Source organism: Solanum lycopersicum, chromosome 4, assembly GCF_036512215.1.
Source record: "Solanum lycopersicum chromosome 4, SLM_r2.1".
Classification (NCBI taxonomy): Eukaryota; Viridiplantae; Streptophyta; class Magnoliopsida; order Solanales; family Solanaceae; genus Solanum; species Solanum lycopersicum.
In genome coordinates this window covers 36,132,711-36,276,889 of record NC_090803.1, presented here as the reverse complement: position 1 = coordinate 36,276,889, position 144,179 = coordinate 36,132,711, and the positions used below count along the sequence as shown (strand labels likewise).

Below are 144,179 nucleotides of genomic sequence, written 5' to 3'. Positions count from 1 at the left end.
AATTCCCTAGTTGGAAGGTAGGTTCACAATGACTCTCATGAGATAAAGGCTTCCATGTAATGTGGAACTATGAGTCTCTAATATATCTCCTAGTTCTTTAACTATGTTTCCACCATAGGATACTAGGTAGTGGATCCACCTGGAAAGCTATGTCATGTTTGGTTTTACTTTGTCCAGTAGACCACCTTCTTTTGATATGGGGTTTCATGACACAAGATTCCATGTTTAGCTCACATGATCTAATGTCAGTTATGTTGATTATTCCCTCAAGTAAAATGAAAGATAAGAAAATGGACATTCACTAGAGTGACTTGAGGAGTCTACTTAGTATAGGTAAGGGTATGGGACTCTACCTAGACATTGCACAAGTTGACTCTAAGGGAAGTCCTAGAAGATTTTTTTTATGTGATATGACAACATGGAAGGTATAACGCTTATGATACATGACGTTACTCTTATATGATATTGGTTATGTCGATAAACATGTTATTGGTCTATATTGCTATATGAGGTGATGACAATTTATTTTACAAGTCGTATGAAGCAAAGCTTTACTTATGGTCCCCTATATTGTTTACTCGGTTATGCGGGGTTATGGAGCTTCACATGATCATTGCACTTGTAGGCTTGGGGTGAGATCATTGGTAAGTGTTTTGCATGTTAAGTTGATATACAATATTGAACATTAAATGTTAATATGACTATGATATTATGTCTTTCATTATGACCATGCTTTATGTTTATTGTGATCCTTATCTTGTATATGCACTATTGTATGTGCACTAAAGTTTTTCGAATGATTTAGCATGTTTTCTAAGAAATGATCCTTTTTCATGCATGTCCTTAAATTTTTATGTGCATATACCCATACTTAGTAATGTCGTGTAATAGCCCTTTACTTTATATTATTACAAATGTAGGGTCAGGCCATTGAAGATTAAGAAGGTCGATTGAAGAAGCTTGGAAATCTTTCTCCAAGTGTTGGTAGGTCCTCATGTTCGGGGGCTATCTTTTAGTTATTCTAACCTTGAAGACTTCAGTATTTTTTAAGAATATGCTTGATTTTGTTTTATGTTCTTTGGATCTTTTTGTATTAAGGCCTATATGGCATATTGACTTTTTATTGGCTATGTCTAGATTCGTACTCTTTAGATGGTTCTTATGGGAGACAGCTTTTAGACTAATGCTATGTATGTTTTCATAATTGTTGAGTATGAAGTCTAAGTAAATTTAACATAGTATGCAAAAGTTTTCAATTTTTCCACAATTTTAACTAATGACATGTTATGATAAATGCTAAGTGCTTGTCAGAGTCCTCTGAGGGGATGACGATGTCGGCCGCATCTTGGTTGTTACTCTCTGGATATGACAAACTTGATACTCAGAGCATGGGTTAAATATATTTAGGATCAATTTCTCACAAAACCACATTACGTAGTGTCTTGTTCATGATTATGAAGCACGCCACAATTGTGGATGAGAGGCTATGTGATGATTAGGAAAATTTTGTTTCTTGGTAATCCTATATCGTGCCTCTAGAATTTTGACACTATGTGTGTTTTAGTATATAATCCTTTTCTTGTGGTTATAGGCGATGAACAGAAGAAAGAAATCCCCGAGAAGAGTAGGAGATGAGGTTGTGAATGCGGGAGCAACTCCCCAAGGCAATCAAGTTCCTCCTCAAGTACAAGCTGATGTGAATGATCAAGTTCCGATACATTCTCCGGCCATGACGGATGGTGAGGTGAGGGAATCCCTGTTCCAAATGGCCCATGCTATCACCACTCAAGCTCAAGCCATTAGGTACAAGCTAAAAGAGAGGTTGTTCCTCGACAGAAGCAACATGCTAGTACTATGGCTAGCCATATGTGAGATTTCACGAGGATGAATCCTCCTATATTCCTTGGATCAAAAGTTGATGAAGACCCCTAAGATTTCCATGAAGAGGTCTATAATTTCTATAGGGGGTGAGTACTACTGAAAAGGTTGAGCTTTTTGCCTGTCAACTCAAGGATGTGGCTTATACATGGTACAATCTGTGGAAGGATAGTAGGGCTTTAGGAGGTGGTCGCGTGACTTAGGAGATATTGAAAAAAACCATTCTTGACAGATTCTTCTGAAGGGATCAAAGGGAATCTAAGGTAGAGGAGTTTGTCAACCTTCGTCAAGGAGGTATGAGTGTTAAGGGATATTCCTTAAAGTTCATTAAGTTGTCCAAATATGTTTCTTCTTTGGTTTCTAATGCTAGGGATGAAATGAGCCATTTTGTAACGGGTACGTTTGAAGAGCTTGAAGAAGAATGTCATGCAGCCAGGTTTCATGACAATATGCATCTTTCCAGGTTGATGGTTCATCACAATTAGAGGATAGTCGTCTAAGGAAGAGGAACAGAGAAGCTAAGAAGGCCAGGTACTTTGAAAGTAGTTCTTCTAAGAGTAGGATTGATGTTCAAGACAAGACTAAGTTCAATAAGAGGTTTTCAAACCAAGTCCCTTCAAATTTCACCAAGAATCACAATGATAGAGGTTCTATCCTAAATCACAAAAAGGGAGAAATGTTGATCCACCAAGAAAAATGCCAACTTGTGGTAAGTGTGGTAAGAAACATGTGAGTTAATGCCTTGTTGGGACTAATAGTTGTTATGGTTGTGGAAAAGGTGGACATATGGTCAAAGATTGTCCTAATATGAGGAGTCAAGTAAAGGGTAATAGTCAAGCTCAATCAAGTGGTCCTAACTCCGAAGTTCCTAAAAGGAACCGTTTCTATGCACTCGAGGCTAGGGGTGAACAAAAGATCTCTCTTAATGTTGTGACTGGTATGTTACAAGTATTTTTTATTAATGTTTATGCTTTGCTTGATCCCAGTGCTACCCTTTCTTTTGTTACACCTTTGGTAGCTAGGATGTTTGATGTACTTCTTGATGTTTTGATTGAACCCTTTTCGGTTTGTACCCCAATGGATGACTCTGTGGTTGCAAAAAAGTATACAGGAAATGTCCTGTAATGCTTCCCAATAAAGTCACTCTTGTTGATTTGGTAGAACTTGACATGTTTGACTTTGATATCATCTTGGGTATAGATTAGATTCATTCATGTTTTGATTCCATAGATTGTAGAACAAGGGTAGTGAAGTTCCAATTTCCAAATGAACCCATTCTTGAGTGGAAGGGGGGAAATTCTATGCCAAGGGGTCCATTTCTTGCTTGAAGTCTTGTAGGATGATAGCCAAGGGTTGTTTATAACCTGTTGTGAGGGTTAAGGACCTAGAATGTGAATCTTCTTATATTGAGTCAATCCCAGCAAATAAGGGAATATCTGGAGGTTTTTCTTAATGACCTTCCAGGAATTCCTCCCGAATGGGAAATTGACTTTGGCATTGATTTGTTACCGAATATGAACCCCATCTCAATTCCTCCTAGTAGAATGGATCTGGCTGAATTGAAAGAGTTGAAGCCCCAACTCAAAGATTTACTAGACAATGGTTTTATACAGCCTAGTATTTCTCCATGGAGTTCTCCGGTCTTGTTTAATAAGATGAAGGATGGGTCCCTTAGAATGTGCATTTATTATTGCCAACTCAATAACGTCACCACAAAGAAAAAGTACCCTCTCCCTCATATTGATTATCTATTTGATCAACTCCAAGGTGCTTGTTACTTTTTCAAGATTGACTTAAGGTCGGGATACCACCAACATAGGGTGAGAGGTGTAGATGTTCTCAAAATAGCTTTTCGAACTAGATATGGTCACTATGAATTTCTAGTTATATCATTTGGGTTAACAAATACCCTGTGGCCTTTATGAACCTAATGAATAGATTTTTTCAAGATTACCTCAACTCCTTTGTGATTGTGTACATTGATGATATTTTGAAATATTCTAAGAATGAAAATAAGCATAAAAGTCACTTGAGGTTAGTCTTTCAAGTCCTCAAGGAAAACAAGCTTCATGCCAAATTTAGTGAGTGTGAATTTCTGTTGAGGTTGGTTGTTTTTCTTAGCCATGTTATCTCTTGTGAGGGTATAGAGGTCGATCCGAAAAAGAGGTATTTAGTCAGAAATTAGACTAGACCTTTGAAACCAACAGACATAAGAAGTTTCTTGGGTCTAGACGGGTATTATAGAAGGTTTGGTGATGGATTTTCGTCCATTTCTTCTCCTTTGATAGCCTTGAGCAAAAAAAACGGTGAAGTTTGAGTGGTCGGAAGCTTCTGAAAGAGGTTTTAAAGAGTTGAAAGATAAGCTTACCTCCGCCCTGGTGTTGAATTTACCATATGGTAATGAAGACTTTGTAGTGTATTCTGACGCTTCCCGAGTGGGCTTGGGATGTGTTCTCATGCAACAAGGCAGGGTGATAGCTTACGCTTCTAAGCAACTCAAAGTTCATGAGACGAATTATCCAAATCATGACCTTGATTTAGCTGTTGTTGTTTTTGCCTTAAAATATGGAGACATTAGTTGTATGGTGTGCATGTTGATGTGTTTACTGACCATAAAAGTCTTCAATATGTGTTTACACAAAAGGAGTTGAATTTCCGATAGAGAAGATGGTTAAAACTTTTGAAGGATTACCACATGAGTGTCCTTTACCACCCTGGCAAGGCCCACGTGGTTGCTGATGCTTTGAGTCGTATGACTATGGGTATTGTGTCTCATGTTGAATAATAGAAGAAAAAACTTATGAAAAATGTTCACACATTGGCTCGCTTATTTGTGCGGTTAGAAGATTCTCCAAATGGTGGTTTCATGGTCCATCATAACTATGACTCATCATTAGTGGTGGAGGTGAAATCTAAGCAGCATCGTGATCCACTATTGATGGACTTTCTTGTTGGGTTGCCTCGAACCTGGAGGCAAAATAATTCCATATGGGTTATTGTGGATAGGTTGACCAAATCTGCCCACTTTATTCCTATAAAATATACTTTTACTGCCAAAGATTATGCAAGAATTTAAATTAATGAGACTCTAAGTCTTCCTAGGAATCCTTTGCCCATTATTTTAGATAGAGGTTCCTAATTCACTTCTCAATTTTCGAAAACTTTTCAAAAGGGTTTAGGTACTCAAGTGAAACATAGCACTGCTTTTCATCCTCTGGGGATGTCCAAGCAGAACGTACCATTCATACCCTTGAGGATATGTTAAGAGCATGTGTTATTAATTTCAAAGGAAGTTGGGATGATCATCTACCTTTGATTGAGTTCTCCTACAACAATAGTTACCATTCGAGCATCTCCATGACACCTTTTGAAGCTCTTTATGGTAGTATCCTTTTGGATGGGTTTGAGGTTGGTGAGTCCTCACTCCTTGGTCCCGAGATTATCTATGAGGCTATAGAGAAAGTTTGAATCATAAGAGATAGATTGAAGACAACCTATAGTCGGCAGAAGTCTTATGCCGACAATAGGAGAAGAGAACTTGAATTTGAAATAGGTGATCATGTATATTTGAAGATTTCATCTATGCAAGGGGTGATGACTGTAGTGGCTGAGCCAGAAATTTCTTAAAGGGTGTCCAAAAATAGCAACTTGTTATGTTAAGGGTGTCCAAAATAGTTTATTTAATCATTCGTATATAATTTTACTTGTATATATGCTATTTTTTTCAATGAAGGGTGCACAATTTGACACCCTTGACATTATGTGGCTACGCCACTTGTGATGAGGTTTGGTAAGAAGGGGAAGTTGAGTCCCCGGTATGTTGGTCCTTATGAAGTTTTATAACAAACTTGGAAGGTTGCCTATGATTTGAAACTACTTAGTGAACTAGCTTAAGTTCATCCATAGTTTCATGTTTCTATGCTCAAGAAATGTATAGGAGACCTGGTATCCATTCTGCGTATTGAAGGTTTAGGGGTGGATGAGAATCTCTCCTATGAAGAGGTTCCGGTTGTGATCCTAGATCGCCAAGTCAAGAAGTTGAGGAACAAAGAGGTTTCCTCCATAAAAGTTCTATGGAGGAACCATCTTGTTGTGAGTGCAACATGGGAGGCTCAAGCCGACATGAAGTCCCGTTACCCTCATCTTTTTACTCTTTGAGGTTAGTGTCACGACCCGAAAGCACCCCCTAGAAGATAGGGAGGACCTTTGGGTCATGAGCGGGCGTACTTGACCATTTGGGGTCTTGTACAAGCCCTTTAACTATTGTTCATTACATAAGACATTAGTAGTAGTGCTGAATAAAAACTTTTCATGATAATCAATATAAAAAGGAATTCTTTTCTAAATACTTAAAAAAATGTCATTGTCACAAGCCAAACATAAAGACACGACATAAATAACTTAGGGACCGACCTTTCACATTTGAAAGAAATACATAAGAACTTGTACAAAACTAAAAGAATTAAGAACTATGCCCTCGGATATATGAGGACATACTTTGTCTTGAGTAAATCAAATCCCAAGTTTGCCTTCTAAACTTCAACCTTGCTTCCAAAACCTATACTTCTAGAGTACTGAAAAGGTATGGTGTTAGTAAAAAAACAATGTACTAAGTGTGGCATATGCAAAAACATGCAAAAAGGGATATTTTAGTAAAAACACATTTTCATGCCAATTAAGTAAAACATTCATGAATATATAAGTAAAAAAACATAATAATCAACAATTAACACTTAGAAAAGAATTTCCATAATTTTAACAAATGAACCAACTTACAGTAAACTACCCAACATTTACAGTGAACTCTTATGACATTACAGTGAACTATCTTGTTCAAAAGTAATGAACTTCCAAGGCCAAGCAAAGAGGAAGTGAACTCATTTATGTAAGAGTTTTCCTAACTAAGGTTATCCTAAGACTTACCAAGGTAAGACATGGAGGAAGTACACATATTCCTCCTTCAATACACACCAAGGTGATCCTCAAGACTACCCATTTTCGGCTTACTCAGCTCGGGAGAACAAGACACCACTCAATAACAAGACATTAGAAGAACACTCAAGCAACACACAAAGACTTCCCTTTCGGAATGCCTACTTAGTGCAATGAGTAGATAGGTCTCATACCACCACCTACCCTAAGTAATACACTCTTTTAGAAGGCTTGGCACAAAGACTCCCCTTTCGGAAGGTCTATTTAGTACAATGGATAGATAGCGTCCCATTGCATTACCTACCCTAAGTAGTACGTTCTTTTAGAGATTTAGTTCATTCAGTTCATATAAAGTTCACCAAGACTTCCCTTTTGGAATTCCTACCTAGTGCAATGGATAAATAATGTCCCATTACACTACCTACCCTAAGTAGTACACTCTTTTAGAAGACTTGGCACTTTCATTACTTCAATGGGAGTTAGATTAACCGACATAGACCATGAGAGGTAAACATGGAATCCCGATACTTTCCTTGTCGGCGAAAGGTCCCCTCACTTGCCTATGTGAGGTCTTACTTTTATTTTTAGCTTTTACATAGCTTGCCCAAGAGCTACACCAATGCAGGCGCATAGTTAAGGGATAAAGAGATTGCTACTAAGTAACTCATTTTCTACTAACGATGAGTACTCATCTCAAGAGATACATTGGAATACAACATCTCAACTCACAAAGTGTAACCACCTGTTCTTCATATCCTCTCGATGCTAGGCATAACTCCCCAAGGATTCTCAACATTATAAACTATAGGTTAAGGATAACTAGTGAACATCATATCTCAACTCACGAAGGGGATTCATCAACCAATCTATATTAGAAATCCCATAGGATGTACTGAGGTTGCTACTAAAAACTTCATTTCAACTCACGAATATTGTTCATCCCAAAACTCCCCTTTTTTACTTAACTTAGCTTCATTCATTCATTCAAGTGTGAGTCTGTGTGAACATGTGAGCACACCTTGCACATAAGCATCATTTCATTTATATTTTTCTATACATGCTTAGACCATCATTCATCACCTCACACACTTTGCATGCTTTACATAATCATATAAGTCATTTAGACATAATCCTTAGCATACTTTTCAGAACAAGCTTCATAAAACAAATTAACAAGAATAACTTCATTTCCATCTTTGTTCACATAATATGCATTCATGGCCGTATTCACAATACACAAGTAACTACACATTCATACAATTCAATTAAACACTGCCACCAAAAAGGTGGACCATACCGTTCAAGAGTATTTCATAATCAAAACTAAACCACATAAACAAATTACCCTTTAATCCAATCTTCCATAACCTATAACATTCCACTCAACAATTCATCATAATATAGCCCTTATGGCAGTAACTAAACATCAATAACAACACAAGTAAAACAAAGCTCAAACACTACAAAACAAAGCTCATTTAACCCGTTTCTTAAGGCAAAATATGATAAAAACCTTTATTATGATTTCATTTATGTTTTGGAATTAAAATCACCAACTAATATCATATTTGAATCATTCAAAATGTTTTCATGTAAGACCCATATTTAGAGTTGAAGATAGTAGAAACTAGGGTTGAAAAACTCTTTTTGAAATCTATTAGAAAGGGATGCCTGAGTGGAAGAGAGTTCAAGGATTACTACCATACCTTAGATAGGAGAAACCCCACTTATTTTTGGTGAATAAATCTACCACCAACAACCCAACAGCCCTCCTAGCTCTTCTTGACTTCTAGTTTCCATGGAGACTTGAGCGAGAGTCTTCTAAGGGGGGGGGGGGTTGGGTTTTAGGAAATGGAGTCTAAAATTAGGTCTTAGGGTTTAAAACACTTTAATATACCTAAAAGACTCTAAAAATATCACACTAAGTTCATAAAAGACTTGGTCTGAATTTACCAAACACCCTAAGCCAAAACAGAAAATGATAGTTTTTGGACAGCCTTCAAACGACGGATTGCAATAAACGGACCGTTTGTCCATCAACGGTCCGTTGGTGGGGTTTCGTGGGTGGACACATAGATACAATTAAGGACTGTATAATCTACCTTTAAGGTCCAATCAACGGTTCAAGTTAACGAGTTGTTGGTTTGACCACTGCCCGTCGTTTGCCCTCATTGGTGGACACTACCAAGGCAGTTTTGGGTCCTTCTCTTGGTCCCTTATATAGGGCCCCTTGTGGGTCCTATATGGGGTCGTACCCAGATGTTAAACCCCTAAACATAGTTTTATAGGTCTTAGGAGCAACTCACATAAATTTCTTTTAAAACGAACATGTAAAACTCACTCAAACACATCAAGAACACAAGTATATTCTAAGGCACAGTTTGCAAACGTCGTGGACATTCTTGGACGTTTGACCTCTAAACTTTACACACTGCCCAAGAACATCATTGTAACAAATTTTATTTCAAAATTAACTCACAAAACAATCACAAAGCTCTAGTTCACCTTAGTTCATTTTAGGGTGTTACAGTTAGACATGCCTCTTAATAAAGAAATTAATTAATAATCAAGAAATTGACTTTCTTTCTGAATGGGTGCATGTTTTGGTAAAAGTTGTACCAAACTAGAATTTTAAGAAAATGTCTTTATACTATATTCTTGAACTTATATGACATATGTAGGCATGTGTTTTCTTAAGATTTTGTTGTTTTGTATCTTTGATGCATTTTATACTCATGATAATGTTGAGAAGGAAATTCCTCACTATGTGGTATGGAATGTTGAGCTCTTATATGTTTGTGCATCATGAATTGAATGTTATGTGTAATATTGTGATATGTGTTAAAAGGAGTTATGAAGTACTTCTATGAGTTGTAACACATTATGATTTTATTTTGTTGTTTGTTGGGCTGCTATTGTTGAGTCTATGCTTACCCTCCAAAAGATTTTGGTGTCATTCGGGGACGAATGTTCCTAAGGGGAGATAATGTAACACTTTATAAGTTCCATGACTTTGACTAGAGCTTAGCCTATTGAATAATAGTTAAAATGAGGTTTCCTGACCTATATTAATATAATAAACTCATTTAGAAAATATTAGATTCAAAACGACAAAGAAATACCTTGACGTACGGAAACTAGCAAATTAGAACTAGTTGGCGTCCCTATGTTTGGTGAAGGTTTTCAAGTGTCAAATGGATTCCAAAGCTTGTAAAAATACTTTAAACAAGTGATATGTAGTACAAAGGATCCAAACGTCTGGTAACGACATCCCAAGGACCAAACGAAGGATCCTTGGGGAGGACCCAAACATCGGCAAGCAGACTGCCAATGCAGCTTGCGAGAATCAAGAATTAAAGGGCTGTTGCGCAACGCGCAGCCCACACGAGGTTCACTGCCTCAAGAATTGGGAGGAAGCCTCTTGATGTTGAGCGGTCACAAGGCTCACTTCCTCGACACAAATATTCAGAAAAAGAATGGGAATTGGCTTCACGACGCGCAGCCACTTCCCAGATTCGTTAAAGTCATATTTTTTGTAATTTCACTTCACAATGAATATCATTTAAATAAAGGTCTTTTGGGTATTTTATGGGAAGACTACATTGATGTTAGGTCAGTTGTAGACCACTTTTACACCTTCCAATTAGAACAAACGAATTTCTCCCATCTCTCTCAAGAACGCTATCTTTTTCAAACTCCATTGAAGAACAAGAAAAGCTTTAGGAAGAAGACAAAGACTTCAAGATTTCCATATAATTTTCGTGGAATATTTGTCAATAAGGTATGGGTTTTTCACTTTTGAGATTCCTTTTCCCGAGAGGTCATTTCAAAGATGATTTTCAAGAATTCAACTCCTAGGGTTTTTACTTTACAAAACGGGTTTTCTTCATAACTCAAGATTTATGACTATTGATGAAAAACAACGATTTTCTATGGTTAATTAAGTACGTATTGTTTGGTATTTTACTTGTAATGTTTGAATTTCGTGTGTAGCATGTTCCCTCTCTAAATGGTGCTTTTATTGCGTTATATTTGCTACTTGATTTTGGGATTGGAACTATGGTTTAAATGAACTCTTTATTGACCATCTCCCTTATCCTTCAATACAAATTGGTGTTGGCTATGACTTGAAGATTCGATATTGATTATGTTATTGAGTATTTCATTATGTTGTTGGATGATTGTTGTATATTTAACATAAGTTCTTGATAAAAGTTCTTGGAAGCAAAAGGTAAGTCTTCTAAAGTCGTGATTACTCTATGATTCATATGTTAGCCTATAAATTATGTTACAATGCTATTGAAGTATGTATGATGTTGCTATGTATATATGTTGGTCTATGAATATGTTAAATATGAGATCATGGTAAGGATATGATAATGAAAGTTTATGATGTTCTCTTGTATGCCTTACACAAGATGATTATGATATATGACTATCACAAATGAAGGGTTGTGATGAAAGGAAATTCTCATCTAAACCTAAAGATCTTATGATCATGTTTTATACAAGAAGTTAATCTGCTATGACTTATGATAAGAATTATGAATAAATGATTATTTAAAGGTTATTCAAAAATGGACTATATCTTAGCACCGAGTGAACTAGATATGAGAAGTATCCTTCCCTAGTTGGAAGATAGGTTCACAATGACTCTCATGAGATAAAGGTTACCATGTAATGTGGAACTATGGGTCTCTAATGTATCTCTTAGTTCTTGAACTATGTTTCTACCATAGAATACTATCTAGTGGATCCACCGAGAGAGCTATGTCATGTTTGGTACTACATTGGCCGGTACACTACCTTCTTTCGGTGTGGGGTTTCATGACACCGGATTCCATGTTTTAGCTCACATGTTCTAATGTCGGTTAAGTCGATTGTTCCCTCAAGTAAAATGAAAGAAAATAAAATGGAAATTTACTAGAATGACTTGAGGAGTCTACTTAGTACTGGTAGGGGCATGGGACTCTACCTAGACATTGCACAAGTTGACTCTAAGGGAAGTATTACGAGATTGTATTTATGTGATATGATAACGTGGAAGGTATTTATGCTTATTATACATGATATTACTCTTTTATGACGTTGTTTATGTTGATAAACATGTTATTGGTCTATATTGATATATGAGGTAATGAGTATTTATGTTACCAGTCGTATAAAACAAAGTTTTACTTATGGTAGCCAATCTTATTTACTTCGTTATGTGGGGTTATGGGGCTTCACATGATCATTGCACTTGTAGGCTTGGGATGAGATCGTTGATAAGTGTTTTACATATTAAAATGATATGCACTATTGAACATGAAATGTTAATATGACTTTATAATATTACGTTTTTTATTATAACCATGTTTTATGTTTATTGTGATCCTTATCTTGTATATGCTCTATTATATGTGCACTAAAGGTTTTCAAATGACTTAGCATGTTTTCTAAGAAATTATCCTTTTTCATGCATGTCCTTAAATGTTTATGTGCATATACCCATACTTAGTAGATGTGGCGTACTAACCCCTTACTTTATATTGCTACAAATGTAGGGTCGAGCCATTGAAGATTAAAAAGGTCGATTGATGAAGCTTGGAACTCTTTATCCAAGTGTTGGTAGGTCCTCATATTCAGGGATGCTATCTTTTCATTATTCTAGACTATGAAGACTTTAGTAGTTTTTAAGAATACGCTTGATTTTATTTTATTTTGCTTGGATTCTTTTGTATTAAGGCCTATATGGCGTATTGACTTTTTATTAGCTAACTCCAGATTTGTACTCTTTAGATGTTTCTTATGTGAGACCGGTTTTAGACTATCGCTATGTATGTTTTCATGATTGTTAAATATGAAGTCTAAGTAAACTTCACATAGTATGCAAAAGTTTAAACTTTTTCCGCAATTTTAACTTATGACATGTTATGATGAATTTTAAGGGCTTGTTTGAGTCCTCTTAGAGGATGACAACGTCGGTTGGATATGGGGTGTACTGTCCTGATGTGACACTCTACTTGAAGTATGAGAATAGATTAGAAAGAAGCCTTTTGATATCCCTTAAATCATGTGACTACATGGGATGTGTCTTACTTCTACCTTTGGCAAGTAGAACGCATTCCATAGCGTGGGTCTTATGACACCACATTCCATACCTATATAGTGTGGTTTATGTCGGTTAATGTTTATTCTCATCATGTGGGATGTGTACTTTAGCTATTGGAGAGATTCTAGAACGTCTAGGTAGTAGAATGGCAGATTTAATCTATAAATGGCACGAGTAAGTTTGAAGGTACAAGAGTGGATACCCTAGGTCTTGTCTCAGTCAACAACTACAGACAAGAAGGACACTCTGTAATCCCACTTACAATCCTTAGGTAGGGGGTCTCGTAAGTCACCCCTACAATCTGTCAAGTTTCAGCCACATGATGGGTGAGTTGATAAATTTACCCCATGTTTCCTATTAATACATGGATGGTTGTTTTATATATGTTTAGGTATTTTAAGACTATTAAAACATTTAAACTCTTATTTAGAATAAAACTCTCAAATCAAAATCCTTCTCTCCTAAAAAGATATCTCTAGAACGACATTGAAGGTCAAGTTCAAGCTAGGGTTGTGTACTTCAAGTGATTTCTTCTTCAATTTTCGTATGAATTCATATAATAAGGTATAGTAGTTCTTTATCTAGGGAAATATATAACCTTAAAATACAATTTCAAAATAGATTTCAAGTTTAAAAAGTTTGTGAAAAAGTCCAATTCTTACTCAAACTCATGGGTTCTTGCATCAAACGTTTTCAATTGATAAACTATGATTAGATTGATGGTTAACTGTTGACTTTAAGGTGAAAAATCTATGAACCTATAATTTCATTAATCTCCTAAGTTTGGTTTATGATTTCTATTGTTATCTATACCTATTTATGATGAATTGTTGGAGACTTGAGTCATGTTGATCATGGCTTGGGTGAAGGGTAAGTCGCCCTAATTCTCTTAGTATATTGGAATTGTTCGTGTATGGTTTGATCCACCTATGGTGGAGGTGTTAACTTATTGTGTGTGTGTGTGTGTGTGTTTGTGTGTGTGTATATATATATCTGTGTGTGTGTTTGTGTGTGTGTGTATGGTGGTCATGGCCTTGAAGATCTTATATGGTGAATTAAAGTATTGTCTTAAAGTATATATTAATGTTCGATATAACGGCTATGTATGTGGTGTTCAAAGACAGCATGATGATCTTGCATATGATGTGAATGTTTTGTGATGGAAAGTATATCTTCTCCTAATTTTTGTGAATGATCTCTATAATGTGATGTTGTATCTTTATTAGGTAGACTTAGTTGTCTCTTCTTGATACATGAAAACATCTGGAATATGATCTCTTGGAATTGATAGATTTAAATGCCACTCCTTGATCTATGAAAGTTGTAGAATGTTGTCTCTCTACATGATAGGCTTAGGTATCATTTTCTTGAGTAATAAATGAATGAACGTCTTATATAAATGACTAATGAGGAATTCTAGGCCATGACTAGAATCGGTTAGACCTAAATATGGTGCCCTTTCCTGATGAGTGTAGACCCCTAATTGGATGTAAAATCTTGAAGAGATAGACCTAAGGGTAAAGACCTCATTCCTATGTGAAAAGATAGACTTAGAGATTATGGGATAAAACGGTAGAAAACCTTCATTAAGAAATTCAATGAGTTATTCCTAATGAACCTTGATCGGCTAAATTGAAGCATGGTGCCCTTCATGATAAAAGTGCTATAGGTCAAGTAGACCTAAGGATGGTGCCCTCTCTAGTACATATATTTGACTGAACTACTCTGTAGGAACTAAGGCTAGCACTGAGTGGATATGATTAAGATGGTTCCTTTTCAAAAAGAAAAGGAAAGAGTCCAATGAACATCTTTGGATATCCCCTAAACCATATGCCTACATGGGATTTGTTTAGTTCTACCATTGGCAAGTAAAACATCTTGCACGGTGTGCGCTTTTGCGACAATCAATTCCAAGTCTAGCTTTCATGGTCTATGTCAGTTAATTCCTATTCCCATCTATGGGATGTGCACTCTAGTTACTTAATAGGTTCAACAATGTGTAGGTAGTAGTATGGGACGCAATCTACACATGTAACGAGTAGGCTATGAAGGTGCTAAAGTGAGTTTTCTAAGTCTTAATGACTACTATGTGAAAGTCCACTTAATTTATGAATGAGTCTTTAATTCCTTTAATGAAGTATATTGTCTCCTGAATGTTTAAAGTGTGAATATGTATGCTATATTTGACTTATTAATATTATGTTGACATAGAAAAGTCTTTATCTATGAGAGATCAAGAAACACTTAGGTGTGTATGAAGATGTTGTATGGGCGACCACTTCATATATTACTTAAGTGTGTCTTAGGGTAAGTCTAGATAGAGGTACTAAGATCATATAATGACCCACTTGACGAATATGTTTATTCGTTGTATATTAGTAGCAGTTGCGCATGATGACTTATGATATGAAAGATGATATGTGTTAAGTTCACTTTTTGTGACCTTAGTATGATTCTTTAGTGTTGATATTGGTATGGGACGTTATCCATACATTGCACCAAGTGTTGTCTAAGGGTTACTTGAGGTGGATGGTTTAAGGTAAAGTAATGGTTGTTATGTGGAGTATGTGCTAAGATGATTAATGACTTATATGTTGGTTAAGGTCGAGTATTGTGACTCTTATACTTGTATTTTCATGAAGTTTTACTAAGTGGCATAAAAGCATGTTTCTCCAATAAATGTCTCTTTTTGCATGGCTTCCATACTTAGTGCTTAATTGTGCTAACCCCATTTCTTTCCCTTTTGACTTAAGTATAGGGATTGGAGATTTGGTGTTCCATGGTTGATGGATAAGTTTCTAAGGTTCATGGAGATGAACACTTGGTGAGTCCTAATATATTAGAGGACAAAACCCAATATGTTCCATTTATGTCTTTTGAGTCTTTGTTTAAGTTTTGTATGGGCTTAGTCCCAGTATTGTACTCTAATGGTATCAGATAGTTTTGAGACATAATATATACAGTCTAGAAGTCTTCCGCTGGCTTTTTAATGAATGTATCTTCATATGTGAAGAGAGTTTTAATTCTTCTCATTTTTTAAGTATCGTATTCAAGGAATTATCCATGAGGCTTGTACAACACCCCTTCCGGATAAATTACATCATTTTGCGACTTCGAGGGTCCTCTAACTTCGTGACAACCATTCTTGCCTTTCTTTAGTTGTTTTTTTCATTTTTTTCTGTTAGCGTCCTTACTTTATTCCTTAATCCATATACCTGATATGAATTTATAGTACAAATTAAGAATTTGAGGAAACTAAATCTATATAAATAAATCCCCAAATGAGTCCAAACTCTCAGACTCATAAAGTATTTGGGATCTTGTAAAGCCTCAAGTTAGTTTATCAAAGCAAGGACATTAAACACAACCTTTCACACCTCAAGATCAAATTCTCGTGTGATAAATTTTTCCATCATTTAGCCTCTGCAGTGAAACGCCCTCAAAATAAACTAGGATAAATTAGAGCTTCACGTGGGTTTTATGAGTTAATAACTTGTTAAAATAATGAAATTCATCCTTTGAAGTAAGTTATAAAGAGTTTGGAAGTCAAACATCAAAAGACGACCAAGAAGTCTGGAAACTAGTCTTTGATGTGTTGAGGTGTTATTGTATGTTGTATGTGGTTTTATGTGTTATTTAGATTCAAAAATCATTGGAGGTAACCCTAGTGTCTTAATAATGAGTTTAGGGTAAAAACGTCCAGGTACGACTCCCCAAGGACCAATCTACGGGTCCTTGAGGAGGACTCAAGCTTTAGCCAAAAATCTTCCAAGGTAGCATGCAGGTAGGCTATTTTTGAAGGCCAAGCCGCATCGCGTGCCCAAAAAAAAAAGGCCAAAAGTTCCCCCTGCGTTGCTGGTCTGTCACGAACCTTTCTACCTCAAATTTATTTTCGGAAACAGATTTGGAAAGTGCCTACGCAATGCGCAGCCATGTTCCAGATTTGACTACGTCAATAAAAGTCAAGTTGGACTTAATTAAAAAGGTTCAACTAATTTAGGGGTGTTTTGGGTATTTTAGTAGGTGTATTATATATTGAATTTAAGTCATTTTACACCCATTCCGCACCAAAAAAATCCCCAAATCAAAAACCCAATTGCTCTCACTACTTTCTAAAATTCTCTTTTCATTCAAATTCTCCATTAAAGAACTTTCAAGGTCCAAGTAAGAAGGTCAATTCTCCAAGTTTTCAATCCAAATTTCGTGGGCTTCCTAGTATTAAGGTATGGTGATCGTTCATTCTTGAGTAACCTCTCATTCAAAGAGTCCAATTCAAAGGTTTTCAAATGTGAATCAATAATCAATGTTCCCGGTTTCTCTTCTATGTATGTACTCATTGTTAAAATGTTTTCTAAGTCATGATATTTATGTATTTATGTTGATATAAGGTTTTTAAGATGATTTTAATGGAATTTCTTGAACAACCCATGTTTTGTCCAAATCTCCTTAATTGGCTTGCAAAGGGGATTGATGAATGTGATTGGATATTGTTAGAATTTTGTTTATATTGTGTTGAATCATTAATCTATATCTATATATGCCTAATTATGATGAACTGTTGGAGAATTTAGAAAGGGTTATCATGGATTGGATGAAGGGTAAGTTGACCTAAGTTGTTCTACTTCCTATTGAATTACTATTATGTGGTATGGTCTACTTATGGTGGCGGAGTTTTAGCTAATGTTTATGAAGATGCATGTGTATTGTGATTATGTCCTTTAAGGATATGTATGTTAAGTATAGTGATGTCATTATGCTTATGTATAGAGATGTATTATGAAGTTATGCATATAATTCTTGAAGATAGTATGCTAATTGAAGTATAATGTGAATGTGAAGTATGTTGTGTGTGGATTCCGATGAACATAGTATGAACATGTTTAGAAGATAATGTGATAAATGGAGGTAGTTATGTTAAATTCAATCTGACATATAAACACACATGAATTAATTAATTAAGGAAGCTAAGGAAAGTGTATTGAACGTGGGTCTATTGAAAGGTTTTCTCAATAGAACTCTAATGAATGAATGGGGGAATTTTAGGTGGGCGCTCTCCGTGAGTAAAGGTGTAGTGTCTAGTAGTAACCTTAATATTACTATGAGCTTTCCGATGAATGAATGATTGGTTGGGATAAGTATTCTTTTCGTGAGTAGAGGTATAATACTTAGTAGAAATCCCTTAACATATATCTAATAAATGTAATGAAATTCTTAAACTCCGTGGGGATCAATGCTTAGCACCGAGAGGATATGATAGAGGTGAGTACTCTCCCGTGAGTTGAGGTCGAGTACTTAGAATCAATCTCTTGAGATGAGTACTCATTGTTTGTAGAGGTGTAGTATCTAGAAGCAATCTATTTATCCCTTACTATGCGCCCGCATAGGACTAGCCAGTGGTTTTCCACTTAAAGGCTAAAAGAATGACCCTACCTAGTTGGGGTCCCTCATCTGGTAGGGGATATGTAACAACCCTCAAAATGATATAGGATAATCAATAGTCTCATATGTGCTTTAAGAGTTAATAACTTGTTTATAATATGTGACACAACTTTTATTGGTTTGTTTGAAGAGCTTTGAGGTCAAACATCAAGGGACGACCAAGACGTCCGGAACCTAGTCATTTGTGTGCTAGTGTGCCTTTGTATGTTTGCCTTGTGTTGAAGTGTTTTTTGTTATTTAAAATGATAGGAAGGGATCCTAGTCTTTAGATGTTCATGTTTAGGGTTAGAACTTCCATGCATGACTTCCCAAGGACAACCCTAAGGTTCCTTGAGAAGGACCCAACGTTTGGCAAGAGGCTGCCAAAATAGTGTCATTTGACGATTGTGGTTGACGCCCCTCAGACCAAACGACGCCTCGTCAAAAGAGGGTGTGTCCCTACACTTATTCGTGGGATTTTATCCCCCAAATGAGGAGCCTCAGTCACAAACAACAGCCAGCAGCACAACTCGGTCAACCCATCCACGTTACGTGGATGGGGGTTGTCGTTTGCACCTGTAGTTGACTTTTAAGACACGGACAGCCAAGGGGTGAAGTGGGTAATTTACCCCGAGTTGCAATTAAAGATTGGAAGGTTATTTTACCTATTTTGTGGTATTTTAAGTTAGTTAAAACAATGAAACCCCAAACTAGAATTCATTCTTCAAATTAAACCTTTCCCTCTCAAATAAGACTCTCTCTAAAACTCCATTGGAGATCAAGCTATGGGATGTATTACAAGTGATTTCTTCTCCAAATTTCGTGGTTTTTTCTTGTATTAAGGTATGAAAATTTTGATCCTTGGATAACCTTTCATCTAAGGAGTTCTATCAAAGATTTTCCAATGTGATTCTATTATCAAAATTCCCAATTTTCAATCTAACCATGGGTTCATTGTCAAAATGTTTCCAAAGAAATTCTAATGATGAATTGATGTTTAAAAATGTTTTAAGGCGATTTTCAATGCAATTCCTTACAGAACCCATGATCTCCCTAATCTCTTAATTTAGCATATAAAGTGGGTTTTGTGATCTTAATTAGATGGTAATTGAATTACGTTTAGATTGTTATGTATTGTTAAATGTTATTTCTATCTATATAACTTGATTATGAACTGTTGAGAATTGATCTATCATGATCATGGCTTGGAAATCGGTAAGTTGACCTAAATTCTAGTATTTAGTATTAGAATTAATGTTGTATTGTTTGATTCACTATGGTGGCGATGTTTACTTCTTGTCTATCTCTACATGTTTTGATCATTTCTTTGAGGTCAATAGATGTAAATTTATTTGATATCATGATGATCATGAGTATGAAGGTTATTAGTGTCATGATTAAGGTGTACTAATAATGTAAAGTGCAATGTGAATGATGATTTTAGGGTTAGGTGTGATCTACATGGTTGATCATGATAAATTCTATTGTAGAATGACCACTACCTACATAACCCTATATGAATGTGTGATCTTATGCATGTTAGGAGTTTTCTATTCACATGTTGAGTTTGCTCTTGTCTCCTATGATGAAATGTGGGTGCGTGGTTTATATTCCCTAAATGCTCAATATGTGAGTGGTTCATGACTTAAGCGACATTGTAAATGTGTTGTGATACCTTGAAGGGAGGTTTCCTCAATAACAAAGATGTTGATAGTATGTGATCATGAGGACCAATATCCGCGCACACACACTCCATGCATAACTATGAGTATGATATGTTTATGGTGTTAATTGAAAGGATGATTCTCACATGCACCTTCATATCTTATTATAGATAAAAAGTATATGATTAATGAAATATGAACATGTGTTGTCTAAAAGTGTTTATGTGAAAGACTTTCTCACATATGTATACACACACATGAATGTAAAAATGAATAAGGTTATGATAATCTAGTGAAAGTGAGACTTTTGAAAGGTTTCCTCAATTGTACTCTAAGCTATACTATGTTATGAATATGATATGATTATGAGAAAGGACATCCTCACATAATGTAGATTTTATGATGAAAGGACATTCTCATCTTAGAAACCTTTGACATATATGATATATGAGGGAGTAAGTCCCTAAATCCTACTTTATGAACTAATGATAAGTAAAGTCTTAAAAGATATTAAAGAGGGAGTTCAAGCTTAGTACCTAGTGGATATGTACAATGAGGAAAAGAGCCCTCGCTAATTCCATAGGTTGGGTCATCTAAATAATACTCATGAGATCGAGCCTCTCTGCTAATGCAATAAGTTGGGTTTCTAGAAGCAATCTCACTATCCCTTAATTGTGTGCCCCGTAGGTTCTAGCTAGTGGATCCACCTAGATATCTATTATGTAGGTTCTACCTTGGCAAGTAGAAAACCCTTTTTTGGTGTGGGGCTTAATGACACAGGATTTCATGTAGCTCACATGGTCTATATCGATTATGGCTAAGCCTTAAATTTAAGAAATGAACTAAGTTAAGAATATGAATATAAGTCATGATTCCTCGATGAGTCACTTACTGTAGATAGGACTATGGATCCTACTAATGCATTGCACAAGTCTTTTATAAATAAGGATGATGGTTCATACATGTTAATATGTATGCATGCTAAGATTGACTCTACTTATGTCAAGATATGAATAAGGATTATGCATATGAATTACACTTATGGATTCTTAATGGGTTTGCTTAGTATATGTGGAGGTATGGGACTTCATGTGTACATTGCACTAGTAAGCTTGTGAGGAGTTGTGAGGGTGGTTTACCTATGATATGGACTAAATGGGTTATGACTAACATGTTATAAATGAAAGAGTCCTTATGTGACCATGAAAGAAGTATGTTGGTCTTATGTCAATGTTAAATGTTGGTATTGTATCGTATTGAATATGATGAGCCTAAGTCTAGGGTTACTTCCTAGGATCACTTGGTGTGAGTAGTATTATGGAATGCTACTTGCACATTGCACTAGAGTGACTTGAGGGTTGTCTTAGGTGATGGTTCTTATGTGTAGATTATGCCCTATGATGTGCTTATGACATTGTGAATATATGTCATTGTATTGATGAAGCGTATATATGAAAGATCATCTTGCATATGCCTTAACGTGATACATTGTACTAAGTATTACTTAAGGGTGGCTTAAGGAAAGAAGGTAAGATTTAAAAAGGAGGTAATTTATTGGATCTATTAGATGTGTATAAAATGTGATAAAATGGTTTCAAGTGTTGTTATTAGTGATATCCATATCTATATGATGTATGTGAGCTGCATTGTGCTTATTGTATTAAATGCTTATGAAATCTCTCTAAAAAGACATAATGCGTGGTTTCTAAATAAATGTCCTTTTTTAAAGCATGTTTTTGCATGGTTATAATACTTAGTGCATTCTTGTACTAATGTCATTCTGCTTTATCTTTTTACACAAAGTGTATGTGGTGATAGCTAGAGATGTTTTCTAGAATGAGGAGCTTGGATTACTATTCCCAACTTCAAGTGTGACATTACGGTTTCAAGGACATTCATGTAAAGAGCTTAAATTAAGTTTATGTAATAGTATAGAATATTCTTTTGTATTGTTAAGGGTCGTGTCCCTATTCTATTGGAGTCGTATCTAAGATGGAAAGACGAGATTTAGTATCTTAACCATGTACATTAGGCTTTTAAATGGAACAGATTTTCATTCTTGTTGTTTTATGTTATGAAAAAGTTTTAAATTTTTCGCTATTTTTATGTCTATGCGATGAGACATGTCTAAGGGCTTGTATAAGACCTCTCAAGTATGTCGTGTTACATCTAGGGGGTACTCCTAATAGTTACAGGTTAATACATGGATTCCATGTTAAGCTCTCATGGTGTATGTAGGTTAAAGATTGACACCACAAAAGGATGTAATGAACTAGGTCTTCCTAAGGGTGTACGACTTAGGGTAGGTGGTCGAATGGGACGCCATTTATGCATTGCACAAGTAGGCATTTGAAGGGAGTCTTGGTGTGTCCTTATAATGTCAATGAATGAATGGGTTTTCAATATGATGTTAATGAAGTAAATTGAATTCATATATAATGTTAATCAAGCATGCTGGTATTACTTATAATGTTAATGAAGGTGAAATGACTTGTTAAATGTGATGTGCCTAGTCTTGGGGGGATCCAAAGGAGCACTAAATGGGAGTAGTAGAATGGGATGCTACTTTCACATTGCACTAGTGTGACTTAGAGTTATCCTAGGTGATGGTCCTTATGTGATCAATATGATTAGGATAAATTAAAGCTTCATGTGTGATTTATGAGTTAATAACTTGTTAAAATAATGAATAATAGCCTTTAAAGTCAACTTTAAAAAGTTTCCAAGTCAAACGTCAAAGGATGACCTAGACGCCCGGAAACTAGCCTTGTGTGCGGGCTAGTGTTTCCTTGTATAATATGTGTTTGTATGTGTTTTTTAGGGTCTAAAATCAGTGAGGGTGACCTTAGTATCTTAAGAAATGCTTTTATGGTCAAAACATCTGGGCACGACTCATAAAGGACCAGCCAAAGGGTCCTTGAGAAGGACCCAAGGTTTAAAACGAAGGCCGCCAAGGCAGTGTGCAGACAACCGATTTTTTAGGCCCATGGTGCGTCGCGCCTCCAGCACTTAAATGGCAAAAAGTTTTCCTTGCGACAAGGGTTTTTCATGAACCATTCTTTCTCAAATTAAATTCTAAAATCAAGATTTGGAGGTGTCCCTGCGACGCACAGCCATATCCCAGATTTGGTCATGTTGTTTTAAAGTCAAATTAGACTAGGTTAAAATGTCCAAATTGTGTAGGGGTATTTTGTGTACTTTGTAGATTTATTATAAATGCTCATTGAGTCACTTTTAACCGCAATTCACCAATCAAAAAAAAACCCTTAAGTTGTAAATCAAAAGCTCTCCATTCTCTATTCTCCAAAATCCTCCATTGATGAAGCTTTGAAACTCCAAGGAAGAAGGTCAAATTCTACAAGGTTTCAATCCAAGTTTCGTGGATAGAACTCCAATAAGGTATGATGATTTCATCCTTGATTCCTCTATCATTCAAGGAGTCAATCCAAAGTCTTTCCAAAAGATCTCAATAATCATAGAAGTCTTATTTCAAATTCTAAGCATCGATTCTTGCATAAAAAGATTTAAATTGATGATTTATGAAGTATTCAATGTTAATTGATGGTTTTATGATTAAAAATTCCATGAACCCATGTTTTCCTTGAATTCCTAATTTCGGTTCTAAAGTGGGTGCATTGATTATAGTTTATTTATGTTGAATTAATGTTTAGATTGTTATGGTCTATTGAATTATATGTTGATCATTGTTGGAATTGTTCATAGTTTGTCTTATATTATTGATATCTATACTAGTCTTTGTTGAATCATTGTTGGATGAATTGTTGGTAAAATTTTATGGATTGTTGGAGATGTTGAGGGGTGGTGATTGTGGCTATTGTAAGGTGGTAAGTTGACCCCCATTCCCTTATTTAATGTAGAATTGATATTGAATTTCTATTGATTGGTATGGTCCACTTATGGTGGTGGTGCTTAATTGTTATAGTAGTTATGAACATGACCTTGTCAACATTATTATGTGGATTGTAGTATGATCATGTTATGGCTTATATGGGTGTACGATGTGAAGGATAATATTGTATATGTGAATGTTTTTTGAAGGTGTTCATTTGATCTTGAGGAATCTTATATATCGCAATGCGATATTGTTAAAGAAAGTATGTTTCTTCTAAATGATGGTATGTGATGATGATAGACTATAAAGATTCTCTATTTGTTGATTAGGTGTCTTGTTTAGGTAGAACTAGTTGTCCCTACTTGATACATGAAGGTTATGTGAATTTGACCTCTTGACTTGGTAGGCTTAGTCACCCTTGTCATGAAAGTATGAACGAACGAAAGTCTAGGATCGGTAGACCTAAAGTAGGTGCCCTCCTATGAAAGACTTATATGGAACCTTGAATAAGAGAATAAGGTTTATAATGAAATGAATCTAATAGTCCTAGCATGGTACCTGTTTCATAAATGAGCTATCCTAATGAACCTTGATCGGCATCCCTTGAAACCCCTTCTTGGTAGTGGTATTATAAGTTGGTAGGACTTAGAAATGCTAACTTATTAAATAATATTATGTGGGTGAACTTAATCTATTAGAAAAAGGCAAAGCACCGAGCGGATATGCTTACGGTAGTAGCTCTACTTTAGTATGAGACTAGAGTACAAAGAAGCCCTTGATATCCCTTAAACCATGTGCCTACATGGGATGTGTCCTTAGTTCTACCTTTGGCAAGTAGAATACCTTCCACGATGTGAGATTTCATGACACCGAATTCTATAGCTAGCTAATTTTGTCTATTTAGGTTAATGCCTATTCTCGTCATGTGGGATGTGCACTCTGGTTATTTGGTAGGTTCTACAATGTGTGGGTAGTGGAAAGGGATGCTATCTACACATGATATGAGTAGGTTTTGAAGATGCTAAAGTGAGTTCCCTGGGTCTTCCAAGACCATTATGTGAAGTCCCCTAATTGTATGATTGACTTTTAACTGACTTATGTAATGCATGTCCTTCTAAAGATGGTATATTGAATAGAAAGGTTCTTATCTAGGGTAGCTTTGAGGAACACTTAGGTGCAATTGAAGAGGGTGTATGGGAGGTCGCTTCATGTCTCACTTAGATGGGTCTTAGAGTAACCTTAGGTAGAGAGTCTAAATAATTAAAAGGTTTACTTGTTGAATATGGAATTAAGTCTTAAATTGTGATGTTAGTTTAATATGTCTTATATGTGATTGTTGACTTGTATCGTGTCTCTTTAACTCTTATGATAAAGGTTTTAATCAAAATAGCATGAAAAGCATAGCTTAAAGTATCCCTTTTTGCGTATTTTCTTGCATGTTCACCATACTTAATGCATTAGTTGTTTTAATTTTATATGTTTATCTATGTTACAAGTGTAGGTGGTTACAAGTGAGGACTTCTAGAAGTTGCAGTTTGGGAAGTAGATTCCTCTCGAAATTAGTATGTCCTCATATGTTCAAGGACATGGACTATGTTTCTAGATTTCTCTAATACCTTGAAAATGGCTTAGGTGAAGCTAGAACCTAACATGGTTTTCATAAGGTCCAAATTTCCTAAAGTGTTTTATAATGTGGTACTGAGGCAGTGTATAAAGTATTAGATGAATTGGAAATTAAACGTCAAGGAACGACTAAGACGTCCGACGACTAGTCACCTATGAGCCTCATGTGTGGTTACGTGCCTATATATGTGTTTATGAGGTCCTTATATGAGTTATTATAGTGTTTATAGGCAGTGTGTCAAGTTTAATGAGGTTTGGAGGTAAAAAGTTCAAGAACGTCCAAGACGTTTGAAAGTTTTGCCTTGAAACGACCTTGTGTGTCTTGGCATGTTTCGTCGAGTTTTATGTGTTCCTTTTGGATGAAATTGATAAAGGAGGTCCTAAAATCGTATACAAACATATTCAGATTGTAAACATCCGGGAAAACATCCCCAAGGACCATCCAAGGGTCCTTGAGGAAGGACCTATGTTGGTGGCCAAAATTGCACAAGGTAGTCCCACCTGCGGATGGCAAACGACGGCCAGTTGCCTAGTTGACGCCCCATAGGTGGTAGGGCTCTATGGGTACTTATTATAAAGATCTAAGCTCCCATTTTCCAGGATTTGATCCAATCGACGGAGGACAGGACAACCGGTCAAGGGACAGACGCCCCGTCAATGGCCAGTCGTCGATCGTGACTGCATTATGTGCAGTTCACTGTTAAGTTGAAGGGTGAATTGGTAAATTCACCCAACTTCCAAATAGGAGTTTGGGAAGTTACATAAGGGTAATTTAGGTAATTTGAGTGGGTTTATAAGTCCTAAATACCTAGATGAATTCATTCTTCAAAATCAAAACCCAAAATATTTTAATTCTCTAGAACTCAATTGAAGCCAAAACTCAAGGAAGAGCTTGGATTGGAGATTTGAGTGGTGATTTTTCATCAAATTGGTGGATTAACATCATTTATGTATGGTTTTTGGTCCTTGAAACTTTATTCATCAAGGAGCCAAAAACTCAAAGAGATTTCTAAAGTTTTCAAAGATGAACTTGTCAAATTTTATGATCTATCCATGGGTTCTGGCATTAAAGGTTTTAAATAATTGTATATTGATTGAATTGTTGTTAATTGGATCATTTTAAATCAATTAACCTATGAACCCATGTAATTGATGAACCCTAGTTTTTACTACTTTATGATTGACTTGATATTGTCTTAATGCTTATGAACTCTAGTGTAGTTTTCTATGGTCTATAATAGTTGTATTTAATTGATGTATATGTTTTCTTAGATTGATAAATCTATATTGAATTTAATTATATTCATTGAGTATTATATTTTCTGTATTGAATTGATGTTCATGGCCTAGGGTAAGGGCCTTATGGTATTGAATTGAATGATTTAGCTTTGGATTGAAGTGGTGAGAATGGATTGGTGGTAAGATGCCCTAGTTATCTTTATTTTATGTAATTTATCTCTTGTATTATGTTGTGATCGGTATGGTACATTTATGGTGACGGTGCTATGTAAATGATGTGTCCTTGTCGGTGTTACTTTATGTATTATGATGATCATGGCCTTGTCGGCACTATTTGAAGTATTATGATGATTTGTGCAGTGATTTATGTGAGGTATGATCATATTCACCTCCTTATGATTAATGTGAAAGTATGTGTTTGTTCTATTGATATTAGGTGATCATGTTAGACTAGACTATGTCATTCTGCGTGTTGTCTTAGAGTTGATGCATGATTATCCCTACTTGACTATATGAGTCTATAATGGTTATATTGATGATGTACTTCTAAAAAGATATGCAATATGTGCTAAAGTGAAGTATGTTGTGTCTTGTTTTGGTAGACTTGTGTCCCTTACTTGATACATGTATGAATGTGAATATGAGATGTCTTAACTTAGGATGCTAAAGCCTCTTAGTCTTGTATGTATGAATGACATGAGACCTTGAATGATTTTAAGAAGGTCCTTTATGTGAAACCTTGAACCTAGTGGTAAGGTTATGAAAATTGAAGTCGAAAGCCATAATGGTGAATGATGGACTTAGGGTTGGTTGGATGGAACGACATCATATCATCCTTAGGAACTTGATATGGAACTCCTTCATATGAATCCTTTAATATCAATTACTCTATGAGAACAAAGGCTAGCACTGAGTAAGTATTATTTGGGAAGTAGCTCTAGTAAAGAAAGAGACTAGAGTACAAATAAAACCCTTCATATTCCTTAACCATGTGCATACATGGGATGTGCCCAAGTTCTACCATTGGGAAGTCGAACACTATCACATCCTGAAACCACACCCTAGAACATATGGTATTCTCAGAATGCAACCGACGTACTTAGGATAGCTTTTAGAGAGGGGATTGCATGCGAGAACAAGTCTAAAATTGTTAATTAGGTATTTAAATAGTATACTTATTTTAATAACATGTTTTTAGATGTTATATTACTTTAAAATAATTAAAAATATTAAAGAGTTAATTAATAGACTTATATAATATAAATTAGGTAAATTATCCGCGCTTCGCATATGATTTAACTATTTTATTAAACTTACATATGATCATTCAGTAATATTCGTATTTTTGATACATACATGACATTGTCAAGAAAAATTTATCGTAAGGCAAAACGTTCCTCCAAAATCTTAAAGTGCTATATTTTTGTTAATTTTCATTTTTGTCATACAAAAATTATGACTCATAGATAGATTTTAAGTATAAAAAAGAAGTCTAAGAAAATCTCCCCGGAAATAGTTGGTAAGATATAATGAAATTATATTAATTCCAAGAAGTTATAAAGAACAACATCAACCATTAGAAAAGAGATCAAAAACATCAAACAACACTCCCAAGTAAAGTAGAACATCAGTCCATACAAGATCATAATAAATTAAATTCAAATAGACGACCTTGGACTCCTTTCTAATGAATCTCCATCAATCTCTTTGTTATTATTGTATGTCATATCAAGTATATGCTAAAAATGGCCATAAAATTGTTATTATCATAGATTTTTTTTTGTCATTGTCTCAAATAGTTATTACTATATTGAAGGTTTCATATTACCGGCCCCAACCTTTTGGTTTAAACCATAGTTATTGCTATGGTTATAGTATGAAGTTACAAAAAATTAATGCAATTATCAACCAAGAAGTAGATGGCATATAAATGTTCAAAACGAGATATACTAAACAAATTTTTCAACATATAACATATTAAAATCTCACGACATAATTTTTTGAGCTCTGGAACTCACAAATATCCAAAAATAAAAATAAATACAACCTTACTTTACAAACAATCAAGAAGAAAATGGCATGTTGTTTGATATATTTTTCAAAAAGACAACCTTTTGGGTTGTTTCAGAGTTTACAGTTCACAAATTTAATTGAAAGAATCCAAAAGAAAGAATTATTACTTCTTTATCAAAAAAATTAAAAACTTTATCAAAAGAATGAGTTATCAATACAGAAAAATTATCTTTAACGATAATTAATAGGTTAATTATCGCTATATATGTATTTTCATAGGCAACTGGTACTCTGTATAAATGTCCCTAAAGTTTATAACAACATTGAATCCAATGCAAATTAATTCATGTCGGTAAAGGTTGTAGCACTCTTCATTAACATGCATATTTATTGATGATATGAAATATTTTTATCATAGTGTATTTTGGTCATTTGTTGTTCTCACAAAAACTTGATCTCTTATATGTCCAATGTAAGGACCCCAAAATGAATCAGGTCCAAATAGAGCCTCATGTGTTTCATGATCTTAGAATGTCTTAAAATGACTAATTTAGTGTTTATAGGCAGCATGTGAAGTTTGGATGAGTTTGGAGGTCAAACGTCCAAGACGTTCGAAAGTTAGCCTTGAGAACGTGCTTGCATACCTTAGTATATTACATGAGGTTTTATGTAGTGTTTGGGGCTCAAATTGATACTGAAGGTTCCTAACATCTAGATGGACGTATTTGGGGTGGAAACTTCCAGGAACAAACTCCTCAAGGACCACTGTAAGGGTCCTTGAGAAGGACCCAACTTGTCGGTCAAAATTGCCCAAGGCAGTGTCAACCAATGAGTGCCAAATACGACGGAGGTTAGCAGCATAGACGCCCCGTCGATTGGGGGCGTAGGCCCATACTTAGAATGGGAGATAAAGGCCCCCATTTTTAGGGTCTCTGTCACAAACAACGTACATGCAGGACAGAGTTGTCGTTCCATCGATGGTCCGTCGACTACAGGCGTCAATGGGAGCCTGTAATTCTCTCTAACTCACTAACAATTAAAGGGGTGAACGGGAAATTCACCCCATGTCTAAATAAATGCATGGGCAGTTAAATTAGGTGGTCTTAAGTATTTTATGAGTACTTTAAAAAATAAGAGGCCCATTTAGACATTAGACTCAAATATCAAAACCTCTCCCTCTCCAAAAACACTCTCAAAAACACCATCGAAGAAGAAGAAAAATTGGAGGCTACTCATAGGATGATATTCACCAAGGATTAAGGCTCTAATATAAGTTATGTGAAGCTTATTCAACTATGGATTCTTCCATTCATGGAGTCCCCAAGTTATTCCTCAATTGTGACCTCAATTGTGAATCCGAAGAATCCCAATCTAGAAAGGATTGTGATCACATTGTGAGTAAGGCTTAATTGTGATATCAATCTAGTAGGTAACATTCAATTATGTTCATATGATTATATGTGATGTTTTCATAGTGAATCGTAGTAATTAATGTTTAAGGTGATCATGGTGCTTTTAGTCCATAAGAGGCAAGATGAAGGTTCTAAGTTGACCTTCTTCATTGAATTGTATTACATGCTATTTGATCATGATTGAATCACCTAGATATGAATTGAACTAGGCTTAATTGATAAAGGATGGTCTTGACTTGTAAAGTTGAAATTAAACCTATGTGATCATCTATGCCTAGACTTACCTTCTAATGATCTGATTGAATGAAGTAACTTGTAATTGAACATGGATCATGATAGATTGAAGTTGATAATCAACTATAGGGCTGGTATGTCATTAATGTTAGGGCTTTGGGGGTGAAGTCTTTATTAAGGGATTGTGATGATGTTTTTTTTCTCTTTTACACTTAGACATGAACATGATAGGAGAAGCAAGTTCTCTTACATAGATGGATGTTAGGTTGACCTAATAACCTAAAATGAATCAAGACATAATGATTTTGAATATCTTGAAGTTGTATGGAATAAGTCTCTTCTTGTTTGGTTGATTTGGTAAGATAAGACCAAGGTATGTTAGCTTGATATGCTAGGTCTCATGATAGCTTGAGGTGATGAATCTCACAACAGATTGGGATGGAGGAAGTAAGCTCTATCATGTTTAGCTTGGTCATGTGTTGCTAGAATTTTTGATCAAGATAGCTTGGGAATGGTGGTTCTCATGATAGCTTGTGATTGAGTAGTGAAGTCCCCTAAGAATAGCTTGAAGTAGCATGAATAGAGTGCCTTCATAATAGCTTGACTTGGTTAGGCCTAAACCATTTCATGATAGCTTTAGGGGAAAGGCCTATACTCTCCTAATGTTAGCTTGACTTGCATGCAAGGTGCATTTCATGATAGCCTATCTTGCGTGAAAGCTGCATTATATGAATTGGCTTGGGATTAGTTTCTCATGATAGCTTAGGGTTGAGGATGCATGCTCCCGTATGATTAGCTTGCATCTACATGATTGGTTGCATGATGGTTAGGATGGGTGTTTCCTTCCTTAGTTAGCTTGGATTAGGTTTTCTAGAGAAGTACTTAGTGTGGATAGTAGTATGAGATGCTATCCATACATGGCACAAGTATGACTTGAAGGTACCTATGACATGACCCCTACATGATGTATGCTTAGCTTGGATAGTGACTATAGTTGCATTATATACATGATTGACTTAAAATGATAGTTCCTTGTCAATATGAAGTAGGTCTACTAGAGACTTCTAAACTAAAATGAAAGGTATTAGGGTGACTTCCAGACATGCTTAGTATGTGAGGTAGAATGGGATGCTTCACATGCATTGAACAAATGTGCTTTGAGGTGGCCTAGGGGCATAGTGCTCATATGTTATGATGAATCTAGGTATTAATAATAAAAGTGGATTATGATAAAAAAAAATGACCAAAGAGAGGTACTTAGCTTTGTAGTAGTATGTGATGCTACCTTAGCCTTGCACAAGTATACTTGGAGGTAGCTTGTGAAGTAGTTCATTTGAGTAAGAAGGACAATGAGTTAAGTATGAACTCTATATGCTTTATCATGATTTATTTTTCTTATGATATTCATGTAATCCTTATGCCTTTATCTCCTATGCTTATTTCTATTGTTGAATAACCCTTTGAGATATCTTATGTTTTGGTATGATAGTTTCCATACTTGGTACATTTCGTACTAACGCATGTGTTGCCTCCATTCTAATCCAGTGTAGGGTCTTGAGAAGATTGAATTGCTTTCAAGGGTAGAGTTTCCAAGGCTTATCAAGAAGTGAAGAATTGAGTCCTCATAGCATCCGAGGACATCACTTCTATGTTGTCTTTTATTCTTTTCTATTTCAGACTTTTATGGGTTGTGACCCAAGACTATTGTACTCATGATGTCATAGATGGTTTTTAAGACATATGTTGGAAGTCTTATGAAATGATTCCACATTATGTTTTGAAAGAAAAGTTTTAATTCCGCACTACTTTTCGTATATATGCAATGAATGATGTCTAAGGGCTTGTACAAGACCTCCGAGAGGTCAAGTAAGCCGTGTGGCGACTCAAGAGTCCTCTAACTTCTAGGGTATACTTGCTGGTCATGACATCCAAAAAGAAGAGAAGAAAGAGATATGCCAAATTAGTTTACTTGCGATAAAAGATGTGAACTAATTGTCTCAATACAAATATTCTAGGAATAGTGCAATGACATACAAAATATTTGTACTCAAGAAAAAACAATCAAAATAATATACTAACTGCGGCAAGCAAGAAAACAATCATTTTGGTTCTTTAAACAAACTTTATTATTGGTTCTGTATTAGTTATCAAATATTTGTTGTTGAATAGCACAACCCACAAGAAATTTTTCCAAAAAGTATATGAAGAAAACCTATAGAAAAGGACAAAAGAGAAAATAATTTTTCAATCATCCTCAATGGAATGTTGAACATAATTCAAAAAAATCACCAAAGTTGCAACAATAAGTTGAAATAGATACATGAATCACTATCATTTATAGTAAAATATTAAGTTTCATAAAACAGGAGGAAGAAAACTTTGAGAAATGAAACACATTTTATAAGAAACATAATTAATGTATATATTTAAATAAGGACAAAAACATACGAATAATAATGGTAGAAATAAAAGATGTGTTTACTAAAGAACCAAATGTAATGAATTCAACCATCAACCATTTCAGCAGCGTATCACATTGCAATTGCAATCACTTTTCTTTGTTTATATGAAAAAACTTGTAGAAAGGGATAAAAGAAAAGATCAATTTTCAATCATCCTTGCCGAAACTTTAACAGAGTTAAGAAAAGATCACCAAAATAGGAAAAAGAAATTGACATAGTTACATAAATCACTATGACTTATATTAAATATTAAGCTCCATGAAAACTTTTAAGAATGAAACAAACTTCATAAAAACTTAATTAATTTTTCATACAAGTCATTACTCTTAGAAAAGTCCCAATTTTTCATAAAAGTCACAACTTTTCGTAAAAGTCACAACTTTTCATGAAAAGGAAAAACTAGTTTTGAAAATGAATAAACTTAAAAGGAAATGCTGGTTTATGGTGGCACCACGTTAACGGGCTTAGAGTATACTTTTATATAAATATATGATAAGATATTATTAAAACAATTTTGAAAATAAAATAGAAAAATTATTAATTGAGGTGAGAGTAATAACCTGTCACTAATATATTTTTAGATGTACATTTTACATTGAAATAATTACGAATATATAATATAATAAAATAATAAAAAATGAAATGGTAAATGTTTTGTTATTGTAGCAAATTTCCCCCCAAATATATGCCCCTGCGCCAAAGCAGAGCAGTGTGAGCATGGAAAATGAAGAGAGTATTATTGAAGTGGAAATGGAAGACGAAGCCATTCCAGTGCCGATTCCGAAGGAGCCACCGAAGATTCAGCGGCTGGAAGAATGTGTGGTGAACAGAATAGCGGCTGGCGAAGTCATCCAAAGGCCAGTCTCTGCCGTGAAAGAGCTCATTGAGAACAGCCTGGATGCTGATTCCACCTCTATTTCCGTTGTTGTTAAGGATGGCGGTCTTAAACTTATCCAAGTTTCCGACGATGGCCATGGAATCCGTGTACGCTTTAATTTTAGATATTCCTACACAAATATTTCGGTACTACACCGTTCCGTTATATTTATTTTGATTTATTTTTTATGTTTTTATTTGTTTATAGTATGAAGATTTGCCAATTTTATGCGAGAGGTATACTACGTCCAAGCTGAGTAAATTTGAAGATTTGCAGTCCATTAGGTCGATGGGATTTAGAGGAGAAGCCTTGGCTAGCATGACATATGTGGGTCACGTCACTGTCACCACCATTACTATGGGCCAGTTGCATGGATACAGGTGATATAATGTGTACAACACTAGTTCTTTTTCCATCCTACAAAATGAAATAGCTCACAGGAATATATGTTGTATTCTGTTGGGGAGTTACATCATGCATGATAAGCATTTTTATTTCATATGGTATGCTTTCGCTTTGGTTGTATGTAGGTTGTGCTTTTAGTAATTACATCTTTCTTTCTCAAAGTGATGTGTTTACGCAGCAACTTAGTTTGCCTCGGAGTTTGAGTGTTATTCCCTAGCAGGCTTTTGTTGTTTTTTTTGGTTTCTTCACGTCAGTGGCAAATTTAGCTTGTTAGGTACAGGTTACCAAGTCCACTACTGTCAACATTGAAAGTGGATATATATGTGACAAGTCACTAAATTATAAATTCTGGAACCATAAAATCATAAGTACAATAAGTTCAGTGCTAAAAAGTTTAAAGATCGAAAAGAACAAGCTTAAATTCTGCATCTGGCTATGCTTCATGTTCATTTTTATAGAAATAGTCATATTATGATCTAGAGAAAAAGTAAATTGGTCATTTAAAATTTGGATATAATAATTTTTTTCTCTCTCTTGGGATCTTCTAGGGCAACATATAGAGATGGTTTGATGGTGGATGAGCCAAAGGCTTGTGCTGCTGTCAAGGGTACCCAGATAATGGTATGATTGCAACGACTTGTTATTTATGATCGTGTTTTACCCTTCATCTTTAAGTCCTCATATATAATTTGATGGACAGTGGGATGTGGGGACACTGTAGGCAACAGAGCTTTTTTTTTTTTTTTTAAAATGGTATATAAGATGTAGCTCAGAAGCATTCTGGCTTCAAGTTTGATAGTTCTTATTTTCTGTGGAAACGCTTAGTTTCAGTAATTGAATTGTCCTTAATTCGGAAGTTCACCACTATTTTCTCTGTTTATGTGTGAAGCTATAATAATTGCTACAAGAACTTTTGCTTGTTTGATCTCTTCCTCCCAGATTGAAAATTTATTTTATAACATGGCTGCACGAAGGAAAACCCTTCAAAATTCTGCCGATGACTATCCAAAAATTGTTGACATTATTAGTAGGTTTGGAATTCATCACACACATGTGAGCTTCTCTTGTAGAAAGGTTAGTTGTTTGACAATATTATGTTCCTTTATTACTTTTCGTACTTACTCTCTCGTGTTCAAGCATATGTTTAGAAATACATCACTTTAGAGTTTCTTTGCACGCAGCATGGAGCTGGTAGAGCAGATGTTCACACTATTGCTACTTCTTCAAGGCTCGATGCAATTAGATCCGTTTATGGAGCTTCAGTTGCTCGAGATCTGATGAATATCGAAGTTTCTGATACTGGTCCATTAATTTCAGTTTTTAAGATGGATGGTTTCATCTCCAACTCTAATTATATTGCGAAGAAGACAACAATGGTGCTTTTTATAAATGGTATGTAGTAGTATTGGTTTAAGAATATAACATGTGGTCAAGCTGAGACCAAAGGGCTGTTGATGCTATGTGTGTTGCAGCCTTAATAAACGCAGCATTATTAGTTACTTGAATCTGGGTCAACTATGGGTAAACTATCCCTACAGATACATAACTTTCATATGTCGGCCCATTAAATTTGCATGTATTCTTCGTCCAATCTCAAATCTCGAGTTATTGTGATACTAGACTTGCGCATTGCCTCCTGTGCTTCCTTTAACATCTTTTCAACTTTATGATCTGATGACAACTGCTGCGCTCAACCACCAAACAACATTGATCTTTTATGTGTGTGTTAATTTTCAGTAGACATTTAGAGCTTCTAAGAAAATGAAGTTTAGAACTATTGTTCTCCTTGGTCAATCCCGTATTTATAAACAATATTAGATGTTCTGGTGCTTTCAACTAGTTTCCTTAATGTAAAACTTCATTACCATCAATTAGTTTACTGTCTTGATTTGGCAATTGTTCTGTTTCTTTCTTTCCAGATAGACTCATTGATTGTGGTGCTTTGAAGAGGGCAATTGAAATAGTCTATACTGCAACATTGCCTAAAGCATCAAAACCTTTCATATACATGTCAATCATTTTGCCGCCCGAGCATGTTGATGTGAATATACACCCAACAAAGAGAGAGGTATTGATGTTCTGTACTTACAACTTTCATGAATCTCTATCGTAGCAGGTGGGATTGTTTGCAGAATTAAAACTATTGTAGGAAGGTGAATTGAATATTGTTACTTGAGGGGATCTTCGAAACTTAGCCTCCACTTAAAAACCTTCGTTGTATGGAAGCACCTTTAATCACTTTATTAGATACTTGTTGAACACTTAATGCTTCATATAGGCCTTCTTGTTCATAGTGGTTGACCTAGTTGAGGAGCTTTCTGTTGACCACTAGGTCAAGGATTCAAGGCTGGTAAACAAAAGAAAATGCTGCATATGAAAAACATTTCTGCATAGAGCTTGGAAAACTACAATGGTTTGACCATGACATTGCTGCTCTGTATTTATGGAAACAATACCAAAAGTTCGACTTGTATTGGACAAGAACTTGATGAGTCTGTTTGTGCTAATACTTCATAGGTTATCTGTCCGCATTCTTTTCAAGAAACTCTCGTGTTGTGGAACCTATAAATTAGCCCTGCCTTCTTGCTAACATAAAGATTTCAATGTACATTAGCTTATTCATATTTTTTATAAAACTTGTTTTTGATCACGTGCCTTTCACGTATACCCCCTTTCAATTAGTACAAAAAAATTTCAATTACAAAAATATTATTAAAAACATGTGTAAAGTATAAATCAAAATTCAAAGGAGGAGATGAAGCATATTCTTAAATATTTGGTTTAGTAAAATAATAAAAATAAGTATAATAAGGTAAGTTCCATGATGTCTAATGAATATGCCAAAAATGGTTATTCTTGCCCTACTACGAGCCTGTTTGGCTCAGCTTCAAAGCTGGTCAAACTGACTTAAAAGCTGATTTTTGACTTATTTAACTGTTTGGCAATACTCAAAATAGCTTATTTTAAGTTAAAAAAAACTTATTTTAAGCCAAAAGTTAAAAGCTGAGGTAGGGGTGCTTTTTTTTTTTTAGCTTATAAGCTGTTTTAAGTTGACCACATTTTTATGTTTTTTCCCTTAATTTTTATACAATCTCTAAATAACCCATATAACCCTAACATCTCTTTCTTCTATTTTTCCCTTTTCACGTTTGGCATAACAACTTCAGCACTTTTATCCAAACGCATAACTGCTTATTTTAAAAATAAGTTTCAGCACTTTCAAAAGTACTTTTTTAAAGCTACTTTTATTAAGCCCATCCAAACGGGCCCTACATCTCTTTAATATTCTCTCGTGACACTATATATCTCTAATTCTCTATAATTTTAAATATCCCTTCTGAAACATTATTCTTTCAAGCCCTCAAGGCCTAGCTCGAGTGGCAAAAGGTGGTGGATTTGTAGCTTAGGTCACAGGTTCAAGCCCCACACCATGCAAAGTGAAGCCTGGTATTTAAGTGGAGAAGGGGTAGGGGTGGGCCCATTATCCACCGAGTTTAGAAGGTGTGATTGATCTAAAGGGCGGGTCACAAATGGATTTCTCGATTATCAGAAAAAAAACATCATTTCGTTCGATAAATATCCAAGTCTCCTTGTTTTTATCTTTATTCACATGTCGGCCACAAATTAATTCAATAATCTTTATAGCAGTATTGTGGACCTGTCTCTTGTTTTAATGATTGTAATTTGAAGCAGTAATAACCTACATTAACCTTTATGTTCATGATGTGCATGTATAAGTGAAATTTGGTATGTTCTTGTGGTTATTCCAAGAGAAAAGACACAAAGTAATACCTTAAGTTGTCCTGAATTTTCAAAAAAACGTCTTAACTATGCGGGCGTCCTATTATCCCCTAAACAATCTTGAACTTATTACATCATACTTGTTTACCTGTCATAGAGAGTGCGTGCACTCTGTTACGGAGAGTGAGCAACCTAAAATAATGAATATAATATTTTACAAGTATTTTATTATAAAATATATTTTCTTGTTTTCTTATTATTTTAACTTTTTTTCCTTATTATTTTTCTCTTTCTTCTTTCTTCTTCAAAAATTCATTGTGAACTCCATTGAAGGTTCTCACTTTCAATGTAACCATTTTATGAAAGGTTTTGTGACCTTTTTAAAGGGTTGTAACTTTTTCAAAGAGTTGTGACATTTTTCGATAAGGCACAGTAAGAATTGTTCACACTACCTCTTTGTCTATAAATAGAGGAATTTCCTCTAATTTTAGAACAATGAAAATTCTAAACTTCTTTTTGCACAATTAAATATTCGGTGTACTTTCAATACACCTGTGAATACATCGTTCCATCATCAGAGGATCTATTTTTTTAAACCTCGGATACTAGAGGGGAATAATTTCCTTAGGAGGACATTGTGTATTCAGTGTGCTCAATTTTTTCCTTTCTGTTTCATTCTATTGTTATAGATCCTGGTATATTTTCTACAGTCATTAATTCATGCTTATGATATTAATTGTTGTTTTCAAGTACATTTTTTAAACTTTGATGTTTATGTTTTTGTAAAGTTATTGTTATAACAATTTGTTTGTACAACTAAAATTATTTATTTATTAGAAAATTTAATATCTCATATTGATGTTCATCTAATTTCCCAATTAACATCAAATAGTAACACTTCTTTGAGGCAAAAGGATAACTTATAAAATCAAATTAAAGATGATTTATTGAAGGATAAATGATAAGATGTTATAATTATCATTTTCTTTTAAATTATTAACTAGGTAAATTACCCGTGTTTTGCATGACATTGACCTCTTTTATTAAGCCTAGATATGATTATTCAATAATATCCATATTTTGGATACATACTCTACAAAGTCAATAACATTTTACATCACGCCAAAGTATTCTTTCTAAATCTTGAAGTGCTATATTAATAACGTATGCCTAAAGTAATGACTGTAAAAAAACATAACAGGATCTGTAACAATAAAATGAAATACAAAGGAAAAAATTGAGCCCACTTAATGCGCAGTTGTGTCCCCTTAAGGAAATTATTCTCCTCTAGTATCAGAGGATCAAAGGAATCGATCCTCTCAGGAAAGAACGATTAATGATTCTATTCACCAGTGTATTGATACAAATAAAATGGTATAGTAAGTCACTCAACAGGAGCAAAACATACAAATACTTATTTGTGCAGAAGAAGTTCATTATTTGTTTTAAAATGAGAGGAAATCGTTCTATTTGTAGACAACAAAGGCTAGTGTCAACAAACTTTATTTCGCTTTATCAGAAAGGTCACAACTCTTTGGAAAAGTTACAACCCTTCGGAAATGTAACAACCTTTTCATAAAAGTCACAACTTTTCATAAAATTCGCAACTCTTCATAAAAGTCACAACTTTTCATTAAAGTCGAAACCATTCATAAAAGTCCAACATTTCATGAAAGGGGAAGACTAGTTTTAAAAAATAATTAAATTTAAAAAGGAATCCTGATTTGTGGTGGCGCCACGTAGGTGTACCTTAGGTTCTCTTTATATATATATATATATCCATATCTATCTATCTATCTATCTATCTATATATATATATATATATATATATATATATATATATACACACTACGTAATCTAGTATGTAAGATAACATAGTGTTTATGTTTTAATGACGGATAAGTTTTAAGTATTATTTTATAAATTTTGTGATATTAAGTTTCTGCCGAGAGCGCGGGTAACTTTACTAGTTTAAGGAATAAAATTATAATAAGTCAAAAAGTATGAGAGAGAGGGAGAAAGAGGGAGAGAGAAAGAGACACTTAAAATGAAAAAAAATATATTTTAAATTAAACTAACGCATGTCATTAAAATCTGAGAATGGTTAAAAAATGATGTAATAATATCAATTCTAAATTGGGAAGTATGTAATAGGACTCTCGTATGTTTCTATTTTTATTTTCTATTCTTAAATAGTCTACATATGAAATCCAAATCCAATGCATCCACAAAGTGTTAAAAATGATTGGATATTTACCAACATAATCTTCCAAAAGTGAAACTATGTACTACAACAAAAGTATTACCTTGAATCGGAGATTCAACAAATACATTTTTTGCTTGTCTTTTCCCCTTTTAAGTGAATGGTACTCGTGCTGCAAAAGGAAGAATGAATTGCTTTCGCATTAGGCCTTTTCGTTAGGGCCATTATCCTCATCCTGCCTCTTTTTTCTATTGCACTTAGTTTAGATCTTTAGTTGTTCCTTAATGTTTTCATGACTAAAATTGGTAACTTGATGGGAGAACTCTCATATTACAAGTAATCTCTACTTGGTTTATCTATATTCACAAAGCAAACTCCTTCTGGAAAGTTGTAACCTCCATTTTTAGGCCCAAGGAATTGGTAATATCTATGGGGGTTGACATAACTTTTTATGTGTCTTTTCATTCTTTTTAATTCCGACTACTCTCTACTTGGTTTCATGTTGTTTCTATTCAAAGTAAAAAGCGCCAAAAAAAGACTTAAGTCTGTTGGGGCTTCAAGTGCAAACAAAGCTGGAGCTTCATCAAAGAGGCATAAAGGGAGGAAAGATACAAATATATATGCTTAGTCCAAAATTAATACTTATAAGCATGAATGACAAATATATAAATCAATAAATTGAAAAAAAAAATGATAAAGTAAATTATCAATTGTTTAGTATCGCCTCTACTCATTGGTAGGGAAAAGTATGTCTTAGAACCTTGATGGCAGTGAACGCACATTAAGCGAGGTGAAGCGCTAAACATGTTTTTAGCTCCGTTTCAGGGCTTAAGCACGCCTTTGAAAACTTTGGTTTGATGCAGTAAATGCAAAATCATGACAGAGTGGGCATCTTTCAGAATTAGAAAGGTTAAAATGGTCAAGCTAATTTTGTATAATATTGGCTTTTTGAGATGAATTTAAATGAATTAACATGGTCAATAAGGATTCATATAGACGACTCCAACTTGTTCAAGATTGAGGCATACTTGTTGTAGAAGGACTAAAAAATAGAAACACCTAATGGTCCAGCCAACATGGAAATCACATAGACGGTCCAAGAAATGAGAATAAACCTCAAATGAGAAGATATGATCATTAGGAAACAACATTGATTTCGTCAGCAAGTTTATATTGTAAACTAAAATAGAGAAACACACTATAAGGGCCCATTTTTTAAAATAAAAATAAAAGAAGAGAAAAACAGAACCTATGATAAACTAAAACACATCGAAAGTTGCCTGACAAAGAATGATAATATCAGATAGGGAATTGAGAAAACAGAACCTATGAAAAACTAAAACACATCAAAAGTTGCATGATTTAGAATGATAATATCAAATAGGGTTTGAATTCAAGTCTGTCCAGGTGGAGACAGACTCAAATTTTTGGTTCCTTCCTGAGAACTTTCTTGTCTCAATTTCTTTCTTTGACAAAATCAACTTTTGTATGGGTTCTTAAAAAATGCTGCCTTGTATATTTTTGTTGTGAGTTGAAATCATCATCAATGCCTTGTGGTTCCTCATTCAATTTTAATTATTCTTAGTGTAACCCAAACTTCATGGTATAATGGTGTCCCAGAATCTATTGCATTGGGTTGTTATAAAATGGTACAGCTATTAAGCATAACTTTTCGTATTTCATTTGCAATATGGAAAAGATAAATATCCATGAATTTACTTTATGCAAAGAACACCACAGTTACCTTAAGAATACCAAATATGTTGAAATATGATATTTGATATAACTAAGAGACATTGTGGTTAATTCATTGTACAATATCAAATCTGATATTATCTTTACATTTTGTGAAATATTATTCTATTAGTGTTTGATTTAAGGGTACAAAAGTTGTTTGCCTTTTGATAGACTTTGGACTTGGGGTTTTCCCACTTTTATATTTAATAAGAGTAACAGATAGATAGATAATAGTAAGGCTAGTATTTGTATTTTTTGAAAGGCAAGAAAATAGAATCAGCTTTGTAAGAAAAAGAATTGGATGATTTTTGATGGTTCAATTCTTGAAAAGTTACAAGTGGTTCATATAAAATCATTTAATGATATGCAGGTAAGCTTTTTGAATCAAGAGTTCGTCATTGAGAAGATCCAGTCTGTAGTAGGGTCAAAATTGAGAAGCTCCAATGAGTCGAGGACATTCCAGGAACAGGTAAGGCACCTACCTAACAGTTGCTTATAGATGTGTAAACATGTCATACTTATATACATAAAAAGCAGCAGTTCTCAACAATTTGGCTCCATATTCTTTTTTGTTTTTGATTAGTCAATTTGACTTATATTTATTAAAGGGAAAAGGGCCAAAGTACCCTTGAACTATTCACAATGGACCAATTTTACCCTCCGTTATGTTTTTGGCTCAAAGTGCCCCCCAACTAACAAAATAGCTCAAACATATCTTGATGTGATTGTTACTGAATATGGATTTCTCAATCCTTGGATTACTAAACAACCTCTTCCTCCTCACACATGGTCTGGATACACATGAGTGCCCATTGAATTTCTTTTCAACGGAAGACCTCAATAGTAATTGGAGATGGAAGGGAAGTAGATTCTGGCTTGAGACTTGACCTGGAAAGTCAACACTAATGGATTTGTACCCAAACTGATTCAATTTGTCACAAAATTCTGATGCGATCAGATTATAAGACTAATCAAGGTTGGAATATCATATTCTGGTGCAACATCAATGACCTGGGAAATGGACAGGTTATGTTCACTACTAATTCTCCTTCACCCCCTCCTCATCTTTCCGGAATGATTCTCGTTGGTTAAGGTTCGACACTAAAGGAAGGTTTACTGTCAGATCATGCTACGCGGCAGAGGGTCAATGCTGCTGAATAGTTTCCCTGGAAATGCATCTGGAGAAACATAGCACCACTTAAAGTTGACTATTTTATTTGTGGCAAAAGTCTGTATTACACATGAGAACCTTCAAAAGAAGGAACTAGTATGTGGAGTAGATGGTGCATCTGCCTAAAGCAAATCGAAGAAGTCAATAGCCTATTATTTCATTGCTCTTTCACCTCAAAAATGTGGAGTTTCATTCCTACCATAGTGGGAGTTATTGGATTGTTGAAAACTGATTAATATAATGCTGACACTTAAAAAGGTTTAGGAAAGACATAGAGGAAGACCTCCCTCTATATTGATGAATTACATTTACCAATCAAAAAAAGAAGAGGATGATGATTGGAGATATACTTTGTCAAAACATCAATGTAACAATTAAGAAATTGTTGAACTTGTTGTTTTCATTTTGCTTCCCTAATGTTGTCGTATCCAAATCTGAATGTGCATTCTCTCAGACCTTTAGGTGCTTTTCTAAATAAACTCCTTCTTTCTGCTGTCTTTAATGCAGATCCATAAGATTAGGATATGAAAATCCCATTGTATTGGTGAAATCTGAATTGTAGCCAAAATGAAGTTGTATGTTTGTCGGTGGAGACAAGTAGGCCCCAGGGGGTTCATCCGAACTCCTTTGACGGAAAACTAAATTATTCATACATGGTTAAAAATATCTTCTTTTTTTAAGACAAGGGAAAACCCGCTCCTATGCTATAGCTTGCAAACCACACAAGAGGCTCGGTGCGACGAGCTCGACCCAGAAGGCAAACTGGTTAAAAATATCTTTTATGTATGTTAAAAAATGACAAAAGTTCCACATCGGTGGTTAATGAGATGTGTGGACTCCTTATAAGGCTTGGGCAATCATACTCCCTTTGAGCTAGCTTTTGGGGTGTGATTTAGGTTTAAGACCAAATTTCAACATGTTATCAGAGCAGGGCCCGTCTCACCCGATGTTGGGGCCCCCAAAATCGAAATTGCCCACATACCAGATGCTAAGCACTGGGCGTGAGGTGGGGTGTTAAAGAATGACAAAAGTCCCACATAGTTGGTTAATGAGATGGGTGGACTCCTCATAAGGCTTGGGCAATCCTACACCTTTGAGCTAGCTTTTGGGCTGTGAGTTAGGCCTAAGACCTAATTTCAACAATGTATATGTGGTAGATTTAGCTTCTTTGTTTGTTTACTTTTCATATTTTTGAACCGTAGTGAAAATCCCGACTCCTCCATTGAAGTTTGACCTGAACTTTTGTCCTGGACTGTTCACTAGAGTTATCATGTTTCCTCTCCAGCCTACTAATATACCATCTAGCTTGTTCACTGTTCTTAATTATCCACCATATTTCATGTGAGACAGACTATGGATTTATCTTCATCTGGTCCAATGGCCACAAGTAAAGATTCCACTAAAGAATCGTCTCCTTCTGGTATGTTTCTTACCTTTTCTGACAATCTCTTCCTTGAAATAAGATGCGACTTATCTAGTTCTTTTAGAATATAATAATTTGCAGATTCTGCCTCCTTAATATCCATTACGTTTCTTATTTATCAAGGGATAAAGTCACAAAAAGTGCCACATAAAATGGTACGAACAGATACTTTGGACCCTTCTGGAAGGCTGCACGCTTACATGCAAATGAAGCCTCCTGGTAATTCAGAAAGAGGTCCTTGCTTTAGCTCTGTGAGGTGGGTCTTATCTTTCCTTGCACATGATTTCCAGTTGTTGAACGATTTTAGATCTCTGTAATATGACAGGTTGCTCGCTTGTCCTTCAATTTCTGTTAGAATATTGGTATGTAAATGTTATGTCATCATGCATTTGCACCAAGGGCATATTTAGAAGCTCAAAATTGGACTTGAGTCTATCATTATTATTTTTTTCTATTAGTGCTCAGTCAGGGGTGGGATATGTTGTCCAAATCCTATTCCCTTAGCCAATTATATTTGCTATTTTTATATATGTTTAAATTTAAATATTATATAAATGACACATACATATAAGGGCCACATATATATAAGGGCCAGCTCCTTTGACACAACAAAATACTATAATACATTGATGAAGGAGTTTCACTTAGCGTTCACTGAATTTTTGAAATTCCTTGCTCGAAACCAAGAAGGCTTGACCTGTGATTTTTTCCTTAAACAAAAAGACCATAGACAACTTACCTTAGTTTTTAACAAAATTGTTCTGATAAATAGACTTTATATTCTCCAATGGACCAAAGTCCAAAATAAGTCATTTTCTTTCGCAGCTGCCAAAGCTGACCACTACTAGTAAAATCATTAAACTAAAAGAAACTCAAAATAGATCCATAGGACACTTGTATATTTCGTGACCATGCCAAAGTATTGTATTACTTGGCAAAGCACACCTTAGTATCCTATTAATGGATGATTCTCGAGTTGAAATGTCAAACCAACTTTTTGGGATAAATTCTTGATGGCAATTGAGATGTCTGACACTCTTGCTCTTGTTTGCTAGAGATTGCATCCTCTGCTTAGTCCTATTTTGATGAAACCTGAGAAGTTGTAATTTGAATTCCCGTGACCTTGCCATTAGTCTTCTAGGAGCTTCAATGACTGGTTCTTGGATTCAAGTGTTGATTGGCTTCCTTGGATGCTACCACTCAAAGTGCTCTCTTGATAGTAGACAACATGAAAGGAGAGCATCATGTAAATGCTAAATGTTTAGGGAGATCTCTTATTATAATCATCCATCATCCTTTTTGTTTTTCACTATATGGTGCCACCATTGGAGAAGAAGCTGAAGTGGATACTTCTTGTTTACTGCCTTTGGAAGTTAGCTATATTGAGTATTGTATATAGGCATACACATTACTATACAAACATGAGATTTCAATTAAGTGATGGGAGTGAGAGAAAGGTATTGTGGGAGGAGTTGGGAGCAATGAGGAGCTTTTGTGAAGGGCCATGGGTGGTATGTGGGGATTTTAACACCACACGGTTTCCATCAGAAAAGATCAATTGTAGTAGAATTTCTGGGGCTATGTTTGATTTCTCTAGTTGCATCAATAAACTGGAACTTGTGGATCCCCCTTTATTTGGAGGATCCTACACATGGAGAGGAGGGGCGAATAAAAAAAAGGCTTCAAGAATTTACAGATTCTTGTACTCTTTTCCGTAGGACGAGATATTCACTCAAATTAGACAAAGTGCTTTACCTAGCTTGGAGTCTGATCATAATCCCTTACTACTGACCTGTGGGGATGAGACTTCCAAAAAATCATACTTCAAGTTTGAGAAGTGGTGGGGTTCCTTGTATGTGACAGGCAGTCCTGACTTCATACTAGCCTCAAATTTGAGTCTCTTAAAAAAAGAAGCTCAAGGAGTGGAGCAAAGAAAATAGAGGCAACTGGAGGGTCAGAAAAGAACACCTATTGGAACAAATTAGCAGTTTGGAAGACATTTAGGTGCGTAGAGCATTAATAGATGGTGAGCAACTTTTGAGGAAGTAGCTAGAGATGTGGAAATCCACTAGAGACAGATCCAAAATTCAGTGGATAAAGAAAGGAGATAAGAACACCAAGTTCTTCCACAGAATGGCTACAATCCCCCAAAGAAACAACACTATAGAATTCATAGTGATCAATGGGGAAGAGTCTTTAGCTTTTGTGGTAATCAGAAATGCAATTGTGGATTTTTATTAGATTTTGTACAAAGAGATAGAAAGCTGGAGACCATATTTGAACATCTTGGATGTTCAAACAATCACAGAAGTACTGGTTGTGTAGAGATTTTGAGGAGGAAGAACTTTTAGATGGAATTAACAATGTGTTGTTGATAAAGTACCTAGACCAGATGGCTATACAATGGCTTTCTTCGGTGCTTTTTGGGAAACTATCAAAGATGATGTGATGCAGACCTTCCACAAATTCCATGCTCATCAAAAGTTTGAGAAGAGTTTTAATGCCACATTTGTAGCTTTAATTCCAAAGAAGGTGGGGGCAAATGAGCTAAAGGATTTTAGACCTATCAGCCTGATCACGAGGGTATACAAGATCACAGGTGAAAAAGGTGATCAGTAAGCTAGTAAACAAGCACCAAATGACCTTTATCAAAGGAAGCTAAATCATAGATGCTGCACTTTTAGCTAGTGAGTACATTGATTCTAGAATTAGAGGAGCCCCTGGACTACTGTGCAAGCTAGACAATGAGGAGGCATATGACCATTTGAACTCGGAGTTTCTAATCAATATCCTAAGGCAAATGGGGTTTTGATGGAGATGGCTCAGCTTGATTAATTTCTGCATTAAAACCACTCGGTTCTCCATTCGAGTAAATGAAGAACCAGTTGGTTATTTTCGAGAAAGAGGCATGAGACAAGGGGACCCAATATCCCCTTTTCTCTTTATCTTAGCTTAGCCATGGAAGATTTAGATAGGTTGATGAGAGTTGCTTCCCAAAGTAACTGGATAAGGGGATTTCCTCTAAAGAAGAGGGTAAATGATACAATTGAACTAACACATATATTGTATGCAGAGGACACATTGTTTTTCTGTGAAGCTGAGCAGGAACAAATTTGCTATTTAAGAGTGATCCTGGTGGTTTTTGGCATGCTCAGGACTAAAAGTAAATTGGAGAAAGAGTAGTATTTTTCCAATTAAGGAGGTGCAATAGATTGAGGCTCTTGCAAGTATGTTGAAGTGCAAGATAGAGAAGCTCCCAATAGTTTACCTAGACATGCTTTTGTGCATCGAGTTTTAAGTATAATAAATTTGGGATGGCAATATTGAGAAAATAGAGAAGAAATTGACTATATGGAAATCCCAATACATATCTCTGGGAGGTAAAGAGTAATTAACTCAGTTCTGGATTCTTTACCCCCTATATGATGTCCCTCTTTCCTGTCTCCTTGTAGGATAGTGGAGGTTTTAGATGCACTTGTAAGAAACTTCCTATGGCAAGGGACAAGATAGGAAAGGGGTCCAATCTGGTGAAATGGTCTGTAGAACAACAAAGCAGCAGGAAAAATGGGGGACTTGGAGTGAGGAATTTAAAAGTTCATAATTGGAGCCTTCTCTTAAAATGGTTGTGGAGATACAATGCGAAGTAGTAGCCTCCATGGAAAGAGATAATAAATCACAATATGGACAAGAGGACTTCTGGTGTACTAGTGAAGTCAATGAAACTTATGGGGTTTGGGTATGGAAGACCATTTGAAACCTTTTGGGTGAGTCTAAAGATCAACTCACAGATAATGGTGGGCAGAGGAGACAAAACAAAGTTCTGGTTAGATGATTGGTGTGGAAATAGGATTCTAAGGGACATGTTCCTTAGTCTTTTCTCAATATGCACAAATACTAATAGCAGGATAGAGGAGATGTGGTCACCACAAGATTGGAATTTAATATTTTGTAGGCTGCTAAATGACGGGAGATTAATGGAGTGGTGGAGCTTTTGAGCTTGATTGGTGGATTCCCTGGTTCTACTCCAAAGCCAGACATATTAGCATGGGGACATCACAAAGATGGGGTATTTTCTGTGAGCAGACTATACAACTGGGGGCTTAAAAGAAGTGCAGGAAGAACCAATGGATCTTGTAACACAATATGGAAAACTGTGGCTCCTGCCAAGATGAAGTGCTTCACTTGGTTGGATGACGCAATGTAGAAGAGGGCATCAACATAGTATCCAGATTCCTCCTCTGTAAAGAGGCTCTGGAGACTAACAAATACTTGTTCGTGCATTTTAATGTAACTGCTCAGGTGTGGGCTCTTTTACAAGCATAGTCCAAAACACACTTCTGACCTTCTTAGTTGCTAGATCAAAAGGGGAGGCAGCAAGAGTCAGAAAAGATGGTGGAGAACAGTTCCAGCCAGTATCTGGTGGATTGTATGTAAAGAAAGGAATCAAAGAATATTTTAAGGAAAGGAGTGTACAATAGAAAAGATCAAATGGAAAGTACTAACTACTCTAGGCTTTTGGTGTAAAGAATAGGATGTAGAGGAGGAGTTCCAGTCAGTGGACTTCATAGGCTCTCTGTAAGTATGTATTGTAGTTTTTTCCCTTTCTTGTAAAATTTTTTGGAGGTGGCCAGCATAGCCTTAATGCTGAGGAATACAACAAGTTACCAATTTCATAAAATAAATAAATGAAGTTGTATATACCATAACTACTCAAACATCAGGTTGATAGTTTAGTTAAACATGCTACCAACATACTTTTTCACGCAAAGAAAATGTTGCAGGTCTTCTATCAGACAAAGGAGGAATCCTAGTGACACCGCAGACCTCACTAGCATCCAAGAGCTCGTTAATGAGATTGATAATGACTGTCACCCTGGTATGTGCCGATGGATTACCAAAATTTTAGTTGATAGGAAAAAAAATTAGCCTTTTACTCCTACTAATGTTTAGTTTTTAATCTTGTAGGTCTATTGGATATTGTTAGGAATTGCACATATACTGGGATGGCGGATGAGATTTTTGCTTTGCTTCAACACAATACACACCTTTATCTTGTTAATGTGATTAACTTGAGGTAATATATCAATATAGCTTTTTGATAATGTATCCGTATTCCAAGAAAGATTTAAAAGTTTTTTTTTGCTTCTCTATCAAGGTTCATTGATTGGATTATGGGAATATGGATGTAGTGAGGACTTTGTATGCTTGCTAGAATAAAAGCTCTACAATTCGCGTAATCTTGGTACCATTAAATCGCTACAATATACTAAAGAAGCATTGCTGCATAGTCAAGAGACTTAGCTAACCAAAGGCGCTTCCTTTTTGTATACATCCTTGTTTGTATAATCTAGCTTGAAGAAGTGTTTTGTGTGATGCACTTTGATTGGGCACAATTTTAAAAAGAGAAAAAGACTTTAAAAACTTTTGGTCTAAAACAAACCATATACATTTGTTTGGCTATATATTATCTCATTAAGGGGTTGTTGATAGCTGGATAAGTCCAAAGCTAATACATGAATAACTTGGTTTGGTTATTTATCTATTAAATTTATACCATGCTTGGTGTGCAAATAGGATAAAAGTTATTCATGTATTAATTTCATACAGTGTTTGGTTGGTAGGTTTGCAAATGTTGTATGTTAATCATGTATTAACTCTATACTCTCTCACCTCTTTGGTTTGACTGTTAGCTTTAAAGGACAATTTATGCCCCACAATCCATATGTGAACTAGTTAATGGATCCTCATACAAGTTTTGTTGGTTGTATCTCACTCAAAATAAATTGTTCATGATAACTAATACCTATATAACTTAATCCTGCATAACTAACACATGTATAACTAATACTTACATAATTAAACCCTGCATAACTAATACATGTATAACTAACATCTACATTACTAAACCCACATTACTAATATCGAGTTTGTTACATATGTAACTAGTATGAGATCCAATGAGGGATATTTGCAAGCTGATCACTTGATTTCACAAACTCTGTAACAATCATCTCAGAGTATCTTTTCTCTGACGGTCAATCTCAATTTGGTTAGTCCTCTCATGAAATACCAGATTTGATGCAGTATGAAGGGTTGCTTGATTATCACAAACAAGTTTTATCTGATTGATTTCTCAAAATTTAAATTTTGGAGCAATCGTGGGATCAAAACTAGCTCACAAGTTACAACCATTGCTTGATATTTGCTTCTACACTAGATCAAGCAATTGCATTTTATTGCATACTCTTTTTGGATACCAAATTGCCTTGTTCTAAAGCACAATATCCAACGTTTATTAGAAGGTAATCTTGTCCAATCAACATTTGTCTATCCCATGATTTGCCATGGCCTTGATCTGCAAAGAGTGGTTCCTTCCCTTCATATATTGTAGAATGCGATCAATTGCATCTCAATAACTATCATAAGGATAATTCATTAAGTGAGGTACAACACTCATATGAAGAAAATGTCAAGTCTAGACACTAACCATTATGAGATGATTTAACTTATCAACCAACCGTCTATAAAGATGAATAAGTGGCTTTTCGGTCCTGACAAAAGCTTACAGTTGGAACCATTGGAGTGTCAATGAGTCTATATCCCATCGTTCTGGTCTCCTCAAGAATGTCTAATGCATTCTTTCATCGTGAAATAACAATACCTGATTTTGATTGAGTAACACTCAATACCTAGAAAATTCTTCAGTTTATTGAGATTTATAGTTTCACTGTTATCAAAAGCGAAATGCGGTTAAACATTATGATCTCTGAATTTGTATAATAGCATGTGAAAAAACCTTTCACAATAACATTGATACTTTCCTTTCAAAGCATCCCAAATTATTTTCAATAATTTCATAAAAAACATGCATATCTTCATAAACTCATAGTTCATAGGTTTATGAGTTCATCATAGGTTTATAGTTGAAAATCATAAATGAAGCACGAGTCAGCATAATTTCAACTAAATATCATGTATTGACACTGAATCATGCATTACAAGACTTAATTAACAATAATAAATCATAATTGGATGAAACCCATAAAGTTGGAATTGAAACCCTAACATGAACAATTGAATTTGAGATTGAGAAATTGGAAACTTTGGGGGCCCATGGAAGAACATATTCCATGGATATTTCCATGGGTGAATACCCACATACCTTGATGCTTAAAGCCCCAAAATAATGGATAATTGATGAACTTGAATTAACCCTTAGCTTCTTCTCCTTCATTAGTCTTGAGAGAATATAGGGAGGATGAATTTGGCTTTCTTTGGGAAATAGGAGACTGGGTTAAATTGGATAGTTTTAGGACCTAAAAGCTTTATATAGGGCTTAGGGTAGAAGACAAAACGGCATAATTTTGATTCATAACAATCAAGGAAACGACTCAAGAGCTCCTTAAAATAATTGTCGAAGCATGTCTACTGATTGAACCTATGGTCCGTAGACAAAATCAAAGAGACCAACTTGACCCGGTAAAATATCACTAAGCTGAGTTGCTCAGATTCGGGTGCGGATATCCAAGACGGATGCGAATCCGAATCTCGGATTCGGCAAAATCTAAATTTTAAGATTTGGGGGTGCGAATTCGAGTATGGATACAGGAAGGGGATACGACTAAAATTTTTTTGACGACAAACGGCTAAAAAATTTCAATATTATAAAAATATAATTATAAAGATATTCTAATTATATATAATAAAATATCACAAAGTACTTATGAAATAAACATAATAATTAATTGCATATTTTGGTAGTGAAAGAAGAGAGAATATAATAAACATTAAAAATATAATTTATTTTTTAATTAAAAGGACACATATCTAGAGAAATCCTTCGTCTCTAGTTTTCTTTTTCAAGAAAAACTAAAGAGACTACTTTTTGAAGAAAGATGAAAAAAATTATGTACTTTTTCAAGAAAAAACTCCTCTTTTTTCTCTGCACTTTTTTAAGTTTCATGTCTTTTCAATCTTCATCCTCTTTAACTTTTTCAAGCTTCATCTTTAAAAGTACTTTGCCTCCCATCAGAAGACGTTGTCGGAAACTAATCTCTCCCAAAATCTTTTCTCGCCTCTGGTCAAGGTGTTCGGATCGGATTGACCGAATCTGACAAGCACCCCGCACCAGTGTCGCGTTGAGACGGGTTCGCCGGCAAAAATAAAGAGTCCGCCCAACAATCACTATGTATGGGACCTACCTATGAGACCTATCTATAGCTCATAGAAAGACTAACGGGCTGTGATAGTAAATCGTAAAAAGAGGTACTGGGACTTGACTTGAAATATTATTTTCCCTCTTCTTCGGATGCCATCTACAGCCAGTAGAAACTTCTACGACTCATAGATAGGGACCGTAAACACAACTTGCAACCCAAAAATCCCTTTTCTTTCTTTTCCGGATTCCAAGGCGTTACAACAACATATTGTACTTGTGGAGATGTCTGCTTGCTTGCACGATACTAAAGGAACTCATTATATTTCATTAGAGCAATTGGATCATAGTTGGGTGGTGGACCATGCAAAGTATAACATATGTCACAAGTGTGTCCAAGTTTATGGCAATAACTTCACTTAGATCGAGGTTTCCCAAAATGTCATCCTCCTTGCTAATTGTCCATAGATTGATGTGTTCGTTTTTCTATGGTTTGAGATGTGAAATAGAGGAGTCAACAGTGGGAGCTGAAACCACTTTTTGACTAGGAGGTGAAACAAGACAAAGTAGACAAGAGAATAATTTATCAATTGTAGGAATCGTACGACTGGCTAGAATCTGGTCTCACACAGAATTATGGTCAGTAGGATGTCCAGCAAGTGTAAGAACTAGAAATAATGTTTGTCCATGGTCTTGTTGCTTTTCCACGTTTATAGTGATTAGCATCAACGTTTCAAATTCCTCCATGACTTACCGTCCCAAGTAAGTAGATATGTTAGATTCTTGTTTCTTTAAGTTGGTCATCCGAGATATCACATCATAGAATTGAGATTTGTCATTAGATTATAAAGCACGTGCTTTTTCCCAAACTGAATAAGAATGGACGAAACAAAGGCATCAACTTTGAATCAATAAAGCGCAATAAGAGACTACATAATTGAGCATTCACTTTCTCCCATTATGCTTTGGCTTTTGCATCCTCATCACTTGGCTTTGTCTTTTCATTTACCACACAAGTATTGTTTGGTAAATGATCTTGAACACCTTGACCCTAGCACCACAATTCAACTGAGGAAGCCAGCCCAAGCTAATTAGTTTGAACTTCCCATTAATAGTTCTGAAGTGATTATAGGGCTTGAACTTCCAATCCCCGTATTTTTGGAGCAAAAAACATTTTTTCAAAATTTAACTTGAAAATTGTAAGAAACTGCTGGAAACTGCCTGAAAATTTTGATTTCACCGGGAACTTGCTGGAAACTACCTGAAAATTGCTGGAATCCTAACCAAAAAACTAGACAGGTTTTTATCAGAAATACTGGACGACCCCAACAGAAAAACTAGACAGGTTTTGATCAGAAATACTGGACGACCCCAACAAAAAAAAACAGCTTAAAAACAATGACCGGAGCAGCCCTCACGTGCCGGCGCGTGATCCAGATCTTGCCGGAAAACTTCCACTTTCGAACAGCGGGATATCTTGTGAGGGGTTTTTTCCTGTGGTTCTGGCTGGGGTTTGGTCGGCACAGCTTCCCGAGCCTCATGATGGTGTTGGTTTTCTCACAACACCTTCGGAATGGCAAGATGACACAAATCAGCCCTAACTCCCGGAATTTGACACGGTGTCTTGAAGTTTCTCACCAATGCTTTGATACCATGTGAGAAATATAGAAGAGAAAATTATTGAATGTATCTAAATTGTTACATAAAGACCCTATTCATAGACTCTACGTTAGACTCCTTTTCTAACTAGGATTCCTATACTTGTTCCAACGCTTAGAATTGATTATACTGCATGAATTTATTGTTGTCTTCAAGTTTTAATCTAAAAATTAATGGGGGCAAGCATTAATTGAACTCTCTAATTTTACTTTTTCTTGAGAAAGAAAACTGAGATTGGGTAAAACTTCAATGGTGAGGACTTGAGGTTTTAATCAAAGGATTAGAGCTAGAAATAGTTTAATTTGATTTGATCCTCATTCAAGTGCTTGAGCTAGAGAACTCTATGCCCACTCAAGCTAATGTTTGGTTGTTGATATGGTATAGTTCTGGGGTTTGAAAGAACCAAAACAAACACATTGCTTTGAAAAACTTTGAATGTAGTTCAAACCAAAGATGTGGTAATCCATTCTAAGATAATTAGTCATATCTATCAAATCGACAACCCATCAAATGCACACCGCAAGTCTCTCCAACTATGATAACTGAATATTTGTGCTAAGTTTGCAATAGAAATTTCAAATCAGTTACTTGTTATAAACACTAGCCCCCCCCCCCCCCCCCCCATTTACATTCATTGTTGATACAATATGCATGCTCTTGTGAGTTGGGTCACGAACTTTGGCAAATCCTACCTCCAACCCACGTGGGATTTGACCCTGATTCTTGTTGGGTGATTATTGTGCATGTGACTGTAGCCACCTCCTTAATTGAAGAGTTGTTTTGTACGTTACCATACATTATGTACAATCCTATTCTCACAATTCTTAAGAAGCCCAAGAGTGGGAAAGCAATCTTAACTAGGTGAATGTTACAGGTTCGAATATCCACCGAGTTTCGAATCCTGCGCCTCTAGCTCTCAAAAGATTTCTCGGTTATAAAAAAGAAAAGAAATAACAAGAAGGAAAACCTGCTAGAGCACTTGACAGCGAAGATTCCAATATCTCTACAGCTTGATCTCTCGCTTTGATTCCTGTCTTTTCTGATGCTTTGTAATTTTTCCATGGCTCTTTTAATTCCTTAAATTTTCCTTCATTAGATAACTTGTTTGACTATATATTAATGATCTTCCCTACATTTGATGCTACAAAAGTAAAGAGCTTATGTATCAGCAAGTTTTACGTCGGTTTGCCCATTTCAATGCAATTCAACTGAGTGAACCAGCATCATTACCTGAGTTAGTAATGCTTGCTCTGAAAGAAGAGGGTACAGATCCAGAAGGCAATGAAAGCAAAGAGCTAAGAGGAAAGATTGCCGAGGTAATTTCATCTTAACTCAACTGTAACTGTACTATAATAATTAAATTCTATTTCTTGTCCATGTCTGCTCCTGGACACTGAAAGAAAATGTTCCTTTTGTCTAATTCAATTCAGGTAATTTTGTCACCTATCATCATTATATCCTCTTCCTAATTAGCATTGGCATTTTCTATGTATTACTTCAGATGAATACAGAACTGCTCAAGCAAAAGGCTGGAATGCTAGAGGAGTATTTTAGTATTCATATCGATTCAAATGGAAATATGTCTAGTCTTCCTGTTATACTGGATCAGTACACACCTGACATGGACCGCATCCCAGAATTTATACTTTGTTTAGGAAATGATGTGAGTTCTATGCTATTTCTTTGTCTTCTTTCCTATTCCATGCAACAAAGATCTTATCAATTCTATAATATTCTTGGCAATGACTGGACCTTTGAGTGTTGCACAATGAAGTTCATCGACCACATATGAAGCTGCTTGATCTGCTTAGTATGTTGGAAGTTATCAGCCTGTAAACTCACTCATTTTATTGCCAAGTATCATCCTAAATTAATATATTGAGCCCTTTAACACTGATTAGTTTTGTACTAGATTTCCTCTTGAGACCAGTGGTTTGGGCTTGGGACTTCCATGTTGGAGGTCTCAAGTTTGAAACCCCTTGCCAGAGAAAGCAAGGGGTTTGCCTTCTGGGTCGAGCTCATTGCACCAGGCTTGCGGGTTACCTCTCCTATGTAGTTTGCGAGCTATTGCATAGGACTGGGGATTTTATCTTGTGCACATCGAAAGGGTAGCGGCTGTGGATTTTCCTTGTCATAAAAAAACAAGAAGAATCCTTGCATGTGGTATTAGTCCTAATAAATTCAACAAATATGGTATACATTGCAACGTAATTATAGAGATCTAGAGACAAAAATTCAGGACCACAACATTGAGAAGGAAGACACTTAGTCCACCAAGAACCAAAGAGAACTTCACAAATTAAGGACCACAATATCGAGAGTTACATCAGCCCTAGAAGAAGAAGACAATGAAATAAAGACAAGCTTAGCTAAAATCAAGTAGACGATCCACACTTAGAAGAGAAATCTAGTATGTGTAAATCACATAGTAATGGAAGTTCTTGAGAAGCTACATCTACCAATAGAGACAAATTAACACATTCATTGTGGGCTAAAAAGGGATCACCATATAGCAGTAGTAGGAAAGGGAGAAAACCTGAAGAAGGTAATATGTCCAAAGGAACAGGCCGTTATTCTAGAGGGAGAAATTACAGCTCAAATTAATGGAATGAGCATAAGAACATCAGCATCTGGAAAGAAAGCTTCAAAAGACATACTCAAAAGGAAGAATCAGATATCACATCCTCTACTCTTCATGCGGAGCTTTTGAGGAAAAGAATGCTTCAAGAGCTAGTCAATATCAAAAAGGTTTTTTGTTGAAACTAAAGGAACAGGTTCCCAGAAGGTGTGCTGTAAGAAAGTAGAGTAATTCACAAGATCATCAAAGCTGAATATGAACTGGATAGAATAGTTGAATGGAGAAGACCATAAAAAAAGAGACACCTCCACTTACCAAACACAGATATAAGAAGCCATAAGAAAGGGAAAAGATGGTTAAAATGCAAGGATCTTCTAGAATATACACAGCTCAATAGAATGCCAAACATTTTGCCTACTGCCCCTCTAAAGAAAAGAACAAAGCTGCCAAAATGGACCAAGAAACACTTGATTCGTCCTTTCTAAATATTGGAAACTCAAACTAGCGTTGGCTCCTAAGACAACTCTATGACCAAGATTAAAAGCCCAAATGAGAAAAAAGAGGAGCTTAGACGAAGGAAACTTTACTCTCAGCAAAAGGGGCTTATCAAAAAGGGAACAAAGTAACAAAACTTCCCTTCTGAAGGTAAATGAAGACTGTTGCAACAAAATAAAGAAGAAAATATTCAGGAACCTCAAAGCATCGAAAGTGTAATACATATGTCAAAAGGAGAATTGTCCTTCATTACAAGATCAACTCAGAGGATCTTGTCAGAGATCTAGTTCTCATGACTCACAAGTATGCATCTCCTTCAAATCTATAAATTACTTTAAATTTGTGTATTAGTGCACTTGTTAAAAGAAAAGGGAAGGGGTAGCACCTTAGGGTGTGCCTAGTGGTCAATGAAGTGTTTGAGAAACCTCAGGTCTCGGTCAAAACTTTGTGGAGACAAATAAACACTAGGTTATTCTTCCTATTTGTGCTAACCTTGGTGGACAGAGTTACCTGTTGTTGGTGGGAGGTGACAAGTATCCCGTGTAATTAGATGAGGTGCGTGAAAGCTGACCCGGACACCACAATCATGAAAAAAAAGGGAGGGGGGGGGGGTGAGGGGGTCATGATATGAATAACCACGAAAATTGGTCCGTTAAATTAAACCCCCTTCGATGAAAGTCAGTGACTTAAAAAAGGGGACTTCAAAAGTCATCCGGACTATTTATTAAAAGATTAGTCCCTCGTATATTCACTTGGTCGCATCATTCTTGAAAAATCAAAAGAGCAAAGTAATTCTCAGCAACTTGAAACCTAGTCATATATTCTTTAACACTGTTGCACACTCCAAAAATAAATCCGATGCTCAATCCAGTGAAGTCTTACTCAGAATGCAACCAAACCCTAAAATATCCCAAGAAATAAGATCAACCACTTCAGGGTAGAGAAGAAGTTACAATTTAAGGGGAACTGGTTCGTAAGCAAACAACTAAGGAGGAAGAAACCGAGAAATGGTTCTGATATCTCAAATGTTGAAAGGAAAGATGAAGTCAAATACCCTAAAGAAAAAGGGTTGAAGAAAGCGTCAAGTTCTAGAGGCGTCAGTAAAAGAAAAGAACCCTCAGGATGGATGGAAGAAACTGCTCCTTCGGTCAAAGAACCGAATCTAAAGATGATTAAAAAAAGAGCTGAAAAGAAAAAGAAGTGCTAGAATCAAAGAGCTGAAGAAAATGCTGGACCATTATGAATGGACTAGCTACTATTTTACACAAATCCAGTGGTTCATGAGGAAGAGGTTCATAATTTTATAGAAGGTTCAAGCTAGTTGATGATGATGCAGTGGTGTCTTCTGTGAAGGGAAGAGGAATCAGATTTACAGTTGAAGACGTAGGGGACATTTTCAACATATCTTTTGTTGGTTATGATAATACTTTAAAAAAAAAAGGGTCGAAAATGGGCAAGAAAAAAGCATGGCTTATTTGACAGCAAGTTTCCACAAGGAAGAGATTCTCAGGAGTTTTAAGGTAAGTGCTGAAATGGGGAGATGACTCTAGCTCAAAAAATCATATTAATCTAGTAAAGAAGTGTGTCCTGCCGCGAGTAGAAAAGAGAAATTAAAGCTAAAAACAGGGACATGATTGTGATGATGCACTTGACCAAGGAGATCTGGTAAACTATCCTGCTTTATTGGTACAACACTCTAGCTGCTGAAGGGGCACACTCCCTACCCTATGGATTTTGGCTGAGAAAGGCATTCACCCAGTTTGAGATTCCCCCGAGCGTTGGGAAAAAGGGAGGGGAAAAGGAAATGATAGGCAAAACCGCACTTGCAGAGTATTTCAACAATATTAGCAAGCTAGGAAGCACGACGGGAGGCTACAGAAAGAGAAGCTTGGAGAATTGTTCCAGCTTGTATATTGTGGACAGTATGGAAAGAAGGAAATTCTAGATGTTTTGTAAATAGGAGCAACTCTGTTTAGCAGATGAAAATGAACTGTATTATATGGGCTCAGTACAACCTATGTACTGCTTGTGTTTTGTTCACATACAGAAATATACAAGGTTACCAGTTTCAAAAAAAAGAAGAAAAAAGGAACAGGTTCTAAGAGCAGTAGTGTGGTACTGTGGTTACAAACCTGCTAGAAGAGCTTGCCAAAGAAAGAGAGGCAAAAGAAAAGGCGGAAGCTGTGCATGAAGCCTTCCAAGTTCTTTCATCTTTTGCCTTAAATATTGGAAGCCTTCCAACTCAAGAACAGAGGGGTTCTGTGCTTAGGTTAGGGATTGGTGGGAGTCTTTTAACTACACTGGCAGGCCTGATTATGTCCTAATGGCAAAGTTAAAGGCACTAAAGGGGAAGCTGAAAGAATGGAGAAAAACCATCCAAGGAAATCTGAAAATGCAAAAGGCCAATCTGTTTAAGAAATTAGCTGATCTAGAAGAGATACAAGAATAGAGAGCTCTTGAAGAAGGGGAACTAGCTTCTAGGCTGGCTTTGACTATGGAGTTTGAGTACATAGCCAAGCATGAAGAGACTGCATGGAAACAGAGGTCCAGAGCTTTGTGGATTTAGCAGGGAGATAGAAACACAAGTTTTTTCCATAGAACAGCAAACCAACACAGAAGAATCAACAGCATTGATAAATTGAAAGTCAACGGAGTGGAGATTACAGAACCTGAAGAAATTAAGAATGAAATTGTTGAATACTAGGAGAGGTTCTATACAGAATCAGAAGAGGTGGAGGCCACAGTTAAACATGAGAAATTGCCCCAAAATTGATGAAATTGATGGCAACTTTTTGGGGGCTCCTTTTGAAGCTGAGGAAATACTAGAAAGTATTAAAGCCTGTGCAGGAGATAAAGCCCCTGGACCAGATGGCTATACAATGGCTTCCTTCAGTCAGTGTTTGGACGTAATCAGACATGAGTTGGTAGCAGTTATTCAGAATTTCCATGCTAGAGAATGTCTTGAAAAGAGCGTTAATGCCACTTTTGTTGCACTTATTCCAAAAAAAGGTGGGGGCAATTGAACTGAATGACTTCAGACCCATTGGTCTGGTGGAGGGAGTGTACAAGATCATCTCAAACTATTGACAGAGAGATTGAAAGAGGTAATTCACTGAATTGTCGACAGACAACAGATGTCCTTTCTTAAAGGAAGGCAGATTATGGATGCAGTGGTGATAGCTAGTGAACTGGTGGATTTGAGAGTGAAGAGCAAACAACCAGGCATACTATGTAAGCTTGACATTCAGAAAGCATATGATCATGTGAATTGGAATTATCTAGTGAACATGTTACAGAAGATGGGTTTTAGATCTAAATGGATCAGGTGGATCAAATATTGTATAGGTACAGTCAAATTTTTAGTTCTTATCAATAGAAGCCCAACTGTTTTTTCTCTTCTCAAAGGGGGCTGAGGCAGGGAGATCCGCTCTCACCTTTCTTGAACATTCTAGCAACGGAGGGGATTAGCTGCCTGATTTACATAGCAAAGGCCAAAGACTGGATCAGAAGGTTCCAAGTGCAAAACAGGACAAGTAACAACCTAGAAATCACTCACCTACAGTATGTAAATGATACCTTAGTGTTTTGTGAAGCAGTGAGGGACCATTTTCGGATTTTGAGGACCATTTTCATTATTTTTGAAGTTGTGTCAGGCCTTCATATAAATGGGGGAAAAGCTACATCGAGTGTTATCAAAGGTGAAAAGCACAAAAAAGCTCTAAGGGCTGTGGGGGCTTTAAGCACAAATAAAATATGGGCTTTAACAAAAAAGGCGCAAAAGGAGAAAAGAATAAAATATATATGTTTAATCCAAGTCTAATAATTATAAGCATGAAATGACAAATATATGACCAAAGAAATTGAAAAAAATTATGAAAGTGAAATATCAATTATTCAGCTTCAAATTCTTTAGAAGTGGCTCATTGGCAAGGAAATATTTGCCTTAGAACCTTGATGACGATGCACATAAAAGGGAGTCAAAGCGCTCAATACGTTTTGAGCCTCACTTCAGGGCTTAAGCGCGCTTAAAGCGCGCCTTTGATAACACTGGCTACATCTATCCAATTAATGAAGGGGTAGAAATTGAGGAGCTAGCCAATACACTAGGGAGGCAAGTAGGGAGCTACGCGCCATCTACTTGGGCATGCCATTAGGTGCAAAAAGTAAGTCAATAAGCATTTGGAGTAGAATGATAGAAAAGTGTGAGAAAATTAGCAAACTGGAAAAGTAATTATCCTGGGGAAGACTTACTATGATCAACATTGTGCTAGATGCCTTACCAACATACATGATGTCTGGTTTCCAGCACCATCTGGCGTTGCAAAATAGAGGTACTCAGAAGAACTTTCTTTTGGCAAGGAAATGAAGATAAGAGGAAGTATTATCTTTTCAAAAGGGAAGAAATGAACATAAGCAAGAAGGTATGGGCATCAGAAACATGAAATTTCAGAACCAAAGCCTTATGATGAAGTGGTTATAGAAGTTCGCATCTACTGAGAAATCATTGTGGAAGGAAGTGATTGCTGCAAAATATGGAATAAGGGATAAGTGGATGACAACAATGTGACTTCTCCTTATGGGTCTAGTGTATAGAGATCTATCAAATATCTATGGGATCTAGTGCTAGAAAGATCACATTGTAAGGTGGGAAATGGTAGAAAGGTGGATTTCTGGATGGACAAATGGCGTGGACTATGTCCCATTAAGCCAAAGGTTATATGACCTCTACAACCTATGTTAAATGCAACAAGCTATTGTGGCAGAATTATGGAATGATCAGGGGTGGAATTTTTACTTCAAAGGAACTTAAATGATTGGGAGATGTGTAGAGTAACAGAGTTCTTTGCTACCCTAGCACAATTTAGCAACCTGGGGAGCAAAGGGTGTTTCACAGTAAATTTAACATGTGAGATCTCAACACAGCACATTGAGTTAGTAGAATGACCTTGGAAGATCATATGGAAAACCAAGATACCCTATTAAGTAAATGTGGAATAAGATTGTTGAAAAATTTCATTCATATACGATTGTTGAATAATTTCATTCGTATACGATTGTTGAATAATTTCATTCATATATTTCTATGTCATATACATGAGTTTATATATACATAAGAGATTATGAAATAGAATCACCTAAATCCCATGAAATCTGGGATTATACAGAATCATATATTTTACATTAAGAGAAACCTGATCTTTGTAGATACAAATGGCGAACAAATGAGTCCACTATCTCGTTTCTCCTTAATGAAATGTTTGTTTACCTCAATATGCTTAGTGTGATCATGTTGTACAGGATTATTAGCTATACTTATTGTTGATTTATTGTCACAATATAGTCTGATAGGTCCTTCCCATCTTATCTTCAAATCATCAAGGATTATCTTTAACCATAACAACTCACAAACTCCCATAGCCATAGATCGAAGCTAGATTCTACACTTGATCTAGCTGCTACATTTTGTTTTTTACTCCTCCAAGTCACTAGATTTCCTATCAAGAAAATGCAATATCCAGGACATGACCTTCGATCCACTAATGAACCAGCATAGTCCGCATCTCTATAAGCCTCTAAAACCAAGTCTCCTCCTCTTTTGAATAATATTCCTTTTCCTTGACTTCCTTTAAGATATTGTAGAATCTGATTGACAACTTTAAGATGCATTTCTCTAGGATCATGCATACATTGTCTAACAAGACTTATAGCAAATGCAATGTCCGACCTTGTATGAGACAAATAAAACAGTTTTCGTATAAGCCTTTGATACAAACCTTTATTAACCATAGGATCTTCTGGAGCATTACATAATCTATGATTATATTCAATTGGTGTAGCCACTGGTTTTACACCCTAATTTTCCTGTTTCTTTTGGCAAATCAACCACTGTTACTTTAATTTTCCAAGCTCTTTGATGTCTAATTCCTTGAGTAAACACTTTTTCAAATTTTGCATCTCCTCAGAATCATCACATGTTAGTTGTTACTACATTGTCATCCACATAAACCAACAATACTGTCACCTTTCCTGTTTTTGAGTGTCGTATGAACAAGGTGTGCTCTCCTTGACTTTGTCGATACCCTAGCTTGATCATAACCTTTGTAAATCTTCCAAACCATGCACAAGCTGATTGTTTTAATCCATAAAGTGCCTTCTTCAGTCTACATACCATTCCCTTCTTGCTTTCAAAATCAGGTGGCACCTCCATATAAATCTCCTCATCTAAGTCTCCATGTAAAAATGCATTTTTACATAAAATTGTTGTAGGTTCCAATTAAAAACCGCAGCCAATGATAATAAGATTCATACTGTATTCATTTTTGCCACTGGAACAAAAGTCTCCAAATAATCAATTCCATAGGTCTGTGTATAACCCTTTGCTACCAAACGTGCTTTATATCTTTCTGTGGACCCATCTATCTGACTTATATTTCACGGTAAACACCCATCTGCACCTGACCAACCTTTTTCTTTTGGTAATTCCACAATATCCCAAGTTTTGTTTTTCTCCAACGCTTCCATTTCTACCTTCATAGCTTTCTCCATTCTTTATTCCCTTATACTTCAGACAAATATCTGGGGATAGGAATTCTGTCGATGTTACAGTGAAAAGCTTTATGACTTCGGATGTTGTGTGCTCAAAGGGTATTGTGTGCAAAATATGGTTCCTTTTCTGAGTGCAATGGGAAGGTCAAGGTCATTAGGTTGGTTAAATTCTGCTTCATGAACAGTTTAGTTTCTTGGTTTTGATGGTTGAATAGGTTCAGGATGGGTATTAGGAGTGTAGTAACCTGAGGAGATGATTGCAACTGACTAGTTTGATCAGTTTGTCTCTTTCTTCTGGAATATACCTGTAGTGGTAGATTATTTTCTAGAATTCCATTATCTGTATTTGGATTGGGAGACTCAATGGGTTCATTTGGATTTAGAGACTTAGGTGACCAAACAAATGGTGACTCATGCAAGAATTGGGCACAACTAGAAATGGAAAACTCAGATAGTGACAAGCATAGAGGTTCCTCTCCCTTCAATAACTCCCCCAGATTGTAAGAATGATTAGAAAAGGATTCACTCTCATCAAATGTGACATCCGCTGATACAAAGAATTTCTTAGATGATGGTTGATAACATTTGTAACCTTTTTGAGTAGGAGATTATCCTATGAAAAGACACTTAAGAGCACACGTGAAATTAATTTGCCTCTATTTTGAGAATGAATATGAACATAGGCAACACTTCTGAAGATTCTATGAAGCAATTTATTGGAAATTTCAAAATTTGGAACGAAATTCCTAAGAGTATCAATTGGACTTTGAAAGTTCAGAATTCTTGACGGCATTTTTGTTACTAAGATGTGCGGCAGTTAAGACAGCTCCCCCCAATATTGTTTTGGCACCTTTTTGTGAAACAACAATGATATCTTTTCTCTGCTATCCTATTTTGTTGAGAAGCATTGACCCATGAAGATTCATGAATAATTCCCTCTTTTTTGGAAGAAAACAAAGTGGTTTTGATTGAAGTAGTCCTTGGCATTATCAGATCGGAATCTTTTAATTGACACATCATATTTGGTTTTGATTGCATTACAAAAGGTAAGAAGAGTTTGACTGACATCAGATTTTTGCTTTAGCAAATAGATCCACGTAACTCTTGTACAATCATCAATGAATGACACAAACCATCTAGCACCAGAAATTATTAGGAATGGGAGATGGTCCCCAAATATCAGTATGAATAAGAGAATAAAGTTTGATATCTTTTTTGACTAATTGGAAAGGAAATACGTTTGTGTTTTGCAATTTCACAATCATCACAATGAAAAGACTCCACAATCATATCTTTGAACAAAGATGAAAACATCCTTTTGATTACATAAAAGGAAAGGTGACCTTATAGACGATAATAAAGTCATACTTTTTCTTTATTTGACATGATAGACTCACACAAGAATGAACTAGATCATGAATTCTTAGATATATATTCACCATTGTGGAAATTCAAACAATAAAGACCACCTTTCTCACTAGCACGCCCAATCATCTCCTTTGTGTTCTGTTCCTAAAATAACCAATATAAAGGGAAGAAAGTTACTTGGCATTTGGAATCTTTGGTGAGTTTTTGGATAGAAATGAGATTTGCAGATAACGTATCAAGGATTTTCCAAGTGGTATGTCTCCTCGACCAGCTACAGTGATAACCGAATCATTAGCTATAGTTATTTTTTTTTATAGTTAGGACAAGGGGAATATGATATGAAGAGATGAGAGAGAGTGGTTATATGATCAGTTGCCCCAAAATCGACTACCCACGTTGGAGAAAGTTTGTCTGAGACAATAGTAATAAAAGAGTAAGAAATACTTGTGAAGGTCGATGAACCTCTACCTGTTGAAGCTGAATGTTGCAAATCTCCAGTTGAAACTATAGAGTTATTCACTACAGTTGCAGAATCATTTTCAGAGACTGGAATATTTGTGGCAGTACCAATTTCAGGCGTGGTAGCAAAATGGGATTGGTCAGGAATAAGCCTAAAGCTCTGATACCGTGTGGAATAAGATTGTTGAATAATTTCATTCATATATTTCTATGTCATATACATGGCTTGATATATATGTTAGAAATATAGGAAAAAAATATTATTGAATTGTTGTTGTGTCTAAATTATTACATTGAGACCCTATTTATAGACCCTAGAATACAATCCTTTACCAAATAGGATACTATTTAGTAGTCCTATTCCTATTCTGAGAGGATTGTATAAACCTAATCCTGTTCTAATAGGATTGTATAAACCTATTTCGGTTTACTAGGATTGTATAAACATATTCCTATTCTAATAGGATTGTATAAACCTATTCATATTCTAACACTCCCCCTCAAGCTAGTGCGTACAATTCATGCACCTAGCTTGTTACAAATGTAACTAACACGGGAACAATGAGGGGCTTGGTGAGATATTTGCAGACTTCACAAAATTGACGGTCAATCTCAATGTGCTTGTCATCTCATTAAATATTGGACTTGATGCATAATGCGAGACAATCTCAATGTGCTTAATCTTCGCATGAAATACTAAATTTGATTCATAATGTTGGTATTGAACTTCCCAAATCAAGCTTGAGAAAAATTGTTCTAGACCATAGAGTAATCTGCACAATAGATGACACAACACAATCGACATACAAGGCTACTAAACTCCCCCTAAGCAACGAAGTGCTCAAATGTAGTATAACGTATATGGATCGTGTTGGAATCAATATGAGCTAATATTAAATAAGAAAGTTACCAAGAAATTGATCGGAACATGCTCATATGCCAGAATATTAGATTTGATGGCTAAAAGTGGTCACAATATAAGAAATAAAATTATATGGGTATGGTCAGAATGATGTCATTCCCCAACTAGTAAATAGAAATTATATAGGATAGTTTGAATTGATGGAACGACCCCATTGAAAAAGAGATAATTAAGTAGGGTTGGAATGATGGCATAACCCTACGCAAATCAGATTTGAGGAGTCACCCGAAAGACGAACTAAACTATGCGAATCAAATTTGTGCCACTGAAAAGACACATGATGCTATGCAACTCAGATATGAGAAAATAGTTCGAAAAAATCCACGGCACTACACAAATTAAATATGAAAAAAAGTAATCACCAGAATAATGGCACGGTGCTACACAAATTAGATATAAGAACGTAGTCACCGGAATGATGGCGCTGTGCTACACAAATTAGATATGAGAAAATAGTCCCCAGAAAGATACATGGTGACCCAACTTTTGCTAACATAAGCATCGGCCGAGCAGCGCCATATATGAGTAATAGTCGCCCGCCAACAATGGAATCTGTCTGATTTTCTACCAAGATCGTTATAGAGTCCTAAACTTTTTCCTACCAGAAAAAGGATTAGTCAATTCAAAACCATTTCCTAAAGGGAAAACCTATTTATGGTAAGAAGTTTAGGGCAAATAAAACCCAACAAGTCTCCCCGTTGGCCTGAATTTTTAACAAAATAAATTTGTCCACCTTCTTCACTTAATCTTCAACAACTTGCTTCTCCTCTCATAATCTCCTTTGCACACAAAGAACCTCTTTGAAACAGTTTCTCCAACAAAAATCTTCATTACTGTCAAAAAGATTGCGGCTAGAACTACACCCGCCAAGTGAACACCTCTTTATAACCTGGTTCAGTAATCAATTATCAAACCACTGAACCTAACTCCGTCATTGAATCTGGCTCTGACACCATGTGAGAAATATAGGGAAAAAATATTATTGAATTGTTATTGTGTCTACATTATTACATTGAGACCTTATTTATAGACCCTAGAATACAATCTTTTACCAAATAGGATACTATTTAGTAGTCTTATTCCTATTCTAATTGGATTGTATAAACCTATCCCTATTTTAATAATATTGTATAAACCTATTCCTATTCTACTAGGATTATATAAACCTATTTCTATTCTAATAGGATTGTATAAACTTATTCATATTCCAACAATATACATCAGAGATGTTGGAATAGAATCACTTAAATCCCAGGAGTATACAAAATCATATATTTTACGTTAAGAGAAAAATCAGAGTAGTGATATCCACAATTATCCTAAGATCTTAAAGGATCATATTATTGATGACAAGAATATCCTCTATCAACCAACAGTTAACTGTTTTGCTTGGTTGTTAGCTAAGGAGGCAGTTTTGACACATTAAAACCTGAACAAAAGAGGTTTTCACCTGTGTTCGAGGTGATTTTCGTGTGAAGAGCAAGGAGTTAGAGTCAACCATCTCTTTTTACACTGCAAGTGGACAACACAGCTGTGGCAAATGTTCACCAACATGAGAGAGATTAAATGGGTGAAATTAGGAAGGAACAAAGAAGTTTTGAAGTGCTGGCAAAGGGATGGAAATGCAGGAAGAAAGGAGGAAAGATGGAAGATTGTCCCATCATGTATATGGTGGACAGTATGGCTTGAGAGAAACCAGAGATGTCATGAAGTAAAGCAGAGCAACATACAAAGATTTAAGCTTAATTGTTTAGCTCTGTATTATTTTTGGTGTAAACAAGTAAAATAGATAGCTCAGAAGTAATCAGCACAACTATAGACTGGCTGTAACTTGGTAGATATAGAATCCTATGTAATTACAACACTTTTGGAGGGTAACTACACTTTTGAGGTAGTATACATGTGGATAAATATAGATTAACTGTAACATTTCTCAAAAATAAAAAAAAAAAACATATGGGGGAACGTTCTTTTGAGAAAACAAATTTATGATCAGGTTCTTAAATCTAGCCATCCCTGTACCTGTCCAAGTAATCTTACAAATCTTGCCTAGCCATACAAATGTAGCAACTTTTATTATTTACATGTTAGTCGAGTGAAGAAGCTAGCAACACTGTCAGAGGAACTCATGAGAGAACGTGTTCCTCTAGCAGAATTGAAATTGCAATGAAGAAGTTGTTTTATGAAGACTTGGAGAATTGGAATTATGCAGTCTAATACTGCAAGGAGCTGGAGTTCAAGATATGGAAATATTACCATAAATTGAACACATGTATTAACTTTGAATTAAGAGGGAGAAGCCTGTTGCATAAAGAAGATCCAAACGAAGTTAAAGTAGAATTGGATTTATGGGAAAACTTGAATCAATTCCTGTTTGGATTGGAGAACTACAAGGCAGCTTCTACTTCTATATAAACAGCACGACACAAAGCTTTGGAGTTTAACCACACCTAAAGGAGAGGTGTCCTAGTGAAAAAGTCAGCAAAAAGAGTCTTGAAGAAAAAATTGTTGCTACGACGAAAGAACCTGCTCCTGTCAAGTTTTATCTGTATTGTTCTTGAGTTGTATAGTTAGTTTCTTATAGTGGTACCAGAACAAGGTCTTGATTACTTTATTAGTTGGTTGTGGTTGTTGAGAATATAATTAAATAATAAAAGTATTTAAAAGTGTGCTCTCTAACAGCTCAACAGTAGTAAGTGTGTTTTGTGTTTGTAAGGGACTTCATTGATAGATAGAGTCATTGGAGAGAAAAGTTAAGGGGGTAGAGATTGGGATTGTTGGGAACAGTTCCTTGGGTGTTACAAGGGCAATTGTAAATCTTAAATTGCTTGAGCTTAGTGGTGCGTTTGAGAAAATCCTACAGATGTAGGTTGTGGGTTTTGCCTCTCTTGAGCAGGGATTCTCTCTAAATACTTGTGTTTATTTAGTTTATACCACAATTTACCTTCTTGCATCATTGCTCAAAGAACCTTAATCTTTGAGTACATAGTACACAGCCAAACTAATAGAGCCGTTTTGACACAGGAAGTTTTTCCATTTTTGCAATTTTTTTTATACAAAAAATTTTTGGTTATATAAATATAAGATTTGGTTATACATTAGACTGACTTTTTGGTTAGTTTTTTGGAAAGGAGTTTTTCAAATTTGAAAAACTGGTTTTGACTTGATTTTCAAGTGAATTTATTTCCATTTGCCCAGGGGATTTTCTGGTTTGTACGTACAGATCACTTTCTTAGAAGGCGTATGGACATAGATTTGGTTAAAATTTGGACAAAAGAATTTTTGAAGTTGAAAAATGGTATTTAGAAGTTGAAGTTGTGCAAGTGGAAATAAATTTTCACTTGAAGAAAGGCGTATATGGATATAGACTTCTGTAGTGACTTGATCAAATCTAACATATGGTTTTTATCCTTCACATCCTGTAAGTTGCACCAAAAAGCAAAGTTCTTTGTACTTTAAACATTTGTAGAGAGATAGCTTTCCCTTCAAACTACCTAACATTTCTTTCAGTCCACAACCCTACAGATACAAGCTGACACTGTAACCCTCAAACTTCTTGCTGGTTTCCTGATCCCACTTTTGTCCGAAACAGTCAACAGGTCTTTCAAACTGAAAGGCATGACAAAAGAGAAGTTGAAAATATTGAAAAACAGATTCCAAGTGGCCTCCACTGTGCAACGCAAAAAGCGATGGATGCTCAATTCGTCCTCTTTTTTTCTCTCACTACCAAGTCCCATTTAACAAGATGAAAGGCTATTTTTCTTTATTACCAATCCATAGGTAGTATATGGAAATATTAGGATTGGATGAATTTTAATCCACGCATGTGATATTACAGTTGCCTTGGTGGGTGATATATATTGCCTATTATTGTGGGTCTTATGGTTTCTATGTAGATTGTGTGGAGGATCAGAGTATTTTTATGTGACATTGGCACAAAGTCTTGTTAAATTTGTTTTTTCGGTGAACAAATTGGTATTTTCATCAAACTTGAGGGGCATTGTTGACATCCCAAAGCTACAAATGTTGGTAAACAGGACAAGACTAAATTGTTACTCCCTCTGTCCCATCTTTGCTCAACTGTCTGGTTTTACTTGTGTTAATTTGTAGGTTGACTGGGAGGACGAGAAAATTTGTTTTCAGACAATTGCTGCTGTCCTAGGAAATTTTTATGCCATGCATCCGCCATTATTGCCTAATCCCTCAGGTGATGGCTTGAAATTCTACAGAAAGAGAGTACTTTCAAGTGGTTCAGAAGTAACTTCAATAGATAACATAGGTAAGCAACTATTCTGAAAAACAAATTCCATTGTGTATCATGTACATATTGCAGGGTAGCAAGGGTTCATTTTGGTCCTAGAGAAGGAGCTACGCTCCTAGTCTGTGTAATTGATAGCCAGATCCTACTGCAATTTGGCACTTTAGGAAATCATTACACTTTAGGATCGCTGGGCCGTTAAATAAATAAACAGTTTTTTCTTTACCTTGTTGAGATTGCATATTCAGCATCGCCGGTGAGAGAATTAGGGATAACAATTAGGCATTAGCAGCGACAGCTGTGATTTAAACTTTGCAACTTCCATTTTTTTAAGATAGTAGTTAGCTTTAATCAGCTAAATGCTATGAAACAACTTATATTGCTATCCAAAACTAGAAGCCATAAGAAGATTATAGACCAACTTAATATATGTTGTGACTTGGGTAAAATCACGACCAAAATCGGGTAAGTGCGCCGATAGGTAAGCCAACCCAAAGTAACAAAACGAAATACCAAAACTTGGAATTAACATATAAGAATCATAATAAGTCATAAAACGATATAATTTTTAAAAACTCATACATATGCGGCAATAGATACAACTCTTCCCAAAACCTAGTGTTACTAGTACAAGCCTCTAAGAATGTCAATATACGATAATAACTACTACATTGTCTTTAAATACGAAAGACATGGACAAAACAAAAGGATATAAGAGATCCAGGAACTAATAGTGATGACTATAACTTTGTATTCTATATGGTGATTTTTGACATTCACTGAGTTTTACCGTTAATTGTTTCTCCTCCCAACACATTACTATGTGTTTATTTCATATTAATCTTGTGGATCATTTCTTAGCTAGGACTAACTTCTGAATTTGCTGTTACTAAGAGAATGATACCACGGAGGCTGAATTTGACGAAGAACTACGTTTGGAGGCTGAAAATGCCTGGGCTCAACGTGAATGGTCAATTCAGCATGTTCTGTTTCCCTCCCTCAGGCTCTTCTTCAAGCCCCCTACTTCCATGGTTACAAATGGAACTTTTGTTCAGGTAAGTAAAACTTCTCTTCTTCGTTGTCATCTTACTTTACATATTTTTTCTATCAAGATTTAGTGTCAGAATCTCTCATTCCTATAATTTCCAGAGGGAATGAATAGGAAACTTAAAATTGAAAAGGAGTGAAAAAAGCATAAATCTCCGGTGTAGTCTTTTCTAGGCAGATATTCAGTCTCTCCCCACACGCTTTTTCCGTCTTTCAACTGTTCTTTTTGTAGATGTTATCTTGAGGCGCCCATGTTTATGATATTGATCATCTATTGTCTTATTATAGGTTGCATCACTGGAAAAGCTCTACAGAATTTTCGAGAGATGTTAAACCTAGGAGAATTTTGATGTGGCCTCCTTGAAGCAAAAGGATGTAAAATGTACAGTTTCTGATTTGAGAAGGAAATTCCCTGGCCCCTACCCCCAAAGAACCAAAATATGAAAAACTGGTTCAACTTTTTTTTTGGTGTGAAGACAACCACCCCCCTACATCAAACGTTTTATTGTGAAAAGAAGCAAAAATGGAAGGAATACATTTTGTCTCTTTTACTCTATTCCATCAAACTAGTGGTGTAGACATGGTGTTATACGCAAGAAATGAGTTAAGCAAATAGGAGTTCAAAAGAAAATTTACTTTTCTTGATTACTCGATAAACCAATGATGCCAATAAACCTAATCTCTACTGAAAATCAGCAACATGTTAAAAACTGAAAGCAAGATATTTCCTTACTGGGAAACTATTCTTATTATACACAAAAATGATGTTTTCATAACAACCAAGTAATCAAGCAAACAACCAAGATTACTTGCATATAACATATTTTACACATTTTAATCAAACATAAAGTTGATACTTGTGATTGTATTTTACAGGGAAAAAGCGAGATCATTCGCCAATTTCACCGGTTACTTGAATAACATCAGAATTGCAAAATCTGTGTGGACGGATTTTCCATGTAAAAGCCATAACAAATAATTTAGGTCTTCCTGTATATTGAATAAATTTTTCAAGGGTTATTGCTGGATATAATCACTAGTTATTGCTTATAACTTATTATCAATTATCCATTTAAACTTACATGTTACATCCTATAGAATTGAAAGTTTGGTTCTTCAATTAGATGTCTCTTGGTTTCTTGGAAATTTAAAAAAAAAAATCAATTACCAATACTGATATTTGAGGCCAAAAAGTTTTAAAGATCTACTCCTTCCGTCCAGTTTTGTTTGTCATGGTTTCTATTTTTAGAGTCAAACTATAAAAATTTTGACTAATATTTTAAGATGTATTTTTTCATTATATTAATATGCAAAAAATTGTAATTTATAGTACTTTTCATATAGTTTTAGAATATCTAATTTTTTTGTTTAAAATATCGAATTAATATGATCTAATTTATCTTTGAAAATTAATCAAATTGACTTTCGGGAGTATTTCATTTCCTTAATTTATTTGGCATTTTTATTCTCAAAAGGTCAACCCTATTTATTGCAACAAGTCCAATATTCCTAAAATTTCTAAAATTCAATATTGGATTTAATTTTCATTTTTTTTTATCATAACAGAAAATATTTTTGTTCATAGCAAACACACCTTTAAAAAGAGAAAAGATTAAGAGAAAAAAATTTAAATGGAAATATATATTTCTCAACTTAATAAGAAGCAAATTCGTAATATAGATATCCATATTATTTATTGAATTTATTCATTTAAATATGAGTTGAGATAAATATTTTATTTATGTTTATCTAGTTATTTTTAATCAATTCATAATCCAACTCGATCAGCTTATTTTTCACCTCTGGTGATAGAGGTAATGGAGCATTGAGAACAAAATGAAATAAGAAAAGTTACATAGCCGCATAGAGTGATCAAACTATTGAGTATGACTGAAGGAAAAAAAATAAAAGATACAAATTTCAAACTTTTGAGTATGATTGAAGAAAAGAAGTTCAAACTATTGACTATGAAAGAAATAAAGGGAAAATAGTAAAAACTGTTCTTAAATTATGTGAAATGATTAAAAATGTCATTCGTTTATAGTTTGGCTTAAAAATTGTTCTTATCGTCAATGTTTTACTTCAAAAATGCTCTTGCAGTCAATACTTTGATCTAGAAATGCCCATATAGTTACAAAATAGGTCAAAAATGCCCTTTTCCAAATAAATATTTTTCCTTTTTAGGCACATCTTCTTCCTAATTAAATATATTCAAGAACACTATTTTTGTTTTCTTTCTTTTAAAATCACTTTAACAAATAAAAATATAGAAATATTTTTTTTTCTTAATCTCATTTTATTAATTAAAATAAAATAACTTCATGTACGCTTTCAACAGATAATATATAATATATATATAAGATAATGGTAAATTCATAATTGATTTATATTTATATAACAATAAAAAAATGATAATAGAATAAGAAATATTCCCATTTATTTTTTTCCTCATTTGAAGATAAATATTTGCTAATTTAAAAAATATTATTAAAAAAATGTATGAAAAAGAAAATAATAATATATTTATTTAAAAAATGAGCATTTTGACCCATTATATAACAATAACGGTATTTTATGACCAAAGTATTGACGGTAAATGCATTTTTGAACCAAACTACAAACGGAGGACATTTTTTTCATTTCGCATAATTTAAGGATATTTTTGAGCCAAAGTATTGACGGTAGTGCATTTTTTAGCCAAATATAAACAAAGGGTATTTTTGTTCCTTCATAGTTTAAGGACATTTTTGACCATTTTTCAAAAAATAAAAATTCCAAACTATTGACTATGAAGAAAAAAATAATTCAAATTATTGACTTGTGGTGTAAGCAATTTTCTGATTGGCTCTCACAATGGATCAAAATCCTTTGATTTTTTTTTGAAAGAAATGCACTTAATATTAGGAATTGGCAAAAAAGTCTGATGAACCCTTATACTCGTGTGAGTTTGTATTGTAAACTCATTCTACTTTCGCCTTTATCATCTAGATCCCTGAATCCATACAAGTACAAGATTTTATAAAACACTTTTCTTTAATATTTTACGAGCAAAGTTAGTTCAAGTATATAAAGAAGTACTCCCTCTATCCGAGATTATATGATTGCCTTTTAGCTACTTCAAAAACAATTACACATTTCTATATTAAGTACCAATTTAATTTAAAAATATTCATTTTATTTATCCTTAATAAAGTGACAATTTTAGACCACAAATATTAAAAGTGTTCGTGGTGAGTCAAAAGTAATTGAGATGTAATAAATAAGGCAGGCAGGTTGAAGGAGAGGTGCAAAATAAGAGTATGATCAAAGCACTTGTAACCAATATGCTGAATGTTGGGTAAGCTATCGTCGCATAAACCAAGTAACCCTCAATCTCCAATGCAGAATTGTTCAACTAATGTTAATAATATTTCATATAATCCAGATGCTGCTTTTTGCTCTATCAATATTGGTATACAAAATGTACATACAGTATTATACACTATCTCCACCAATCTGGCACTTTCAACCTTCTGTTCCTATGTACATCAAGTTGGGTAGCAGGAAGCTTGTGCTTCACCTCCCTCCATATCATGTTTACAGCATCACCCTTTTTCGGAGGGTATTGGTACTCAAAATGATGGCTAATGTTCTTAAGATAGCCCCACATTTCAACCCATCTTGCTTTTGAAACACTCCTCAGCTGATCAAGCATGTATCCTTCTTTCTTTGCCTCCTCACGTGAGAAAAACATCGAGAATTTGGTATAGTCTAATTCATCCTCAAAAGGTAGCTCAATTTTGTCACTCACAATTACAGGAACACAATGGCTCACTATTGCATCAAACAGGCGGCAAGATGATGGGGTGTCCCCTGCTGGATGTAGACAGAACTTTGACAAACGCATCCCATTTGTTGACTGAAATACAAAGGGAAAACTATAAGTACAGGTAACAAGTACAGCCAATTAGTTAGGTGGGGGGACCTTTTTCTTTAATAAGGTAGGTGACGGACTTTCTTAATCTCTCAACTGCAGTGGTACACCTTGTGATAAAACCGGCAGGTCAATGGAACGGCCAATTATTAAGGATCCAACATGTGGCATTATACTAAAGTACATTGCAATGTGATCTCCTATATTCCAGTTGTAACAACAAAGAGATGTCACCCAATTAATAAGTTTGGATAGCTAAACAACTTACTTCATTTACACCTTTCCCTGAGATTCCTGCTGCTTCAAAGACAACATCCTTCTGACCACTCAACATGTCTTTCATTTGCTGACGGTCTTTTCCATCCTGCAACATGAACAGAGTCGTAACAATTTTCATCATTTGAGAATACATGATTTTTGGTGGGGAAAAAAAAATAGAGTACAATATTCTCAAATGATTTGATTCAAATAAATCAATTATTTGAGCATATATGATTGGTTTATTCAGAATTCGATAAGCATACATCTTTTCTGTCTGTCCTCCCACGGAAGAAAAGAAGCGTTGTGCGGGACTCATATGGGTCTGAATTATCATCAGCTTCAAAAGTTTCAACCACGTGTGCATATGGGGCCACTACATCTTTCCTCAAATTAGACACTGTTGGAGGAGGACGACCAAAATCTGCCACAATGAAAATAGCAGCATTCACCTTCTCCCGGTAACGCTTGAAAGCATTTGGATGATGCATTGGAATCACATGATCCCGACCAGCAGACCTCTTCCAATGTTCAGACTTTTGCAAGAAGTCCACAATTTCAGCCTGTTAGAAGAATTAAGCCAATGCAAAAACAGAATAATTATTACAGGAAGGAATACTAGAATAACACTAGTACTACATCCCAATTCTAAACCAATCTGATCAGTTATATAAATTACTTCACCGATATACCTATCTTTGTGCAAACTAAAAAGACTCTTGAAACACCAATCCTAATGTGCGCGTGCCAACACCATAAAACTCAATCCCAACTAATGTACGCATACCAACAGCATAAAATTAATCCCAAATAATGTATGTGTACCAACACCATAAAACTTAATCCAAAATAATGTACGTGTACCAACACCATAAAACTTAATCACAAATAAGGTATTGCACCATCAAACTTAATCCTAATTGAGACTCTTAAAACAATAATCCTAATTTTCCTGTTCTTGCCATGTACTCTTGCTTCAACCCAGCTGTGCAGCGTATGATTTTCCGAGGCATAGTCCAGGAACTATTTTTTAGCCTAAGAAATACTCTCTCCATAACTGACTAGTGACCTTGCAGTGTATGAATAGGTGGACCACTTCTTCTGTAGTTCACCCACAGAAAAAGTTCTTCAAAGAAAAAACAATTGAAGCATAGTGGGGTTCCCCTCTTCATCAGGTTATCTTGTGTCAGCACAACTTCCTTTGCCAATAGCCATACAGGGCAGACTATTTTATGTGGAATTTGGCTTTCCAAATATGTTTCCAAGGCCATTTAATTAATTGCTTGTTTGGATGGTTTAGCTTCCTTTAGTCTGCATTTACTTCAAAAGTCCCTTTGCTATTTCCTTGCCACTATAGGATGTCTTGTTCCATCTTCAAACCACTGAACTGATCAATGGTGTTGAAAAATTCTATAACTCTTGGAATTTCTCAGTCATTGAGATGTCTCCTAAATACAAAGTTCAACCCCTTGAGGTGTCCATAATTCTGCTATTGTGCCCTGCGGATGTGGGGCTAGGTTGTATATATCTTGAAATAGTATCTCCATATTGCCTGCTTCATGCCAATCATCGTTCCAAATAATTGTTTTAGCTCCAGCCTCCATCTACCACTTCAATCTTGGTGTTGACTTTGAATTCATTGCACAACATTCTGATGGATTTCCATAAGCTAACACCATAGGGAGAAGTAACTTCCTTTGTCATCCAGTTATCCTTTTCCTCATATTTGGCTTTAATGACAGTGCCCCACAGGTTCTGATTTTCATTAAAATACTTTCAAAGCCACTTGGTTCTGAAAGATTTACTTTGGTTCTTCAGGTTCTTGATCCCCAAACTCCCAGTTTTCTTCTCAATGGTCATTTCCTTCCATTTTACTAGATGGAAGCCCTTGCTATCTTTGATTCCTTGACATAGATATTTCTTCTTATTGGGATCCAACCTATTGATGATTTTTGCTGGGACAGGAAATAAAGCCAGCATAAATATTGGAAGTGCTTCAAGCACAAAATTTATTAGAGTATGCCTTCCACCCAAAATTTCATGGGAGTCGGTTTTAAAACCTTATTTTACTGGGAGTTTCCCTCAGGTCAAGCTTTTGGTTTACTTAACTCTCGCTAACATCATTTGCAAATAGCATGCACCATCGTTGTCTCATCTCATACACTTGGTTATTTCAAGCATAAGTAACCCAAGCAAGTAACCTTAAAAATAGATCTGTGGTGTAAACTCATAATTATGAGAACGTGCTTTAACTCCCGTTGTTCTAATGCTTACAATAGCTCCTTAGTACATCTCCAGTATGAGATTTGTATATTTAACACGAATTCTTTTTATTCTCCAGCACCTGCAAAAGAACTTCTTGGCAATTCATCATACGTTTTCTTGAGGTCATTGAATACTTCCTTTTCCTACAAATCTCCACCAATCTGTTGGCAAAATATAGCATTTGTTGTAGATCCTACTGCCACAGGTAACAATTTATTCTTTGGCACCTTTCTAAATCTCTAACCCTATGCTCTATCCTATTTGCTCAAAACTTTATTGTATGACTCAGAAGTTTATTACCACAAACTTCCACACAATTTGATATATCTTTATTTGACAAGTTAAATTTTGAAAATCTCTTTTTTCTAATATTTGAAACCAAGGTGCTCTTTCTCTACTACCATTCGGGGTGACCCAGTGGTTTGGGCTTGGAACTTCCATGTTAGAGGTTTCAAGTTTGAAACCCCTTGCCAATGAAAGCAAAGGGTTTGCCTTCTGGGTCGAGCTCGTCGCACCGGGTTTGCCTAGTGCGGGCTACCACTATTGTGTGGTTTGCTTGCTATTGCATAGGAGCATGGATTTTACCCTATGCACACTCAAAGGTAGCGGCTACGAGTTTCCCTTGTCATCCAAAAAAAAAGAGGTACTCTTTCTCTACTTATTTGTCATCTTTCCACTGTGATATAATTGCAAATAGCTTAGCAGGTTACTAATTAAACCTTTATAGGGATGTCATCTCAACAATAGGATTTTCTAGCCCTTATATATTGTTATACAATAACAAACTCAGTGGAATTACGTGGGGTCTAGGGAACCCTTATATTTACATTCTTTAATGAAATACATCTTTTTATTTCTTTTGATAATTGTACAGTTCTAAACAACTTTCCCACCTCGACTAAGTCCATGGGATACCTGTCACTCCACCACCAAGTATTAGGTAACTTTGTCACCGAAGCTAGGAAAGATGAAAAGCCTCAGTTCTCAGGATTCTCAACCCACTTAATCGACAACTAGGCCAGTTTTATCAAAGGCGCACTTAAGCCCTAAAACTAGGCTCAAAACGTGTTGAGCGCTTCGCCTCACTTTATGTGCGCTTCAGTGTCGTCACCAAGGTTTTAAGGCAAAAGTTTCCTTGCCAATGAGTTTCGTATGAAGAAGCGACACTAAATAATTGATATTTAACTTTATCATAATTTTTTTTTAAATTTTGTTTGGTCATATTGACATTCATGTTTATAATTATTAGTCTTGTACTAAAAATAATATTTGTATTCTTTTCATCCTTTGCGCCTTTATTCATTAAAGCCCAAGCTTTATTTGCGCTTTGGCTTAAAGCCCTCACAGACCTTAAAGTTTTTTTGCGCTTTTCGACTTTGATAACACTGAACCAGGCCACACCCTTGAGTTTTCTTTATAATTAGAGTTAAATAATTGATATATATATATATATATATATATATATATATATATATCTTCTTTGATCTCACTACCTCTTGTCAAAAGTTGTTAGGCATCCTTTTATTACACTTAACAAGGTTAAAATCATTGCTCCTCTTCTCTCATGTGTCCTGGGATTTACTTTCTTTCTCCAATTCCCACATCCTTATTTTTTTGGATTTAGTCACATAAGATTTTACCAGGTTTGACCAATAGCCATTTTACCTTTTCTTAACTCTCTTATGTTCTTCCATGGCTTTAATCATGTTCTAACTTTTCACAACTTTCCAAACTAGCAAAAGACAACACAAGAATGCATAGCTTACTTACATGAAAAACACAACAAAAAAAGGGCTCTCTTTCACCTCATTGGTTATACTTTGGTCCTTCTTTTATTTATATGACCATGGTACCCGGGCTAGCTTTCCTGCACCTTGACTTATTCCACGGAGTCAGGGGCGGACCCACGTTGGGTCCAGGGGGTTCACCCGGACCCCCTCGAAAAAAAAAATCACGCTATATACAAGGTAAATTTTCTGTATTTTTGTAGGTATATATATTTTTTGAACCCCCTAAAAAACAAATAGGAATAGATGACTCAGTGGCATATTCCCTGAATATTAAGTTGCACGCCACCAGTTCGAATCCCTATGACAATATTTGTTAATTATTTTTTTAAGTTTCGGTTTATTTTATTTTTAAAAAAAAATTAGTTCTGTTTTTCAAGCTTATTTTAGCCTTACTTTTAATTTTAAAATTGACTAAAAGTGTGATGTTAAACCCAAAAAAAATCAAGGATCACATTTGTAAAAAATTATTTACACGTTTATACTTTTATTTCTCGAACCCCCTGAACGAAAATATCTGGGTTCGCCACTTCACGGAGTACCTGCCACCTCTCACCAACATGTACCAAATAAACCTGTCCACCACGGCAAGGACAAATGGGAAGAATCACCTAGTGTTTTTTCATCTCAGTTGGGAAATGAACCAAAGACTCATTGTTCTATACTATTTCATTGACCTAAGTTGCTCAGACTCTTCACTGTTGGTGTTGCACCCATGTCAACACGACATGGGTGTGGGTGTGGTATCCATGTCCGATTTGGTCAATCTATTTTGGATACTTTGACCAAAATCAATGGGGAAAGTCTGAACAATTTTAATGATTTCTGTAATCAGTACAAAAGCTAAGGTGAAATCGAAGATATATAGAAATTCTTTGTCAGACATTTTCCTTTAATCTCCTTCCTCGATTCTCCTCAAGTTCTCCACATAATATCTCATAACTTAGGTTTTATAACTCTATTTTTAGGTGAATCCCTGCACCCATATCCACGCAAGTCTCCATATCCCCGAAACTTAAAAATTAGATCACAAAAGATCCGACCTCTAGATCTGCACTCGTATCGGACACTCGCACCCGAGTTCGAGCAACTTTTCTTTGACCACTTTGGTCCTAAGTACTACTATATGCTCAATCAGTTTATATTGTTCTTAGTGAAATGATTTGGCCCCAAAAGAATGTTACTTTATGGTTCTCAAGACCAATTAATAACTAATACATTTCGGGGGTCATCTTACAATAACAAGGTTCCATCTTGACCCCTCTTCTCTATTCAGTGTACTGGATATACGTTTCTTTCTACTTACTTTGCCTACTAAAGTTTTAAAAAGGGTTCACCTCAAACTTCACCAATAGCTTCTTTACTCTCTTAACTCTCTAATACTATTCAAAGTTTCATCTTTTTCTTTTCATATTTTTATATGCAGCAACAAAAGACTACACAATTCACTAACTTTACCAATCCAACTAGCAAGGGGCTCCCACCCTTTTGGCTCTAGAAGAATGCTACTTGATTTTTTTTGGCACCAAGTAATGGTTAATACACCAATTCCTCTTCCAACACTATCATGGTCCCTTTGCAAATATTCCACATTGAATGGACATAAGAATCCCTACAGAATTTTTATCTAGTTATCCAAAGGTAAAGATTCTTCGACTGACAATGTAAATGTAGGAGAACTTTATATAAGACCAAATAAATGCATAATTTACTTTGCAAACCTTATTGGTCTGAAGTGTTCCTTCCTTAACACAACCTAAATTTAGATGCATTTATCATTTCTTTTCACAAAAGAACAACCTTCACCACTGGATGAATGAACAGTGGAACGGGTTGAGAGAAATCCTTTTAATGACCACCTCCTTGAGAGAGACAAACTGCTAGTTTCCTCTATAAATTTCATTGGTTAACAAAAATGGAGCAGATTAGCATCAACTCACATGAAACTTATTTTTCAAAAGCACTTCACCTACTTCCCTTTATTGTAGGTCCCCAAATACTTGACCTATTTCCTTAAACAGAAATCTTTTTCATTTAACAATAATTCAAAAAAATATAAGCTTTAGGATTTTAACACCTGACTGTTTTCATCAACTAATTCTACTTTTTCATGTTCTAAAATTATTGTTGTACACTCTATTTTATCTGACTACAATATAAGATATTCTCATGCTCAAACTTCTCTTCATCTTCATAACAATCAAAACAGGTCAAGTTTGCCTAGGTGGAAGGAGTGTGAGTTAGCAATATTTGCATAGAAAATGAGTGTCTTACCAAACATTTAGTTGAATAAATCACAGAGCCAGGTTTTTAAAGCTGCACAGTGAATGACAAGACGCATCCACCGTTCCACTTTGATAGGTTAAATGACCAGACAGTACATAGTCAGGGTTAGGCCTTGATTTCTAACAACTATTTTTGAACTTCTTAAGTATGAGACATTATATTTTCTGTTTTGTTTTTATATAAGCTAAGATAATTTTATTATTGATGGGAAGAAAATCAAGTATACAAGAAATACACTAAAGTAGAGAACCTGCATAAAACTATAATACTTAATATCCTATACATATTGAAACCTCAAGGGGACATAAAAAAGAAATGCAATTCGTCAATAAAATGTCTTGTTGAGAGGTATAATATCTTAATCTTTTCCTATACTTGCAAAAGTTGTGGTAAGCAGAAACAAGAATTAATAGGACATATTTACAGTTGAAATATGTTGGCCCTAGTGTTAGAGAAGTGTAAACAAATCTAACAAAAGCAACTAATGTTTTTGCTTTCCATATCAATACTTTGAAACTGAATTATGGAACATACATATTTAAGAGTCAAACAGAGTTTGTAATAATGTAATAATATACTAGATAGAAAGAGAGAAGAATTATGACCTGCAATTGATCATCATATTTGACCTCTGAATCATTGCCATGTCTATAGTAAGTATTATAACTCAAGGAAGAGAAAAAAGGGACAAAAAACACATTAGCAGATTCAGGATCAAAAACCCTAACAGCCTCTCGTGTTTGATCATCAACTGAAGACAACAATGAGGCCAACAGCCAATACTCTACACTATGTTGTTTCCTCAAACCCGTATACTTGGGCCATTTAGGCAAAGTGTCGATAGTAACAGGAGGAGCATTATAATGCGATGATCCTTTCAAAAATCCGACATTGTATTTCATTTCAAGATCATACATGTAAACCTTGAGAGGTTCAATGTCTGATTCTTCAGTGAAACAGGGGTTAGGTTTACTCAACGAAGAATCGAACAGAGAAAAACTTGATCTGTAATCGATAGTTCCAGTATAGAACAAAGAAGCAAAAAGAAACAAAATGAACACTGCTAAACATACTAAACTCTTACTCATTCTATCATTCACTTTCATCTTTTTCCAAACCAAATTAGAAGACCAAGATCACAGAAATCTCATATTTTTCTTCCTCTATTGGGATATGGCCAACTCTTTAATCTCCAACATCTTGATGGGGTTGTTGAGGGATTATACTATTCCCCAACATTTCAACTTTAACATTTATTTCTAATAATAAGTATTAAAGTAAGATCTGTTTTTTAAAAACATACTTTAGCTTTCTTAGTCCTACTACTTCCTCAAAGTATTATAAATATGTTGCAATACACACCACTTATTATTAATCATGTGTTAAATTTTATTCAATCCATTTTTTAAAAAATAACCAATTTTCTTTTTAATCTGCTTAAATAAGAATGACTTCTTTCTTATTTTGTATATTTGACCTAATTTTATTTTAGAACCACAAGATACAAAGTCTTCTTTATACTCTTAAACTTCGTGTCAAGTTAAATTAGGTCATTTTTTGTGAAACGAAAGGAGTAATTTTTTATCTTTATTTTTGTTTTTATTTTTTTTCTTATTTTATCAACTTCATTTTCTTTTTCTCTTTCTTCATTAACCTCATTTGCTCTTTCTTTAGCCCTTCAAGCTGCCCAAAAATCCTCGACGTAGCCATCTTCGCCAATACTTCGGAGTAATTTTTATCACATCGCTATTGTAATGCCATAATATCATCAATTCATTGTTTGATAAAAAAATTACTAACAAATTACAATATTAAAAATTAATAATCATCTCCAATCTACTATCTTCTTTCCAAAATTATGCAGTAGTACTCCATTACGATGAAGGTACAAGAATTTTCAAATCGATGAAATTTCTTTACAATTTATTTATTTATGTTTAAAAAAGAGAAATGTTATCGAGGAGGTTTACAATTATTATTATTTTGAAAAAAATAAGGGACAAAAGAAGAAACCAGAACAAAGAGAAGCAAGAAGACAAGGAAAAAAATGAGTGAAGTAATGGGTCTTCTATGTTGAAGACGATAGAGAGAAAGTAGTTGGTTATTTTGAAATTTAAGAAAGAAGATGACAAAAAGAAATAGTCGAGAAAGTACAACAAAATAAGTAAAAGAAAAGAAGATAAATAATATTTCTAATTAAATTAATGCTTAAATAAATATTATTTACTTTTTGGTTCAACTAATTCTCTGGTAGAGAGTGAACTACACTCTACATGTCACGTAGGTACGTAATGGGACAATTAATTCATTCTAAATAAGAATAATGGAGTAGTAGGATCCCCACAAAGTTCAAATGTCTTTTTAAAAAATAGGTCTTACTTTGATGGGGGTAATTATGTATTTTCTTTTTATTTTTTTATAATTCATCAAAATCAGTACTTCCTATTTTAGTCTAGTTTGACTTGAATGGAGTTTTAAGAATTTTTTTTTAATTTTGTGGTTATAAATTAAAGTTATGTCAAATATACTAAAGTGTTCTTTAGTTTTATGATTTTAAATATATCACGTTAAAAGTTGAAGTTAAAATGTTGCAAAAAAAGGTCATTCTTTTTAAAACAAGATAAAAAAGAAACTAGGTCATTTTCTAAACAAACATAGAAAATATCAATTACCTATTTTTCAATTTAATTTTTTCACATAGTGCCTATAATCTCTTCACGTCTTTGTAAAATTTAAAATGATGGGGGCTTTAGAAAAATTTAAATTACATAGTACCCAAAATCTCTTCACATGCTCTCAATATATCTTCCTAAGTCTGAATTGTATGCTCCGTTTAATCATCTATTTGTGAAAAAAGGTCGTACAAAGCTTAACACGAGTAACAAGACCCTTTTGGAAAGATTTTCAAAACTGAAGAGTGAATTGGGTACCACGATCGGAGATAATGGACAAGGGAAGATTTTCAAAACTGAAGAGTGAACTGGGTACCACGATCGGAGATAATGGACAAGGGCACTCCATGCAACCTCACCATTTCCCTCAAATTCAACTTAGCATAGTCCTCCACAGAATAAGAAACCTTGAAAGAAATAAAATGAGTTGGTTTCGTCATTCGATCTAATATAATCCAAATTGAGTCATGTTGCCGCCAAATACGTGGTAAAACAACAATGAATTCCATATTCAAATCTTCTCACTTTCAAGTAGGAATGTTAATATCTTGGGATAAACCTCTCAGTTTTTTATACTCAACCTTCACTTGTTGACTATTAGGACATTTAACCGCAAAATCTGCGATATCCTTCTTTATCGCATTCCACCAAAAGATCTCTGGCAAGTCATGGTACATCTTGGTGGCTATCAGGTGAGCGAGAACTATAGGCTATGAACAATCTCTTTACTCTCAAGTTATCAATATTAGGAACACACAAACCACCTTGATATAGAAGCACACCATCTCTCCTTTGGGAGAAAGCCTCTATAGACTTGTTAAGAATTGATTCCTTCAACTCAACCACAGTTTGATCAAGTTCTTGTTTGGCTTTTGCATCTACCACAAAGGATGATTTTGAACCATTGTGAACCATAACACCACCCTTGATAGCATCAACTAGTTGAACACCCAATCGGGTCAATCCATGAATATCTTAAACTAACTCCTTATTATCTTCATTGTGAGCAACATTACCAATCAATAACCGATTAAGAGCATCTGCCACCATATTTACTTTATCGGGGGTGATAGAGAACACTGATATCATTATCTTTCAATAATTCTACCCACCTCCTTGATACACTCAAATTACACCTCCATAAAGAAGTATAAGCGATCGTTATCATGTAAAGAAACCAATAAGTAGGTTGGGGTCGATACCACGAGAAAAATGATTTAAACTTAACTGTAATCCATGTTATATCTTTTTAGTCAAGATATGTCTGAAACAAGTAAGTAAAAGGGGGGGGGGGGGTTGTGAAACAAATTCCTTCAATTATGTGGTTATCAAGTGAACAAAAGTAGACTTTGGTTGTTATCAAGATGAGAAAGTAACTAGGGTATGTGTGTTCCCCACAAGTTTTTAACACGGTATTTCTAGTAATAGCAATCCTTTCCTAGTATATTACATTCAAAGTGATAAGTTAGGTATCTCTAAATCCTTTGTCCGGCATCTTGAGAATTTCACCCCTACCTTGGTCCGGCTACGTGTGTATAATTTACTAACCCCTACCATTACCTCATATTAGACATCATAATCGATGTATGACTTAGTTATTACTTCATACCAATCGACACTAGCCTATTAGATAGTATCACACTAAATCTATGTTGACAATTCTTTTCTTATTAACTACATCCTTGGTCCGGAAAGTAGAAACAAGGTGTGTTCTAACGTGTGCGCTCATTAAAAAGACTTCTAAGTGAAAGAATTATCAATGCATGCACACTATTCAAGAATTGTTTAATTAGTAGTTATACTTTGTTAATCCCTCATGGTTCCCACAACCCTAGTTGTGGAGTTAGTTACCCATATTAGTAAGAACACAATTCGTGTATGTAGATGAAAATCATGAACTTACGTAATAAGAATAGTAAACCTAGAAATTTCACTTGAATTTTAATCAACAAGCTTCAAAACCATATTCGGAAATCAATTATTTGCCAAAGTTGCCAAAACTAATCTCCCACACATAAACAAGAACAAGAGTAGTAGTAGGTAAAACCCTAAAAATGAGATTTTCTGCCCTATTTATAGAAACATAATCCTAATTAAAAAAAAATTAAATAGGAAAGTTTTGTTCAGGCACGCGACTTCCATCAAAGGGACCATTGACGGGTTGTTGATCAATCGACGGTCCATGTATTGTTTCCGTCAGCCAATAATTAGATAAATATTTTGATCACCAGATGGCATCCTCTCTGAATCGAATGACATACCAACAACACGGTCCTCCGTTCCATCTACTGTAACACTCTGCAAGTTCATGACTTAGTCTAGAGCCTCACATGATGAACCAAGCCTTAAAACAATGTTTCTAAGCCTAAACTAATGTATCAAAACTATGTTAGAAGTGTTAGATCCTAAACGTTAAGGGATGAACATGACGTCCGAAAACTAGTGCAATTGAACTAGGAAAGATCCTTAAGTTTTGTGAAGGTTTATGAGTGCTGCAGGAAGTCTAAACCTTGTAAAAATACTTTAAATAGGTAAAATCATCTATTTATGGGGAAAGCGTCTAGGTATAACCCCCCAAGGATCTCCCTAGGGGTCTATGAAGGGACCTCACCTTTGGCCAAGCAAGCTGCCAAAGGCAGCGAGCCACCAATTGCACTAAGATGAAACCAGTCAGCGTTGCGGACATAGTTCACCATGGACCAAAAGTCTTGGTCTGCATCGCAGACACATAGCATACTTCACCGTCTCGAAAATTAATTTTGGAAATCATACAGGAACAGCTCCGCAAAGCAAACTTGTTTCTCGATGAAAATCTGAATTTAGAATTAAAGTTTGACTTCACTAAAAGGTCAACTTAAGTGAGGGGTCTTTTGGGTATTTTAGCGGAGGGTTATATATTGATGTTAAATAAGTTTTACATCATATTCACTTACTTAAATAAAATACCTAAAATCAAAACCCAAAAGCTCTAACCTCTCTACTTTCTTCTCTATTAAACCTCCATTGAAGAAACCAAGAAGCTTGAAGAAAAAGGCCAAATTACCTAAGTTTCTACTCAAATTTCGTGGATTAAGTCTCTTAAGGTATGGATGCTTTCACTCTTAATATTCCTTTCCCCAAGAGGTCAATTCAAAGTTGATTTCTAAATCAGCTAATTCCAAGGATTTTTCTCTACAAATGGATTTTTTTCTTAACTTGAAATTTATGATTTATTATGACGAGTTGTGATTACCTATGGATAATTAAGTGTGTATTGTTGAGTAATTGATGTTGATCGGTGGGATTATTGTGTGGTTCATGTCCTTTCCTCAATTTCCCCAAAATCTTGGATTTAGCTTCTGAATTGATTGGAATTGATGAATGTATTAATTGTTAGACTTGTTTTAACTATTCTATTTCATTCATGGACTGCCTATAGTCATATTGTTGGGATTGGATCTAGTTTTTGAAGAATTCATGATTGGACCCTTTTCCATAACCCTTGTACTTGAAGATGATTAGTGTTGTTATAATTGATTATGGTATTGTTTAATTCACAATATTATGATGAGTGGATCATCGGATAATTGTGATGACTTGAGGGTATGATCTTGAAGGATGTCTTGGAAGCTATTTAGTAAGACTTCTATGATTATGAGTTCACTACTTCAATAATGTTGGTGTAGTCTTGATGATGATGTTCAATTGAAGTATTATAAGTGATTAGATTAAGAAGATAATTATATGATGAATGTGATTAAATGTCTTGACTATGTGATTCATGATATCATGTTAAGGGATGATGATACAAGGTTGAATATGAATCACTTGTGTGCCTTACTATGATATGACTATGATGTGTTGATCTCACAAATGAAGGGTTGTTATGAAAGAAAATTCTCATGCAATACCTAATGAGCTAATGATTGAGATATACAAAAGGTTAGTCTCCTATGACCTATACTAAGATATGATGATTAGGAAAGGCTTAAAGACATTTCAAAAAGGGACTTTAGATTAGCACTGCGCAAACTTGTGAATGAGAAGTGTTGACTCCCCTTGGAGGGATATTCACCCTATAGGTCCACATGAGGTTTTGACTCCCATTGGAGGGAGATTCACCCTATGGTTTCTCATGAGATGAGGACTCCAATGCTAATGGGAATGTAGAGGGTTCAAAAAATATATGCTGGTTCATTAACTATGTTTCCCCCACAGGAACACTAGCCAGTGGATTTACCTGGAAATCTATGTTCATGTTTTAGGTCTACATTGGCAAGTAGAGCACCTTCTTTTGGTATAGGGTTCATCACACCAGATTTCTTTTGTCTCACATGGTCTATGTAGGTGAAGGCAATTTTTCGTGAAAGTAATACGAATGAATGAAGTAATGAAGTTGAACACTAACTAGGGTGACTTAAGGGAATCTACTTAGTGTAGGTACGAGTATGAGAATCTATCTATACATACACTAGTTATCTTTGAGGGAAGTCCTAGGAGGTTGTTCTTATGTTATAATGCACTTATGATATCATGATATGTACATATGTTGACTCTATATGATGTTGCTCTTACATGGTGTTCGTTACATTGATGGACATGATATTGGTCTAAATTGATATATGTGATGATGGCTACACATGATGGTATGTATATGAAACATGTCATTAGTTATGATCTCTTTTCTTGTTTACTTGATTATGTGGGGTTATAGGGCTTCACATGAGCATTGCACTTGTAGGCTTAGGATGAGATTGTTGGTAAAGGTCTTGTATGTTGATGATATGAACTAATGAACATAAACTATTCATATGACTTTATGATGATGTTGTCCTTGTTTATGAGCATGTCTTATGTTGCTGTGATACTTGTCTTGTATATGCTCTTGTGTGTGCATAAAGGCTTTTCAAAATGATTTAGCATGTTTCTAAAGAAATAGTCCCTTTTGTGCATTTCTTCAAATGGTTTGTGTGAATATATCCATACTTAGTACAAGTGGTCATTCTAACCCATATTGCTTCTATTTCTCCAAATATGTAGGTTCGGGCCGTTGAAGTGCTTTGAGGCTCATTTGCAAAAAGACTAGGTCATCTTTACCAAGTTATTGGTGAGTCCTAAATGTTAGAGAATGGTTTCATCTATCTAGCCTAGTATGATTTGTTATGTCTAAAGATAATTGTTCCTTCCTTTATCGTTTGAGACTATTGATATAAGCATATAATGACATATTGTATTTGTAATGGCTATGTCCAAAGTTGTAGATGGTTTATATGTGACAAGATATTAGACTCTTATATACTTTGTTAATGCTAAACGAGAAGCCTATGTAAGCTTCAATAAACGAGGAGTCTATGTAAACTCCCTATATGATATGTGAGAAGTCTAAGTACACTTCACTATGTAAAAGCTTTAAATTTTTTGTATTTTTGACCTATGATATGTAATGATGAATGCTAAGGGCTTGTCCAAGTCCTCTCCGAGGACGAAGATGCTGGTTACGTATAGGGGTACTCCCCATTGTGACATCTATGGTCAGTCGATGCTCTTCCATGACTCCACACTTAAATTCTTTAAATATCAGGTACAAAACCCTCGTAGTCGCAAACTACGGTTCACCAGTACGGTCCATAGATCAATAGATGGACCATCGATGTTAGTTGTGGTTCCACACTAGGTCAAAATTCCCTGATTTTTTCCAATGCTTGAGATGCTCTTGTACGGTCATCATCTACGGGGCGTTAATCAAACAATGGGCCATCGATTGCCTCCATAGGTCATGTTTCTGTACTTTTTAAGTTATCTCTGTCATTTTATGCATGAACATCTTTCTTGCGAAACAAGACAAAAAACTTGTCAAAACCAAAACAAAATGGCTCTAGACACACACAACTCTTAAGTGAAATACATTTAAAATACGGTGAACTCACGGTACATCAACAACCTCAACTTAAATTCGTTATTTGTCCTCAAGCGGCGCACTATGACCTTAAAAGACACTTGCATAGAAGTAGACAATTTAAGCTCGAGCAATCACATGACTATCTATCCTGACTCTTTCTTGATTGAGTGCAGGCCTACACCTTAGTCTCAACAAGATAATTCATGCGGATCATATTGTGACACGAATTTACCATGCAAGATACACCTTTTAAGTTTTTCCTCTCACAAAGGTACCAATTTTCTTATAATGTAACTAGTGCACTCACTTCAAACAAAATCCTCAATTTTCACACAAGAATTATGAATATAGGGTATAAGGATCTATTTCAACACTCGCGTTCAGGAATAAGTTCAAATACAGTTTGTGCTCCACACCGTAGCCTTGCCCTTATCTTCGCTGCTTAGGTTCACAAAACTAGACTCTAATATCACGGTAGGACTTTCTCGGCTTGTAACGTAGGCTCAGGGTCAGGTGTGGTACATTTGGGTACATTTAGTGACTATCTGCCCCTCCTTTACATTTCAGCTAGGCTTTCGACTTCTCTTTATTGTTTTGACGCCTTATTTCTTTTTTTTCTTTCCTTTGACTTATTTCAATCTTAGATGTGATTTTCACTTTTGTATCTTTTTCTCAAAAACAAACTCATTTCTCTTTTTCTTTTTTTTTCTTTTCATTCATTTTCATCTGTTCCTTCATTTTTCACCAAGTCACATCCATCTCTTACTTGTGATTTTCTTTTCAACCTCTAACTTTTTTCACACCCATTTTTGGGTCTTCTCTCATAATAGCCACCCTCAATTCATGGCTTTTCCATGAGTTGAGGTGCACAATACCCGATGTCGGGTCAGGGCCAAATACGAGGTCACTTCTACATTAGCCACCGTCAACTTAGGCTTTTGGCCTAAGTCGAGGTGCACATGTTCAAGGAGGGAACGAGGCCAAAACCATTAGACCCTGGGAAGGTGAGTTGGTGAGTTAGAAAGAAATGGTCTATTTAAAGGCTTAATTTATTTGGATTTAAGGGAATATTCACTTTATTTGGTCAACCTCTTATTAGGCTATTTGTGGACTATTCTGAACATGGGCCTATAATCACTTCCTAGCCTTTATGACATATTCCTTTAGCAAGACTGACCAGACAAGTTATAGTTAGGCACCAACTATTGAACAATCAAATATTCTCACACTCACTTGGCACATAATTGCATTATTGGATTTTTAGATTTCCCAGTTCAAATTTTAGTTATAGGTTATGCAGTTTGTGCATTTCCATGTCATGCTTAGAGCCAACATATTCAACTTTCATGAGCCTATACATGCAAGCACTTAAATTGGACGAGGATCAATTATTTTAATAGCCATAATGCTTTAATATTGTCATGATCCTACACATACACTTCCTTATACATGCCAGTTCAACTGAAATTTAAGTAGTCTTTTGAAGAAAAAAACATATGCAAGAAAACCCCACGAGAGGATCGTGAGTTGAGCTACTCAAACTTCACCCTGTCACTCACATTCCATTTACCCCACCCCCAACAAAAGAGAGTGCAATTGTCCCCAATGCACAATAAAACATAGAAATTGTAATGGGAAGTGAAGCAAACTTGTGGCGCATAACGCCGATGACCTATCAACAAGCAGGCTAGTTCAGTTTCCTATAGCCTGCAGGTTCAGCAATTGGGTCACCATCAATAGTTCCCACATCTGCAAGGATTAAAACATCAATAGTGATATGCACCACTCTATCATCACCATCATTTGTGCTCATTGCTATGCTCACAGGCACAAACCTAGACGCCCCAACAACTAGCTCTTGCATCCTCATCTGGCGCGTCTTCTCATCCACTAACGAGGCCCTTCTAGCCGACTCCATGTCTGTCCGCTCCCTTTTTCTAGCACAGGCTTCATTACCGACTTACACGTGTGGCTAGAACGGTGCCTCTTTCCATGAAGTTTAGGTTGTGTCTCAGCACGAAAATTGAACAAGCCTTAAAGAAGAAGTATCTTCAGCTAGCTTAGTGGGGGAATGCCCCATCTCAATCTGTCGTATCTCGAAGATAGCGTCTACATTAGCTCATAGGCTGGCCAGCTCAGTCTGAATGATAATGAGATCTTTGGTGGGGGCAGGTCATGCCAGAACTCTCAACTCACATGCATCTAGGTGTTTGTGGACCGCTTTAATTTGCTACTCTATTTGTTTGGCCACCTTTTTTTTAATGCGATCCTCAACCTCTTTTATGAATTTCTGCATCCAATGTTGTATATGATGGAGCAAGGTGTCCATATGAGCCTCCTGTTTACAAAATCTTGACAAGAGAAGCACCGTCGTGGGCGGTGTGGACCTCGAAGAGTTGCGTGCCCTGCTGGAGGCATGAGAAGAAGAGGTCGGGGTGGGGTCAGCATGCTCTGGTATAAAGGGGTCATCCCCTTGGGCCTGCTCCACCTTGTCTGCAAGATTTTGCCCAATGGAGGAACCTCGACCCAGGGCCCTTTAGGGGGTGCTGCCACATTGGCCTCATCTCTGATTAGGCATATATCCAATTTCCTAGTCGCTCAATGGAGTTTATGACAGTGCTAGACTGGCACTCCGGCTTCCCTGCTGAATTGAAAGACCAAACACAGAAAGTAGTAAGTAATGGAGGTCTTGGACGCCTTCCCGTGTATCTCCGCTTACATTATCCACATGAAATCAATATCCAACCTTTCTACTAGTGCTGCCACTATGACTTCCCTGTACCAAGTGAGTACGTTGTCAGCCTTGGTGGGTGATACTCTGTTACATACCAACAACTAAAAGAATTTTTCCACAAGGTTTAGGTAGCCTTCTTGATAAGCCCTCAGGGTTCTATGACCCAGTCAACGTACTCATCATTTGCCGCAATATATTGGGCTAGACACATTTTAACCGCTTCCTTCTTCTTGGAACTTCTGTGAAAATCACCTTCCGAACTATATCCCACATGTAATTAAACTCCGCATTATTGAGGCTAAAGTCTAGGCCAGTGGTGTGGCTATATAGAATTCGGCGGATGATGGCTCGGGAGATGTCTACCCTCATCCTTGGACCATTGTGTATGTGAGAGGTTACTGTTTTGTGGGTTTGGCCCACTTGTGGATGGACCCTCTAAGATTGGCAACATAGGAAGCATAGAACTACCTCACAATCTCCTCGCTATATAAGCCCGATTCCTGTGCCATCCATGCACACTTGTGGAGGTTGAATATCCGGTGCACCTCGAGCACAGTATGTAGGTTCCTTGTGAGGACTTGTTGTTTCTCAGTAACCAGTTGGGTCATCACCCCCTTCTCATTGATCATCTTGGCATCTCTGTAAACTTCCCATTGCCTTTCGATGCACCACCTTATTTAGTTCACCGACTATCGGAGGAGGGGCATCTATTTGGGCTGTATTACATCTTCCGAGCTAGTGACCTCATTAGATGAGGTTATATACTGATCCTGTGGCCCCTTGAGAGTGTTACCTAGATGCGATGTCCGACTTTTACCCAGAAGACTAGGCCGACCTCGATCCTGGAGCAGTGGCAGACTTGGAGCCACACATTGGGCCACCTTTTAAAGTGGAGGAAACCCTAGTTGGTGAGACGATCAGTGTGCGCTCCTCATCAGACTGGGAGGTAGTGAATATGTCTGGGTTCACCTTTTTGGGGGTGCACCTTATGGCCCGGGATTATATCGGTGGTGTCTTTGTGACCAAATGAACATAGGCTGGGTCCCTCTCCGAGTCAATGTCTTCATCAATCAACTGATAAGACGGGGCGATCGACTTGGAGTTTCCCTTTTTGGAGTATACTACTTGCTTCTTTGGAGACATTGTACATGTGGAGCAATTGTTAGTACCCAAAATAAATTACGACACACTCGAAATAAATAAAAATAAGAAAAATCATAGGTTGCAGTTCAGGGTGACGGGCCCCATCAGTGTCTGTAGGTTGATCTACGATCCGTGAAATCCATCCTTCAATTGGGTGAGATTAAACATACTCTATCATAGAAACGATAGATGTACAAGGCGTCCCCTTGATCAATCGATGGACCGTTGTCCACATCGTACTTTTGACACTTATGATTGTTTATTATCATGGAAAACTACATACCCAATCGACGGTCCATTGATTGACCGATGGTTCATAGACGAGGTCTCATTATTGAGGTGTGTGCTAGATTTCAGGCCTCTTTTCACTTTCTGAGTTTCTTCAGTGACCAATTTTAATCGGCAATCAAGTTTATACATGCTTTTCGACATATCATATGCTAGTTTGTCATTCTTAGGGTTTCGATTTCATACAATTATGTAACCCTAATTTGTATAAAGTATGGAACCCTAGGTCGGAATTGAAATGGAGACTTAGACACACATATTTTAGGTTGTTAATGTCACGACCCGGGAGCACCCCTTAGACGTGACCGGTGTATTCTTCCTCGAAGAGAACTTAAACTAGACCTTAGCATACATTATGTCACATCATATGTAGAGAAAATGTGGAAAATTTAAAATTTTTACATAGTGAAGTATACTTAGAAATTTCACATATCATATACGAAGTTTACATAGACACCTCGCTTATGAAGTTTACATAGACTTCTAATTTAGCATAATTCATTAAGTAGTCTAATACTTCGTCTCACATATGACCTTCTAAAGAGATCACAAAGTTTGGGCATATCCCTTACACTACTACAATATGCCACATATAGGCTTACAACAATAGTCTCAAGAATAAGGAAAGAACAAGTTTCATTAGACATAGGCAATACTACTAAAATACAAAAGTGGCACCATTCTCGAACATTTAGGACTCACCAACAACTTGGGAAGCAGTCCAAGTCTTCTTGCAAATGCCCTTTAAGCACCTCAACGGCCCCAACCCACATATTTGTAGAAATGGAAGGAATATGGGTTAGCACAAACCACATGTACTAAGTATGGATATATGCAAATAAACCATTTGAAGACATACACAAAAGGACCTTTTCTTTAGAAACATGATAAGCCATTTTGAAAGCCTTTATGCACGCACAAGACCATATACTAGTCAATGATCACACCAACATCATGACACATTCATCTATACAAGAACAACCTCCTCATGAAGTCATATCAACATTTCATGTTCAAGAGTTCATATCATCAAAGAATACAAGACCCTTACCAACAACCCCATCCAGATCCTACAAGTGCAATGCTCACGTGAAGCCCTATAACCCCACAGAATCAAGTAAAAAAATAAAAGAGATCATAAGTAATGCATTGCTTCATATAACATAACATTATGTATAGTCATCTTTATATATATCAATTTATACCAATATCATGTTCATCAATGAAACCAACATCATATAAGAGCAACATCATTTAGGACCGACATATATACATTTCATGATATCATAAGTGCATACGAACAACATCCTAGGACTCCCTCAAGACCAACTTGTGAAATGTATCGGTAAAGTCCAATACCCTTACCTATACTAAGTAGAACACCTTAAGTCACCCTAGTCAGTGTCCATATTTATTACTTTTATTCATTCATTTTACTTTCGGGAACAATCGCCTTAACCAACAATAGGTCAGGTGAGATGAACATGGAATCCGGTGTCATGAAACCCTATACTGAAAAAGGTGCTCTACTTGCCAATGTAAAACCATAACATGAACATATCATTCTAGGTGGATCCACTAGCTAGTATTCCTATGGGGACAACATAGAAACTCATAGATTTACTTGAAACTCATATATGCACATTTCATGGTAGCCTTTATCTCATGAGAACATTAGTGAACCTACCTTCCCTCTTGGGAAGGGACACCTCTCATATCTAGTTCGTTCGGTGCTAAGCTAAAGTCCCCTTTTGAATTACCTTTAAGTATTCTTGACCATCAATTCTTAATATAGGCCATATGAGACTAACCCCTGTATAATCATATCATTAGCTCATAAGGTCTAGGATAAGAAAATCCTTTCATCATTACACTATCATCATGTGAGAATTACATCATCTCATAATTACATTAATAAGAAACACAAGAGAATTCCTTTCAGCCCTCCATAACCTTACTTCACCATGATCTCACATTCAACATAAGCATAGCCTAATAGTACATGCATAGCTTCATCATTTACTCTTTAATTAAATAACAAAATCAACATAATAGAATAATCATGACCTTAGTTTTGCTAATGGCTTCAATGAATCTCCTTCAATATCTCACCCGTAATTTCTACAACATTTATTTCATGATCCAATTACCAACATCACATAATAGTAAATTTAGCAATAACACTTCAATTACCATAATTCTAATCAACTATAAATCTTCTTCATAGTTAGGGTTAGGGAGACATCATGAATTTTTCAAGAAATTGGTCCAACCCAAAAAATACATGAAAATAGGCAGTGCATGAATAAAATAACATAGTTAACACAAGTCTACAATCAATACATTCATCACTTCCAATCAATTCATATGCAAAATCCAAGATTTGGGGAAATTGGGGAAAGAACATGGATAACACGAAATATCACTTAACATTACTTTCTAAAAAATATACACTTAATTTGCCATAAGTAATTACAATTCGACATAATCAATCATCAATTTCAATTTTAGAAGAAAACCCATTTGTAGAGAAGAACCCTTGGAGTTAGAATATTTAGAAATCAAATTTGAATGGACATATTGGAGTGAAAGAATCCACACCTTATGAAGTATTTAGCCACAAATTTGAGTAGAAACTTGGGGAATTTGGTCTTCTTCTTCAAGCTTCAATGCTTCTTTAATGGAAGTTGAATAGAGAGAGAAAGTAGAGAAAGGTGAGAGCATTTGGATTTTTATTTTGGGGATTGGATTTGAGTGATTTAATGTGAGGTAAAACCAATTTATAACCCACCCCTAAATACCCAAAAGACCTGTCACTTAAAGTTGATCTTTTTGTGAAGTCGAACTTGAATTTTAATTTTAGATTTTTCATCGGGAAACAAGTCCGCGTCGGGAAGGTATTCCCTCAAGATTTCCAAATTAATTTTTGAGACAATGGAGTCCATAAAGTGGTCCATGACGCGGACTGGTTTCTTTGCAGTGCAATTTGTTGCTGGCTTGGGCAACTTGTTTGGCCAAAAGTAGGTTCCTAGGGTGGTCCTTTGGGGGTCGGACCTGGACGTTTTGACCCTATATACTTTTTTTGCCTATTTAAAGTATTTTTTTACAAGTTTTAGACATCATACAATACACCCAAACCTTCACAAGACTTAAGGACGTTTACTAGTTCGATTGCACTAGTTTCCGGTTGTCATGGTCGTCCCTTGACGTTTAGGCTTTAACACTTATTACTTAGTTTCGATAAATTATTTAGTCTTAAAAATATTGTTTTAAGGCTTGGTTCATCATGTTAGGATCTATACTATGTCATGAAATTCCAGAGTGTTACAGTAGATGGAAGCGGGACTTTATGTCGGTCTCGGCCTCCCATGTTGTACCCTCAACAAGATGGTTTGTCCATTGGACTTTTACGGGGGTAACCTCTTTGTTACTAAAATTCTTGACTTGATGATCTAGGATCTCAACCGGAACCTCTTCATAAGAAAGGTTCTCATTCATCCCTAAACCTTCAATAGTAGAATAGACACCGGACCGCCTATACATATCTTGAGCATAGAGACATTAAATACCGGATGAACAGAAGCTAGTTCACTAGATAGTTTCAACCCATAAGCAACCTTCCTGAACTGTTTCAATATATCATAAGCATCCACATACCGGGGACTAAGCCTCCTCTTTTTGCCAAATCTCATCACCCTTATCATGGGTGAAATCTTTAAGTAGACCTAATCACCTAATTCAAATTTAAGGTCTCTTCTTCTAATGTTGGTATTAGATTTTTGTCGATTATAGGCTATTTTAAACCTATTTCTTATCATTCTAACCTTCTCTATAGCCTCATAGATTTTCTCAAAACAATGGAGTAAACAATGGAGTGAAGACTCACCAACCTCAAACAACCAAACCGGAGACCTACATCTCCTAGCATAGAGTGCTTTAAAAGGTGCCATAGAAATACTCAAATGGTATCTATTGTAACAGAACTCAATAAATGGTAGATGATCATACCAATTTCCCTTCAAGTCGATAACATAAGCTCTTAACATATCATCTAGGGTTTGAATAGTACACTCCGCTTGATAATCCATTTTGAGGATGAAAAGCGGTGCTAAGTTTTATTTGAGTACCTAATCCTTATTGAAAATATTTCCAAAAACGACAAATGAATTAGGCACCTCTATAAAAAAATGATGGCACAAAGGGATCCCATATAATCTCATTAATGTATAATATAGTATAATCCTCTGCCGAATAAGTAGACTTGACAGGGATAAAGTGGGAAGATTTTGTCAACTATCCACAATAACCCACATTGAGTCATTTTGCCTCCGGGTTCGATTCAACCCAACAACGAATTCCATATTGATATCGTCCCACTTCCAAGTAGGGACATCCATTACTTAGGTTAGACCTCCCAGCCTTTAGTGCTCAACCTTAACTTTTTGGCATTTAGGACACCTAGCCACAAACTCCGCTATGTCCCTTTTCAAACCATCCCACCAATAGACCTCTTGAAGATCACAATACATTTTGGTGGAACCCCGATGAATAGAATATCAGGAACCATGAGCTTCTTCCAAAGTTTGTTTTCTCAAGTCTTCAACATTCGGCACACACAATCTACCTTGGTACCTAAGTACACCATCCCCCCCTTTAGAGAATGACTAATTGAACTTATCGATTTCTTCAACTCCATAAAAACAAGATCAAGATGTTTCTTAGACTTCACCTCAACCACTAAAGATGATTCGGATTTATGATGAACCATGAAACCCCCTATAGGAGAATCTTCTGACGGAACACCCAACCGGGCAAACCTATGAACATCTTTCACTAGGTATTTCTTATTTCCTTCGATATGAGCTACACTAACCATGGACATTTGACTCAAAGCATCCGAAACCACGTTGGCCTTGCTAGGGTGGTAAAGGGAACTCATGTCATAGTCCTTCAAAAGTTCCAATCACCTTCTTTGGAGGAGATTTTAAATCCTTTTGAGTGAACACATATTGAAGACTCTTGTGATCGGTAAATACATACATATGAACACCATGTACTTGCAAGTCACCTACACACTTTTATAGAAACACCGCTATATTCCATCACAAGATTCATATAGTCAACTAGGAAGATTCACACTCCATCATCAAGTATACACATATAAGGCATCATTATAGCCTATCATTATCACATATAATCACTTTGAAGAACCCAAACTTTGACTTCACATATACACATAAGTCATCAAACCCTTCACAATACTCACATATTCAAGTTATAACATGATAATATCATAATTCATAAAGTAATGGCTATGAGACCACATTATTCACAAGTATAGCACATAAGAACCGCCACCATAAGTGGACCATATTACCATCATCATAGTTCAAGACATATACTACATAATATAGAGAAGGTTAGGTCAACATACCAACATTCCAATCTCACAACTCCAATCCATAGCCAATTCAACCAACTCAATATACAAAGGCTCTTACCAATAGCCATGGTCAACAATTCAATCCAGTAACTACAATATAAAATGAGTCCAAGATATTACAACATATATTTATCAATTTAGGACATCATACTTACAATTATAGCATTATTCTTTCGTAATTCAATAGACCTAATCAAACTATACAAGAATTCAATAATATAGGGACATGATCAAATCACCCATAAAATAGTCAAAATTAGGATTGCATGTCTTTCATGTGTTCATAGATTTTTTAGTCTAATATCATCAATTTAAAATCAATTCAATCATATTACATTGATTCAAAACATTTTATGCAAAAACTCATTGCTAGATTACAATTTAGAAGTTCATATTTTGAGAAAGCCTTAGAAAACCACTTTGAAGATTGACTCCTTGAATAAAAGAGATTCAAGGATGAAAACCATACCTTAATTTATGATAAACCACAAAATTTGAGAAGACTTGATAGATAAATCAATCACAAGCTCCAATCTCCTTCAAGCTTTAATGGTGTTCTAGAGGTTTCTTCTTTGGGGTTTTCATTTTGAATAATGAATTAAATAGGGGTTCTAGACGTATAAAACTACTTAAAATACCTAAAATACCCTTAATAAACCGTCCAACTAATTTTAGAAAGGCTAGGTGAAATTTCCAAAACACCTTGGTTTGGCCGAGACCATGCAGAAAACTGTAGGTCTCCAAAATGATGGCCACACCTACGAGGCGTCGACCCATCAACGGGCCGTGCTAGCAACCGTGGATTGGTTAAAAGACTCATAAATGGGAGCTTAATCTCCCTATAACAAGTACCCATCTACTCCCTCCACCTACGAGTTGTTGACTGATCTACTGGGCATCAATTGCCTTCCGTAGGTGAGGCTGTTTTTGATAGCTTCTTCTCCAAAGTTAGGTCTTCCTCAAATAACCTTTCATTGGTCCTTAGGGAGTTCTGCCCGGACATTTTTAACCCAAATATACTCATACACATGTTAGGAAACCCTCACATCAATTTCAACCAAAACGAACACGTAAAACATGTAAAGGCACACCTAAACGTACAAGCACGTCTCAAGACATATCTTTCGAATGTTATGGATGTTCTTGGACATTTGACCTCCAAACATCACAAAACTTTAGACACTGCCTATAAACATCATTATAAACCATTTTAGGACTTTAAAACCTCATGACACACATGTTAGGATCTAGTCTCACGTATGTTATTTTAGAGGTGTTACAATATGGTTATGTATTACTAGTATTGAGTTTCTTATCTCTTTAAAGTTCCTAAAAATAAACAAGTGTCATTCAAGGACGAATGTTATCCAATTGGGGGAGAATGTAACAATTCTAAAATGACTTAAGTGAATCTAGAGCCTAACATGTGTTTCTTGAGGATTTAAAGTCCTAAAATGGTTTATAATGATGCTTTGAGGAAGTGTCTAAAGTTTGGTGATGTTTGGAGGTCAAATATCCTAGAATGTTCATGACGTTCGAAAGATTTGCCTTGAGACATGCTTGCATTTTTCAGTGTGCCTTTGCATGTTTTACGTGTTTATTTTGGTTAAAAATGATGTGAGAGTTTCATAACTTGTATATGATGACATTTGAGTTGTAAACGTTTGGCCCGACTCCCCAAGGACTAAATAAAGGGTCCTTGAGGAGGAACCAACTTGTGAGCAATAATTACTAATATACAATATCTGCCAACGATAGTAACCGACGCCCCATCAATGCAACGATGCCTCGTCGTTTGGGGGTCATTGCCCATACTTAGTGTGGGAGCTAAAGACTGCATTTGTAGGGTATCTGACCAAAATGATGCCACACCAGTATGGCTCATCATCCAAATTATGGAGGATAGGTGGCCTTATCGATGGGTCTGCAATTAACCTGCAGCATCTCAGACAGGTAAGGGGTGGTTTAAGAAATTCACCTAATGTTCTAAATAGGGTTTGGAGGTTATTTAAGGGATTTTTGGGTGTTTAAAGTAGTTTTATAAGTCTAGAACACTTAGCCAAGTCATTATTCAAAATCAAAACCCCATCAACTATACCTAGCCCTATTTATTTTAGTTGTTGAGGTACTTTTCAGAATGCTTAATCTCCTCCATTATGATCAGAATTATAAAGGTTTCCAAATAGAGATTAGGGGGCCGAAATTAACCAATTTTGTTTTGTTGATGATGTTATCATTTTTACTTCTACAACAAGAAGGTCCCTACAACTCATTATGAAGACTCTTAGAACTTATGAGACTGTCTCTTATCGGTGTATCAACAAGGAAAAAATCTATTTAAACTCCCATCCAATTATTCTCCGAAACTAAAAACATGATAAAATATATCATTGGTTTCTCTTAGAAAGATATCCCCATAACATACTTGGGTTGTCCTCTTTACATATGGCGACAAAGAATCATTTATTAACCTGACCTAGTAAAGTGGTGAAAAGAACTAGTGGATGCCAATCTAGGATTTTGAGTTTTGGGTTAAAAGTCATTTTGATCAAGCATGTTATTCAATCCATTCCTATTCACATAATGTCTTCAATTTATCTTCCAAAAACTAATCTTAAATACATTAAGAGAGTTACAACTGACTTTTTTGGGTTGGGATGAGGAGAAAAAGAAATATCATTGGGCGTCTTGGGAAACTTTAAGCTTCCGTATGAGGAGGAGGCATTGGGGTTAGGATGCTTGAAGATATTTGTACTGCAATGCAATTTAAGCAATGGTGGACTTTAGAACTAAGATTTATCTTTGTAGTCAGTTTTTGAGTGCCAAATATTGTCAAAGGGCGAATACAATTCCCAAAAAATAAGATACTGAACAATCACTTTTTTGGAAATATATGATGAAAAACAAAACTGTTATTGAACCTCACATTACTTGGAAAATTTATTCTGGTAACAACCTTTGTTGATGAAATGACAGGTTGGGTGAAGGGCAATTAACACAACACTGTAAAAATATTACAAGCCTCAATAACACACTAGTGTCTTATTATCTAGCAAATGGAAGCTGGTATGAGATACTTCTAAGGCAGGAAGTACCCTCTCTTCTAATCCCTAAGATTCTGAGTTACAAATTTCATGTTCAGTCGGGGATAGGTGATACACTAGTGTGGAAATCCAATGAGAATGGAGTTTTCTCATGTAATTTAGCCAGGAGAATCTGCGGCAGTACCCTTAGTAAGTATATATGACACAAACACATTCCATTAAAATATTCTTCATTTTGTGCAGAGATTTGAGGCTTAAGATTCCAATTAATGCATAAATTGCAACTTTTGGAGGTGCACCAGCTCACTGTTCTTGTCGCAATAGACATGGAAATGATGAGATCAATCATATTTTGTCAATGGAAATTTTTCTAACTATATATGGAAGCACTTCTCTACCCCTTGTGATATCACTCATGATCAGGTGTACTTAAGAGACCTTATTAACAACTGGTCGGGAAAATAAACCAAAAATGATGCGCAGAAACTCCTCTTCCAAGCATCCCCCATAATTATCTCTTGGAATTTATTGAAGAATAGATGTGGGGAAAAATATGAGAGCAATCCTTCTAACACTACTAGAGTCAAGTTTTTTATTAATAAGGATCTCAAGCATCTAATCACAACTGCTTATCCTTATATTCATTGGCCTCACACTTGGCATGAAATGATCAGAACCATTGAGTTGTGCAAGCATGAAATAAATTTGGCAAGTAAGGTGGGATACTCCTTATGCCAACACTTTGAAACTCAATACTGATGGAAATGCCCTCAATAACCCAGGAAAAATTGGGGGACGGGGTATTCTGAGAGATCCCACAGGCAGTTTTGTGTATGCTTTCACTAGTTTCGTTGGAGATGGTACTCATCAGAAACTCTAGCAGCAGTGCATGTCATTGAGTGGTGTGTGCAACATGGGTATGGAAGGATTGTTCTAGAAGTTGATTCTCAATTACTCACGAAACGGTTCACTCACACTCTCAAACCATCAAACCTCCCTGTCAGTTGCGGCAGTGTGTTAAGGACCTCACCAATCTCATCAGGCAATTGGATTTTTTCAGCTGTATTCACATTTTCAGAGAATCAAACATTACAACTGATTTGTTTTCCAAAAGAAGTCACAAGTCAGATGTTGTACAACATTATAACACCTTCCAATAGTTACCAATTATAGTTAAAGGCAACTATGTGCTAGAGAAAATGGGAGTCTATAATTTCTGAAAAAAGAAGTTGAAAAGGATCAAACAACCACCTTGAAGCTGTTCTAACTTCTGGATGGTATCAATCCTTCAGTTGATTGTCTAAAAAAAGATTATAGGTTCACCTTTGTTTTTTTCTTCCTCATCTTCACTTAGATAATCTTTATTTTCCTTTTGACTTGTAAGCTTGTTTATGTTTCATAGTTTCTTTGTATCGAGAGGAGTCCTCTCTTGTAGATACTTAGTTTCTTGGCTTCATCTCTTTTTTTTGTAAGGGATGCGTTGACTATCCTTTTTGGAAGGTTGACTGCAGACCCACCATAGGTTCGGAGGTAAGGATTTACGTCCCCGTATTTGTACTTTTACTAATTTATTAATGTTAAGGTCTAGGGGGGTTTCTAAGCCCCTGACACCTCCAAGGATCATTAAAATTAATAAAAAAAACTCCCTAGAACACCATTGAAGCTTGAAGGGAGATTGGAGGTTTATTTCTCCATCAATTTTCTCTCAATTTTGTGGATAATCTTCATTAAGGTATGGTTTTCATCCTTGAATCTTCTTTCTTGAGCCAATCTTCAAAATGATCTATAAGATCTTCTCAAAAGATAAATTTTGCTATTTTGATATCTAGCCATGGGTTCTTGTATAAAATGTTTTGAATTAATGATTCATAATTGAATTAAGGTTAGTGAATTATTTTAGATCAAAATTCCTATGAACCCTTACAAATCATTAAATCCTTATTTTGACTATTTTATGGGTGATTTGATCATGTCTATATTGTAATGAGTTCTTGTGTCGTTTACTTTGGACTATTGAATTATGTAAGAAGCATTATAGAATTGTTTGAAGGCTGTCCTAAATTGATGAAATTCATATTGTACTATCTTGGATCATTCTATATTGTGAATATTAGCTTGAATTGGTGATCATGGCTATTGCTAAGCGCCTTTATGGATTGAATTGGTTGATTTGGCTATGGATTGGAGTTGTTGTGGGTAAAATGGTAGTATGTTGACCTAACGTTCTCTATGTTGTGTAGTATTGCTGTTTTAGTTGTGATGTTTGGTATGTCCACTTATGGTGCTTATGTGTCATACTAGTTAAGAATCTTGCCTCGTAAGGCATTACTATATGACTTGTGAAAGGATGTGCCCCCATCGACATTAATACATGAACTATGATCTTGTCATGTCATAACTTGGATATGTGATCATTTTGAAGGTTTATACGGATTATGTATATATGTGAAGTCAAATTATGTGTACTTCAAAGTGATTATAGGTGATTATGATAGGTTATACTTGATGATGGAGTGTGAATCTTCGTAGTTGACTATATGAGTCTTGTGGTGGAATAAAGTGGTGTTTCTATAGATGTGTGTAGGGTGACTTGTAATTATACTTTGTTATCCCTATGTTTTACATGAAAGTTATGCTATATGTGATAAGATGAACTATGTTTGTGTCTTGTTGTGTTAGACCTATGTCCCTCTACTTGAGACATGAAATATGGATATGGCTCTTGACTTAGGAGGCTAAATCACGTTTTTTATGAATGAATATGTATGAATGAAATATCATCTTAAACATACTTAAGAGGATAATTTATGTGGAACCTTTAACCAAGATGGAAGGTTATGATATCCTTGAAGTGAAAGTCGTAATGGTATCCTTCTTGTGTGAATGATGGATTTTGGGGTGGTTGGCTCAAACATCATGAAATCATACTTTGGAAAGTCATTAGCTGTCTTAGTAACTATTGTAAGGCAGCCCTTGTGGACCCTCTTTAGTAAGGTGTACTATGATTTTGTTATGACTAAAATATGGTACCTCTTCACTTGCTCCTTTATTGAATTAATCTATGAGAGAAAAGGTTAGAACCAATTGAGTATGCTTGGGGAGTGGATCTATTTAAGAGGAGATTAAAGCACTAATAAATCCTTGATATTCCTTAACCATGTGCCTACATGGGATATCTCCTAGTTCTACCCTTGGCAAGTAGAACACGCTCCATCGGAGTAGGTTTGACTCCAGATTCCATGCCCAGCTAGTATGGTCTATGTCACTTATTGCCTATTCTCATCATGTGGGATACATTCTAGTGTTAGATGAGTTATATGAAGTTTAGGTAGTGAAATAGGATGCTATCTAGATATTGCACGAGTAGGATTTGCAGATGTTAGTATGTAGGTTCCCTAGGTCTTCTCCAAGACCATAATATGAAAGTTATTAATTGTTGAATGTATTTTAAACGGATAAATGAATATAGTGACTTAAGTTAATGGTATGTTAAAGAAAAGGTACTTATCTAGAGTAGCTTTAAGGATTTCTTAGGTAAGCTTTGAGTGGGTGTATGGACGGTCTCTTTAAGTCTAACTTAGGTGAGTCTTAGACTTATTCTAGGTAGGTAGTTAAATGTATGAAATGGGAATAATCTCATCTTAGGTAGTCTAAAGGAACACTTTAGTGTTTGAAGGGGTTGTGTGGGTGTTTGCTTCATAACTCACTCAAGTGAGCGTTAGAATAACCTTTGGTAAAATGGTCTCATGTTATTGTGTTTTAAAGTGATCTTGATATTATATTGTGGAGAGTGACTTATATGAGAAGTTGTTGTTAAATGTGGTCTTTCATACTTGTCTTATGAATTTTTACTCAAAAAGAGCGTGTATTATACAAATGTCCTTTTATAATGATTTTAATTGAATTACACCATACTTAGTGCATTATAATGTACTAATTCCATATATTTTGTTTATCTCTAAAGGTGCAGGTGGAATTTGAGAGGAGTCTTTGAAGTGGAAGCTTGGATTAGTATTCATTCAAACAAAGTTGGGTGTGTCCTTAATAGATTTGAGGAGATCATTATGTTTAGTTTTCTTGTTGAAAGTATTGTAATAAACTTAGCTAAATATATATTTAGATGTATGGGTCGTTTCCTATGATATTCGTGTGTCTAAGATGGCGACTTTGAGACTTAGACTTTCCTTACGATGTTCTATGAAAGATATTTCGAATTTTTATTATTTCGTGTGAAATGTTTTAATTCAGGACTACTTTTCATACATATATGCAATGAATGATGTCAAAGGGACCCTCGAGAGGTCAAGTAAGCCACGCCACAATTTGAGATATACCATTTCTTCTAGGGTGTTTTCTCGGATCGTGATATAAAGATTGAAATAATGAAATGATAAGTTAAATATTGTTCTTATAGAATAAGGTCTCACAACTGGTGGTGCTGAGCTGGAGATCGGGAACCTATCTATGTGTGATCTAGATGGTGAGCACCTGGACCTATATCACGAGAAAATATAGTGCATAGTATGCGTTAGTACTTGAAAGATATCGAGCATGAGCGATAGGGTAAAACTAAACAATAATATAACTAAATCAAAGGATATAAGCAATAACATGATCTTAACAAGATAAGGATACAAAAACTACTCTACATGACTAAACTGAATACAACAACCAATTTTATAAAATGAAATACTATAACTATACTAATATCATGGTCAATGCAATAGATTCTGACTGAACTGTAAGAGAGCTACTTAAAACAACATGAGCTAAATGTAGAGTACAATGTATATGCCCCATCAAGAGGATCCAATATACCTGGCCAAATGTATAGAGGCATGCTGGTGTAATCACTAAAATGATGCCCACAGAGAGGACTTACAACATCAGGGAACATAGTTCTAGGACTATATGGGTGAATAACCCTAGTCGATCTTATGATTATGTTACTCCCAATTGATTAAGTGATTAAAATATTATGACTAACATGCAAACTGCGAACGCAACATTATTAAATTGATAATGACACATTTAAATACTGAGGCATGTATATCGGAAATAACTGAAATATTTGTGCTAGCATGCATAGTTCAAGAACTAAAGAACTACATTAGTAGGGTTGTGAAAATAATGAGAGAATCCAAGTAATAACATGATAATTTGATTTGAAACATTTAAATAACTAATTCATAATAATCTGTTGAAGTTCTAAAAACCATATGGCTAGTTAACAGTAGGGAATCAAGAATCTGACTAAATTCTAGAGACCTAATGGGCGAAAGAAACTCACTAGTGAAATCCCACATACTTGGTGAAAAACTCCACGGTTAAATCCATTGATTTCAAGGTTGGAACCGGAAGCGACTTGTTGCATTCTTCAACTAGGATTCTTGATTTCTTTCTCCTCTTAGTGTTTTAACTTTCTATGTTTTGGTAAATGATTTGACTTAGGTAAGTTTTAGTTATGTTTCTAGGATAAATCTAACTATAACCACATAGTTTAGGGGTTAAATAACATAATTTAGGGTTGCAATAAAAAAAGACAAAAAGACCCCCGACTTAACTACTATTCGAGTGACCGACGGACAACATTGACTTACCGTCGATGGACTGAGGGTCCGGCTGGTGAATCATAGTTATGACTGGGGGTGGGTTTCTGGGGGGAATGATCCACAAGCTATGACCACAAACCTGTCCTAGCCTACGGGTCTTAGGTCTGGCCGTGGGTCAGTACTTAGAGGGATTTTTGGCTGAGTTTAGGGTGGATTTGAAGATGTGAACCACGGACCACAAGCACGGTCCGTAAGTGGCAATCGTGGGTTAGACCAGTAATTTTTGGAAATATGAATTGAGGTCCATTTTCATATATGAGGTGTTAAAATATCTCCCCCTTGGTGTCACGACCCAAACCGGGTTGCGACTGGCACCCACACTTACCCTCCTATGTGAGCGAACCAACCAATCTAAACCTTAACATTTCAATGGATATCAACAGAAAGTAATGCGGAAGACTTAAACTCATTAATAAAACAATTCAGAACTATTATTATCATCCCCAAAATCTGGAAGTCATCATCACAAGAACATCTACAATCAAATGACTAAACTAAGAGTATTCTAAAAGCTAAAAAATACATAAGAAGCTAGTCCGTGCCGGAGGTTCAAGGCATCAAGACATGACGGAGGAGATCCAGTCCAAGCTAGAAGCGTTAGCTCACCCTGAAGATCCGGTGTGACGAAGACTGGCTTGAATTACTGTTGAGTCGAGGATGACGGCACGTTTGCTGCACTCCACAATTAAACAAGAAGAAAACAATAAAAGTAGGGGTCAGTACAAAACACGGGTACTGAGTAGATATCATCGGCCAACTCAAAATAGGGAACAATATATATCAAGTATTATCATAAATCAACTATAAAACTCAACATGTAACAACAACAAGTACTATAATCATCAATAAGTACCATCAAATTCACACATGAGGACTCAAGCCCCAATACCATACTCATTTGGGAATCATGTTCGTTAGATTGAGTATATTAACATCTTTCAAGATTCATTATCTTTCCTCCTCTTGTGTCGGTTTGTGACACTCCGATCCCCTAATTCTATGTGTCGGAACGTGACACTCCGATCCCCTACATGTGTCGGAACGTGACACTCCGATCCCCTACATGTGTCGGAACGTGACACTCCGATCCCCTACATGTGTCGGAACGTGACACTTCGATCCACTAAATCTATGTGTCGGAACGTGACACTCCGATCCACTAAATCTATGTGTCGGAACGTGACACTCCGATCCACTAATATCATTCTGTAAATCATCAAGCCTTCTCTATACCAAGGCATCCTCAATCCCATTACTTTAATTCATCAAGCCTTCTTCTATACCAAGGCATCATCATTAATAATGTATATTAAAGCTTCTTTTCAAGATTTGGGATTCAATATTTTTGATCATGCTTATCTTATCACAATCACATAATCATATTCATGCAAACATACAATTAAGCATATAGTAGGGTTTACAGTGCTACCAATACATATCATTCTCTATTAAGAGTTTACTATGAAAGCATGAAAACCATAACCTACCTCCACCGAAGAATTGAAATCAAGCAAGTTAATCCTCAAAGCTTGGTGTTTTCCTCCTCTTCTCGATCGTTTCTCTCTCTCCCTTCTTGTTCTTTCTATTTTCTTATTCAAACCCTCTCTCTTTTACCCTAATTAGTATATAATTAAGAATAAAAGATGGCAATAATACCCCACTAATTAACTTAGGGTTACCTCTTTTAACCATCAAGAATTTGAGTTATTAATATAAACCCACGAAGTCTATAATTAAGGAAAGAATAGTCCAAAAACGTCCCTTAAAACTTCACCAGAAATCCGACTCTGCCTGGGATTTGTGCAACCTGTGACGGGCCGTCGTGCCTGCGACGGTCCGTCCTGCAGGTCGTCGCAGAGTTCAGAGACCCAAATTTCCACCAAGGGTCTGTGACGGTCCGTCCTACCATTCCGTCACAAAGTTCAGAGAGTTGATTTCCAGTACCCAATTTCAGATTTTCTAAGTATTTTGGGACGAGACCCCCTCGACGGTCCGTCGTGCCCATGACGTTCCGTCGTGGGGTCCGTCGCTTCTGCCAGTTTTTCCAGAATTGAAGTCTGTTGCTCAAAATGACTAAACGGGTCGTTACACTTGGGAACATTCATCCTCGAATGAAAACTGAACTAGCTGAAATGGAGGGAAAGAGCTGCAACCTTACCAAAAAATTTCTAAGTCTGATTTTAGAACGAACTACGTTTTGAGAACAAGCTTGTATTCTGGAAAATATACGAACAACTGAAGGATCGTATTACAAAGAGTGAGTGAAAAACTGAAGAGGAACTAATACCTCAAGCTTGAGTGGAATCAGAAGGAAAAAGGTGAGGATACTTTCCCTTAATGGCTGCAATTGTTTCCCAAGTAGCTCCCTCTATAAACTTACTCCTCCAAAAAACCGTGACTTTCCTCAACCTTCAAACCTGATGATCAAGAATCTTAATTGGTACATCCTCATAAGAAATACTATCTTTCACAGCCATAATCTCAAATGTCACTACAAATGTTGGTTCACCCACACACATTTTTAGTAGTGAAATGTTAAAGACCGGATGCATTACTTCTAGTTTTGCTGGCAACGCTAACTCCTAAGCCATTTTTCCAATGCTTTTTAGAATATGTTTAAGGTCCTACATATATAGGACTGATTTTTCCTTTCTTTCCTAATCTTATCACCCCTTTCATCGGTGATACTTTTAGGAACACACAATGATCAACTTGGAACTCTATTTCCCTTTTCCTTTCATCTACATAAAATTCTGGTGACTCTGGGCTGTCTTAAGTCTATCTCTGATAAGTTGCACTTTTTCCATCGCATCATGAAATGAATCTTGTTCTATGAAAGCTGCTTCCCTATTTAAAACTTAATAAGCGGAAGGTGATCATCCCAACTACCCTTGAAATCAATCACACAAGACCTCAACATGTCTCTAAGATTCGAATAGCACGCTCTTCCTGACCATCTTGTCTGCGTATGAAATACTGTGCTAGGCTTACGTGAGTACCAAGACCCTTTTGAAATGACTTCTAGGAATGAGAGTTAAACTCACGACCTCTATCTAAGTGATAGACAAAGAAACCCCATGTTTAATGTAAACTTGGTACAGTCCTCCGCGGAGTCTGTAGTCTTAACCGTCAAAAAGTATGAAGAATTAGTAACTGTATCCACTATCACCCAAATGGAGTCCTGTTGTTTGCGAGTATGAGGTAAACCTGTGTTGAAATCTATGTTGATCACCTTCCATTTCCAAGTAAGAATTTCTATCTCTTGAGTCATTCCTACTAATTTGTTAAGTTCCATCTTGACTTAGAGACAACTGGGAAAATTAGCCACAAAATCCGCTATATCCCTTTTCACACAATTCCACCAACACAATTCCCACAGATCACAGTATATCTTAGTGGTTCCTGTTGTGTTAACTCGTTCACCTTAGGAACATATAAAGACCCTGATAGCGAAGTGCACCATCTCTCCCTCGGGAGAAAACCTCAAACCTCTGTTGATGGATTGCATCTTTTAGTTCAATTAATATCAAACCACTATCTTCTTTTCCTTAACCTCCCCTACCAAAGAAAATTCTGACCCATTATGAACTGTTACACCACTATCTAATATGCTAATAAGGGGAACTCCTAAGTGATAAATCTTGTGAATATCCTTCACTACCTCTTTTTGTTTTTCCTGAGCATGTGCTACACTACCTATATGTAGTCTGTTAAGAGCATTTGTCACTACATTGTCTTTCCAGAATGGTAATGCACACTCATATCATAGTCCTTAACGAATTTAAGCCATCTTCTGGGGAGAAGATTCAACTCTTTATGGGTGAACACATATTGAAGGCTCTTATTGCCTGTGAACACATCTACGTGAACACCATACAAGTAGCGTCTCCAAATCTTTATTGAAAACACCATTACTGCAAGCTCTAATTCATGAGTTGGATAGTTCTTCTCATGCACCTTAAGTTTTCTAAAAGAATAAGATATAACCTTACCTCTCTACATCAACACACAACCTAGGCCGACTCAAGAGGCATTACAAAAGACAACATAACCATCTGAACCCTCTGCTAGAGTCAAAATAGGAGTTAACCTAGCTTTGCAGTTCTGCAAATATCTTCTCACAATCATCTGATCATTGAAACTTGACCCTTTCTGAGTCAACTTAGTCACTCGAGAGGCTATGGATGAAAATCCTTCCATGAACCTTCTGCAATAACTTACTAGACCTAAGAAACTTTTGATATTTATAGGAGAGGTAGGTACGGGGAATTGTTTTACTGCTTCTATTTTCTTAAAATCCACTCGAATCCCTTTGCTAGAAAAAATGTGACCTAGAAAAGTAACAGATTGCAACCAAAACTCACATTTGCTAAAAAGCGAATAATAGGTGATCTTTGAGAGTTTGCAGAACAACCCTTAAATGACTTGTCTTTGAGAGTTTGCAAAACAACCCTCAAATGATTTGTATGTTCTTCTTCAATCCTAGAGTAAATGAGGAAATCATCAATAGAGACTATATCGAACAAGTCCAAGTACTTCTTGTACACTGTTCATCAAGTCCATGAAAGCAAAAGGAGCATTGGTTAGTCAAAATTACATAAGTACAAATTCATAATTACCATACCAAGTTTTAAAGGCTCTCTCGGAGATGTCACTGTGTCTGACTCTAGGTTGATGATAACCTGATCTGAGGTCTATCTTTGAGAAATGACTAGAAGCCTGGAGTTGATAAAATAAGTCATTAATCTTGGGGATGGAATACTTATTCTTGATTGTGACCTTTTTCAATTGCGTATAATCAATTCATATTCTAAAAGAACCATCTTTCTTCTTCACGAACAACAGTGGTGCACCCTATGGAGAAAAATTATGTTTGATAAAGCCCTTATCTAAAAGGTCTTTCAACTTGTCTTTCAATTCTTTAAGCTTAGCTAGAGTCATTCTGTAAGGAGGAATATATATAGGCTAGGTATCTAGAATGATATTATTCACAAGTCAATTTCCCTTTTGGGGGGAATTTTGGGATAATCTTCTGGAAATACTTTAGGGAACTTATTGACTACTGGAACTGACTCAAGAGCTGGGGTTGCAGAGATTGAATCATTAAACCTGAACTATTTTATAGAGATACCCCTTAGAAATCATCTTTCTAGACTTAAGGTGAGAAATGAATCGACCTATAGGTGCTAAGCTACTACCTTTAAATTCTAAGATTGGTTCATATGGAAACAGAAAATGAACAATTATAGTTCTACAATCGACTGAGATATAACAGGAATGTAACCAATTCATGCTTATAATGACATTGAAGTGTACCATTTCTAAATCTACAAAATCATATGAGGTGACTTTCTGAGAGATTCTGACAGGTTTATTTCTGTACATCCACCTAGCTATAACTCGGTCATCGACTGGAGTAGAGACTAAGAAGGGTTCTGAGAGATTTTATGGACTAACATCAAACTGACTGCTATATAAGAAGTTAAAAAGTAAAGAGTATCCCCTAGATCTACCAAAGCATAAACATCAAGATTAAAGACTCGTAATGTACAATGACAAAATCAGGAGAATCATCCTAATCCCGGTGACCCTGAAGAAAATAGACTCTATTTTAGCAGTAACCATCACCTATACTAGATAAGTTACCCTATTGAGTCAGGTGACCTATTGGCTTGGCTGAAGTTGTAGATTGAGCTCTCCCATTATTACCCCTTTGACCATGTTTAGAAGGATAATCCCTTAATATGTGACCAGACTGACCACACCTAAAGCATCTTTAATTCCCTATGAGGAACTCACCTGTATGAATATTACCATACATAGGACAAGTTTGATAGGTTTTGGTACCTGGTTATCTCCCCTGAAACTTAGAGGCTGATGCCTTACCTTTCTAATCTTGTGTGAACTTGAAGGATGGAACACTTTGTAATACTCTGAAAGTCTAAAGCCTAATCTAGAGCCTCACATGAGTGTATAAATGTGAAAAATTGTTTTAAGGTTAATAATAATGTTTATAAGTCAATTAAGAAGTTTTAGAGTCAAAACGTCAAGGAACGTGCATGACGTCTAGAGACTAGTGCAAGAGGTGCTAGCATGCCTTAGCCTCTTTGACAAGGTTTTAGGAGTTGGAATTCAATGATATATGGTATTAAAGTGTATAATAATTATAAGAGTTGGTTTATATTTGAATCCTCCAGTTACGACTCCCCAAGGACCAACCAAAGGGTCCTTGAGGAGGACCCCTTGCATTGTGGCTAAAAGCTATCTTGGACAGTAGCCACCAACGACTTGCAGGGGACGAGGTGAAGTCCAATTGACGGGGCGTCGATTGCCACAATCCATGGTCACTTATCTATTTTTAGTAAGGGGTCATTTTTTCAAGTCTCTGAACAAAATGACAAATGTGCAGCACGGAAGGTACACTATCCGTCGACTGACCTACGACTCATAGGTCGGGGTCTCATAGGTCAGGTCACTGTTTTTCTGCCATTTTTAAAGTTAATTCAATTAATTAATTAGGTGTTTATTTAATTATTTAGGTGTTTAATGACTTATTTAAAGACCCAAACCTAATTATACTAATCCCAACTCTCATAATTCCTAAAACCCAATTGCTCTTCCTTCTCACTACTTTCTCTTTCCCAAAGAAAATCCATAGAAGACCAAGCAAAGGTGGGTTATAGGGAAGCAATAATACTATTTTTATCCATCATTAATCATCAATTAACAAGGTATGGTATCCTTTCACCTTTGGGATTCTTTTCCCCAAAGGGTTCCTCTAAATTGATTTCAAGAAGATGAGTTTCAAGTGGGTTTTCTTCTATTACGAATTTGATCTTATAAATTGTATTTTTTATGGTTTATTTTGATTATTATACTTAGATTATTATGTATTGTGATTCAATTATGATATTTCTTGATGATTTAACCTAGTTTGGTATCTTAGATCATGAAATTTAACCAAGTCCCTAACCCTAGGCTATGAACTAGTGACGAATTGATGTGTAGATATTCAATTGACTTCATTATTGTGTTAATTCATAGTGTGTGATAATATTACACCCATTATTGGGTTTAATTGTATGGTTGATAGTAAAATCTTGGATGATGGATTGTGAAGGAGATTGGGGTAAGTCTTGTAAACTCAACTTAAATTGTGATTACTTGTATTTAGTGATAAAGTTATATTGAAGTATACCTTATTATGAGATTGATTAGATTTTTTAAGATGTTGAATTGAAATTTCTTGATTTATCTCTTGTGAGTTTTTGGCTATGATTTAATGATATAAGGTTGGTGATGAATTTCCTTTGTGCCTTATTATGATATGGTGATGTAAATGTGCTAACCTCACATGTGTAAATTGTATTGAAAGGACATATTCATGCAATTCCTACTGATCTATGTCTATTACTATATAAGGGGTACACCCCTATGACCTAAACTAAGTTATAATTATTAATGAAAGACATTTCAAAAGGGACTCTAGCTTAGCACCTAGTGAACTAAAAGTGAGGGGTGTCCTTTCACACATAGGGAAGGTAGGTTCACTATTGTACTCATCAGATTGGAGACTATAATGCATGTAGCAGAGGGTACCAACTACATCTCCTAGTTCTTGAATTATGTTTCCCCCATAGGAATACTAGCTAGTGGATCCACATAGATGCTATGTTCATGTTTTTCATTATCTTGACAAGTAGTCCACCTTTTTTCAGTGTAGTATTACATGACACTGGATTCCACATTAGCTCATTCATTATATGTCAGTTAAGGCAAGATGTTACCAAAGTTAAAACGAAGTAATAAAGTGAACTCTAACTAGGATGACCTGAAGGGTTTGACTTAGTCTAGGTAGGGGTATGAGACTCTACCTATACATTGCACTAGTTAGCCTTGAGGGAAGTCTTAGAAGGATGTCCTTATGTGCTTATATGCTTATAAATGTAAATGATATTTATATGTTGATCTTACATTTTAATGAAACTATGTGATATTTGTTTCATTTATGAACATGTAGTTGAACTCTATTGCTAAATTATGATGATTTTTACTCTTGATGATATATTATGTAATGTTGGGCATTACTTATAGTTATTATGGAGTTTACTTGGTTGTGTGAGGTTATGGGTATTACTTGGTCATTGCACTAGTGGACTTAATAGGGGTGTATGGGTTATGGTCTTGCTTAAGTTATGATGTTATGAACTCTTATACATGCTTGTTGATAATATAACTTGATGATAGAGTTGTCGTGATTATGTGCTCAATTATGTGGATATGCATGTTGACTTGACAAGACTTGGTATTGTTGATCTTGTGATGTACTTGGTCTTAACTTAAGGAATATGTGTTTGTTGACTTGTATTGGTTCTTGAAGGTGCATAATGTATTTTCAAAGTAAATTAGCATGCTTTAATGAAATGTCCCTTTTTAGCATTATTTTTATGTTCTATATGCATATGATTCCATACTTAGTACAAGTGATGTGCTAACTCCATTTCTCCCCTTTCCCCCCACATTTTAGGTTCCGGTCGTTGAAGGGTTCGTGACGACTTTGAAGGAAGGCTTGGATCATTTCTCCAAGTGTGGGTATGTCCTCATATTTCGAGGATGATTCCTTGTTATTACTCTAGGTTTAGTTTTTTGTTATAGTCTAAAGATAATCATTTCATTCACGTTGTTTCAAGATATTGTTGTAAGCCCTTAGTGGCATTTCTAAATTGTGTAAAGGCTTATCTCCATGTAGGTTTGACTCTGTTTAGATGGTTAATATGAGACATCCCTTTTAAGACTATGTTATGCATCTTTTATATACATGTTCCATAAAAGTAGAAGATTATGTAATCTTCTTATAGGAAAAGTCTATGTATACTCAATGTAAATATATTATGTGTAAGCGAGAGGTCTAAGTAAACCTCATGAAGTAGTGCTGATGAAAGTTTTAAATTTTCTGAATTTTTAACCTATGAATGTAATGATGAGTGCTAAGAGGCTAGTCCTAGTCCTCTCCGAGGACGACGACGCCGATTACGTCTAAGGAATAATTCCCGAATGTGACACACTTACTGATGAAGGGTTGGGGCTGAAAATTTGAGCTGACCTTGCGAGCCATTTCAACCCCCCATTTTATATTAGGAGTACTCACAGTTCCCAAAAATAGCTTTCTTGTTCTCCTTAGCATGTTCCCTAAGATTATCTCCCTCAACCTACTGAGCATGAGTCATGAGCCTACAACTATTTATATTTTCCAGCAACATAGTATTCCTACACTTATTTTCACCAAGTCTGACACTCCATATAAAAACTTATTCATCCGAGCCTTGGAATCAGCAACCATATGAGAAGAATACCTAGAGAGTTAGGTGAAATTCAGTTCATACTCTTGGAATTTAATGCTACCTTGCTTAAACTCATAAACTTCTAAGGTTTTTCCTCCCTTAGTTCTTTTGGAAAGAACTCGTCCTGAAAAGTTTAACTATAGTAATCCCAAGTGATAGGATCTACATATGTACCCTTGTTCTCTTCCTAATGAGTATACCATATGAGCCACATCTTTAAGTTTTCAAGATGCTAAATAAACACGATCATTCCCAGTAACTTGTATTACTTCAAAGATCTTCTTCATATCATCTATGATGTTTTGGGGATCCTCACCAATCTACAATACTAAGAACTTACGTGGATTCATCCTAACAAAATCTCACACTCTACCTGCAGCTGACCCAACAATAGTATTTTCTAGAATTAGAACTCGTTAATTGTTATTGTTGGCCACACTCTGAGCCGACATCTGAATTGCGGTTTGAAACTCAACATTGGAAACTTCCTAATATAGGTTTGGAGGAGATGCGTCAGCATTCCTGGCATTTATATTCCTATGGATAGCTTTATGAGGAGGCATGATCACACTAAAATGTAGAATATTGATTTAGAACGAGGAATAACATTATACTGTACGCATGATAAGAGTGACAAGAAAATTATGAATCTTTTTTCTAAAACACTTTGTAGTCTTCGTCTCATTAGATATGGTACGCACTACACTCCTATTAAAAGAACTCTACTTAGTGCGGCCTTTCAGACATTGTAGAACACTTAGACCTATGCTTTGATACCAAGCTTATCAGACCTCGAGGCTACCCTTGGTCACGTACATGGGACCTAGGATCACGAGTGACGCCAAGCTAACCCTGTTGGCATAACACAAGCATACTAAGAATAATAATCTGATGTATAGCTTAAATCATGCAAAAATCTGAAATGGTGGGGATACAATATACTAAAACTTAATAAATGAAAATCTGAGAGTCTGATACAAAAGAGATAACATACTCAAATACCAAGCTGAATATAACTATGTCCGAAATGTCCTCTAACTAACTAGAAATTCCTAGCTAAGTCTAGCAAAACTTGAACTAAAGAATGAAATACTTAAATGATAATACAAATATTGTTCTTGGAGAATGAGGACTTATCACTGGTGCTGTTGAGCTAGAGATCGATAACCGATCTACGGATAATCTTGATGTTGAGAACCTGAACCTACATCATGAGAAGATCTAGCATAGAGTATGCATCAATATTTGAAAGATACTGAGCGTGAGGGATAGAGTAAAACCAAAAAATAACATAAGTGAATTAAAACATATAAGAAAGAACATGATCTGAACGTGATTAGGATACTGAAACTACTGATAACATGGTTAATGCCATAGAGTCTGATTGAATTGTAAAGGATATAATAATAATCGACATAAAATTATGTACATGAGATACATAAGGAGTTTGATGTATACACCCCATGAAGAGGACCCTATATACCCGACAAAAGGTGTAGAGGCATGCTGGCGTGATCACTAAAATGATGCCCATAAAGCGGACGTACAACCTATGGGGCATGTAAATCTAGGACTATATGGGTGACTAACCCTAGTCTAACTTTGTATTATGTTACTCCCAATTGATTAACATATTATGACTTAATTACTGTGTTATACTGGATAACTGTATATTAACATTTTAGAATGAAACATTATTAAACTGATAATGACACATTCAAAAACTGAGGCATGTATATTTGAAATAACTAAAATATATGGCCTAACATGTGTAATTTATGAATTAAAGAACTACATAGCTAGTGTTCTAGAATTCTTGGAAGAAACCAAGTAATTACAAGATAATATGATTTGGAACACATAAATAACTAATTAATGATAATTTGATGAAGTTCTAGAAACCCTAAGGCTAGTTAATAGTAGAGAATCAAGAATTTGACAAAATTCTAGTGACCTAATGGGCGAAAGGAACCAACTAGTCAAAACCTACAAACCTTTGACGAATTCCACAAAAAAAGTCTTTAATTTTAGGGCTGGAACTAGAGAAAGCATACTGCATTCTTCAACTAGGGTTCTTGACTTCTTTGTCCTCTTAACGTTCTAACTTCATAAGTTTTGATGAATAATTTGACTTAGGTATCTTTTAGTTAGGTTTCTAGGCTATAACAAACCAAAACCATGTAGTTTATGCATTAAAAGATGTAAATTAATGGTCGAACAAAAAAAGAAAAAGACCAAAAGAAGAAAAAGACCAAAAGACCAAAAGACCTCCAACTTAACTATTGTCGATGATCAACTGACAGACGACACTGACCAAGCACCGATGCATTGACCGTACATGCTGGTGAACCATCAGTCGCGATGGGGGCTGGTTCTTGGTGCCTGATCAATGGAGTAAGACCATAAGTTGTAGCTGGCTAACGAGTCATAGTATTGTCGTTGGTCAACACTTAAAGGGATTTTTGGGCTGAGTTTGCGGAGGGGTTACAAATGTGAACCACGAACCACAAGCACGGGCCATTGGTCACCCTACGGTCCGTGGGTGGAAACTGTGGGTTGCACCTACGACTTTTCAAAATTTGCATTGAGGTTTGTTTTTGGATACATGGTGTTATAAAGATATAGAAAAAGAGTCCAATCACGTTCAGGAGGGACCAATACGAGAGCGTTGGACATATAGTCCTTGATATTTTTTAAAGCTTGTTGACAATCCTCCGTTAATTTTCTAGCAACATCCTCTTTTAAAAGTTTGAAAATGAGTTCACAAGAGGTTGTGGGTTTAGCAATAACCTGATTATGTAGATTAACTTACCAAGTATACTCATGACTTCAGTCTTATTTATCTAGAGTGAAAAATCTTGAATGACTTTTATCATGGAAGGATCCAATTGGTCCTCCTTTTACTGACAGTAAAACCCAAAAACTTTCCAAATGAACATTTTGCTAGAAAAAGCTTGAGATCATATCTTTGCACTCTTTCAAAGAATTTTCTTTAATCTTGCACATGGTCAGCTTGTGATAGACTTGATGATTATGTTATCGACGTATAATTAAATTTCTTTGTGCATCATGTCGTGAAGACGGGTTGTCATACCCCTAATTTAAGTGGCCCCAACATTTTAAAGACCAAATGACATGGAAATAGGTCCCCCATAGAATTGTGAAAGTTATTTTCTCAATGTCATCTTTGTCCATCAATGTTTGATGATACCCCTCCACATAGAATTCTACAAAATATTGAATTTCGTGTTTGACACGATTATTAATTAGAATGTGACTACTAGGCAAGGGAAAGTTGCCTTTTGGACTATCTTTGTTCAAATTCGATAGTCAACATAAACTCCTGTATTTCCATCCTTTTTGGGCACAACCAAATTCAAACAAAAGTTGTATGATGGAATCCCTAATTTCTTGCTTTACATGAAGGCATATTTTTATTCCTTTGACTTCCTCAGTACTTTCCAAATTGATTTCCTTGGTTTTACTAAGATCAAGCTTTGGTTTGTGCTCAAACTGTTCTAGTTCCTTATTAATTTCCCTAAAACCCTTTTCTTCATCATATTCAACCTCTTGATTCGTTAATTCAATAATAAACAAATCTTTGAGATCAGGGAGTGAGTTTCATATGCATATCATGTTATCAAAGCCATCATTTACAAAACTTAAAATTGAGACTAAGAATTAGGGGAGGAGAAAAGACAAAAGTTTACTATGAAACTGAAATTTCAGTGATATTTAAATTTAAAAGGGATAGAAGGGTATACATAATACAAAACACTTACGAATTTCCGAATCACAACCCTAACAATAACAAAAACAAAAAAGTAGCAAATCAAACTACCAAGACTTCTTCTTTTCGGGGAAATGAGTGGCATTACAATTGTTTTGCTCAACATGACCTAAGCCCATGAATGCACATCGGTATGACTTGTATTTTTACCAAATTGGACCATGTTTACTTCACAAAACAATTGGCTAGGATCCTGAATAACTTCTTCAATGTCTTTATGAGTAAGGGAAACTTAAATTTCTTAACCTTGATGGTTGATAAAGAAATGAGAAATATGGGGAATCGATTATGGTAGTGCCCAATCTATTCGTTTGTGTTTCTTAGCTTTATCTCCATTTCTCTTGATTTGTTTGTATTTGAGGCCTGATGTGCCTTGGTTTCCTAAAAGAGCTACGGGATCCATGATTTCCTTACAAATATAGTCCCAAAATTTTACCACGTTGATAACTATATTTGAGCATTATCGTTGCTACGATTGCAGAGAAAGAAGAGAGACATGGTTAGAACATGAGTTCTCCTTGTTTTAATCGCATGATTGATATGGCCTAAAAATAGTGCTAAAAAATGGAAGCACATGCCTCCTTTGCCTTGATGTATGAAATGGATGGATCTGTGTAAATAGATAAATCATCTGCCCAATGCACAATGATTTCTTGATGGTCGTATTCAAACTTAATGACTTGATGCAGAATTGATGGAGACTGCTTGATCCATGTGGATCCTCCATCTATAATGATGTTATTTACATAGTGCTCTTAACATTTCAATGTAAGATGCAAACCTCTATTGCATACATCTTCTTTAGTGGGTAACTCATCATCATTAAAAGTGATGGTGTTTGACTCGAAAATGCAGTTAGACATTTTCTCTATCTGATTTACCGTATTTTCCTTCGATACATGTGTTTCATTGAGAATCTTAATCAACATGCGACAATGTACTTCTAAGTGGAAGAGTAGAGACAACAATGAAATTTGGTGCAAGGGTTTTCTTAAATTGTTCCACAATAGAGTAATTTGGAACCTTAATCTTCTTAGAAACTCTTTTACTTCATACTTGGTAACAACCTTCTTTAGTGGTACATAGATATATTGCGTCATTTTCCCTTTCCTTAACTCTTTTGGAGAATAACATATTCTAGGGCATGTAAAACTTCTTGCTTCATCAACTTCTTCAACAAACTACTTTCCTCGATAACACACAACAATCTTATTGTAGTTCCAAGGAACAACTTTGGATAAGTCACAGGGAGTCGCTTGACGGGTATAACAAAGATAATCTCTTTCAATTTTCCTATGAAACATTGGTCTTGTTATGTTAATGAGAATCCTGTTGATACTTACAACATCGGCATACCTGATCAAACTTCAATACTATTTGAAACTCCAGGGACACACAGAACTGTGGTATCAAGATCTACATATTCCACACTCAAAGATTCAACTAGTTCTGAACTCTTTATTTACTTGTCTTCTTCTCATATTTTCCCAAAGAACTTTCCCATTTTCCCAAGGAGTTTGTACTCTTAATCATCGCAGATCATACCCACAAAATCTTTTAAATCTAGAAGTGGGTTAGTAGTTACATTGGGAGTGTTCTGATCATGCATCACGATGAACACTAGGTGATTGATTAGATACTTTATCGCCCCTTCAAGGTCCAAAAATTATCAATGTTGTGTATAGGAGCCCTAAATGATACTAAATCAATACTATATTCCTTCATTTTGAAATAAGCTTGATATGAATCTCCCAATGGAGTGAACTTCCTTTTATGTCCATGATCTTGAGCATAATTTTGCGTATGACGAGGGTTGTAGAGCACCTAATAGGGTGTTCATTATAGGTGAAGGTTTTCTTAAGTTGGGGCCAAAAGATGGGAGCTATTGGGAGGATGCACATACGACTGAGCATTGAAAACCGCATATAGAGATGGAGATACTAAATATTGAGGGACATAAGGGTTGTAATTCTACGGATAGGTAGATTGTCCCTGAATAAACGGTAAGGACGATCAAACTTCCTTTGAGAATCCCTTGGCGCTAGCGAAGAAACTTCCTCTTCCCTTTTACGATTTCCAAAATTGCCTAAACAACCCTGAATGGCCTGTGTTGTAGCTTTGATTGTTGCATGGCTCATGATCCTTCCTATTTTGAGACCGTATTCGACCATTTCTCCAATTTTGATTGATGTGTGAAATGGTCTTTCGGTTGCGGCTGTTAGGTGGTGGGAGTAGTCAGGATCTTGAGCCTCTAGTAAGATGTCAACCAATTCGTGTTCATCTAATGGTGTTTTGACCTGACCTGCTGATTCTCTCTATTTGATAGCATATTCTCTGAAACTTCAATTTGGATTTTTTCTCATATTAGAGAGTGTATTATGATCTGTCATTATGTTGAGATTTTACTCAAATTGTCTAACAAAATCACGAGCCATATCATCACATATGTTCCGGTGGGATATCTCTTGGTCTATGAATCATTTTGAGGCAACACCAATCAGACTCTCACCAAAGTACACCATGAGTAGTTCTTCATTACCCCCTGCACCCTTAAGTTGATTGCAGTATCTTTTGATTCGAGCTATGGGATCAACATGCCCGTCATAATTATGAAACTAATGGGTTTTGAATATAGTAGGAAGGTGTACATTTAAGAATCTTGACACCCAGTTTTGACTGACCTATAACCCTTTCAGGAGTGTTATTCGATTAAGTACGGACTTTTAAAACATATTGCAAGTTTAAAATCACAATCAATTTTGTCTAAAATTATATATTTTGGCATGTACTTTATAAAAGGAGGAATGACTTGAGAGACCCATGTACTTGACTCCGTTTGTCATATAGGCCCTTCTACTCATGACTGTGCTAGATGAACCCTCGAACCCACTAATCATAACATTTTAAACCCTTTTGGCTATGCGTTCACTTCAAACATACTATAAAAACAACACCTTTATCATCCATGTAAGTTTTCTAATGACTCGTCATTTATGTTTAATTTATTTAAAGTTTACAATTTCTTTATCTTTTTTTTCTTTTTCACTATATTTCTCTCTCACCATCTCTATTTTTAACTACCTCCCCCCATTTTTAAAACCAAAACACATCATTGCAATCTTACATCCTTACCTGAATCATTGCCTTAAATACTAAAGTATTTGAATATTCTCTATCACTGATAAACCACACTAAAATATCTAAATACACTCCAACATCTTCATAAAATTTTACATAATACATTTCACCTAATTTTAGAAAGACATACAACAATCACTCTTCACTCTCCAAAATCACTGAAATTTTGTCACTTCACCACCTATAAATTACCCTTCCTCTATTTTCTCAATAAATTCTCTCCATATAATTTTATCTAACAACTTTTGTAATAATTACGATTCTTGAAAGAGAGAGAAATGAGAATTGGGTTGGGGAAGAAAGGGTGGTAGACTCGTCGTATGAGAAAAGAAATTGGGGAAAAAACAAAGAGGGTGACATATTTTACATTTATTTATTCATTATTTATTTATTTATTTATTAATTGTTTTTAGTCCAAAGTTTAATGTCTACGCTCCTTTAATGCGTGAACTCACACGTCTGTTCCAGATCAACTATTAAGTTGCCATGTAGACTAGGTCAATGATCAGAGGGGTTTAAAATGCTCTATTTCAGTGGATTCAAGGGTTCAATTGGCAAAGTTTTGAGTAGAAGGATCTATGTGAAAAAAATAACCAAGTACAGTGGCCTCCCAAGTCATTCATTGTTAAATAAATTATTATATTTATCGATGTTTAAATTTGAAATAGTTATTTTACTTATTTATTCTAATGTTTTTAATTTTAAGTTTCTTTAATTTATATGAAAATGTTATAATGTGTGTAGTATTATATTAATCGAATGGAATCTCCATAAGTTTCCCTTAAATCATTAATCGCAACCTATTCAATTTATTTAGATTATAGCCCTTAGTCATCTTCAATTCTTTTTTAATCATAGACTCCTATCATTTTCAACTCTAACCTATTCAATTCAAATCTTATTTCAACTTTAGACAATTCATTCCAATTTTCAAATTTCCAATTCCAATTGATCTCAACCTTGATCAAATCCCAACATTTGGTTACTTTGATCGGACAAACTAGATCAAGCCCATCCTTTATTTCCCATTCAAGACCTAAAAAGGACAGAAAACCCTAAAAATTATCTTTGCTCTTTCCCCTTTGCGCAGTATCTCCTCATTCCCTTCTCCCTGTGCATACTCTCTGGCCAATGAAACTGATGAAGCGGCCACCTGGTTTAGGAGACCACCAGTCGGAGCAGCCGCACCTCTCCACGAAACTCTCATTCCTCCTCTGCTCTACCCGTTGCCTTCTCTTCCGTTTCCTTTCCTTCTCTCATTTCTCCTTTTTCCAGCGAGCAACCAAGAACCACCAGTCCCAGTGACTAAGATCATTGGTCTTCCTCTTCTCCTTTAGTTGCCCCTCTCTTCTCCTCTCTCCTCTATTCTAGCGACAACAACAACATAAGAGTAGCAGCCACCAACGAACAACAAAACCACTGATATCCGTGGAGACCACCAACTTTGCAAGAGAAACCAAAAGTGGAAAGCTCCGACGAGGCAAGCCATGCGAACAACAGAAGCCAAGCGCCACCCCGCTTACCTCTTCTTTGGTCAGTAACGGAAAATAGCAACAACAACTCCTACCAAACGAGGCAAACAACATGGATTATAAGACTTAGCCACAAGGAACCTTCTTGCCCACTACAATTTCGGTTAGAAGTTTCGATAATCCTCTCTATTTTTTCTTAAGATCTGTGTGGTATGTTGATTCTCATTGAATTGTTACTAGTCTACTCATTTGTTTCGAAATTGCTCAGTTTCATAATTTAGCTAAGTAATTACTCACTTTTGTAATTTAAGTCTAAGCATCTTGCTGTCAAATGATTTGCTGGATCCTCTTATTCTCATACATTAACTCTCTCAATTAAAAATAGTTCAAATGAATTGCTTATTTTGAGATTAATATGTTCCATATGTTATTGTGAAATATCCATGTCTTCCTGCTATTACTTTTTAATATGAATACTTGTTCCATTCCGTTGATTGATTCTCACTCACTACTATCGTCTATAAGTTTTAAAATTAGTTCATCTGGTAAGTTTTATTCTGAATAGTTAGATTTAGGGTCTTAAAAACCGTATCAATGATGTTAGCGAAATTTAGTATGATAATTGATTCTTATTGTATTACTCAATTTAGATGGTTTGTTAGTTTTAATCTCTAATTCTCCAATGGTAGTGTACGCTTAATATGGTGACTAGGAAGCCTTACTTGTCCTGTTAACTTTTATTTATTCTATTTAAATAGAGACCCTCATTATTTGTGTATTATTCCCTCTATAACTAAGTTAAATTGGATACTAATGTATATAACTTTGGAATGTGTATCATCTTCTTTCTTATTTATATGTGTGTGAGCTGTGTAAAGTAAAATTTCTTGATTATTCTTACCTTAAATAAATTTTGGCAGATCTTTGCTTAGTTCATTTACAATAATATTAATGCGTGATTGAGGTTATATGTTTACTTCTTCCCTTTAGCATAATTGCTCCCCTTTTCTAATTTTACATGTGTTTAATATTTTATTGACTTTGGATGATTGATCTCATGCCACTATTAGAATTTAGACCAGACTACTTGTTTATATTTGGTAAAGTATGAGACTTATTTTATACTCCATTTGTTAAGTAAATAGTATCAAATTAATTGCCCCCCCCCCCCCCCCCCCAGATCTTATTACTTGTTTATATTTGGTAAAGTATGAGGTTTATTTTATACTCCATTTGTTAAGGAAATAGTATCAAATTAATTGCCCCCCCTAAAATTATTCCTCATTGTTGTGCCCTCTCATCTAGTATATAAACATGCTCTTAACTCTATACTTCTCACGCTTTAGCAATAAACAATGACACTGACACATTCTAACAATTAGGAAAAAAACTATCTACTCTCCACAAAACAATGTAAAGAAATTCCAAAAAACTTGGAGCATTCTCTCTTTGTTATTTTATTGTGATTGGTTTGTTTATTGGACTAAGTTTGTTCGCATTGCTGATAAATGTATTCTACATATTTGGTTAGCTATCCTTCATTGATTTAGTATTCTTCCTTCATCATTTTATTATGATTAGTGTAGTGTATTTGAAATAAATAAAATGGAATCATCCGGGTTAGTCTTTCTATCCTTTTCTATGTGTATTTAAGTTGATACTATTAGTTGTTCATGTATTATATTTATGGTATGCTACCTCTTTTTGTTTAACAGGGTATTCAACATGGAGGTTCAAGATATTTAAGTGTCGCCATGGTTGGGAAGTGCTAGACGAGCGAAATTTATTTAATTTGTGTTTTGTGTGTTATTTAATTTCTGTTGTTGTCTTGTAATAATTTGTATCACTCTAACTCTGTTCTATATATAATATATATTTGAGGAGATCGCACAAAGGTGGAGGGAAATATGTGCTAATTGTTTATTTTTCTTTTGTTTATATTAGTACTTGTGTTTATTGAATATAGTTTGTCTATATTGATTATTCATAAAATTGGATGAATAAGTTATATTATCTCCTAAATAATCAATCTAAAGTCAAGCACTGGTTTGTCTATAACTTCGTCCTATTTGAATTTGAAATCAATAGACATGTAATGAAATAACTCAACCCCCACTAAAATAGGAAAGCGTGTTTCTGTGATATTATTAATGCTTTTTTTTCTGTGTCGATCTTTATCTGAATTTGGTCAATATTTTAATTATGTTAAGGACTAAAACAATTTTGTTCTGAATATTTTATGTCCACTGTTACATAAGTTCTTCAACATATTTATTTTCTATAACTTAAAATAAATAAAAAACTATTGCGAACATGTTATAATTAAATAAAATTAATGCATGACGATTTTCTGCTGTGTATGGATAGATATTTTCCTGCTTGTTTAAGAGTTAAATCAACATGATAATCATTTAATTAAAATATGAACCGTTTTAAATGCTTGCTTGCCTTTGTTAATTATGTAATTTAAGTAAATCAACATATTTTAATAACTTAATTATGTTAGTTAATTAATCAAGTTTTAATTGACTTTAGGTTTCTAATAAAACTACAACGTGTTAATCACTTATAAGCCATGCCTATAGGACTAATTTAATAAGATAGATATGTTAATAATATTCAATAATTGCAGCATGTTAATCATTTGGTTTAATTATCTAACAATATACTAATCACCTAGATATCATGTCTATACGCTCTTATTATTTTAGCATGTTAAATATGTTAAAATTGATCTACCCAAATAATTTATACACCAATTTTCTGCATTTTGCATGTTGTCTGGCCGCTTAAAATAATTAATTCTTGAATGATAAATTGAACTGCTTAAAACTAATGTGTCCTTGATTAACATCTGTTCAGTTTGTTTAATTTTTTACATGGTCATAATATATCCTACTACTTAAAATCAACTAATAATAATCCTTTCCTCCATTATTTTGTTAAAATATGTTATCTTAGGTATTTGCTCCCTAAATTAAATTCTGTCTAAGTAACTTATGCATTAATAAAATTATTTGCATTCTCAAAACAATTTAATGATTCACTTTTAGTATGTTAATTAACAGTCATCTAATCTACCACTACTCTAATGTATTGCATACATCTATGATCGCCTTCTGCCACCTACCAGTAAAATCATTTTCATCACTTTATCTAATATAAAATTGATTATCGTTGTGATTGTTTGTATGTGCATACTCTTCGTATGAGACTTTTTTACTTTAGTGTGTTTGAGAGCATGTTAATTAAAATCTAGAGGTCAACATGATATTTCAAGTGCTAAATGTTGTCCAATGTGTTTTTTCTTGGTATCTAGAGGGCCTAAGTAGACAACTTATATTTTTCTTTTAGTCTAAAATCTCCCCAGTAGTAGTCCAATGTCTCTTGGACGTTAAGGGGGACACTACGCACCTTTCTAGGATGACATGCATGCGGAAGGTTGGGTAGGCATTGTTAGGCCAAGTAACAAAGATGATGAAGATTGACTCGAGCTTAAAATAACAAACATTGATTTTTTTTCGGAATAATAAGTCGACAAAATAATAACTCGAGCGATGATCCATAGAAGGGTGTTTGTTTATGTTTTGGAGTCTCTTTCCTTTTTTTAACTTTATATAATTTTAAATGTTTGGGTTAATGTAATAAATAAAAATAATTTTTGCCTATCTATTTGTCTATTTTCTGTCTTCTTGCTTATTTTCTTAATTTATATCAGTATTAATTGTTTAATGTTATTTATCACATAGTAAGCATTCTTAATTAAATAATAAATAAAGTTACCTTAATTTGTACTAGCAAACCCTACATAATTCATTAGATATGGCTGAGACCCACCTTTGTGGACCTCGACAGATGCTTGACAGCATCCTCTCGAGGTAGTTAGAACTCTTACCTGATATCTGGTTCATTGACTTTTAGTCAGGTTAAATAGGTGCCCTAACACATCTTAATTCATTATGTCGTGACTCTTCATTCACCTGAATCCAAAAGGGTTGTTAGGTTATGCACCAAAACACATTTTTGTGAAAAATGGGGTGCAAACAAAATAACGACTCTGTTGGGAATTTCAGGTTCTTAACATTACATGTTTCATGCTTATGTGGGTTTACTTTATTTGGTTATTTATTTGTTGTTTTGGTTATTTCTATGCTAAACTGTTTTTTGTCTTTCCTTGTTTTTTTTGCTTTCCTTATTTCTTGTCCATTTTTCATGTTCCACCCGTTTCCCTCTTATTTGAATATTTTCATGTTTCACTCTTTCCTTACTCCCCTACTTGAGTATTTTCATGCTTAATCCCATAGCTCTTTCATTATTTCTTTGATCTCTTACATGCTTATATGATTATTTCTTTTTATTTTTGTATTTATTTTCCGCTTTTCATAAATTGTCTATATGTTGATGCTTTCCATTTACATTTTACATGTTTACTACTTCGATAAACTTACATTCCACTCATACTTCTCCTTATTGAGACATTTTATAATTTTTTTTATCGTGATGCTTTGCCTTTTCACCTCTCACAAATACTCTAATTCTCTTTAAATACCTATTATAGAGAGCTGACATATATGTGGATGGAACATATAAAATTATTATCGGAAATCCACGAGCCTTCTCGCATAGAACCTTTTCAAGTTCCACTCAAACCCACTCTTAGAAAGCTCCGTTAGATCATACATGCTGCATATGCCCTAGGTGTTTTTACCCTTGGTGTCAAACCATACTATCGATAGCCACTATCATTTAAAGGGTCCTAACACCATTTAGACAAATTGTATATATTTTTTTCAATGTGATCACAATAATTAAATTAGACAAATTATGCCAAAATTCAATTTTTAGAATTTGTTTATTGTTTTGTTTGCAGAATCATGACCTTCCCATATTTCGTTAACCCACAAATGATCATAGAGGTAAACTACAAACTAAGAGATTGGTGGAATGATATCAACGACGTCAATGAGAGAGACATTCGCCATTTGGTTAGGGCCATGCTGAAATTTTAGAACCCAATGAGGATGGTCCTCAAATTTTTTTATTTCGATTTGGTGCAAACAATTGAAGAAATTAATGTTTTCATTGAGTTGTCATACCATGAGTATGAAATGATGGTGCCCTCTAAGCCATCATAAAGGGAGTTTCCTAAAAGCTTGGGACTGAAGTCCAATCCAACTATAACTTGTTTATATATTAGGTAGATTTCTTTAGACTTACTATATTCACTTTTTGGCCAAGAATATGGTTATTATTCTTTATATGAAGAATTTGAGTGCTCCATTGAGAGATGAAAAATATATCGCTTGAATGCCTTTGCCATCACAATATTAGGTTCCTTAGTTTTCCCTAAAAAGAGATGAAAGATACACACACGTTTAGGTTACGTGGTTCAAGATTTATTTGAAACAGAGGGTGAACCTAGGAAAACCATAGTACCCATGATCCTTGCAGAAATGATGTGAAGTTTGTCCGCATGCGTCAATGGAAGATTATTTTGCGAGGGATGCAACCTCTGGCTGTAATTATGATCTACCGAACACTTTATGGACAAGCTTACATGGTAGACCTCTTCCTTGGTTAATGCAACAAGTTCATAATTATCCAAGAAGAATAGTAGGTTTCAACACCCCTATGGGATTCTTATACTTACAAATGTTTTTGTTAGAACTCGACAACTACTGAATCCAATGGAAGCTCTATTGGCTATCCATCTCGCATGACATATATAGAGGTAATGGACATTATTTCATTCAGATTATTGGCTTAAAGGGTGTTCAACCATATGCTCCTTTTTTTAGTACTCCACTAATTTTGACAAACTCAAGTGATACCACTCCGATCCAATATGAATTAGTTTAAGTATGACTCTGAATTAGATAATCCGCAAGTCTACAACATACTGCGAAGATGTGAGAATGTAGTAACCATTCCTATGGGTGCACGACGGGCCTTCTACACTTTCAGTACTGCACATGTATCCTAAAAGAAGTTAAGAGTAGAGAATTAAGTGGAGAAGGATATTTTGGGCTCACTGATAAAACATAGAACATACATGCACACAACCTGTTGAACCTTAGGCATAAGGTTACTCCATATCTAAGCAGGCAACTGATGTAAAGCTCTTGAGACCGATATCTTCAACTTTTCAGAAGTTAGGATAAATTCCCCATGTACCCCTTTCCCCTTTAGTTTATTTTCAGTTTTAGTTTTTCATTATGATGTAATAGTTGAATTCTATAAAAATGAAAGTGGATTTATTTCTTATATGTCGAAGATTTGGACTCATTTGTGGCTTTGTTTGTATGGATTAAGTGTCCTCAAATTCTTAGTTTATGCAATAAACTGATGTTAAATACTTGAATTTCAGGTACATGGAATGAGTAACAAAGCAAGGCACTAACTGAAAAAAAAGAAAAAAATGAATAAATAAAGAAAGGCATTCCTAGTGATCTCCAAGAGACCTTGGCGTATCGTCGAGTAACTAGTTTGATCTCGTGAAGTTCAAGTGTTCCAACCTTGAGGGAAGAAGACAAGTCGCAATAGAGAGGATTAATCAATGAATCACCGAGTAGTTTCGTGATGCAGTGATTAATCGCCCAACGTTACAAAACTCAAGGATGTTGAATGTCAAGGTGAAAAAGTGATGTAAGAGATAAAAAGACGGCTCGCAGAGTGGTTCAACGAGCCTAACTTAGTTCACTGAACATCAATTCATGAATTATTTTTGGCCAATTTAAATTAGCTTTTGTGGCTGTTTTTAGGTTATAATTGAAAACCAAAACCCTCATCTGACATTGGTGTCACCCCTTTAATTTGATTAATGTTCTTTTTGGTAATTTCAATTCATATGGTTGACTAGACCACATTTTCTCTTCCTAATTGAATTTAAATACTACCGCTCCTTGTGGAATTCGACCCAAACTAATTCAGTTGGGCTTTATACTAATTTACGATCGTTGACATCCAGAATTTGATGAGGTGTTCTTGGAACGTTAAATCAAAATGGCACCGCTGTCGGGGAATGGTGTTGTTTGAAATTCTTTTGGTGAAGTTTAATTTGGGATGCTAGATCATGAGGATCCCCATGAGCATAGCAAAAATTCTGTTGATATTTCTGATCCGTTCTAGTTCAAGAACATATGGCAAGTATCAGTGAGGTTGAGGTTTTTCCCATTTTATCTAATGGGCAAGGCGAGCAAATGGTTGGATAAGTTGCCAAGAGCCTTTATCACATCTGGGATGGGGCTGATCACAGTGTTCCAAGTTTCCTCTGTCAAAGATTATGACGCTTAAGGATAATATCTAAAGTTTCAAATGCTTGGAGGGGGAGCCAGTCTACATGACTTGGCTGAGATTCAAGAAACTGTTGCTGCAATGCCAACTCATCGATTGCCCGACAACCTATTACTGCAATAATTTTATAAGAGACTTGATTTTATAAATAAAGGAGTTGTTGATCAACTTGTTCCCAGATGTATAATGCAAAACCCTATAAAATAGCTTCCCAACTCCTTGATTTCATGACCAAGATCAATAGGGCATGGTACACTCGTGATGATCAAGTCTTCCCTCCAACTTTAGAATGACAAAAGAACATATTGAAAAAAGATCGAGAAAGAGACCGAATCGTGGAAAAGATAATTACTAGGTGGATATATTGTCTAAAAACATCATAATTTTTGGTAGGAGTGTTACTGATGTGGGTGTTGGAGGTGAAAACCCCGATGAATCCCAATTTGAAGTAAAGAATAATGAGGAAGTAAACTTCCTAGACAGCCAAGGAGGAGGTTATCGTGCTAACTACCATAGACTGGGTGGAAATCATGGTTTGAATAAAGATGAGTGCTGGAGAGACCGTGACAGAGATTAGCATGATCATAACGCTACTTGGAAGGAAAGGGGGGGGGGAATGATAGGTATGTTCTTCCCCATGAGAGTCAAAATCCTAAAGATACACATTCTTAACAAGGTTTAAGGGTCCAATTAGATTTTGAAACAGGTGTATTATCTCTAAGGGGTGTTTTTGTCATGTTTAAACCTAAGACAACATGGGTTGTTGTTTAGTGTGTACTATAACGAACCCCAATTTTGAAGCGTGAATGTGTACGTGATGCTATGAAGTTATCTAAGTCTCTTCATAAGAGTCAAGCCAAGTTTTTAATGCTTTGTGTTTGTTTTTTTAATAAGAAGTGTTGATGGTCCAAGTTGAGCAGTGTGTGTGTGTGTTTGAGAATATGTGGGTTGGCGAGCAAATATTCTAGTTGACAACTGTCCAAAGAGGTCAGTGAGCCTGACATGGACCATAATTGGACGAAACAAAAGGAAGTGGAAGTCTATAGAACTCGATAGACTATTTGCTTTATCGGTGACTCGCCGAACAGGTTGACGAGCCTGATTGTGTCCAACATTTGGACCCCAAATTTGACTTAAGGGTCTACAAAACTCGGCAAGTTAAGTCATCACTTGGTGGATCTTTAAGTGGTTTGGTGTGGTCCACTAATACCACTAAAAGTTCTACGAACTGAAAGGTTTTAAAAGTCCAGATGGTTTAAATATTCAAAATCTTTCGCATTGTCTCATTTCTAACCCCGTATACTCTTACCTTCACTCAAAATCTTCATTAGTTTCCCATATTTTGCTATTTTTCTTCGTTGTGTGTTTCATTTTATGCACGAATTTGGACTATTTTGCCTCATAACTTATCAAATTCCTTATTCGGCACTCAGGTTGGTTTTTCGAACCCCGAACTTTTATTAAGTGGTTGAACTCGAATGAATTTGATAATTTTGTGATGTTGTTTATTAGGAAATGATTCAAATCATGTTTTATGTGTTGGTTTGCCTAATTTGTGTTTAAAACTTGTGCCTAATTGCTTAAGATGATTAATCCATGTGTTTAATGCATTAAAATTGACTTTAAATTATTTGCTTGTGGTTATTTTATGTTGGGTATAGTTAGATGAAGTCCGATTAACCCCTAATTGAGACAAATGACTTAATTTGTCCAATGATGGAGAGGTTGACATAATTCATAAGGGCAAAAGTCACTATATCACCAATTTTTGCCAAATCGAGGGAAAACTGGGTTCCAGAGGCATTTTTCTTGTGAGAGTTGTATGAACTACATAGTGTGTGAGTTTGATTTTTATTTCGGTGTTTGCGGGCTTGACTTTGGGAAATAGGGTTGAAGTATTGCACGTCGTGCAGTTTGGTGAGCTTGGTCGAGCTCACCAAACGCTTTGGCGGTTCGCCAACATCCCCTTTGATCACCCTGAATTACTTGATTTGGCTATATTGAGTTTGTAACTTTCGGCAAGAAATCTGAGCTCGCCAAAAGGTTCCTATGATCACTCTTTCTGCGCCCCTAACCCATAAAACACATTGTAAATTTTGGGGGGATAGTCTAAGCTCTCCTAGTAGCATTGGAGATTCTCCAAAGGGCCCTAAATATCGTCAAGTTGTCTAATTTCAGAAATTTTTTAATTCTGGTATTTTCAGCGAGCCCAATCTGGGTAATCAAAGTTACTAAGTGACTCACCGACTAGTTCCGTGAGTCTTTATACAACCTAAATTCTACATATTTTTTTAAAACTATTCCTAACTCTTTTTGATGTATTTTGCAGATATGGCTAGGACAAATATGGTTAAAAGTAGTATGCCTCCCCGTAAATGGGAATGGAGACTATTAATAAATGAGGGATTTGTTGCTTCTGACAAAAAGGGAAAGGAAGCACCTCCTAAGGGAGGCAAGGGCAAGGGCAAAGCTCCCAGAGGTGAGAGATAGGAGCACAATTCCGGCAGTGATGGGGAATCATTTGATTCTCAGGGTGGACTTTTCGAGTCTGAGGATGAGCAACCTTACAAAATTGGCGAGCATAAATTTGTGCAAGGGCTCGTCAAGATCCTTCTAGGATCATAGAGTCTACCACTCTTGCCATTGCAACAATGCCAGCTTCGCACAAACGGTGATTTTAGCACTACCAGTTCAAGGCCCTTCTCTTAGTTTACTTAACCAGCTTAAGACTGAGGGATTGAGGACAATTCTAGAGGAGAAAAGATTATCCACAAACGGTGTGGTGGATAGTTACCCTTTTGTGTGGTACACCCTTCGGTTCAACAATTTTGATGTATTCACTAGGCCCCGTAGCTCATACATTCCCACTTGGATCAAAGAGTTCTACACAACATATGGTGATCTAGTACCCCGAGCGAAGAAGAAGGCCAACACATTAAGATCGGTGGCATGTGTGATTGTACAAGGGAGGAATATGAGATGTAGCAGCGATGATATGAATGCTGCACTTGACAGAGCTACAAGGTTTGATCATGACCACAACATAGACTCTAGATAACCTATATAGTTGGCTAGCTCTTCTCATTTCTGATACCACCTCGAGGTGCATTGAGGCTAGAGGTCCTAAGAGAAGAAGATCTTAAATATAACACCTCGGTATTGGTTCGGGTTCATCAACAACTCTATCATGCCCTCGCCAAATGACTCCATTCTTTGCCACCCAAAGGTGGCTTGTTTAGGATCAATCATTGACACAAAGAGGCTAAATATGGGGCTGATTATAGAGCAGGAGATGTTCATGTGGGTTGACATTTTCATAACCAATACAAAACTTTCAATGCAAGTATCTATGATCTTACAATAGTAAAGTAACCCAACCACCGGTTGAGATCGTTTCCACGGGGAGTGGTTTTGAGAATTAGTAGAAAAATATTTTTTTCTCTAATTAGTCATAGCTAAAAACATTATTGAATACAAATATTCTAAATATAAGGGGTGACACAAGCATTAATTAACAATGGGTAGTTTTGCAATCGAAACTTATATCTAGAAACAGTAAAAACAATAAAAGATACTAATGGGAGACCAAATTCTTGAGTGTGATAGGAATACATAATATACTAAATTATTGGGTACATGCTTTTGACGATAAATTTGTTGAACATTTGTGAATAGGCTAGACTATAGTGGGGGCAGATTTTCTCTTGAGCAACTTACCCCGAATTAAATGGGTTTCTCTCAAACACCCATTTTCTGCATTAACCACAACCTCTGCATAGACCACTCTCTCTCTCGAATTGAGTGTGTATAAAAGGACTACGGTTCACTCTCTCGAGCTGAACCTCATGTCTACCTAATACTACCGACCATCAATTTAGCAACCTCAGTTTTATGACCTATTTCTAGAGTACGCACGGACTTGAAATTGAATGTGCAATTACAACACCATTAATTTCATATACAAATACTAAACTAAATCTAATTAATACAACAAATAGACCATCAACAAGCAAGACTTAACACATAGACTAACCCATATTCACAAAATCACTCGCCAAGAATTGGGGTTTTAGCTAGACATGTTTAAGAGATAGAAATTTATACCAAAATGAGTTTGCATTCAAATGGGTATGGAAATTTAAGTCTTGATACAAACTAAAAGTGAATAATCCAAGAGACCCAAATTCATTTAGATCAAAACCTTTAAATCTTCATGTTCTTCAAAACCCTTGTCTAACTTAGAACTCAAAAAAAACCAAAATCTAAAAATTGGTTGTTCAATACTATGAAAAAACTATTTGAAGCAAAAATTAATAACAAGTATTTATTGTTATCAAAATTTTGTGTTGTGAAGGACCACTAGGTGCAATTAGTCAGGATCATTGATCAACTCGACGATCCTCACTTTTGAAGATTTATACACATCTCATGCTAGCTACACCATTTTTCATATTTTGGATCATTGGGTTACACCATACCTCTTCGTGGAAATACTTTGTGAAACGACGATTGCTCATTTTCTCTGCCGATTTAAACCTTTACTTTAGGGCTCAGCTCACTAGAACAAAAGGAGAGGATGAGACGTTTGGTGACCTGCCAAATGGGTTTGGCGATCCTCCAGTCTTTATTTATTCGTCCTATCAGAGACATTAGTTCCTTTTAGCTTGATTATGTCCATGCTTTGTCTTGTTGTATCTATATATCTGAAACTTAAGGTACTTTATCAGTTTTGTCACACCGTAACCCAAGATGAGGCGGACAAGTACTATATTAGCACATTTTTTACAAGTAACCTATGATGCGAGAGTAAACTACTATGCATCTAGATTTACAAATGAGAAGCTTCATATAAAACACATGTTGACTAGCTGAACCGATACATGTGACAAATGAAAATATGAATACAGATGATAGCTTTACAATGTCTATAAATCTTATAATTGAATCCATGACTATACTACTATGAAAATACAAATAATAAAGACTCGGCAAATCCTTAAATCAACCTAGAGCTCACTAATAACAACTGAGTATCATGTTCTTCTACTAGGGAGATCTACTAGTTGAGTTTCTGTACCTACAACATGAAATGCAGCATGTTCAATAAGGGACATCAGTACGAAAGAATGTACTAAATATGTAAGGCATAAATAATACAACCATATGTAAAATGAGAGCTCAAGTGAAACCAAATTCAAATATATAAGTATTTGAGACAACCTTTTCTTATACTTGTGGAACATGTATGTTACATTCTTTCCTTTACTTTTCTGTGTGTTATAATCTTTATAAGACATATGATACAAATGAACATATGATCAGTAGTAGAAGAGTATACCCATGCTAGACATCTTAACCCTTGGGGTGATGTCCTCATAATTCCACAAATTAGGATCGACCCATGCTACGCTCTCGGCCCTAAGCTTCCACCCTTCTGTATCAATTGGGATCAGACCATGTTAGGATTTTGCCCTAGAGATTCCACCCTCTTTACCAATTGGTATTGAGTAGGTATTTTCCCTTGGATGCTACCAATAATTATATAGATAGCTTCACATTGATTCTTTATTGTTGTTTTGATGTTCATAATTCTTTTGAGATTGATGTTTTTGATAATTATAACTCTTTTGATATTCTTGTTTTAGTGGTCATAATTATTTTTAAGTTTTGGAACTATGGACTAGTAGTATAAGACATATGAATATGGACTTACGATAATAACGACGACATGGGAAGCAAATGTTACACCAACATATTACTTAAGAGCTTACATGACTTAGTATGCATTTTGACATTTGAAATTGAAGTAGATCAAGAAAAGAAATATAAAATTCAACCAAGAGATTTGAAATCTATGTGATAGTCTAATACTCACTTACTAATATCAAATACAAGGTGTTCATGAACGTGGAACCAAGGGGAAACGTGGGTAGAGTTAACTTAATGAGGAATACAAATTCCAAGTAAGTACATATAAAATGTATAATAGAGTCAATATGGATCATGTGAGGTAACATATTAGTCTAACACAATGGGAGTAATAACCAATAAAGGGAACAGATGAACATGTGAAAGGATGACATATATGATGGAATAGACAATAGAAGCAAGTTGATATGGGCAGATTGTATATCCAACATATAAATATATGTACCATGTGTAATATAGGATCATTTTGATTTAGATAAGGGGAATACATGCTAAAGGTACTTTAACGATGAAACTAGTTTAAACCTTGCATGCTATTACTTGGTAGAGTAAGCATGTACATTTCTTTAAGAAAATTATATTAGAGTACTCAACTTAATGCTCTAGAGAATAGGAACTTCAACTATGGATAAGTCACTACCTAGGGAACTTAGAAAACTTACTTATAATACAATTATTATATTCATGCCACAGGAATAGGAAATCGAATAGCCTTACATACCTTATCCTCTGACCAACACAACTATCACGATTGAGCCTCCCCTTTTAGGTTTTAATCTACAATATAAGTCATGAGAAACTAAATTTAACAGCTATCACACCATGAGCGTCGTAAAACAGTAACTAACATCGAGGGATAATGAGCCCATATAACCTTTAAAATAACGTGTATCACCACAACCTCCTTATCTCCCAATACATACATTATATATCCTTTTCCAAGATTACCCAAGATGCACCAACAATAATACAAATAAAACAACCTCAAATATTCTTTTTCATATAACCATTTATTGAACTCACCACCCCCTTGAGTTCTTTATGACAGAACACCCATAATTCCTCACTCAAACTCAAACATAAGGAGGAAGAAATTGGAGCAATCACCTTACCTCCATTTCTGCAAATTCTCCTTATAAGTTGAATTCCTCTAGAGCGTGAACAAACCTTCACAGTAAAACCAAAGAAGAAGAGAAAAGTATCTTAATAATTAAGGAAAGTGAGTAGTAGCTTGTGGAAATATCTACCTTGTACTTATAATTAAGCATGAATAACATATTTTCTAGTCTTCTATGAGTGGATTAAGATAAATCTATAAGTGTTTCGCTTACCTTAGTTTGCAGATACGAAGGTTTCTTCAAGAACCCTAGAAGAACTTCAATGGTGTTGTTTTAATTCTTAAGATAAGAGAGAGTGAGATGGAGTTAATTCTCAATATCGTTTGTTAAAAAAGAGTGAGAATAGCAGCCAATATATCTTATATTGAGCTTTCTTCACCTTTAAAGTATACAGAACTTCCTTCTTCTTATCTTCATTATAATGCACTAATTGGTCAAGTAATCGATGCACCTGCTTATATAAATCAAACGAGCTCAAACTAGGTGATGCACCTACTTGCTTTCACTTGAGCTTAAATATTAGCCCTTGGCAAATTTGGCTGCTGCGCTTTAATTTTAGTTTAATTTTATTTACTTAGTTTGGTCCTCAAGTGAGTCAATTAGAATAGGCCCAAATCTAATCCATTACCCTTGTCCTTTCTAACTAGATCCATATAGCTCAAGTAGGTGATGCACCTATTTAGTCCTTGAGACTGGACAATAAGTCAAAGTAGGTGATGCACCTATTTGTCACCTATTAACTTAGTTAATTCACGCAAGCATGTCACTTATTTTATTTAATTTCTAAATATTAATCCCTTTTTCTTTAATCTAGCACTTAACTTTCAACTCTATGATCAATTACCACCTTACTATCTCAAGTTCATATACTCCCGTTGGATTAACTTGTACACATGCTAAACTGTGCAAGACATTAAATCACCTTCCGAGGTAGTTTAAACCAACACCAATTATATATGAAAGATGGTACCTCACCTATACTATTAGGCTGTGTCAAGTATCACAAAAATAGAAACAATCATATGCATAAAACGGTATGTTACTACCCCAAAGCAATTGATAATCATCATACAAATAGAACTAGTAAACTTAGAATATGGGGTGTTACATGTTTTTGAGACAAAATATGAATTCAGCGACACTATACCTATCAAATTAGATCCTAAAATGAGTCCACATTGTGAGCTCATCAACACCCCTCGAACTTAAAATTTTGCTTGTCCTCAAGTAAAACTGAAGTTCAGTAGTTCAAAAAGGATGTATGAAATAGTTCTACACAAGGCTCAATCATAAATAACACACATAACTCAACTTATTCAGGCAAGTATCAAATGTGCGCTCAAAGACTCAAGTTGTGACACACCATTACAAAATATTTTCAAGCTCACAATACTTGTTTTAAATGCAAGTTCAAGATCAACCAAAGTGATCAAATGACCTCACATAAAAAAATGAATCATATTCACACACAATGGTACACAATCTAATGTTTTTGAATCAGATTCAACGCTCACACTCACAAATCTGTACACAATGCATGAATTAACCCTTAGGTTTTACCGTATTTTTTAATAGACTTTCGTTTCATCTCATTAAACATAAAAAAGGTCTTTCTAGGAACAGAGAGTGCATTGGTATGGTCATTTAGGCTTAGTGACTTTTATCCTCCTTAAATGTGGCGCTCAAATTGGCTCACACTCCTTGAACGGTGCCTAATATCATATTATGAGTTTATATCACTTAGTCGACTAGAATAATGGGTAAAATGTATCATCATGCATGATTCACGATAAACTATGCACACAAGGCGTTGACACCAAAGTCAAACAAGACACGACACTTTGACAAGCATGCAATGTTTATTTAAATAAACTCGATTTTACAATTGGCTAGTCATAACGAGATGCAAAGAGTTCACACATTGTCTATGTCACTTCATTTGGCCTCTTTATAGCCACATATTCATGTTCGTTCGGTTGCAAGTAGTATTCAAGTCATCAATATTGATCAATCCGAGCCTCAAACTTGACAAAGAACAACCACATTGCAAGTGCACACAATAGGTGGACTAAAGAAGAAAATATTTTTGGATGGGACAAAATTTTTGCAATTCAAAACAAAAGATATACACAAGCTCAAACATCCGCAAAAAGCAATACAAAACACAATTTACCAGAAAACCTAAATATCTCAAAAAACATCAAGTAGTAATTGCCACACACAAGGTGGGCCTCACCCCCGCACCCCCCAAAAAGATAAATTTCTCCTCTAATGCGAATAATCAAATTATCCAAGATATTTTCACGATCGGAGTCTAGAGTCAAGACGAGACCGGCGTCGTTGACCTCTCAGAGGTCGCAGACAAGCCTACTTACGTCATTCTTACTTCGTCTAGGTTAATTTTAGCGGAAAGTTTGAAACTCTGTATTTCTTAACATACATACTAATCATTCTGTTAGATTCATAATTGGTCACCATCAACCATCTAACATTAAGATCATCAAATGAAAGAAATTGTTTAATAATAGAATTAAATGTATACTTGCCAAAATGGCACGAACACAATGTTTGAACAAAAGCTGAAAGAAATGCTAGTGGAATATACTCCACTAGCTCAATCCTATAACTAATCTAGAATATAGTGATCAATCATCCTCGAAAGCATGAGGGCCTACCAAGTCCGGATGAATGCTTCACATCCGGATAGTTTCAGCGTCAACCTGTAGTTCTAGCGTCCACCTGTGCCTGCATCTAAAATTGTAGAGTATTATGGAATTAGTACACACTTGTACTAAGTATGGGAATATTCAAGCACACACCAAGGACATGCATGATTAACAACAGCTCTTTCCTAAAAACATGATTATGGGAAGTCATGTAAGTGGACTTGCCAAATTGGGATTAGGAAAGTTATGATCTATCAAAATTTGGATTAGGAAAGTGAGTGAACTTGCACAATTTGGATTAGAAAATCCATGCCATAAGAGTAACATGCATCATAATACTTATCATATTGCACACAACACATAACATCTAGCACATAACACATAACATATTGCATATTGCATATAATTTTTTTCATATCATTCGTTCATATGCCATGAGACCTTGGAATCATGGACTTGACAT

The 144,179-nt window shown here is 35.5% G+C and overlaps 2 protein-coding genes and 2 long non-coding RNA genes across 7 annotated transcripts; 2 read left to right on the top strand and 2 right to left on the bottom strand.

Moving 5' to 3' along the window:
• The first annotated feature begins 33,474 nt into the window (after positions 1-33,474).
• On the top strand, positions 33,475-72,919 carry MLH1 (protein). 4 transcript variants are annotated; one of them, XM_010321379.4, is made up of 16 exons: positions 33,475-33,806; positions 33,907-34,079; positions 34,653-34,725; positions 35,044-35,178; positions 35,286-35,496; positions 36,024-36,172; positions 42,156-42,254; positions 44,307-44,376; positions 44,503-44,635; positions 49,161-49,255; positions 49,345-49,453; positions 55,344-55,509; positions 55,695-55,856; positions 70,672-70,840; positions 71,714-71,874; positions 72,743-72,919. In XM_010321379.4, exons 1-16 carry the CDS (start codon positions 33,540-33,542, stop codon positions 72,785-72,787), a joined length of 2,217 nt encoding a protein of 738 aa, XP_010319681.1. In that variant the 5' UTR covers positions 33,475-33,539; the 3' UTR covers positions 72,788-72,919. The 4 variants fall into 4 exon arrangements, with proteins under 4 accessions (XP_010319681.1, XP_010319682.1, XP_010319683.1 ...); NM_001247712.2 differs by lacking the exon at positions 72,743-72,919 and adding an exon at positions 72,155-72,497 and having other exon boundaries at positions 33,556-33,806; XM_010321380.4 differs by lacking the exon at positions 70,672-70,840.
• Positions 72,724-73,049, bottom strand: LOC109120129 (uncharacterized). The gene is made up of 2 exons (XR_002027609.3): positions 72,949-73,049; positions 72,724-72,856 (listed from the first exon to the last, which is right to left on the bottom strand). It is a non-coding gene; the product is annotated as an uncharacterized lncRNA (long non-coding RNA).
• Positions 73,050-75,166: 2,117 nt separating this feature from the next.
• LOC101263998 (probable arabinosyltransferase ARAD1) lies at positions 75,167-84,551 on the bottom strand. The gene is made up of 4 exons (XM_004237512.5): positions 82,981-84,551; positions 76,304-76,600; positions 76,048-76,143; positions 75,167-75,764 (listed from the first exon to the last, which is right to left on the bottom strand). The coding sequence occupies exons 1-4, from the start codon at positions 83,479-83,481 to the stop codon at positions 75,348-75,350; spliced, it is 1,311 nt and encodes a 436-aa protein (XP_004237560.2). The 5' UTR covers positions 83,482-84,551; the 3' UTR covers positions 75,167-75,347.
• Positions 84,552-126,337: 41,786 nt separating this feature from the next.
• LOC101244481 (uncharacterized) lies at positions 126,338-128,824 on the top strand. The gene is made up of 2 exons (XR_741209.4): positions 126,338-127,093; positions 128,646-128,824. It is a non-coding gene; the product is annotated as an uncharacterized lncRNA (long non-coding RNA).
• The last annotated feature ends 15,355 nt before the right edge of the window (positions 128,825-144,179 follow it).

Excerpts from the sequence above, each read along its gene's own strand:
- MLH1 (XM_010321379.4), top strand. The coding sequence starts at position 33,540 with ATGGAAAATGAAGAGAGTATTATTGAAGTGGAAATGGAAGACGAAGCC. Across the intron at positions 34,726-35,043 it reads TCAAGGGTACCCAGATAATG|ATTGAAAATTTATTTTATAA; the intron begins GTATGATTGCAA and ends TCTTCCTCCCAG. Across the intron at positions 42,255-44,306 it reads CGAGGACATTCCAGGAACAG|ACTATGGATTTATCTTCATC; the intron begins GTAAGGCACCTA and ends CATGTGAGACAG.
- LOC101263998 (XM_004237512.5), bottom strand. The coding sequence starts at position 83,481 with ATGAAAGTGAATGATAGAATGAGTAAGAGTTTAGTATGTTTAGCAGTG. Across the intron at positions 76,144-76,303 it reads GGAGGACAGACAGAAAAGAT|GATGGAAAAGACCGTCAGCA; the intron begins GTATGCTTATCG and ends TTCATGTTGCAG. Across the intron at positions 75,765-76,047 it reads CAGGGAAAGGTGTAAATGAA|TCAACAAATGGGATGCGTTT; the intron begins GTAAGTTGTTTA and ends TTTGTATTTCAG.